The following is a 128,480-nucleotide window of genomic DNA, read 5'->3' on the forward strand; positions in this document are numbered from 1 at the left end:
TCCCTCTCTTAATATATGTATATTTATTCATGCATTTTGTGTCCAAATATGCTGCATACGTTATGAAAAGCAGATTAAATGTGTATATATATATAAATGAGATAAAGTCAAGATCTTTAAAAAAACTATTAACTGCAAAAATCCCTTTTCCCTCCTATTACAATTTTTTGTTTTGTTTTGTTTATTTTGTTTTTGTAAGGTACTGTGCATCCATTACTATTCTCTGTAACCCTGAGTGAACAGCAGACCCTGTGCTCCCAGCTGGAGGTTATGCTGTGCCATGGCAGTCAGTGTGGTGCACTGCAGGGACGCACAGGACAGCACTGCTCCCAGACCCAGTGATGTTGCAGGGTTTGCTGGAACTGCTGGAAATTTCCAGCTTCTCTGCTGTCATCCTTTTGTTCTTGCGAACTAGCACAGAGGTCTTGTTGCATTGCTGTGTTTTTAACAAGTGGTCTCAAAATATCCTGGAACTAGAGGATTTCTTATAGGGTATAAAATTCTGCTGGCAAGACTTTGAGGCTGCATATGTGAGATTACACATCACAGTGTCACAAGCTCTCCTTGACAGCTGCTTGGCCCCGCAGCACACTGCATCTGGGGGAAGGAAAACAGTATTCTGCAGTCCGACAGCTCCTTGGAACACTCTGAGAAAACCACTGAGCTGTACAAAGGGTTCCCACGGTCCCACCCCTTCTCATGGTTACAGCATTGTGAAGACACAAGGATTTGAAGGTCCTGCTCTATTCTGTTTCGTTCTATACCACTCCATCCCATTCCATCCATTCTATTCCATTCCATTCCATTCTATTTTTATAAAACGAACTCCACCCATGATACCCCACAGTGCTTGGATGCTTCCAGCTCCAGCACCTTTGCCCGTGGCAGTGTTTGAAATGAATTTCTCATGTGTCCCCATAACTCGTGTCCTTTTTTTAATTCCAGTCACAGCAGCCACTGCACTGCTGGTGACAGTGACACAGTTTTTCTGGAAAACTGTTTTTATGAAAGAAGCCGTTTACTGCTGAGAACACATCCCCTCCTCTGTGCCTTTACCAGCTCACAAAGCCCTCTTTTGAGCGTTTGGATTCTCTGTATCTCTAGCAGTGCTTCCTCCCAGCAGTATCTGCAGGCAAAGGCACATACTTCAGCTTGTCACCATACAGATTTGCATTTATTATTTCAACCATTTTTACAATAGCAGAAGAACCAATCTTTGCCTGTTTTCCTCGTGTGTTAAATGAGGAATCACAGAAGAGGCTCTCAGAAATTTATCATTAAGCTTAGGGAAATTTTGCAATTGGTTTGAGTATGCACAGCTCAAAGCATTACTAAAGAAACTACAACAGCTTATTTCCATCTTTTGGATGTTTTGCTCCCAAAACTTGGGATAGTATAATATAGTTCACTCGCATCTTCAGGTACACTGTATTTAGGGTAGGTTTTATCAGCCACAGGAATACATGGAGAACCATGTTGGTACCCTCTATGGTCCTTGAAGCAGTTTGTGGATGCATGAATGCACGTTCTTCAGATCTTTTGTCCTGTAGTTCAACAGATTTGTATTTCTAAAGGCTTGAGGTATTAGGAAGACATCTTCGGGTGCGCACCAGACTCTGAGCGTAGAACCAAGGCAGTCACGTGACATTACATTGCGAGGCCCCGCTCTGAGGGGCTGCACTTCCGCCCTTCTGCCGCAAGATGTCGCCCTCGAGCTGAAAATGGACGGCCCGTGGGATTTCTCGTCCGCGTCTCTGCGCTGTGAGTGGAGCGGCTTTTGTTTGCTTGGGAGCTCTGCGTACAGCCATGAGATGTCTCAGCAGCATCGTATCACAGCGATGCGCTGTTAAAAGCAAACTTGTCTGGATGTAACACAAATGTAGAGGGCACCGGTGGGATGTGTGTATATTTGTCAGCTTTAATCCAGTTCTTGGTCTTCATAGCCAGGCCGCCGAGCCTCGGTGAGGCAGGCAGCACAGAACTCACAGTCCTTCAAAGTACATCAGGTTCATGATGTGGTTCTGTGCTTTGAGTCTCCTTGTGTATTTGGCAGCATGTGGCCTGAGCTGCCAGGCCAGATCCAAGGTGATTGCAAAGGCATCTTTGAGACCTCAGAGGAGGAAAAAAGGTGAATAATTCCACCTGCTGTTCTGGCAATCATGCTGCAGCTGGGGCCGATTTGACTCACAGAGGCAACACCTGTTCTCCCCATTTTTTTGGGGTGAATGAATTGTGGAGAAAACAAACAGCCTGAAGACTGATGAGTTATAGACAGTCAGTGACAAGTAATGATAACCACAATTAGGCTCCTCTTGCTTCCTTCTTTTTATAAGCTCTTCAAAGAGCTTATAAATACTCCCTTCTCTTGTTGGTTTTCTTTTCTTTTTTTTTTTTTTTCTTCTCCTTAAGCAGTGTAAAAATTACCTACAAGTTACAGAGGAGGAGGTGGTACTTTGCCTAAACTTATGAAAAGGGATAATGGTAAAGGCAGAATTAATGTTTCATACATTTTTACATTAGCAAAAAGTGAGAATTGTTGTGGAAGGCAGTTTCAGACAGTGTATATTTGGATGCTGAGATTATTGCTATGGGAAATAACTAAGCTGGTGAGCTCAGTAGGATTCCAGAAGATCTTAGAAATAATTCATGAATTTCAAGGGGAGTCCAAGTTGTCATCAGTGATATCTGATCAGTAGGTAAGTCATCTGCCTTTATTGAGTTTCCTGGTTCTGGTGATTTGGAATACTGAGTGACCTAGATCAGATCCAAACCTTGGTGGTAGTGCTGTGGTTCTTGTTTGGGAGCTGCTGCTGCACAAAGTTGTTCATGCCATGTGTTTCCATAGACAGAGAGTAGGAGTGTTATGTTTTTAACAGGTCTCCAGAGAGACTAATGGAGACTTTGGGGAGCTTAGGGTACAGATTCATCTGTCATTTCTTAATCCCCGTCAAGGTATTCTAGAAGGGATTTATCAGTGGTTAGTAGTGAGGCAGTGCCCTTCAGACCTTTCAAACCAGTGGTGGTTCATTTGAGGGGCTGCTCTGGGTGGTGCTGAGTGGTGGCTTGTTGCTGTACTGTTCCACAGTGCAAGGAACAGCTGCTTTGCTGTGGTTCTTCATCTCTGCAGGAATGCTCTGAAGTCTGTTGCTCTGAATTTTTCTGCAATGGAAACTTCAAATCCTGCCTTTGGGTTTTGGCATGGGCTTGTGCCTGACCTTTTCCACACTGGTGCATGAGTTGTTTCCAGCGGCCACCAGGAACCAGTCTATTTTGAAGTGTTTGATTCATAGCAACATTCATATGACATCCTCAGGCTAGTAAGAGAGCTTGCTTGTGGCCAGGACAACAGTATGTGTTGAGAGCTTCGAAATGTTCCACCGCAAGGAGCGATGAAAGGCTGGCCAGCATCTTGTGGCTTTGGAACAGGGATTTCCCAACTTTGAGATGATGGGAGCAAAAGCTGCTGGAAGTTGCAGAATAACCCTTCTATAGCATCTCCAGTGCAAACACCACAGCAGGTTTATTTATTTATTTATTTATTTATTGGTTTGTACCACAGACTTGAGTCCCAGAGAAAAGGCTTTTTTTATATATATTTTTTATCAGTATGATCCTTCTGGGCTAATATTCCGTATTCAGACTCTCATAGGTGGGGATTGTACTTTCATGGGACTTAAAGAATTATGAGGCATGTGGGGACAGAGAGAGAAGTTGAACTAATAACTCACTCCATTAAGGACCCCTACTCCCCTAAACCTGAACTTGTAATCTCAGTTGCTTGAACTTGGCTTTATTAACTCCAGGTACATGTTTCTGATGTTACTAGAACATCTTCCAATTGTGCTGCAGAGGGTTTAGGTTTCTCTTGCTGCTTTTCAGTTGTCTGATTAATTTTAACGTGGACCTTCTTTAAGTGGCTTTGATTGCAGGAAATTGCTGTGGCAATTGACAGGTGTCACAACAGTGCAGTGATTAAAGCCCCCATGTGTAATTTACTGACTGATTGAGCTAATTGCACTGAGAAAGTAGCAAGCATGCAGAGAGGAGCTGGCACTCCTTATTGTTCAGAATTTTAAGTATCGTGAATTAAGAGTCCAAATAAATGATAGTTGAACTGGAATTTCTGTCAGTTCCCATCCTTTGAAGCTTACAACAAATACAGTGTATACTATTAGGAGGCAGAGTTGGCTTCCTCCTGTTTAAAAACTGCACTAAAATTGAAAGAGAAAAAAATAAAAATAAAAAATTGCTGCTGGGAAGATAACAAAGCTAGCATCTGGAGTACAGAGTCTTCATTGGAAAGAAGTGTGACTGTGAACTCTTGCTCTTTTTGGTCAATTTTCTGTTCCATAGACATGGTGTGTACGTATCACTCCACAGTGATAATCATCTCCTATTATCATTGTGTGGTTTTTGTGTTGTATCTTTTTCTTCTCCACAATTAGAAACAATTTGGAGTAGAATTTCCTGGTCTCACGAGATTTAGCTTCTTTTCTTACTTTGGAGGCTTTCATAGAGCAAGGGTGACTTCTGTGTTGCAGAACCTGTTGTTGGGCAAATCTGACTGTCAGAATGGCTTGTGATATGTGAGCAGCAGATGGATGTTGACTATGACCCAGTGAAGGGGGAAAGAAAGTCACTTATGAAAAAGGAAACTGATCTCTACATGCTTGTAGCAGAAATGCTGAGTCATGGCCTGAACCCTGATTGAGCACCTGGTGGGAAGGCAGGGCCAGCCCAGGGGAGTTCAGGTGCATGCAATATATTGAGAGATGATGGAAGGGTGGAGCTGGGATCCATCCCTTCCTAGAGCTCATTTAAGGGATAGCACTGGAGGTGAGGGGCTTTTGCTGGAGATTCCTGCGTACCTGAGGCCTTCCAAAGATAAGGTTGTGTTGCCTGTGACTTGTCTTGTGGAGAGACTGCTTTGGAAGTTTCACGGTGAGTGTGGGATGGCTGAGATCACAATCTTGTTAGTAAAGGGTGAGCTTATCTGCCAAAGAGCAGCTCTCCTTTATTGGAAGGGGAAGTGGACTCAGGAAAAGTCCCTAGAATAATAGCAAAATTCCTAGAGCTTGTTATTTATTGTGGTATTGACCCCATAGTGGAATTACTGTATAGAAAGAAGAGGCGGTGAGATCTATCTACATTTGTGCATCTACAAAAGGGCTAGAAATTGCTTTTTCTGTTTAAGGATGATTCCTGTGTTCCCTGTCTTTCACCTCAAGAGGAATATTGTATTGTCAAGGCTAAACTATCTGTATGTAAAAGGAGCTCAACAAGTTGTACTTAATCTTCAGCCAGATGTGTAAATGTGTTAGCAATAGCTTTGTCAGAAGACTTAAGGAAGAAACTACATGTCCAGTGCTGTCTCTGTTTTATCTACAGCTGGAAATGGCAGCCTTTGTTGCAGTCCTCTACTGTTACTTTTTTTCCTAATCTGTGCTAGAGTGGTTACTGCAACAGTTTGGGAGAAAAGAGTTGTTTCTAGTGCTTTAATCATTGATGCTGAGCCTGCAGAAAGGCGTTCTCTGGTGTCCACTGCTGCCCCCCCACACTGCCGTGGTGGGAATGCACCTGGGCTGTGGGATGTGCTCTGCAGTATGTAGAACTGAGCCCTGAAAGGACAGTTTTGCTACTCTGCACATTGGGAAGTATTTCCTTAACAGTGATTACACCAAGAGTAGAACTATTCCCTACTTTGTATTGGGCTTATCTCTTAAGTGAAATAACGTCAATTTGAATATGTGATGTCTGACAAGTGACGGTATAGAGGAAAGATGTGTTGAAAGTATGAGTTTTCCCTTGCTGTCTTCCTGAGGAAGTCTTATTAAGTGTCAACTGTAGCCTCCAGGAGTCCATTTGGGGCTCTGCTCTTTGATTTTTTTTTTCCCCCACAAAATACAAGAAACAATAACATCTTTGAAAATGCATGTTAATGGGTATCTGTTCTTTGTAGATGATTGATAGACTGGCAGAAATCAGAAAGAGCTCAGCAGGGGGTCCTGTCAATGCACGATTTCCTGCTGTTCACTTGGTGTTCCTGCACTCAACCGCAGAAGCCACTCTGCTGAGTGCTTTGTTCTTATTGTCTGTTATATACTGTTAGCTTAACTACTAACTCTGTTGTTGAGTGTAGCGAGGGGGCAGAAAAGGGATTGAGAATCGTTAGGCGCTATGGAGCCCCTTCTCAGTGTAAGTTCAGGGTAATTGCTATTTTCTGAGTTGGTTATTTCCTTTGTTGAGCTTAAGGTGGTTGAGAGAACTCTTGTGCTGTTATTTTTGTAATGAAGCAGTGAGGACTGTGAAAACACCAGTTTCCAAACTGCTACTTATAAACAAAGGACAGATCCAGAGATTAGTTCTAATCTTTGTATGTGTAGCATAATACACAGCAGGAAGTGCAGTATTTCTGAATACCTGCTTAAACATGTTGGTTCTTGATGGATTCTGTCACTTACTTGGATTCAGTATCCCAACCACTTATTCTCTGCATTTATCTTCTAAGGACTGTTGGAATTGTTAGCGTTAAGAAAATTCTATGGGAAAAAAAAAAAACTTTGAAAATTATCTGAGCAAAATTTGTTGCTAACTGCGTGGACATGTTGCTTGAATTCTAGCAGTACTGCTGCTCAGAACATGGGTGCTTATCTGAAGGCTGTGATTTGGGACAGTAATAGGCTTTTGAATATAAGATGCGACAATGCACCTGATGGGTGTGTGCAAGAGGAAGAATGGCATTGGACTCGGTGATCTCTGGAGATCTTCCAGCCCCTACAATTCTGTGATTCCATACCCAAGCAGTACCAGTAGATTAATCTTAAGATCTGAAATGGTTAAAACTCCTGACTTAAGAGGAAGAGGTTTTTTCTGTTGTTTTGTTTTTAAACCACTCTAATTTCATTTCTTTTTCAATTTCATACACCTCTGTGTTTTGAACCATAGGAACCTCCTGGAGCTTGGCTGTATTTTTAATTGAGTAATTTCAGGAAAATATCTTCTCCAAACAGTTAAACTTTCAGCAGTAAACTAGACATGTTGCTGTCCTTGGCATGGCCAGGCTGTCCCAGTGTCTGGATGGGTGTTGGAGCTGCACTTGCAGCAGTGCAGCAGCAGGCTGTGCCCTTAGTTCTATCAGTGCTATTCTTGTTCTTGTCCTTGTCCTGTTCAGAATGTGGTCAGATTTAGTTCTCCCTAACTTATTTCTTTGATGCAACTAGACTGAGAGGAGGAAAGGGAAAGACGAACAGAAGGGAATAGAAGGTAGTTTAGAAATTCATTGCAGCTCCATTCACTGAGACTGATTTTTCTACAAAGAAAATCTTCAAGGATCTATACACTACCAAAGTCTTGTGTAAATCCTCAGATAAATGTGTAGTTGTTTTGCTGACCCTATGACCAGGATGTGTCTTATCAGATTAGCTTGTTGTAGCAAAAGTACATTCTCACTGTGGAGCAGCAGCTTGTTAGGAGTCACAGAGATGCTCAAACTGCTGAGCGTTCTGACTGGGGAAACAATGAGATGAAAGGGCAGAGCAGTGGGGATGGGGAAGGGATGCAGAGTACTCTCTGAGTAAGTAGTCAGCAAGAACTGAGAACAAAGAGTGGTGGGGACGGAAGGGCATCTTGTTGCTGTGACCTCCTTAACAAAAAGGTGATGTTGCACTAGTGGGAGGCTAGGATAGAAGAGGATTTGCAGAGCATGTCCCAAGAGATCAGGCAGGCAGCTACTTGGTCCTGCCGCTGTCCTTTGTCAGTCTCCTCCTCTTCCGTTCTTTTGCTGCATGGAAATTATCCATGCAGTTCCTTATCAATACCTCACAGCTGGAGTAGAGGGGAGGTGTGGTGCCTACCCCAGTGAAGGAGACCACGTTGCCATAGAAGCCGAGCTGATTCTCATTCTGCAAAGTCCCCCCAGAGCTCCTGCAGCTCCGGGCCCTGCTCTCCTCCCTGTTCAGCGCAGGTGGGATAGCTTGAGCACAGTGCTGCTGGAGGCCAGAAGGGCGTGGCTGCAGCCAGAGCTCCTATACCTTCCCAGTGCTTAGTGTCCTGTTCGGATTTAAAGCTCAGTAGCTTCCCACTTTTCTACAGTAGTCTGACAACAAACGTGTCAGGTCCTTCAATTTTATAATTGCAATGGCAGGTAAATGTCTTTGTATTATTTTGCATCCGAGTATTGGAATTTTGCTGGCACATGCATGTGAAGATTTTCCCATGGCACATGTTCCCAATTGGTCTTCTGAGCTCCACTGCTCTGAATGTGCCATAGCATTTCTAAAATAAGATGCCATTGTTTGCTTCATTTTTGTTTCCTTGAGTGTGATAGAATTATAACTTGCATCAAATAATGGGGAAGTGACACAAGTTTTGTAGTAGACTGGCAGCTGACAGGCGAGCTAGCTAAGTGACCATTACAGATCTGCTTAGCAGTTAAATGTGATGCAATTGTCGGTCTCACCCCACAGGCCTGGGTAGTAGCTATTGTACTGGAGAGTGGAAATCTTCACTTGTACAGCAGCTGTTCCTGGTATGTCCTTGTCTATGGCTACAGCTCTCTCCCTTGCTGCTATTCAGCCCTTCCTTGTCTTGTGTCTGTCCTCACACCAGCCTGTGCGAACTGAGCCTGTGGAGTTGTCACTGCTCTTCCCCATCTGACTGTAAGCTTCACTGAAGGCATCAGTGATGCCCTGAATCTGTCTCAGAGATGTAGCAAGTACTTCTATGGTCCAGAAAGTTGCTAGTAAGTCTGATGATGGAGAAGGCATAGAAATTTGAGCAAAACCATTTTTGTGTTCGTTTCATTTTATTTTGGAATACCAGATCTAAGTAGTGCATAATCTCTTAGACTTGAGAAGTTGACTGACCTGGGTAGCTTAGCTACAGGCAAGCAGCAGTGGCATACGCTTGTAACAGTGTTAGTTGCTGGAAACTGGTAAGCTGGTAGAATTCCAGAGCTAGTGGATCTGTGTGGAGAAGTCTTCCCAGAGCATGATGCAAAGGACTGTGGTTAGGGTCAGTGAAGGTGCATCAGGAACTTCATGCAATGAGCTAGGCTGTGCACATCTCTGAGTGTATGCTTCTGTCAACGGTTTGCGGGACAGTTTGACCCGGTACCGTGATAATTGAGGCAGGGGGCCCACAGGCCCACACCCCGGGGAAGGGGGAAAGGGAAAAAGGAGAAGGGAGATGGGCCTAGGAACAAAACAGGGGCAATGATCTGAGGAGGAAAGCTAATTTACTAAATATCAGAAAGCAAAATAACACAATATAATTGGAATTGAGGCTAATGAATCAAATAAAATGAGCAAGAGAGAGAGTGTCCGATAAACCAAAAGCCTTACGCTAACGCTGAAGGCGGACGGCTGCAACAAACACCCACTGCCGAGCTCGGTCCTGAAGGGAAGAGAGAGTCCCGTGACCGCTGACAGTTTTTATCTTTCCCTCTGGGCGTAAATACGTGAAATGCAAAGCATCGCGCAGTCCTCGGGGGGAATGTACTTCTTCTCTTCTGAGACAGGTACACCCAGAACTATTGATGATCAACGGAGCTGGAGCATTAACTCTTTAACTCCCAATACACCACATGATGTTATGATGTAGAATATCAATAATACAACAAAAATCATAAAACCATAACAGCTTCCCCCATATCAGCTCAGTTAAATGATGCAGTTCTTAAATCCAGCATCTGCTTCCCTACAGTGAGCTGGAAGTGCCCTCTGCTACCTATGAAGTAAGTGTAAAAGCATTGTGAAAATGATGCTTTTTTTTATATAAAATGGTGGAGAGAACAGAAGATTGTCACTTTGAACTGGGCTGCAAAGGAAGCAACCAGTGTAGATTTCAGGTCTGCAGCTCAGTGGTTGCAAAGCAAGGAGCATTTAAAAATAAAAGTAATAATAAGAAAAATCTACAGCTCTTGTTCTTGGAAAATAAATGACCCCAGAAGTTCAGTTCGCTCCTGCTGAACTGGAGGCTTCTGGGGCTCACTGCAAGTCTCACATTGACGTCAGCAAGTGCAAATGTAAATCTCAGCTGGCTCTGATAAATGGTGCTGCTAATTGAATTAGAGAGCACTCCAAGCCACCAGCTAATTATGCTTCTCAGGAAGCTGCGTTGTCCAGGTTCGTTTAATTCTATATTGGCTGAGCACTCCAATTCTGGCACAGAAAAGGGGAAATACATTACAGTTCCCTGCTGAGGAACATATATTTTCCAGCTTTTTAGGCTGAGCTGTCTGCTTGCTCCAAACACTTGTGTTTTCACCATTGGGTTTTCTGTCATATACATATGACAAAAAAAAATCTCTATATATATTTTTTCTTAGTGTAAGAGTGATGATTCAGTCACCTTGTGCTGGAATATCATTACCCTGGTTTGATAGGTGACAGTCTCATTCCCTTCAATGATGGTTTACTCATCATTTCATGAAATGGTTTCCCTGCATTAGTTTATGAGTAGCTAGATCACTTTTAGGTGCACAGTTGGTACAAAATTAAATACCTCAGAGTTAAATGGATTCTCAGCTTTGATTATGTGCTTCCAATGTATCCCAGTAGCCTGAAGGCACAAGGTCTGGCCCATGTGGCAGAGGTTCAACTTTTTCCTATCTGTTCTTTATGCTATTCCCTTCTCCCATATCGAGCTTCTTTCAAAACTGCCTGGAGTGAGAAGTTCAGGTTATAAGACAGGAAGACCCCCCCACCCTCACATGTTTTGAACAGCTTCCACTCCATGTCAGTCTTTGCATTTGGGAGGGGTGGTATGTACATCTTTATTTGCTTCCATTCCAGAAGAACATATGCTGGTGTTAGTTGAACAGAGCTGATGAAGTGCTTTCTCCTGAGCCTTTATGCAGCAGTAATGGGTGCAGCTTGGAGTGACTGTGGACTTCCATCTTGCTAACAACATGTTGCTTACAAGCAATGTGTTGATTAAGGCTATGTACTCATGATCTTCTGAGGACATGTTTAGAAGCAAATGCACTTCTTGCTGGACAAAAGGCCTCCAGGCTCTGCTCCTGTGTTACCAGCAGCAGAGAGCCCAGCCTTGCCTTTGTCCATGCTGAGCCTTGTTTAAGCGCTGTATCTGCTCTGTAGCCAGATATCTCAGCTCTGTGTGGTGCAGGAAGTCTGTCTGCTCATAACATGGGCTTCCCCCATCCCTAGTGATCCAAATGAGAACAGTGAGCCACAGAGGGATACAATAAAGCTGCCAGAAGCTGCTTTCCCCTCTGAATTTTTCCTGTTTTTTTTTTTTTTTATGCAATTTACTGTTAATTGTTTTGAAGGTAAAAAAAAAAAATGCTGTTGTGGCTTACAAGAAACTATTGATGTAAAAATCAGCCCTTCTAAAGACTAGTATTCTGGAACAGATATTCTGGGGAAAGACAATCTAGGTGCATCATGCCAAGGCTCTATGTGGCAAGTTCAAAATATAGCAAAAATAGGGATTTAGTGCCCTTTTTATTATTTCTCAGCTCCTAGCTCTTAGTCAGGGGCAACATACATGTTAGCTGTTGTCTGCTCTGTGAGAGTCCTGTGGGTACTTTCTCAGGGGCAGCTCCGTGGCCCTATGGCTGGTGCTGGGACTGCTGACCATCAGTGAGGTGCTCTCAGGGTGTTGTCTCTTCACATCCCTCCTGTGTGGAGCACTAAATGCAGTAGCCTGTTGTCAGCCATCAGCACTTAGCATAAATTTTTCTGGGGCACTGATACACATCTGTTCTCTTTTTAGGCAGGCAGTGCTGAGTCAGAGCTTTGGCCTGTCTTCAAATATGTGATTACTTTAAATAAACATTAATAGGGCGAGGTGAAGTGGTGGGGCCCACAAGCATGTCTGTGGAGCTTGAGGTTAAGGACCAGGATTAACCAGAGGGCCAAAGCTCAGCTCGCTGTGGCTCTGAGAGGAGGTCAGGGCCTTTTATATTGAACAGCAGCTTGGCACTGGAATGTGAGTGTATGACAACCAGGGGTGGCCTCCAGCCTAGTGGCCCCACTGTGCTAGGCCTGTGGGGCACGTGGGGCTGAGGCCAGTGTTCTTGGCAGCAAAGGGGGATGTGCTGGTTCTGTCCCCATCAGGAGCTCTGCAAGCTCTCTCTGCCTTCCTGAGAAAGAGTTTGCTCAGTTTGCAGAAGAGTTAAAGTGCTTCAGAACCTTCCTTGGCTCGGTGCTAAATTACCCTCAGTTTCCTATAGGCAGCATGGCTTGGGCGGATAGGTTGGCATGGCCACAGCCCCAGGGGTGGCCTGGCACAGGGAGCAGTCAGGACATGGCCATGCCACTGGCTCATCTCAGAGCCCTGATCCCTGTCCATAATTCGTCATCTCTACAACAGCCCTTTGTGCAGCTACTGTGATATGAACAGCACTAATGGGGCTTAGCCACTAATTGGCAGTACTGATATTAATGTCCTCCTCTGTTTTCTCATAGTACATGCTGGCAGAGAAGCTAGAGCCAGGTTCTGTGCATGGTGTGCAAAGTGCAGGCCCCCAGCACCCCAGGGACTGATGTGCACAGAGCTGGGCATGCTTGCTTGCCCTGAGCCCTCAGGGCTCTCAGCTCCTGACTGCCCAAAGAAGCAGTGATGTGGCCTTGCCAGGTGATTAATGTGTTGTTAGCTGCAAACACCATTTGACATGTGTCACTGTACTGTTAAATAAGCTGTGTGCTGCTGTATACTGTACTTCCAAAAACAAACAATCAAAAAGATCTGAGTGGCTTAAGTTGTTGGTTTTTTTGTTGTTTTTTTTTTTAGTGAGTGGATGTCTTAGAGAATATTTGCTGGATCTGGTGCAGTACTTTCCATGCAAGCAGACACCTGGGCTTCCCTGAGAGCCCTGCAGAACAGCTGAAAGGGTAATGCATACCCAGGTGATTTTGGTACACAGTATTATTTACTCAATTGACGTCGGCAGCTGTCTGCTCTGTTTCTCCCTGCTCTTGCAGCTTTCAGGAGACAAGCTCATGAGCTCCTAAGTGCAACCAACCTTTCCCATGCTCAGCATGTAGTTCTCAGCAAAGTAAATGTCCATTTGTGAGAATCTGGAAGTCAAATCTACTATTAGCTTTCTAAAATGTAATTCATTTTGCTTCCATTCTGTAAATCAACGCCACAGGGCTTCTTACCAAAACACTATAGCCTTTATTTTCTCAGTTCAGCAGGCACTGTTACCTAAAACCATGTTGTGGCATTTTCCTTGCAGAAAATTTCTCCATTAAAGAATCTTTTTGAACATGGGGATCTCTTATCAAAGCAACCATTTTTAAATCCTTTCCTAACGCTGAGTGGCAACTGTATGAGAAATGGAGCTTTCTCAGCAGGGATATTGTTTTGGATCTTTGCTGGAAATGGTAAGATATAATTCCTGAAATAAGATGAAAAGATGAAATCTAGTTTTTGAGTCTTGTTTTCCCTGAATAGCCTTTCCTAATACCTAAAATGTCCAAGAACATAGGCAAATCGGTGTCTAGTGGTGTGATTTTGCAGGTTGGGCTCAGCTAGAGTATTTTGGGCACTCCAATACTGTCATGTGGTGCTGCCATCGTACGCTTCAGTCTGAGGTTGGATTAAAAAAAGAACAGCTCCAGCATTCCCATATAACCTGTTAATGATGATTTTGTAGTGTCCATTTCAAACACACAGTAGTCTCCTGCTTCCCACACCCTGTGCTGGAGGGCAGTGTTCCTTAACAGCGGATAGCTTTGTTGGTGTACCTGGTGTGAGCATGCACAGCTGCTAGCAGTGAGGAGAGGGGGCTGCTATTGTGTCTTCATGTGCACATCTCAGCTCTGGATTTAGTCTCCTGCCACCTATTTCTGTGCCGTCCAATGCCACTGTTTAAATTATATCTTCTTCTGGATAAGGTAAAATGTTTTTACATTAGTTTGTCAGTTCTTCATTCTCCTTTCTGGCCTTGGTCCCATTGTCTCTGCTGTGCTAAAACAAGTGCCAATATTATTTGCTCCTTGTGCCCCTGTTGGCTCCTGCATTAGTGACTGAATCTGCCTTATTTATTTGCTCTGCTTCCTGCTTCTTATTCCTTTGAGGTTTTCTGTTCCTAATTCACAGCTGATTCCCTGTGAGATTTACCCAATTAGAAATTTCTTTTCATCATATTTTAACATGAGCTGCCTGCTATCTGACCTCCCCTTCAGACATGGAATCCGATAATCTTGTTAGAAAAATAAGCTGAGTCATCAGAAATCTCAGCATTGTGTTGTCACAGCATGCAGCCCTTAGTGCCAGGCTGACCTCCTTGGCTGTGCTCCCTGCATGCTGTCCTCCATGGGGCTAGGACTACAGAATCTGTGCGGCATTGTCCAGTTACACACTTTGATTTGTGGGGAAAAAATAATCTATCCTGAGTTAAGGCTCATTCTCTTGTGTAGGGAAACCAGTGATCAGACAGTTGGGACTGCACTGTCCCATAGATTGCCTTGTTCTTTATTCAGCATTAAACCTTCCCAGTGTTCCTAGGGATTAGCATTACATGATTAACATTAAACTGCTTTTGCATCACCTCTTGGGTAACTTATTCCGACTGATGTGGAACAATAATAAAACTAAGAGTGGTTTTGATAATATCTTTTCTCTTTCAGTTGCAAGTTGATGTATCATTGACCTTGCCCATTTTGGAAGCATGCTCAGGAAAGTAAAGCAGACAATAAAGAGGTGTAATTTTTTCCTTCTCTTTGTGAAACTCTTAGAATGCATTCTCCACTTGTCTTGAAGAGTTAGTAGTATCAACTACCCCATGTGTGTTAAAACAACACAAAGCCAACTTCAGTCTAAAGAATCCAGCCTTTGCAGTAGGTGCTTTTTTGTTGCTGTTGTTGCTTTGGTGATTTGAAGCTTGGTGTGTCAGAGAAAAAAATAACCATACCATGATATATGAAGAGCCCACTAAAGAACACAGAGCATCAGAAACCATGTTAGCTCACTACATATTTGAAAATGAAGTTATGTGTTCTTTATTTTGTATCAGTACACTGTAATTGCTTTACAGAGTCCAGTATATCAATTGTGTGTAAATACTACAGATGAACTTAACAAACTGGAGCTCACAATACTAGTGCATTTATCCCAAAGCAGAGACTAAACCCTCTAACTCCTTAAAAAAATACATTAAAGAATGTACGCCCCCCCCCCCACACACACACACATATTGCACTTTCCTCCATATGAAATTTTACCCCATCTACATCACACCAAAGTCTCTTCAAAGGAGCCTGTAATACAAGATAATAAAGCTAATAATTATTCTAACAGTAGTGTACGCTGTTCTCTTAATGTTAGATGTAACAGATTTGAACAAAGGAACCACTGCTAAGTAGTATGACTGTGGAGTAGTGCCCAGTGGGTACTCTGCTGTATTAAAAGGCTTTAGAAACCTTTTTTTCTAATTGGCTAAAGAAAATTATACAAAATGTTAAACAGAATGGTGGTTGAGGGAAACAGTCTAAACTATATTCAAAAACTCTGTAGCTTTCCCCTTAGCAGTACAGCAAAGCTCAGATGAGCTTAGACTCATTGGCACATTCTGATAAACAAGTCACATAACTTAAGAGCAGAATTATTCTTATTTTTGAATCCTAAAATGTCTGGTACTGTGGAGCTGGACAGGGAGGGAAGTTGTTATATAGGCATGGCAGTAACCCAGCTCCTGGTGTAAAACCTGTTGCCACAGCTGTGCGTGTCCCACTAACAGTTTTGGCTGTGTAGTTCCTTAAGCACTTGTCTGATCTTAGAACTGCAGGATAGAAAAGAAGGAGAGAAAAGAAAGGACTTTGGCCTCCTTTTGTCTTCTGCAATAGTGAAATGCCTGGCATGTTATGCTGTGGTGTTTCTTATCTGTTTCCTGTCATTTTGTCAGTCACTTCAGGGGGGCACAGAGGTTTCTGTGTTCTGCAGCTATTTACACTGTCAGAAAAAGCTTTAATTGTGCAAATTCACTTCAAAAAGAAATGTGACTATTTATCTCAGCTATTTAAACAGCTTTCCAGCTGTCTTTATCTTGTATCAAGAAAGTGAATTCTGTGTGGATGTGATCCCTGTTCCTTAAAACTTTCTTTTGCTCATGCCTTGAGAGACATTCTGATATCAGAGGTAGAAGCTGAGCACTTAGGATTGAATTCAGCTGCACAATTGGATCAGTACCAGAGTAGGCTCTGTAGTGACAGTGATGACATCTCTAATTGTCATATCCTGGAAACAAGGTACTTTCTGTCAGTTGTGAAACCCTTCCCTCCTTCACAAAGCCTACAGTGCAGTAACTGAAGTCTATTCCACAATTGAATGTGGTCTTATTGCTGTAAATGCTGGCTGGTTCACGTTTCTGGTGAAATATAAGAGATTGGCTTTGAGAACTCCTTATTCTAGCTCAGTAGGATCTATGACCAGACATACACTGAAGAGCTAGAGATCAGAAGTACTTTTTCTTCCTCCCATTATCTGTTCAACCCAGTGCTTTGCTACACTATGTAAAAACACTAGAGTATTTGTCTAGAATAGTTGGTGACTACACCATAGTTGTCGTGTCAAAGTCTTAAATTTAACTTTAAATTCCAGATACATTTTTTCAGTAAACAGTGGTGCTCTGTACTTGTGCCATAAGCACAGTTTCTCCAGCGTTCTTTGTGCTTTAATGAATCTGCAACTGTGCTTAAAGTTTGCTCAGAAAAAGACTGAAACTGTCTAGCTACAAACTTCATCTATAGGACAAAGATAGGCGGTATCCTACAACATTTAAGACCTGAGACAAGCCCCAAATTAGAGATCTAAACTTTCTGCAGATTCCTAAACAATCCTGCTATGACTAGCATCTCCTGACTGAAAGTTCTGGGGACACAACTGCTTGTTGAATTTCATATTTGTTGAAATGATCAGTACATAGCAGTTCTTGATGCTAAATATTGCTATAATACTTTCAGTGTTATATATATATATATATATATATATGTACAAACAATTGAAACACTAACAAAGTTCAACATTATATTCCACATGGTGGAACATGTGCTCTGAAGGGACTTTGGCAGTAGCAAGGATATAAATGGGGCATTGTCTACTTTCTTCAGAAAAAAAGCATATATTCTGATAAAGAACTGAAAAAAGGCACAGCACTATCACTTCACAGGGTTGTTTTTTTTTTAAGCTCATTGTTTTTAAGATCTAAACTGTAAATAATTGTCCAAATATACAAAGCTCAATAAACCACCAGCAACACGTACTGCAAACTCAAAACACTGTTTGTTTGCTTGTTTTTAAAATGCTATAGGTCAGATAGATCCTCTCCAGTGATTGAAACTTCTCCAAGACAGTGCTCTCCATAACAGTCTGTCTGCAGCAAGGGCTGATTTCCAGCACCACCCAGGTGGATCTGAGTGCCACTGGCTGCAGCTCTTCATCCTTCTCACCATCCTTCTCAGCCTCTCTCTCTGCTATCTAATCCTTGATCTTTCAGTATTCTCAGCCCCACCCTCTACAAATCACTGTGGTGCCCTTTATCAGTTCCAGGTATCTTGTAGCAAAGAGCCAGAAGCTTCCATTAGTGAACAATTAAGAATTCCTTGGCAGGCTTGGGAAATAACTGTTTATTTGCTAGCAGGAGAAAGCAGAGGCTGCCTGAGATGCCTGGTGATCTAGACTTACTGTGGAGCAGTCCCAGATCAGTAGCTTAACCAGCAACTGGATGCCAAAGTGCAACTTGCCTTTAAAACCACCTTATGCTACTGCTTCAGCTCAGTACACTACTTGCCATTAGCTCAGATCCAAATCAAGTCTGAATTTCAATGGAAACTATTGCTTTTATTGCCAAGAAGTAGAATGCAATATGCATTCATTCTCCTTTCTCCAAGCTAGATAAATGCTGCCAGACTATGAAGTTTTTGGAAGGGGCCATTTCCTTCCTTTTAAAACTTCCCCCCCCCCCCTCCCCTCCCTCTTCAACACAAACTGGTTCTTCATGGGACTGATCCAAACTGTCTGTTGTCCAGCCCCAGCCACTAACAAGAGGAGCTGGTGGCCACATGCTTTTAACTATCTCCTGCTTTTTTCTGGTCAGGTGGATTTTTATAGTTCCCTTGTTGATTTAAGAGTTGAAAACTTTAGAACAAAACCAAAACTTCACATGCTTCTCTGTCTGTCCTGGCTTCCACTCTCATGTCAGACACCCATGGAATTAATTCACCAGGACATAGCCGCTGTGCTGGGGATCTACAGTTTCCATCATCTCGCAATCAAAGAGTCCAGGCAGCTCTGAGAGGGTCAGTGCATCATAGTTTGACTGTGGCTCATGGGATGCCAAGCTGCCCTGGCTGTCAGGCAATGCTACACTGCTCTGCTGTGCTGGGTCCATGGAATACTGGCACTGGTCAGAGTAGTCTGGCTCAGAAGAGGTGGCAACAGGCAATTCAGAAGTCTGATAGGAGAATTGTAAGGACTGTGGTGGCTGCTGCACCTGAATTGGTGATGACAATCGTGAAGAGCTGGTGATCGGGGAGGGCAGTGGTGGCTCCAGCTGTACCTTCTGGTAGTGACTGAGGAAGAGGTCATATTGCATTTGTTCTGAGGAAGGCTCCATGACAGGGCTCAGAGCCTGCTGTAGGCTGAACTGGGATGACTGCTGCTGCGCTGATGGCTGTGGCTGCTGCTCCTCCTGGCACGAAAGAGGCATTTGACTTGACCTTGGGTACGAACTCTCAGCTATTTGCATCTGGTTAAAATAGGCCTGCAGCTGGGACTGCTTCTGGAGAAAGAGTCGCTTCTGATGCAGCCTGAATCAAGGACATACACAGCAATTATTTATGCCTTTTTAAGTGTTAAGGCACTGATATTAGTGCTGCATGCATTCCAACAGTTCTAGCAGGGAGGAATGGGCAAAACTGGAAAATTCCAGGTCAACCTTTTTTATTTATTGAAATCTACTCTGTAGAACTTGTGAACTGAACAGCTGTACTTCTCCAGCTGATAAGGGAAGTGAAAAAGCTTCCCTCCCCCATATTCATTCTATCTGAACAGCACTCCTCCCTGTGAAGTTTTACAGAACTTCATGGCTTTGACCCCCTCACAAACAGGAAGTGTTTCCAACACAATGCCAGGTTACATAGCTACCTTTGATGAATTCATGCGTTATGGCAAAGGGGAGGTCTCCTGCCAGCCAATTCCCAAAGCATGCCCAAATAGGAAACCTGCTACTGACGTACGCTGACAGCATTCAGAAAAAGAATCTATTGTTTCCCAGGTTATTTCTCTGCACAGACCTAGTCTTGAAGAAATGTACCAAGTTGCTCTGAATACTGACAATATTGTAAGTTAAGGTCTTGATTAGGATCAATCTGTTGTCAGGAGTAGCTGTGAGCTATAAAGCAATCCTAGCAATTCTCAAAATCATTTTGTATTTTCATACTTCTATTCCTTAATCTTTTTGTTCCATAACGCATGTAGATAGGTTGCTGGTTTTTTTCCCTCTTCTTGGAATTCATCTGCAAAACTCAGTAACATTAACATGTGTTAGTATCTATTTGCTTGCTTAATAGTTACCAAATAATGGGCTTATAAAAACCTCACAGCTTTTTAACTTGGAAATTAAAAGCTTGTCTGCTTTAAAACAAATATAAAGGTACCCTTCCAATCAATTCATTCCTGGTTTTTTTTCCTCTACAGTAACTTTTCCAAAGGATCATCACTTCCAATTTTTCAATGGCAAGAAAAACTCTATTTACTTTCATTTTTTTTCCACAGTAAGGTTATTAAGTAATAGGAACAAGGTGGGAAATACCTAAATGAATGCAGGGCTTTCAAGCAGGTGGAAAGACATGAGCCATGTTCTGACTTACCATAAAATTGTGCAGTGCGTAGCGAGCAGCAGGGAGGGCGAGGGGGAAGATGAGTACAACAGTTCAAGTAGTAACTTTCTGCTACGTTTCCCTATGCACACTGGCACTAAATGAAGAATGCAGGTATTTTCAGTCTACCTGCACCCTACTAGTACTACCTGACAAAGAGCTCAGAGCACCGCAATTTGCAAACTCAAGGCAGGATTGTTGCCCTTCTTTTAGAAAGGATGGTGACCTTAATTTTTAAATGAAGTCTTCCTACTCAAGGGATTCCTGAACTGACAAAGTCTGTCTCAGTCCTTTCATTGCTATTGAGTTTAAGGATAAGTAGCCCATCTGCATAGTTTGAAATCTTACCTGTGCTCCTGTAACTGCTGTTCCAGACTCCGGGGCAATTCTTTGCAGTACAGCTGGCAAGTATTCGGAGCTTTTGATAGTAGGGGAGGTTTCTGCAAGAAAGGTGGTGGTGTTTTAAATTGTATTTGTTCAGTCCAGAATGCAGGCAAAAGAAGATTGCTTCCCCTTATGACAGTTTAAGCATCCACCTCCATTTTCAGAAGCTGCCATTACAGCTGCTGTCTAAAACCACAGACATCACTTCTTTTTGACTTCCACCCATTGGAAAAATAACATTTTTGATCATGGACTGTATGATTACAAGCCCATAGAAAAATTTCTTCTTAAGTGAAAGAATTTGGAAGAGAAACAGAAAGCCCCTGGTGTTCAGAAGCTCTTCAGATCCTGATGCATCCCCTTTTTGGGGTGCAACACAGGTAACATGTATTCATTAGCAGTCACCTCACATAGCTTTAATAACACTCTACCGTAAAAGAACAAGTAGAAAAATGCAGCAATGCAGTCTGATTTTTCCATAATTAGGGTCAGTGTGCAACAGAAGAACCATACAGCATAATTTCAAATTCAGCTGCTCCCTGCTAAGGTAGCCTTTGACTCAGAGAATTATGGGATCTGAAAGGCCAAAGATGCATGGATGCAGTGCCTGACTGGAATTGATTGGGAAGGCATGGTACCTGGAGCCTGTGCTGCAAGTACTGTGTCTCTAAGCTCTGCCGTCGGGTTAACACTGGGGTACGTGCACCACTGGGGAAAGTGGCCACAGTCTCCTGCTGCTGAGGTGTTTCCTCCTGCAGAGAGAAGAAGGAAAAGCTTCATCCTCAGAATAACCTTTTCTGCCTAAGCCCTTTTCCTTATGGAATCCCCTGACAGAGATTCCATAGATGCTGTTTGAGTTGGGTCCCAGTGTCACCCATCACTTTCACTGCATGGTGAGCAGCCAACATCACAAAGCTCTGAGCTATCTGTGCTGCAAAATTCCAAGGGCTTACATCTGTGACTAAAACCACATTATATATAACATTTTGTGACTTGCTTGTCCTCTGTAATACTAAAAGAGGTAATGAACTGACTGTCCTCTGAACATGCTTTTGTGCAGCTGCTGTTGCACAGCTTCAGAACTGAACACAAAAAGCTTTCTGTAGCACTATGGAGGAAGGACATGCACAGCACAGGCAGTGCTAGGAGAGAACACTGAACGCTGCGGAATGCATATGGCAAGCAAGAAATTCTTGAGAAAATATTACAAGTTGTGGTTGTCAGAACTGAAGTTTCCTAGCAGTCAGAAAGTAACAGAGCTTTAAGGACAGCAGGCTTGACCTGGAGCATGGGTGCTTGCAATGCTTGTGTGCTGCTGGCCTGTATCATTCATAGGGTCTGACAGAAATCTCACATTCCTAGTTCCTGCAACCTGCTCCATTCCTAACACATTATTAGGGAACTGGCAAGAGCTATTTGGCTTTTCACAACACAAGTCAAGATTTTATCACACAGCTTTTGCACTTTTGAAGTTATGTATGTTGGAGGCCAGCTCCAAAACAGAAGGATGTAAATTGTTAAATCTGAAACAACATTCAAATTAAAAGTAATAATGAAATACTGCATTTGTAAAGCTGACAAGGTTGTCTCAGACACCATGGGAATATAAAGGCTAAGCTACAAGTACCCATTCTCCATTCTGCAGTATCCAGAGAGGGGAGGAAAGAGCTGTGTCTATAATCAGCTCCCATCAGACCCCCAGAGCCCCACATCCCCCCCTAGTCTGTCCCACACCAACCACCGCACCTGATGGGAGGAGCTGTGCTAAGGGTGGTACCTGTGCAGGGCTGGCAGTGAGGTCCTGCAGCTGGGGGGCAGCTGATGGCAGAAGGGGGTCTTCTTCCGATCTCATCTGCTCATACAGCAGCTGGACTTTGTTCAGCTCCAGGATTCCTTTGGTTCGTGCCAGATTCTGGAGGTGCTGTCTGAATGCTACAATTCCTGCAGAAGAGGTGAGCAAAACCTCTTGTCAGAAAACGAGTTCTCATGTCTGGTTGGTGCAGCAGTACAAGATCAGCTGTGGTGCAGCTACAGCACTGTAGGAATGCAGGAAGTTTAGGGCCTCATCGTTACCTTGTGTGAGGGAGGTGTCAGATGCTCTGCGCCCCTCCCGGAAGCTGACAGGGGAGCGGTTGTGGGCCTCACGCTTCTGGGAGGCAAGGGCCTGCATGGCAGGGTTGGCAGGCCGTAGCCCCAGGAAGGGTGCTGCCAGTGGCACCACATCCTTCAGTGGCGGGGCATCCCCCAGCAGGCCTACATTTCTTTGTGCTGACCCCACGTCGTACTCTGACTCTATGCTGCTGCGCAGTGAGGAGTTCTCATCCAGAGAGTAGACCTTCCCTGTGTCAAGAGCCAAAAGACAAAATAGAAGGAAAGTGAAGCAGTAATTAGGAAGCACCATGGGCTCAAGCTATCCCTGCCATTTCTTCCATTGGAGAAAATGAGACAAAAAAAAGCAAGTAATCATAGTATAAGACATGCGGTGCTGGAATGTTTTCCTACTCCTGGTTTTTACATGATTGCAGCAATAAGATACCATACGGGTGATGTTCAGTGGCTTGTTGAGAGCAGTCAGTGTTCTTATGGGGGATCCTGATGAGAACACAGCTTGAGCTGAAAGGCTCTGTCACCTTGCTGACTGTGCAGTACACAAGAATCTGGGTTTTTTCTGTGCCCCTGTTCCCTCCCCCTCCCCCTTCCCAGCACATCTTTAGGGGATGAAGGGTTTGGGGACATTCAGTTATGTGACAGCAGAACAAGCAAACTTACAGGACCTCACCCATTGCTAAGGGTAATGACCACAGCTAACTATTTGATTGCTGCTCTGACTTCATACTGCCTGCTCAGCAGGCTGGGGGCTGTGTGAAACTCATCTCATGCTTGAGGCGTGTGTATAAGCCCCATACCTGTGCCTGGCACCATCACTAGTTGGTCGGTGACTTCAGCCAGGGTGTGACGCCGCTTCCCACTGCGAGCCACCTGCAGAGCTGCAAATGCCTGTGCAGGGTCATCCTCTGCCTCACCTTCTGTCTCTATTCCTTCATCGATTGAAGTTTCCATCATGCTAGTTGGCAGTGACTGGCATCCCTTCCGAATCACCATGGGAGGCACAGGATCTAGCAGGCAGCCATCTACCTAAACACCACATGGAACAGACAGCTGTCCATTACTTGCGCACAGCAGCATGCTGAAGTGCAAGAAATCTCTGCCTATCATGGAGGCTGAAGGCAGCTTCCCTAGAACCCACTGAGTTAAGTAAGATTTGCTGAAGAGTTGTATGAAACAAATCTCCTAGGTGGTAGCACCAATTCCATTCCCTTAGTATTGGCTCTGTAAGTCTGAATTTCCACAGCACTGAGTTCCCTGGGGCCTTTCTTGTGTAAATAAGAATTGTTATCAAATAAGGATTATGAAATAAATAGTTTTCTTGTATTTAATTAACTGGTGTTCTTACAGAGCTACAGAGGTGTGTTCAGGAATGATTCAGTAAATGCACTTCTTCCAGCAGAAGTCCATTGGACTTGTACTGCTGTTCCACAGAGAATCTGTGCAGCCCTCTTCTTGAATTCACACAGCTTGATAAACCTCTGAGCAACATCTGGTTTGAAGTTAGCACTCTTTCCAAACTCAAATATTGGACCTTTCCAATCTGAAATGCTCCTAAAACTATGTTTCTGTATTTACTTTTTTTTTTTTTAATACTTTCAGCGACTTGGTCTTGAACACTTTTGTACCTTAATTAATTCCATATGTAATTACTTGAGAGCTGAGGACTACATAAGACCCATGTTATAGTGTTGGCATTCTGTAATACACTAGAAGCTCTGAGTAGTGTCCTGCAGCACAAGTGCTACTGCTTTGTCAAGCAGTTGACACTTGATTATTGAGCAAAATATGAATGAAACAACACATTTGTTTAACATAAAGCTACACTGCTGTAGGTGATGTTACAAAAGACTGCTAAACTGTATTCAGAGTTCCCTGGTATTTTGAAAACCGCATGTTCTTGGAAAACTCATTAACAGTAGCTGTTAACAGATGATCCCAGTAGCAGACTATACTGCAGTTACTCCAGGAAAATATTTGAAACAGTACTGAGAAATGCTTTCACTAATTTGAGCTTCAGTATAATAATGATTCTGCATCTGCTACATCTATTTTAAACAGTGGCTGACATTCTTAAGCCTAATTCCTTGCACACTTTCCGTTTGTGACTTTCCCCACTCAAAAGCCTGCTACTGATCTGGCAGCAGGAGCACTGGAAAGAATATTTAGTGAACTACCGGAATAGAAAAGGAGAGCGTGTGGACTGTCAGTTCTTTGCAGTTTACTATGGCACACAGACGATTGCTTGGAAGTTTTCACAGACTGCACTGAAATATTCCTAAGCCAATTGTGATTTGACACTTCACTGTCATCACCATTTATTGATTTCACTCTGGACAGACAGGATCTACCAAAGCAGTGGGGCATAGAAAATAAAGTTTGAAATGCTAATTTCCGAATCTCTTTAAACTACTTTTTGCTTTCCAGGCTGTAAGGATCCATGTGTGGAGTTAATTAAAACAGCAATGAGAACCAGGGCCACACTCTCAGTAACTAACCCTTAAAAATGACAAACCTGAGATCAGAACCCTGGCTGCTAACAGGAAAAATGTTTAGTGCTAAAATTAAAGTTATAACGTGATGTCATGGGAGGGAGAACACCAGAAGTTTCACAGGAATAATAACACACTTAACAAATAAGAGTTCTTCTGAACCATTTCTCATCTTCACAGAAGCTGCTGTGTTGTACCCATGCTGCCAGCCTCATGCATGTCACTTATTCTTCGCTACCCTGCAAAGTACTGTGACAGAACTCAAAGCTGGATGGCAAAATGCATCACACTGTGGTTCCCTTCAGAGCTAAGCTGTAGCCTTACATTTCTGGAGCTGCAGAGCTGACACAGCCCATTAGTTGAGTCAGTTTTATCTGTTAACTGTGGAGGTGCGGGAAGCACACAGAGTCTCTGAGTCTGATTACAGAAAGCAAAACCCATTAGATGGGACTGCAGTTCTCTTGGTCTTTAGAGAAGGATTTACAGGCATTCCCCGTTACAGGAATGGCCCAGCTGAGAGCCCTACAACCTACTTGAGATGCTGCAGCTCTAATAGGCTGTGACAGACTGGAGGTCCTGCAGCTATTTACTATTTAACAGAAACTAATAATATGCAACTCCTTTGGATAGCTTATTATGAAGTTGGCAGATAAAATACTACACCTAAAAGTCATTAATAGCTTTAGCAGGCAATGGAAACTTACAATTAAAATTTCAGTATACCCTCCTGTCCTCATTTGTCTGAACTTTTGGTAAGTAGCTGAGTGTGGGTCACTCTAGATTTTCAGCACAAAGAGTGTGCAGGGAGTGCAGAGTCAAGCCCCTAGTTGGATGATGAGCAGTGTGCTAGCAGGAAGGGCTGCCAGCCTGGAGGAGCAGCCCCTGAGCCTCACCGAGTTGTACAAAGTGCAAGGCAGTTAATTTAAAAGGCAACCATGTTTTTTTAGTCTTACTGACTTTAGGCACAACAGCACAAAAGGTGAAGCTAAGGTGCACCTTTGGTGTGTTGACTCTTTCTTCTTCCATGAATGCTGTGTCTGTCTGGCAGTTGGATGGAGGAAATGAAAAGGCTTCTGCTCCTGAGGTGGGGGGAAGTCCCGGGGACTGCAGCAATCTCGTGTTTTGTGAGCGCAAGTTCACTGATGGCACCACAGCTTCTGCCTAAAAGAGATGAAAGAACTCCAAAATCTGAGCAGCTTCAGGCAGAAAGCAACCTACAAAGTCACAAATTAAAAATAAACAATACCCAGCCCACCTCCAATAACCAGCCCACCTCCAAATCCATTTCCTCATTCTTGATGTATTACATTCTTAAATTTGTTAAAAAAAAAAAAAAAGTGTCATTATGCTAACTACTTATTGAAGCTGAGTACTTCATAGCAGTGAGGAAATTGTTTGGGACTTTTTAGTGCCCTCCAGCATACGGCATACATATAAAAAGGAGTTATAGCATATTTATAACACCCTAAATATTACCAAGAGGGTCAGAGCTGGTTTCTGATATGCACTGATTCTTATTGAACAAACAATAAGAAAGAATAGAGCAGAACGAGGACTGCTGAAGGGAGAGGTGTGCCTCATAGGAGGCAAGTGTGGCAATATTAGGCAAATAAGATTAACAACCATGGAAAACCATTGTTTTCCTGACATGCAGGACACGCACAACTTTTCTATCCAAAATAAAACATGCAGTCTTATACTGAAGCCTGTGGTGCCACCATGTGTGAAAACAAATTATGTCATTAAGATAACTGCATAATTGTTTGCAGTCCTGAGAAAAAGCAGTAGTAGTGGCTATAGAGTACAGAAAACTCAGACATAGTACAATTATGAACTACCTCCTGGGAGCTTCTCTCTTCCTCCTTACTCATCTGTCTTCACTGACTTTCAATACATCTTATAATTAATAATCTGCCTTTGAATATTGTGTCTTTCTTTCATTAGATCTACCATATAAGAACATAGCTGGTTTTGATCTTTGTCAGCCCAATTATGCCTAGACTTAAGTTTTCATAGTTGAAGCAATTTGGCTTTGATTTCAACAGAATCTAAAAACAAAGAATGTGTTGCTGCCTTGTGTGAAAAAAGGAACGGCTTGGTTGCGATTTCTCCTTGAATCGGAGCCCAGGTACTTGTTCCATACAGCAGCGGTACAGTACACCTAGGAGGCCATAAAATTGAGAGTGTATTTACTTGAAATCACAATAATCTGAGTCATCTTAGGCCAAGTCTTTCATGTTGCCAGTTATGCATTAATAGAAATCAAAAGCTCTACAGTGTCTGTGTATCTTAATGAAACAAAAGAACATGTTAAAAAGAATAATCTGAGTATTATTGGAGTATGACACAATAAACTCTGCATGACCTTTTTTTCTGAAGAACATCACCAGGGAAAAAGCAGACTGAATAGCTGCAGAGCCTGTGCTGCATCAGTCAGTATAATTAGAAGAGATGCTAAGTGGACAGCCATTTGCAATGGATGGGCTGGCACCAGATATAGGGAGCACACAGATTTGCTGCTAAAATACACACTGCATTGTTAAGACTTAAATCAATTAGTTGTCCTATTGGCTCCACGGTTTATGCCCAGAGGTTTTGTAGCCATGCTGAGAGATCTTGCTGCAAAGAATAAACTGCACAAGCTTTAGCAGAAATGACATTATTTAGGAACATATTTAAGTCTTGAGCAACTAAGAGTCTCATGACAGTAATACTCATATTTGCTACATAATACCACAATGAATTGGTTTCTTAACCTGACAGATTGATGCTCTTTTCTCTTGGGTACAATTTTACAATCTTTCGGTACATCTTTACAATTATTTACTGTACTTCAGGGGAGACAGAAAGCTTAGCTAGAGAACAGCAGGTGAGAAAGTAACTTCATTTTCAACAGGTCTTTTTTGACTGACTGTGTTCAAAAGCACTGAGTGTTCATGCTTTAGCCCCCATGCCAGCAAAGCTCTCCATAAATTCAATGGCTTATTTGTGGTCCACATTAAAGATACTCCAGCCATTGTACAGTCTCCATAGTTTGCATTTCTCCAAGACTTTAACCCTTGATTTCCAAGCAAGTTTTTAAATTCTCAAAAATGGAAGCATCTCACTTTGAAGCACAAACACAATACTTTCCCTTTAACCATACTGCCAAATAAGTGCTGCCCAAAAGGAATGTTAAGAGTGAAACAAAAAGCACAGAGGGAATAAATGGGAACCTAAGGTTAGAGCACTTGAATAACTGTTTAAAGCTTAAACTACTATTGCATCGTGAGCCTCAGAATGATGTCAGTCAGCTTCCACATCTGCCCAGAAAGAGACCTCACCTTGGCTACTGTCTGCTCAGCAATGGTGCTTGGGCGGCGCTGGCGAGCATCAAGTCTCTGCTCCACAGGGAAGCTGCTTCGATGAGATTTGAGTCTTTCCACTAACAAGTAATAGATAGCAGCAAAGTGGTTATAACTCTTGTTCTGCAGAGACTGAAAAAGAAAAGTGTAAGAGTTTGTGTGCAGTCAAATATGGGTTATTTTTATGTTCTGCGAGATCAAGAAGAAAGAATTGCCACCTCAGGGAAAAAAAAAAAAGATACTGAAGAAGGCTTTACAGTATGTAAACATTGTTGAGTTGAGAAAGTTTTAAATCAAGGTGCTGAGCAAAGGAAAGCATCAGCTTTAATATAGGGGCCCTTGTAAGTCACAAGTGATCATGGTGTTCCAAAATGCAGCAGTGCCTGTAGCTAACATTCAGGAGCTGTCCAGAGCCTCCCGAAATTTGAAAATAGAGGAGTGACTGAGCTCAGTGACCTCCTGAATGTATTTGGCTGTCCCAAATCACTAGAAGCAACAGGAGCCAAGCCTCCACAATGCAGAGAAGCCTCCTTTGGCAGGAAATACTCAAGTGCAGCCTCTGTAATGGTTAAAAGCATTAAACACTGTAAAAGGAAATGACTGTGTTAACTCCAAAGAGTCTTACTATTTTCATTTGGTAAGAAGCATGAGTTGGGATCGGAGGGAAAGAAACCTGTTAAATGCTTAGTACTCCTATGACCTCCCACTCCCTCCAGGGAGAACTGCTCAAGTTTGGTTTACCTCAATAGTCTTCTGTTGGTCTATTCCAAGGCTGTGCATTAGCCGCAGAACTTGTTCATTATACTCTCCAATGGGAGGCTGGTTCTCTTGTCCCAGAGCATAAGGAATGGATCTCTGGGCAGGAACTTCTATCAGCATCCACTTGTGTTCCTTTATCTGAGCAATTGTTAACCGTTTGGATGGGTCTAGGACCAGCATCCTTCTAATCAGATGCTCACACTCTGTTGAGGAGAAAAACACATTACCAGCCTGCTCACTGTTTGCACATGTTCACCTGACACCTAGCAACAAAGTGCGACAACAGGAAGCTGCCTCACTTCTACCTGACTTCTGTGCTAAAAACATTTCCCAAGGGCTACAACAATCTTTCAAAACAAAACTAAAAGTCACACTCAGGGAAAAAAAAAAAAAAAAGACCCAGCTTCTTTAAAGCATAGTGCCATCACATCTACACAGCTCCTACACAAGGGGCATGGCAACATGCAATAACCCTTTGAAGCTGCTTGTGCTGTCCTAAGTAGAGTGCCAACATTAACTGATAAAGCTTCAAAAACCTCTTTGAAGTATGTGGGGGAACAAGCATCCTCCTCCAGCATTTTGAAATAGCTTGTCCACGCTCGTGGAACAAGAGGCTGGCAACAGTGAGCGTTATTATTAAACCGATTATCATTATTGTAAAGATTTTTACCCCATTTGTCACAAAAACAAATGCCTCTGTGATTGTGAATAGTAGCCAATGGCAAAGAACAGTTTCACCTGTTTTAATTTCAGGATCAAAGCACAGTTAGTGATTTAGGCACCACAGTGATTCTGAATACACCAGGGCATTGCTGCTTTCCAACCACTGTGTTTTGGACTATGCAGTGATCACAGTGATCTCAGCTGGGTTTTGGGAGATGAGGGTTACAAGAGATGAACACAGTTTTTGTAGGATAAGAAGTCGATATAACAAAATAATTAATATAAGCTTACCAACCTGCCCTGGCATTTCTAGCTGACCATGAGAGGCTATGAGCCAGCTGCTTCAGACAGTTATGACAGATAGTTTAGAGAGATTTCTAGCTATTTATTCCCACTGATCTCTTTTGGTTTCCATGTTTTGCTAACAGGCACCCCGCTTCACTCCCTGCAACATCGTGTGATCAGCAAAGGGAGCCGCAAAGCTGGAAGTGAAACAGCCTGTCCATGCCTCCATCACAGTGACAGCTGCAACCTGCAAAGAGGTACTTTTGCTTTTGTTAGCAAAGTCACAAACACAGCACAGCTCACAGCAGGCAGCAGACTGCACCCAGGAAGCCGAGAACTTGTTGCAATGCAATAATAGCATTGCTAAAAGCAACCAAAGACCTGAGCTAACCAGATTAGCTGTACAGTAGCAGCAATTTTCATGTGTAGTATGCACTAAATAACACCAGAATGAAAAAGGGGAGGACCAGACGTTTTGCACTACAGAAACCTAAACAACAGGCTGAAATTTTTTTAACGCACTCAAAAGAAACAAACAAAATCCCATAAAAGAGTAGAATACTGAAAGGAGATTTGATTCAGGAAAGTTCTTTTGAAGTAATCAGGCTTTGAGACCCTTTAAATATATGGAAGCTGAAGGACACCATCAAACTGTGCAAAAATGGCCTAATTTGTTCTTATCTGAGAGGCACATGGCAGAGTGAGACCCAGCAGATGGGCCAGTTAAGTAAGGCAGAGATCTAACAGTCAGTTGTGACGCTGTCGAGAGTGCCACAAGTATCAGAACTCTCCATATGAACTGGTTGTGCACTTATTTGCTTTTGTTCAGCACACACTATCAAATACCCAATCCGCAATCTAGGAATGACAGTGATATTACTGTCAGCCTATTTTCTTTCCAGATTAAAATGCTTATGGTGTTACAGAATGAAAGTTAGTTGCTACACAAATGTGTCCCACCCCCTACATACCTGTATTCCTGATCACAGTACAATGAGATATCCTTCAGCATGTATTTCAAATTTCTCCTTATCCATATGCAAGCCACGCTACAATCCGCAGGAAGAATGGGTTGGTTTGCCTACCTAAGAGTAGCAGTCTAATTGCAAAGACATACAGCTTACCCAGGCTTACTTGTGTTTCTTAACAAAAAGAGAAACAGTCTGCTTTACTGTAATCTGGTGGGCAGATACATCATCCTCATTGTACTGCAACAGAAATTATTCTAGAATTTAATCAAAGTCAAGCATAGCAAGAATAGAAGACAAACTGTTACCTTCTGACATAAAATAAGGTATCCTGAACCTTCCTTCCAGAACTCGTTGCCTCAGTATGGGGAGGGTTGGCCCATCGAAAGGTAATGCTCCACAGACCAAAACATAAAGAACTACACCCATGCTCTGTAAGAAAGAGAACATTCCTTTCATTTTTCAGGCAAAAAGCAAAGCTTAGTTAGCCAAATCCTGTCACAGAAAAAGTGTAAATTACATCCCAGAGAAACACACAAAATGGAGCTAGCGTTCCAAGATCTAACAATCTTCAGAATTCTAAACTAACCCCAAGTGGCCAGGCTTTTAGTACTTGTGCCGATAAGCAGGTAAGTTGAAATATAAACATGCTGGGGACTCTGGCTGCTGGTAGGAAGCTCATGGCAGATGATTGAATGATATCTGCAAAGCAAGCCCAAACTCAGGTAAGAATTAGAAACTATTGCTCTGAATGTTGCTCAAATGAAAGCAAACCTCAAACAGCAGCCATTCAAAATAAGAAACCTCTCACGTTTACCAATTTGCAGAAGCCTGGGTAAGAAGCATCCTGGTGATTTATATTAACAGCCATCTCCAGGGGAACGTCAACTAATGACTCTGCACTGCTGCATACAGTGCTACAGGGATTATGTAAAATGAGCAAAAGGAGACTATCTGGGAAAGGGCTCATCCAACTGCCAGACTAATTTTGTGAAGTACACAAGTTAATTGGCACTGTTAGTGGAAACAGTCCCACAGCATATACCAGAAGAATATCGTACCACACAAGATGAAATAACCACACCAAACTCTCATGCCATGAGTTGCAGAGTGTCACAGCACTCAATTTCTCAAGAGAAAAAAACCAAACACTTAACATTTACCTTAAAGCTTTTTAAGTACACAGAAATGTTAAAATTAAATATGTATTTTAAGAAATCACTTCCTTTCTTAACTTTCCAAATATTAAACTACGTATTGCTGAGTTCCACCTGCTAGCTTAGCATTTCCAGCAGACCTATTCTGTGACTGGATATTGCAAAAGAGATGCAGAATCCTTAACTCATCTCAGAAGATAAGTGAAGATAAATTTCAGATGTGTTTATATTTAAGATAAAACTTTCGTGCTTCTCTTTGTGAGCAGGTTTATTCTGTTAATGATTAAGGATCACATGCACTTAAAGAAATATTTACCAAAGCTTGGAGATTCACTTTTGACATTCAAAACTGACACCTACTACAGGTTTGTCAGTTACTGAAAAATCAGAAAGGCAGTAGCCTATTTATTTAAATAGGCATCTACAGAACGTGTGTGATAACATTTACAGACAAGAGCATATATGCATCTGTGTATATAAAAGCACAGCGTTCTTTTAACAGAGAAACTAGCATCATTCTAATTAGCAGCTGAAAGGTGACTTTCTGTACACTGTTAGTTTACCAGGCTCTGTCAAAGATGTCAGTGCCTACATTATGAAGTGCGTAATGTTATCATTGCAAACCTAATACCAGAGCAGAGGCTTCCAAACTGTAACACCTGGTTGTTTCAGAAGGCGAATGTCTTTAGAGTAGCAAAATATTAAAATTAAAAAATGAATAAGAAAATAGAAATGAAAAAGTAGGCTGACAACAGAGGAAGGGTACAGAAGGCCTCTTCGGTTCATTTTTAAGTCCCTTTTCAATTGCATAAGAATGCAGGTAGCTCCCTCCATCTTCTTCCATTGAGTAGAACACAGACACATTGAGAAACATGCAGCTCAGAGAAGAAAGCAGTCCTCATCTCTCCATCTCTCTGTGTTTCAGTTGCTTCAAGTTCCATTAACCTCAGGAATCTACAGCCTGACAGGTTCAATTCCCACTTAATGCAGAAAATACCAAATGCACTGAAACAGCAAGGTTCGTGCATTCAGACAAGGGAGCTTTTGCAGGAGGTGCAGGTTTTCATCTGGTGTGCTTACACAGATCTACAACATACATTTAATAGGAATGTGAATAGGTAACTTTTATTTCATCTGGTGTCTTCTATGTCAAGGAATAAATCCGAAGAGGAACAGCTTGTCTGCAGCTTAAGAAAATCCAAAGACAATGTATTTGCTCCAGCTTCCCAAAAGTTGACTCGAATCCTGTTAAAATAAACAGAAATAGCTATACCCAGATATCCAGCTGGGGACCTTCATATTGCTGTCCTTCAAAGACCTCTGGGGCTGCATATGGTGGGCTTCCACACCATGTTGTCAGGGGCTCGCCACTCTTGTAGAAATTTCCAAATCCAAAATCTGTTGAGAAATGAAGAGGGGAAAAAAAAAAAAAAAGAAAAATCACTCCAAATTGCCAGCTGCATGACGCTCCAAACAACTGTATGCGTGGGCTGGACCTGAAAGCTTGCCTTCATTCACAAAAGGTTGTATCACATACTTTTATCATCACTTCCACTGACAGCATTTGTTAGGATGCTGAATGTCCTATACTGCTATATGAGTTTTCTGCTATAGGAGTTTTGAGAAAACTTGTACCAGTTTGCTGAATCTGAATTTATATATAGCTATTGCTAAAATTCAACAAACTGACATGCATACGTATGAGCTTTTTTACTTGCTAAGAGATACCTGAGCTACAGTACCGAATATGAGATCTCATGGGCTTTCTTCAGGTACTCTCTAGCCTTGAATAAATAACAAACATTGATGACAAAAGCATCGTTATGGAGATGAGAGGAAGGAACTCTGCCAGAAGCAAAACACACACAACCTTCTGCAAGGAAGGAAGCAAGCTCTGCTCCTGGGATTGCCTACAGCTCTTTCAGTGAACCTTACTACTTTACAACTGAGCTGTTCTTTTAAAAGGCTTAACATGGAACCAGACCTGGGGGCTTCAGCGTTATTGGTGTTAATCCAATAATTAAAAGTGAAGCAACAACCACAACTGAATAGAGAGATGAAGCCAGAAAAGAGCCTGCTGCAAACTGTTCAGCTTACCCTATTGCTGCTTTCCTGAATTATGTGAATTTTTGCTAGAGCAAAACAACCACCATAAAACTGAGGAAGCTGGCTTAGTAACTGAACTAAGGCTGATCATTTTCAGAATTCCATATGGGTGTTAGAACTCCCTGGCATTTGATCAGTAGCTCTCCTGTCAGTGACTTCACCTTTCTCACAGTCTTCAGGGATCTACACAGCACAGGCCTTCCAGCTCCATTTATTTCCTGCCATCATTCTCACTCTTTGCATAGTTCATACATCATTTGCTTTAGCATTCTTACGGTCTCCTTGAAGTGCCTCCTACATCCACTGTAGATAATTCTGAACATGCTGCTTCAACAGTACTATTCAGTATTAAAATACAAAACTCTACTTATTCCTTAGGCTTTTAATAAAGCCCCAGAAGTATCCTGTGTGGATAGACCCATTCACACTCCGAGTCAAAATCCCAGCTCCACATCTCATAGAGGTCAATGGAGCCACATTTCACCCTGCTTAATAATCTGCTTTTCCCCCGTGCCACAGGCACCCCATTATGTCCTGTGACACCCAAATGCTATTAATACTAAAATAAAAGGAGAGAAGTTCTCAAGTTGAGAGATCTGATAAACAAGGAAAATACTCTTGGGATTTAAGACTCAGGCAAACTAGCTTCAGTTCACAAACAAGTCAGCTGTATCTCCAAAAAAAACCCCAACAAAACAAAACAGAGCATTACCAAATTATGCTGTTTTATTCATCCCTGGACTACTACTACATGAACAGTGGTTCAGCTTTTTCCCCACACCGGAGCAAAACATGCAGTAGAAAGCTACACGCTGCTTTGTGTTTCTTTTCATAAGCAATAATGCTTTTATCATAGGAGCTCCCACAGAGTAACACTGCACAGTGGTGCAACTTGAGGAATGCTGGGAAACTCAGCCATGTTGGCATGAAGCAATTGGTATGTTGATTTAGTCCTGTCAGCTGTTCTGTACCTCAGAGGTATGTTAATGTGTGGTGCCACCAATCAGCAGACAGTCCAGATACATGCTGTGGTTAGCGGACACTACATGGGCACCGCTGGTACCTCTTCATTTGCTTTTGGTTTATGGCCTCATTGTCATTGCACATCATGAGCTATAAAAAAAATAATGAGAGAACTCTCAGTCCATCAATACAGAGATACTAAACAGAAAAGTTTACCAGGCTTAATGTTCACGTGTAATTGTTTTAGAGGAGCTTTGAGGTGTTGGTTGCTTTGCTAATAGGACACCAGAGCTCCATTTTATTGAACAGAACTCCTGCAATATACATAAATAACACAGACAGAAGAGGCAGCATCAGGAACACAAAAATTGCAAAGGCTTTGAGAACACCTACTGCATTTCAAGGTTTTCTTTAGCATATAACAAGACAAGCTCCATCAAATTTGGTTTCAGCCAATCATCAGGTTCAGAAGTTATCTGGGACACACACACACAGCGTCATGACCTCATAGGCCTTCTGGCTGATGCTATTAATTATTTCAGCTATGATTCAACTAATTATTTCAGCAAGAAATCAGCAAGCCTTGAAAAGAGATCCCAAGTCTTTTTGTACCCCAGTTTAATTCTTATTACCAAGAGTGTCCCTTTGCAACCTTCCTCACCACATGCAGTGCTGAGTCTCCATTGTGTTATATAGGACCACTATTCTAAGCAGAATATTCTTATGTCTTTAATGAAATGCACTAATTAGGAATAACAGAGGAATTACATAGAGCCAGAACTACGCAACCAACCAGTTCTCAGCACGGAAATCTCTACTGCTGATAATGCACAGTAAGGTAACAGAGAGACACTGTTCCGTTCAAGGGCACCACTCCTGAGGAAATCCATTGCATAGCACTTGCCTTCTTTACATGCACACTGCATTGGAGAACCATTAGATTCAGGTAGGCTGTAGTAATTGTAGATCTCCTAGTTATGCACAAATGACTCACACAAAATGAGGACAGAAAGGTGTCTCTTTCCAAAGCTCACTGTCTAAAGGAACTGCTAGCTTCAGCATCATACATGGCTCACCTCCCTTACAGCAATTCTAAGTGCAGTTCTTCCTCAGTAAACTTTGCAAGATGACTAAACCACTTCTTATTTAGGAATTCAAGGGATTGATTGTAGAATTTGTCTCTCTTACTGGGTATTTGAGGGTGCTAAGGAACACACCAGTGTTACAGGAAGGGTGCTGGAGCAGAGCAGGCTGACCCTGGTTCAAGTACTACATCACTGACTCAGCACAGCTGAAGTGCCTGACCATCCTCCACAAAGTAAACGGAAATAGCCCCTCTTTGCAGAAGCCTTTTCCCTCAACATTTCCACTGCCTGAAATCCAATGCTGCAGCTCTGCAGCAACATTCCTGCCGCTACTAATGTACATTACATGCTCTGGGAACATCCAGTCCCCCCAGATACCTCATAGCATAAAGGGAAGTGCTAAGTCCTATTTCTTTTCGTAAGCATTTGCCTAATGCATTTTTTTCCTCATCTGTTAAAAACACAGCCCAGTACTCTATACATACTTCATTACTATCTCATCAACAGATGGGAAGTTGCCTTTTCTTTTAAAGAAAAAAAGTCATCCTGTGGATATTACAGATTTCTGAATTTGCCTCATAAGAGAGAAAGTCTAAAAATAAGGACAGTCCTTTCAGGCTAATGTATGACAATACAGTACAGATACTAGCTAATTTGCCAGCCACAGTAAAGTTGTGTAGAAACAAAAACAGGCTGCTATACCTTCATCTACCTGACCACACATCTGAAACTTCTGGGTCCTACCCAAAGCTGCCAAAAAGCTGCTCTTCAATTGTCCAGACCCCTTAGAGAAACCAGGCCAATGGCTGAGACCATTACAAGTTAACTCCATACTGGACAGACAAAAAGCTTTCCTTGGTTGTATTAACCCTCTGTCATACACTAAGAAAAGTCACTAACTTGGATCCGCAGGTGCTCTGAAAACTCAGGCTGGCTTACACAACCAGCTAGACAAGTGGCTGCTTTGTATCCATGTACGCTGTAAATGAACTCCACTACTTTTGTAGCAATGGCAAGAGCTAAATCTGGTGCCAGTAACTCTCCCAAGCCGTTCTTGTAAGTCCTCTCACAGAAAGTTATTTGATCTTCATCGGTCTGGGAAGCGATCCCAAAGCACATCAGTGCAGCTACAAAGGATGTATTCCTGGAGACATGTGACAACAGCAGAACACTGTGTGCACAATGTGGAGGTCTTTACTGTAGGAATTCTCACATGCAACTGAAATAAGCCTAACTGCAGGAGCCACTTTGGGAAACTCCCTTCCAATATGTAACAGGAAAAGATGGTCTTCTGAAAGATACACTTTAGTTCAAAAGTAATTAGACCAGACATTTGTAAGACAGAAACAGAGTTGTAGGGGTTGGAAAGGATTCTAACCCCCCTGCAAAACAGGGCCCATACAGCACACTATACAGGTAGGTGTCCAGGCAGGTCTTGAATATCTCCAAAGAAAGGAGACTCCACAACCTCCCTGGGCAGCCTGTTCCAGTGCTCCATCACCCTTACTGTGAAGAAGTTCCTTTGCACATTGGTGTGGAACTTCCTATGTGCAAATTTATGGCCATTTCCACTTGTCCTGTCCCTGCAGACCACTGGAAAGAGGTTGGCCACATCCCTCTGACTCCCACACTTAAGATATTTATAAACATTATGATCACCTCTCAGTCTTCTTTTCTCAAGGCTGTACAGACCCAGATCAGTCAGCCTTTCCTCATAGGGGAGACATATCTACATTGACCAGTTTAACTCAGTGTTAAATTAAAAGTAACCTTAAATTAAATATTTATTTCAGATAATTAACATACTTCTATTACAAGAGACCACATTGGTTACTGCAGAGACTTGTTACAAGCAAAACTCTCAAGAGTAAAATCCCCAGCTTTAGTCCAAGGTCACTTTACTAGCTGTGACTCAGAGACTCACATACCCGTTGTCACATCAGTGACCTTTCTGGACTTGGCCATCATCAAAAAGCCCCACTGCCTGCCAAAATGAAGACTACAACACCAGAACAATCAGCTGAAGGTCAGACTGAATGTAAGATCCACAGCAGTGCCACACTCTGCAAACACACAGAATGCCTGACAGTTGCATGAACAGTTATGCAATGCCACCTGGCACACTACCATCCTCTGGAGGCACCAAGGTCAGCTCAGATTCCAGATCTAAGTAGAAAATACTGAATGTAACATTAGTGCCACCTTCCCTTTCGCATTCTCCTTCTATGCTGAAACAACTGCAGTGTAAGTTACAGTTACATAGGCAGCAACAACAATTTCCTACAAAAAAATCCCCCAGATCACTATATGCCACCTGCCTTTTCCTGATTGCAGCCAGTCTTCTCTTGTGAATCTCTTATTTCCTTTGAGATGTTTCTTCACACATCATTGGCTTGGCAACCCCAACAATACTTCAGGAGACACAAAGCAATTTCTTTTCTCAGAAACATTTTCTATCTGTGCAGGTGTAATTAAATCTGCTCTCTCTTCAATTACCTTGAGTGTGCCAGATTTTCAGCATCTTATACCACAGACAAATATCAGTCCAGCACCAAGCTGCAGCTCCTACTCCAGTGCAACCCTCATAAGTGTTTGTATCAGATTCACAGGTACACATACATAGATTTGTAAGCACAGCTATAGGAAGCATAACCTGTCTACAAGAATTGAAGTCCTAAAATATGAAAACTTTTACCTATCCAGACTGGATTTAAAATTAGGAGTGAATGGAAACATGTGAAAGCCACTTCAGATTTAAACAATCAAATTTGATTCAGACAAACAATCAAATTTGAGCAGCAAAGGACAGAACAGAGTCTTCAAGTACATGCAATCGGACTAAAAGAAGGTGCAAGTTCATGCTGTAATTAGAATTTTTGCAGTTATCCTTGCATGTTTAATTTCACCGCACATTTTATTATTACCAGAAGCAACTCATGAGCAGGGGCAACTTAGAACTGAGTGGCACAGTCCTGGCAAGGCTGCTGTCTTCTGCTCCCTACCTGAGCAATAGAATTACAGAAGTTAATACTGTCACGAATGTCTGACCAGGTGGAACAGCATCTGATGGCCTTATGAGAACAAAAATAATTAAGTTTTATTAAGCAACTCCAGTAATGAAAGGTCTCTGAACTGACACTAGAAGGAACAGGCAAAAGTGTGCTCTGTCCAAGCACCACTAAAGCAGTGCTGGCTGCTGGGGTTCAGGGGTTGGAACAAGTACAGGAGAAGTAGACTACAAAAAAATGGCCAGCTTTGTATGCCACATCACTGCCAGGTGGATCTCAGCCAGTAGGGAATTCCTCACAAGTCTGCACACCTTGTCTCTGAGTCTTACATCCTGGCAAATAGCTCTGTCATTCTATCTTTGAACTGCAGTTCCATAACTTCAATTTCATTCCCTTTTCAAGGGCAAGGAAGACTGGCATCCTCCAGCTTTTTCCACTAAAAAAAACAAAACAAACAAACAAAAAAACAAAACACATTGATGAGTACAGTAAAAGCCAAATACCTGTTACTTTGTGCTGGAATTGTTCATATAAAAATAAAACTTAAAAACACTGATACATATTTCAGCAATTTGCTCTTATCTTTAGAGATAAAATTAAGTTCCATTATTATACGTTATCTCAGTCTTCTGATAGCAATATAACGGAATGATCTTTTTAACATTTTCCTGAATCCATGCATTAAAAAAAGCCCCAACAATAATTTACAGAATTGTTTCCAGATGAATAGACTCTGTGCAATCTGCAACTATTGGCTTCCATCATTTGGGGCACTTAGTTTCTCAATCTCTTTACTCTCTTTAGAATAATCTTGAATTTAGAAGGTATAATTTTTTGCACATCATTCAGATGGAATCCGTTTTCCTGTCAAAAATGGAAACAGTAAGATTTCAGACAAGTTTGCAATTTGAGAATCAGAAGCTCCCTGCCAGTGCCACTTCAACTTCTTCTGTGCATCTAGCAAAAGCAGGTGGTCTTTGTACCTCTACAAATTTGTACCTCTACAAATCATATAGGAGGGATACCAGCTTCAGAGCTACAATTAATCCAGTCTTCTAAAATTTCAAAAATAACACAATCTGTCTGGCTTTATAGAGCCATGCAGGTCCTCTGTTATAGTATTGTGAGCAAAGGATATCATCAAGTTGAGAGGGGTACTGATAAAGGAAAGGTATGAGCGTGTTAGAAACAAACCTGACCCACTTCATACATTGAATGGTCAAAATGGCTGATGAGGTCAATGCATATTTTACTCTCCACCAGCAAGACTACACTACAGCCTACTTCAAAATAACAGTCTCTCCTACCTGATCTGGTATGAACACAAACCAACTTTACCATTAGAACGCCATGAGTTCTGCAGACACATTTATAAAGCATCTTAATCTAGCAGTTTTGTAGGGCTGGAAGGCTACAGAACCTCACTATTTCATCCTCAATTCTAAGCTGTACTTGCTGTTCACAGAGCCATCACTGATAGAAGACAAACAAGTTTTACCTGATGACAGCACAGTTTACCAGCAATGATATCCAACCACTGAGAGCTTTTCAGAAACCAGCAAACTGTTAAAGGCCCAAACATCTGACTGTCCACAGGCAACAACTTCAGAAAAAAAATAAAGTGCTAGAAACAATTTTTAGAGGAGCTGTTCCCTTCAGCTGTAACTTTCTCATTGGATATTTAATGTGAATAACACCTTTGTCATTTTACTTGTGCTCAAATTTAAGTTTGAAGTTTTTGCTCCCAATTCACAGATATCTTCTAGAAACTAACAGTATCAAAGCACTTCAAGATTATCACGCATCTTCCGCTTCTCATCTAGTTACTACGATAGAAAAGAACAACCCTTGGAATTCTGTCTATCCTCTTTTAGAGCAGTATTAACTCAAAGCCTGACATTTCATGTCAGCTTCCCCATTTAAGAAGCAGCAATCTCATCAGCTTAGAGCTTTAGAAGCACACACTTCAGAATCGCAGCTGAAATACAGAGGTGACTTTATGCAAGTTTGTGTATTTAAACGAAAAATATTGTATTCTTAAAGAGCAAAAGCTTCAGTAAAAGACACAGAAACATCTGAATAGTAATTTCTGAATAGTGATCTCTGAAAAGAGATCCCACGGCAGTTGGGAAGAGCCCAGAATGGCCATGAGTGTGAAGTGGGTTTGTAGCTGCTTGAAGCAGTCAGCAAGGTGCAGCCCCACACATGGTGCTGGTGTGCACACAGCAATGCTGCAAAGCTTTCTTTTGGAATAATTCATCAGTTCCAGTGCTGTTTTTTAATTGCTAGATTAATTCTAATTCAAGAGTAATTCTATCAGAGCTGGGATCCTGGTTGCTGTCTGTTCTGACACAATTTCATAAATGAACCATGAAGAATATGAACTACTAGTAAAGACTGTTCTCAGGGACTTGCACAATACCAAGTTACTGCAAATACCCTGAAATTATATAGCACTACCGGCATTTTCATTTATTTCTGATTCTCTGGAGAACTTACACACCAGTTTCCCATGACAAAGCAGTTGATGCCTTTAGTCTTTTCTGGTCCTACTTAGTTTTCAGTATTTTGAGACACCATCACCAGTTCAGTCTCAACATTTTCTGTTACTTGTACTTGAGCCTCTTTGGTTTAAAATCCAGACATCATCTCCATCCTAAACTGCTTCTAAAGCTTTTTCCAGTTATCAAAAGCACTAAATAAGAAATCTTATCCAAACTTCACCTTCTAGCTAGAACAGGTTTGCTTCATCTGACAGTAACTTTTATTATTATAGACTTTTGTACTACCATTAAGTAGAGAGCAGAAAAGCAAAAGAAATGAAAGAGGCTGCTGTAAAAACTTCTCTATTGATATGAAGCAGTAAATACAAAAATTTTTACAGCTTTATGAAGCTTCTATAAAATTCCCCACTCATACAGGCTAAGGATTCATGAAAGAGTGTTTGCCAACAAGTCCAGATCACTAGGCTGATCCCTTCAGTTTTGAAGAATAAATTTCACAGACCATCCTTTATGCCAAAACAAAGCACAATACACTCAGATGTGGCTAAAAAAATAAAAGCCTAATAATCCATACAAGTCATGGTTCTAAAACTCACATCACTATATTTTCCTCAATTTATTCCTTATTTAACTTTTCTGGAAATTCTTAAGCCATTAAGAGAAGCATGCTAAGAGGCAGGAATGTGGTAATAAAGGAATGAAGAGAGGAAAGCATTCAACATACAGACAAAAAGGTCAACACTAAAGCAACAAACACATGCAAGAGCTAGGAAAGCTACACCATTAATATGTACACCAGTAATAAATCCCTCTTGGTCCATTAAAAACATTTCATTTTATATCCAAAGAGAACATTTTTTTGACAGCCACGACTGGGTTCCTTTTCTCTAAGTTTAGAGGAGGATAAATACTTGCTCAAGCAATAGTTTTGATCTCAAAGATGCTCACTTTAAAAGACTGTGTTGATTCCCCATTCTGATAAAAATGGCTTGAAAGGTTCTGAAAGATTCTTAATAAGGTTGAAGTTAATCTCCAGAGACAGATTGACTGCTCAGCTTCCCCAATGTTTTCTGCAGTATCACAGAGGAAAGGGTAAATCTCCACAACAGATGCTAACCAATTAAAGAGGTTCTCCTTTAAAATCTTTCAGAACACTCTCTATACTCCATGGATAAAAAGACACATGTTTTAAGATTCGCTGGCACATTTAATGCTTTTCTGCTGTCTCATCCTTACAGAAAGGATTAGATATCTAGATGTTTTCAGTTCACCAGTTTCACAAGTGAAAGCAAGGGTAAAGTCATATAGCTGTTGTCAGTAACTCAGCAACATTTTTATCACTGCATCTTCCTCAGCCAATTGAAAGTTGATTTACACTTCCTTCTCAGAACTCACAAGCTTACACTGATACAAACCAGCAGTTAGTCTCCTGTGTTATTGATGACTGAAGTGCAACAGTGCTTCAAATCAAGAAATGCAAAAGCTAGATAACATCAAGTGTTTCTGGGCTAAAGTCAGTACAGAGGGATTCGTGGAATTGCAATGAGTTGATGACTGACAAAATTACTTCCATCACAAGCAACATCTGCTGTGTCTAAACTTTTAATTAAAATGAAATAGGGCATGCAAGAAAAAGGAAGAAAAATCAATAAGCCTCCATTTTGAGTTTTTGACACTGAATTAAGTTAATCATTAACTTAGTTTTAACCTGAACATCTGGCAGCACTGACATGTTATGACACCCACAAAAAAATTACTCAACTCTAAAAATGGCTTTTTTTTCCTGAATGTATAATAGAGCTAATCTAGGAATTATTTTAACTACATGCACTGTGATGTCCATAGTGCAAAAAAAGCCTGTGTGTATTACCACTGATTTTTCTCTGCCGTAAGCACAGCAGGACTTCTTGGCCAGCAGCAACCGAATTACTAGAAAAAACTTTACTTAATAATAAGCATTACCAAATACCACCTAGATTCTGCATACCTGCTATTTTGATGTTCATGTTGTTGTCAAGCAGAAGATTTTCAGCCTTCAGGTCTCGGTGCACAACCTTTCGGTTGTGGCAATACTCCACTGCTGAGAGGATCTGCCAGAACTTGCGCCTGGCCTCGGACTCACTGAGTCGGCCATGGCTGGCGAGGTAATCTGTCCACATAGAGAAGGTTTACATAGATTAGACACCAAGTGGTAAACCCTGAAACCAAATTATTTCTCTCAGATATTCAGTGCTAAGAAACTCAAGGTGTATTTCAGCCAATCTCAGTTACTTGCATTCTTCCCTCCAAAGAGGGGGAGAGAAGAAAAGCTGTTACCTAGTTAAACTCAACTCTTTGCTCTTTTTATCTCACCATTCTGATAAATATTTTCACGTAAGAACTCCTGTGAAGTTATTGCATTCACACCTCTGTCGTGAAGCTTCAACACATGCTGTGTAGTGACTGACAGTATTTCTTTAGAAATAAAACAAACACCAATAAACTACCTATCCTGACCTCTCTCTCTCCTCTTCACTGCATCAGAACAGAAAGAACATTTTGTTTTTATATCTGGTTATGTTGAGAACTGATGTTAGCCCTGAAACAAATGATAGCTCTGAAACTGAAGATGTCATTTATCCCCAGAAACAAAAACAAGTGAAGCAGCAGCTGCGCAAATCTCGACAAAAGCAGCTTCTGTAACCAGTTCTATTCTTCCAAGGCAAAAAAACAAAACCCCACCAACAAACAAACAACCATTACTATGGCTTCAGAATTCCAATCCACGTCCTACAAAGAATAAAGCTCATGGACGAAGCGCAGGAAAGGCACAGCATGTTATAAGACTATACTGCAATAGAAAGCACAGTGATAACAGCAGAACAACGAAGACCTAGGCTACAGCAAGTGAGGATAAGCCCAAACACAACAGCCATGGACGCAGAAACAAAGGGAAAAAAAGCTGCTTACCCTTAGAAAGCCTCAGGTAGGCAGGAATCTCCAAGCAAGATACCCTTACCTCCACTGCCAGCCCTTAAATGAGCTCTGGGAAGGGGTGGATCCTGGCTCCACCCTTCCATCACTCAGTACACTGCATGCACCTGAGCTCCCTGGGCTGGCCCTGCCTTCCCACCTGGTGCTGCATCACTGTTTTAAGCCATGACATAGCATTCCTGATACACACCTACACATGGCCAGCTCAGGCCATTTGCTGCAGCATAGCTAGGACTGACATTAAACAAAACAACAGTGACCAAGCAATGAACTTATTTGATGAATTACAGGAGTTTTCTTTACATTTTGTGGTGTTTCTTTTTCTTTTTTTCTAACAACTACCTGTTATCAGTAATATAATGCACTTAAGTCATGTATATGATGATTAGTGACCCAGTCAGGTTTTGGAAAAGCTTGATTACAGACTGTTGATTTCTTCTTGAATAAATCAGAAAAGAAGAAATTAGATTCAGATAATGTAATGTTCCTAAAATAAGTTGGTACTTTGGTTCTTAATGACATAATATTGTTACATGAACTTGCAATCCTATGTTTCATTTCTGTGGTAGGTACACTTACTCTGTACTCACAGTGAGGTGATAGAACACAGCCTTATTAGTTACTGTACAAATATCAACTTCACAGAGTGCTAGAGGTGAAGGAAAGCAGTTAACTAGTAGTTGGATATAATATAGTGCCTACAATATGACCAAATGGGAAATTCCACAGCTAGAAAATCTTTTCCATCCTGCAAGTTGCATGAGTTTACTAGTCAGGGAGAACATGTGCTGTCAAACACTCTTCTGGCAATAGTTAAGAAAAACAACAGAGGAGGGAAAAAAAAACAGAAAAAAAGACAAATAATTTAACATCACTAACAATGCAGCTAATAGTTTGGAACAAGAAAGGGAACAAGAATAAGCTGGCAAACGACCATTATGAATGTAAGAGAAGGGATGGGCTTTCTGCAAAGCTGTGGAAAATTTGCCAAATTTGGCAGAACTGCTTTAGACTTGTGTGCAGGGCATCTGGCTGCAACATACTACAAATACATCATCTTTCAATAGAAAAAATGCAGTGAAAAAGTGACAGTGATATTGAAGAACTAATTCATGGCACTGCTTTGGAAAAAACAGTGATTTTGATTGAGCTATTGCCTATTGGCCAGGAAATCACCCTATCAATGATGTGTACAGGAATATTGTTCATCTAATTGGTAGTGCATACCCACCAATTCCAAAGTGTAACATTTCCTTATTGGCTCTAGATTACAGTTCTGATGCAAATGCTTACATGATGCCGCAAATACCCTGAAATTATGTAGCACTACCAAGGGAAGCACCCGCAAGGAATGTGAAGTTGTGCAGAGTTCAACAGAAAATGAAGCATGGAGCAGGCACCAAGCACAGCCCAGTGGGTCAGCAGCGCTGTCAAAAGATGACACTTGATATTCCAGGATTCACAGAATACTTCCCAAAGTTTTGGACTTACTAAAAAACAAAAAGAAAGGGACCCAAACTCATGTTTACCCATGCCATGTAATTGTTACATTTTGTGACAGGCCTGGCACTCATTTCAGCAGACCTCAAACATTTCTAGGCAGTCCCTTAGATCTGATCTCCAGGATGTGCTGATCTGAAAATTCCTCCAAGCCTCTAACCAGCCTGAGCCTGAGTGCATCATCTGCTGGATTAACTTGGCAAAGCACAGGAACACACAATACCTGGCAGTATGGGAGAAGTACCTGACACATCAGATGGCACCGAGGTGAAGTCAGATATCAGACACAAATTAAATTCACGGAATGCAAGTCAACCCTGTAAACTGTTAATCCATCCCTTGTTAGCAATGCAAGAAGTTAGTTAACAAATCTAAACCATTATTTGCTTTCACAGCCCTAGCCTGTTAGGGATCATTTAAAGCTTCTAAACCACCTTCAGCAATATTCCCAGCCTTACATTTTCCACCAAGTCTAGTCACCTGCATGGAACCCGTGATCTATCCTGTAATGCACTGCTTTCTCTCCTTCCCACTTCCTTCACACATGAACATGATGTGATCACGCTTTAGACTTTCTCTCCCTCACGTTTCCAGGATATAGAAGAAAAAGAGGCATCAGAAAAGTTACATACATAGACACAGTCACTTAGTCACATGTCAAGTGTGATGAACTTTAGACACAGATGTGTCTTTATCACTTGTTTGGAGGTCTCATGCTAAAAGCCAGCTAGAAGCCACTAGAAGAAACTGAAGAAGACCAAACTAAATGTTACCTAAGCTTCAGCCAAAAGCAGTACATTCCTTTAAATAGTTAAAAGGAAATTAGACATAGTTCACACAAAATGTAGTCTTGAACACCTACGTGGTTTGTTATGTTTACAGATTTAAAAATGTGAATGTCATAAGAATGACAGACAGCGGCAAGAAGGGTAAACTGCTTTCACAGTACAGTAGTAGAAGCAAGCACAACTGGCACTGTGGATATTTATTTTCACCTTGCTGAACAGCGAGCTTATCTTTAAGATTAACAATCAGCTTTACCCGACACAGTCTTCACTCTTGCAAAAAAAAAAGTTCACTAATGAAAATACTACAGGGAATAAGCCCTTCAGAACAGGTGCGCTGTAATTACTTTAGCTGACAGTTAATCTAGAAGAGGCAAACTCAGCACATCCAAGGATCAGGATGGGAAAGAGGAAAAGCTTACAAGGCTTCAGTCTCCTTTCTACTTTTTTCCTCTCCTTTTATTAAATATCACCATAGATTTTCTCTACTTCCCAGTTATGTAAAGTTGACCTAGAAAAGCTATCTAGCTTAGAACACACAGTCCAGTTATAAGGACCTAAAGATGAAAAAGAAGATAAACCAGACAAGAAGGACTTTGAACAATTGATTTATTTCCATGAAATCCACCCCTTAGCCAACAGCACAGAAAATTACATTGTCAGGCTACACCTCTTCTGTTCTCCAATTATTAGGGCCCTCCCCATGCTGAACTCTATTTTAATGCCCCCCAGAGGTTGTTCTGCCTGGCAACGTTGGTTGAGTGTCAGCAGAACTTTTTCTCAGCAACTCCAATTTTGTGATTGGAGCTAAAACACATGGGAAAACTCCAGGTACCTGGATGTCAAGCGTGCAGGTATGAAAAAAGCTTTTACAAAGCTCAGTCCAATTCCTAGACCAAGCAACAGTACCTGCAATATACAGATGACAGCATACCCGTATGTCAATCTCTTATCATTTTTTCATTACATATTAACTCCATCTCTCACAAGTTACAGAAGGATGCTACATACAATCTGAGTCACAGGTAAGTATGGCTGGCTTTCTGTAGAAGTAGCCACACAATTTTTCCAGAACTACAGGAAGAACACTAATACTGCTTCAGACAAAGTTGCTCCAGGAATCTCTTCTGATTCCTATTGGTTTATTACATGGACAGAAAGTAAGTTTGTGACTAGCATGTGTCAATGATGCACTCTCCTCTAAGTCTGCGTGACACAGATATTTTTCTCCAGTTTAAACAAGCATTCAGGTAAAAACCCACCATCTCACCACTATCATTTACTACCATAGCCACTTTGCCTCTGTATTATTCTTGGGAGCATAATTTTTTGCTATCAGATTCTACATTAACACTTCTATCCAGCACCACAAATTACATCTCTTTCCACCCAGTAGGGGCCCAACAAAATCTGGGTAAGCCTAGTGAAAAGTTTGCTGTAACTGAATCTCTCCTTGTTCAAATGTTTATTAAAAACGTCATCTCTTTTTATTTTTCAAATTTACCATCAGCCACATATTCTGAGGCATGACAGTATTTGCTCCAGACTGAGCGCACATTAATTCCAACTGCACATAGGCTGAAGTTCCTTTAGAGCAAAAATTTGTTGGAAACTTAAGTTGTAGCAGCTTTTCCTAAAGTTGTTAGTTCTAAAATGAGAAGTGGTACCAGCTGTCATGAGCTTTTCTAGACAGAAATGAAAGATGACATACTACAAAAAAAAAAGCCCTGAGCAAAATCAATACAATTAACAATGTGCAGAAGTTAATGGCAAAGCGCTGAACATGGAAACATCCTCTTACTTACCAAAAATTTCTCCATTTTTGGCAAATTCTGTCACAAGGTACAGCATGTTTTTGGTCTCCATCACCTGTTGATGGAGGAATTGCACACTAAGTTATTTGTGAGAAGAACAAAAAGCCACCGACCAACATGAATGCTTCTGTTTATACTTTTTCCCCCCAGTAAAAAAGAAGTGGAAGTTTTGTTTCTCACGTTGCCTTACCAGCTCAAATGTTGTGCAAATACAACATTTGAATGCAAAGACAGCATTTGCACAACATAAATAAGCCTACCAAAGAACTAGCTATCTGCCTTCTAGAAACTGCTTCAAGATAAAATGTTTGGGTATCTTTTGCTCAGCAGGTGCATTTACACCATAGCACTTTTCAGACTCGACTTGCATATCCTTATGATTGACCCAAAGATAGGACTGGAAGGCTGCAAGCACTGCTGAGGTTTATCTCAGCCAAGGCTCAACCAAAGGAAACCACCACATCCACACATCCCTCCAGTTTGTGCTCGCTGTAGGCATTGTGCTGCGCATTCCTACCCTCCTCAAACTGCAGAGTGCCTTGCCTAATGACATGCAGCAGAGTTTCATCACCAGGTGTGGCAAACTCTTTTCCTATCATTGCATTTGCAACTTTGCGTATTTTAGGCATTTGAGTACCTAACACCTCCAGCGCAATTGCTGCCTTAGAATGAACAAGACCACAATTGATGCGCTTTCAAAAACATTAACCATGTATTAATGCAAATTCATTCCTGGAAAGCTAAACTTGTGGGCTGCTGATATGCTGGAATTGAATTCTTCAAACAGGAAGAAAGAAGGAGAAGAGTCACTGCTGCTGTACCTGGTAGAGCTTTATGATGTGGGGGTGTTCCAGCATCTTCATTATCTGCACCTCACGGTAGATCTTCTCAAGATTCACAGCATCCAGCTGAGATTTGTCAATGATTTTTATTGCCACCTGCATCCAAAAAGCAAAAGAGAGATTAGAGCTCTCCCTGACTCCTTTTTCCTCGTTATAAATACCACAATCCCAGATAGATGGGAACTTTTTCATAGCTCAGAAACACATTCCACGCTTCAGCCTTTAGAAGCAAAGCAGCACAGCCTTAGACATGGTCAGAGTTCCATGGTGGGAGTTCACAGGCTGCTCTGCCAGCAGTGTTCCAACTCCACAACTGCAAAAATGATATTGGAAAAGAGAAAGCATTGGCTCTCCACAGAATCAAGTCATGGTGGGTGCACATAGCTTTAACCGTGAAGTACTTACTTTAGTTAATATGCTGCTAACACAGGGACATCTGCAAGTCATCCATTGCACGGAAAAAGCTCTGTAGCAGAATTGCTAAGTCACAGTCTGAACCAATGATTGAGCACATGGTGGGAAAGCAGGACCAAGCCAGGGGAGCTCAGGTGTATACAGTGCAACTGAGTGACAGGAAAAGGTAGAGCCAGGATCCAGCCCTTCCCTCATTTAAGAGTTGGCTGCAGAGGTAATGGTATCTTGCTGGAGATCCTTGTCTACTTGAGGCTTTCCAAAGGTAAGCATTTTCTTTTTTCTTCTCCCCCCCTTGTTTTTGTGTCTACAGCTGCTTCATTTGGACTTGTCTTCATTTGCTGCAGCCAAAGACTTTGCTATCCTGGTGTTATCACTGTACTTTCTGTTATGTTATAGCATTACAAGCTCTGTGGAGCAGATATGTCTGCAGGTCAGAACTCACTAACAGATCCCAAATAGATTAGAGAATAGATCACATAATCACTATAGGGGTTGGAAGGAACCTCTAGTCCAAGATCATCTAAAGCAGGCTCCCTAGACCAGGTTGCACAGGTAGGTGTCCAGGTGAACCTTGAGCATCTCCAAGAAAGGAGACTCTACCACCTCTCTAGGGAGCCTGTTACAGCACTCCATCATCCTTACTGTGAAGAAGTTGATCTGGATCCTAATGGCTTTGTTTTTAGTCAATATCTGCAAAATGAGTTAGAGGGCTGCACTTTTTTTTGGAGACTAAAAGCTTTAAACAGAATTAAAAAAAACCACTTCTTAAAATCAAGAAGTAACAAATATACAGCTATAAGAACTGTGCAAAGGACAAGAATTATTAAACACCAAGTGGTTTTTATTCATCCTAAAGACTGCATTATTAATACTGTATTATTAATATTATATATTATAATTTCTAAAAATAATAATTTATAAAAATATGTTACATTATATATATTATTATTATAATTATACTGTCCTAAAGACTGCGTTATTAATACTGGTGGGAGCAAGCAATGTAAATCACAGACACTTTTGATAATAACCACATTCACAAAGTGCTGAGCAATAGCAGACAGCTGCTGTGCAGGAGAAAGACTGCTGCAGCGTAGAGGATGAGTGTTTCGTGTGTAGCTTAAGAACCGCATATGCACACAGCTCTGAGTCTCCACAGCCTGCTGGAAAAAACACCTCAAACTCACTTTTCTTTTGCTCCCAGGAGCAAGGAAGAAATCCCTTCACTAGAAAGGGACAAAATATCAAAGTAATCACAGAAAACTACTTGAACCACATCAAGTTCTTAAACATACACTGGGAAATATTTATTAAGAAATAAGCCCATGCCTTACTTTTCTACTTCATCTCACTTATTTTCTGCTCTCTCTGGAATCCTCCACATCTGTCTGCTCCACACCTGCTATGAAATGACCTCCAAATTTAAAAGAAATTGAAGCCACTCTTATTTACAAACCAACAGATTCAGCTGCAGCTACCTTGCATTCTTGCCTCATACCAGTGGTACACTGTCAGGTCAGAACAAGGCGAAATGTTCTGGGCAGCCCCACCTCCTACATTGGCCTCATGTAGTGCAGTGAAATCCTGCTGCTGTTTGTTATTTAAAGTGTATGGCAGTCTAACTGGGGACTGACACACCACCACAGTCAGCAACTTGAGGTGTTGACACCGGCTTCTCCTCCCCTCCTGACTCACATCACTCCATGCAGAAACCTTACCCACAACTGAGAACTGAACTCCTGCACACACATCCCATTTCATTGCTCCTTCCCCTTTTACTGCACATTATAAAAAAGATAGTAACTTTCTCTTATTTATTCTTCTTGTACATAGGAAACGCATGTAGCGCCAAGAAGCTAACAAAAGCAGCTCTCTGCAGATCTTCAAAGCAAAGAGTTTTTTTCTAGCAGAAAAGAGGAGGAAAAAATTAACAAAACAGTGAGACTGCAAAGTAATAAATAAAAGGGTTTGGGACAAGTTGAATGAAATAAAGCAAGCTTCCCTCCCTCTAGGGCTCATGCTGAACCTTTATCTACCCATCATTTGTTTGATCCACACAAATATTTATACTTTTTCCTGTACTTCTCACCCCCCCCTCCCCCAGGTGAATGTAATGGGGAATCCTGCAGCTGGATGGCTCCTTGTTACTACTTTTTCCAACTAAGCTCAGCTCTCATCACCTCACCCTATTGAGGAAAAGCCCATCTATGTAAATACACAGGCTCATGGTGTATTTTCCAATGTAGTCTGGCACTTCTACAGTTTGATCTTAAAGTTTAAGTACTGTTTTTACTGACAGTAAAATACACAGGCTGCTATCACTCCAAAGCCCACCTACAAACGACAGGTGCCAGAATCCCAGGCATGGCCCTAGACTTAGCAGCTCCCAGTTTTCAGCATCCACACAGGGTTCCAGCCAGCTTTTAACTTTGTTGCCCCAGATACAGAAGGATCTATTTTCTCAGAAAAACTCATAAAACTAATGTCTCCTTTGGCTTTAAAGACCAAATACTTACATCCGACAGCTATCGCTAATCTATGCACAGATGTATAGGTGTGCTGTGTAACCACCTCCATTCCATCTCTCAAACTTCTATAGTAATTTTAAGTATAGTTCTCCACTAACCAAAAATACCTAATTACAGATGCAAGAAGCAGGCAATACAATGAAGAATAAGCTATATCTCCATCTTAAATAGCTTCTAATTAAAAACTCATTTTGTCTCAAAGTTATTTGGCCTTATTAAGTAGTAGTTTTTCTCAACACAAAGTAAAAAGCATATGACTGCCTGAACTAAAAAGGAAAAAAAACTATTAACCATTCTCATACAACTCTCAGTGCTAACATTATCTCTGTGCATTCAGTGGCAGGCTTACACATGAAAAGCAGCATAGCAGCAGCTGGCACCACTGCTCTGTAGTCAAATGCAGATTAGATAGCTTAGTCTACTCTGAATCCTCAGTTCCTATGCATCTCACCAGGTCCCTGGGAGGCTCAGAGAAGAGCCTCTTGGAAATCCATGGAATCCAGCAACTCCTTTGCTACATCGTGAGGAGGAACAAGCATTCAGCAGCAACAGCTCATTCTTTGAGCATAGCCACAGCTGTGTCATGATGACAGGAAAAGGGGAAGTAATTCTTAGAGGTGAGGAGCTCTTTCAGGATGAGGAAGAGTTTCCTATTTGAAAAGTGTGTTTTCTTCCAAGCCAGCAACCACCTGTGTCTTACTGAGCACTGCAGCAACACTGAGCTTCTAAGAACAGTGCATGGAAACCACCTGCACCCATTGGTGAATTCCCATTGCTCTGGTGCTCTCTGTCATTGCCACAGCCAAACAAACTGACCCTAATTAGAGGCAATTACACACATTCTGTAACCTCAGTGTTTTCTTCTATCTTAAATGAAGGTCATTACTCTTCCTGAAAAGAAAAGGAAATGAAAACCTGTAGGGTGAATACCCTGAAAAAAACTGTACCCACACAAAATAATAAAGCCAGACAGTATACTTTTGTAAGGTTTATCTAGATGGTATAAAGACAGAGTAAATTAGGAAGGGCTCACCTGTCTCTGATGGTTGAGGCTTGCCTGGAACTCTACACAGGAGGGAATCTCCAAGAAGAGAGCCTTTCCCAGTGGTGGTCAGCCCATAAATGGGGTCTGGGAGAGGTGGAGCCAGACAGGTGAATTGCCTTCACCTGTGCTCCCACAGCTGACTGAGTGCTTGCCTTAGGTGATCAATCAGTGGTTCAGGCTGTGATTCAATAGTTCCCACACAAGACCCCAACCAACTGAAGTATGAATATATACTTCAAGACAACGTCAAGGTGACCAACAAAAAGAAGAAAACACAGTTCTGTTACTCTGTTCATTTCTTTTCACGCCCCTCCCCCAGCAATTTTTTTTTTTTACTTAGACTTAGAGAAGAGCAGAGATATTTTGGAACATTGCTTATTTTTAAGTTTGAAAAAAATATTTGGGATAGCACACACTTCCTTCCCTCTTTTGCTAGGTAACTGCTCAGCCCTTATCTGGAATTGGGAACTGAAACTGTCAAGCAGCAAAGCTGAAACACTTGACAAAGGAAAAGAAGAGAGCAGTCCTGTCTTTCAATCACTCCAGCTTTCTGTTTCCATTGTTTTTGTATTACCCATTTAATTCGTTGACACTTGGTCTTCGGTCTTTCCAAAACCACCCAAACATGGCACAAGAAGTTCATGTAGAGCTTGTCCATGTGAACTGTAAGATGTCACTCAGATTAGAGGGATTCAGATGTGAGTCACTAACCCAGTGCATCCAAAAAGTAGATAAGAGACAGTAAAACCAGCAAACATCTGGAATCTGTAGCTGCAGGATCAGTAGCCTTTTTTCTTTCCCTTGCAAGTTTCCTGCTGAATTGCTTCTATAACCTGAACTGAGATGTTGTTCTTTCATGGATTATTGACAGCAACTGTCCAGGTGGTACCTTCATCTACTCCCAACAGCAAGCAGAAGCATACCACTACACTGCAAATCTTTGTTATGCTTCATCACAAGCCAATATGTATCTTCGTAAACTTGAGTTTTCCAGCTTTTTTTTTTTTTTTTTTTGCTTTTCTTAGTTTCTTCTCCTTCCGAGGAAAATTATTGCTTATCTATGCATGTTTCACTAAGAACAGTTACTCTGAAATCAGAGGATTTCTTGGCAACGTGATAAACAAGTGTAGCAGGAAAACACGTGCCATAATTTCAGTGGCAACAAACATGCAAACAAGAAGCCACACAGAGGTCATTGTAGCACAGGTGGTAATGGACTGCTTCTGTCACCAGCAGCAGGAATCAATCCCCCATTTTTGTGCATGTGCATATACATGCACGGTGAGTTCACACCAAGCCAAGGGAGCTTGGTGCAGACCTGCAGCACTCATTTGCTCATTCAAAGCAACACTGTATACAGTCAGCTACACTGGCTCTCTCAAGAGTGATCTCGATGGGATTCCTCTTCCCAGTGACCACATAAATGCACAGAGCCAACCCAGCACTTCAGCTGCAGCATGTGAGCACACTGTCCTGAGAAACAGACTCGGTACATCTCTGACATAGCAGCCTGCCTAGGGACTGCATGGGAGACAGTAGCTGTGGACAGATGCAGGGCTCCTTAGGAAGAGAGAGCTGGGTGACAGGCTGGTACCAAAGGGAAACACACAGAAATTCAATGGTTTCTTAAGAATACAGATGACAGTCACAGCAGAGTTGAGCAGCCGTCAGACTCAAAGTCTGTATGCAATCTCTAATATTTTGAACACCACCAAAAAAACACACATTCTAAAACTACAATTAAAAACCTAAACAAAAGGTTTTGCTCTCATTCCAGAGTCTGACAGAGAAAAGTGAGCTCTCAGTGAAGAACCACTACCTGCAAGGGAGCGTACAGTACTTGAGGGCAGGGACAACGGAAACTAGCTCAGCCCTACAGCAGTGGCACCGAGGGATTTACCAGCGACGCTAATATTGGGCAGCTTAGGAAACAAGAGAATTAAGGAAACTTGGTGCTGGGGATGCAGCGCTCGTCTGCATGGTGTGGACACAACAGTAAGGGCATCGCGTGGAGTTGTGCTGACCTGAAGGCCACGCGTGGAGCAATATCCAAAGCCAGGTTCACCACACAGAAAACAGCAGCTCCTGCGACCCTCGGCCCCGATCTCAGCTTGCTCCAGGGAAGCAGCGCTCCTAGAGGGGCCGCAGAACCGCCGCTCTCCATCGGACCGGCCCGAAGCGCACGGTACCCGGCACCAGGCGCTACCATCGCGCCGCGCCGGCGAGCGGCCGCGGAAACACCCGCGTTTGGGGGGGGCTGGAGGGGGCGTTACACAAAAGCACCACGAGACGTGGGGGGCGCTGCGGGGGCACACGGCCTCGTCCCAGCGGGGCAGCGCGGCCTCACCGCGGGCCGGGCCGCGGCATCGCGGGGCGTAGCTGTACCCAACGGGAGCGGAACGGGGGACAGTACCCGCGCCCCTGGCAGCGGGACGGGCGGGGCGCGGCCGCTCCGCTGCCTCCAGCCCCAAATGCCTCCCGGCCCCGAGGTTACCGCCCACAGCGAACCCCGAACGGACCCGCGGCCGCAGTCTGCTCCCGGCCGAGCTCGTAGAGCGCGGTCCGCAGCCCGGGCACAGGCGGGGAGCGGGGGCGGCGGAGCCGCGCCTCACCTCGCTGCGCGTGATGCGATGCCGCGCCAGCTTGACCACGGCGAAGTTGCCCTTGCCCAGCGTGCCCTCAATGTCGTAGAAGCCGACGCGGACGGGCCCAGGCCCACGGGGCAGCAGCGGGGGGAGCCGCCGGGGCTCGGCCATCACCATGCTGGGCGCGAGGGGCGGTAGCGACTCGGGCGGCTCTTCTACGTCTGCGGCGCCCCGCGGGCCGCGCCGCCCCGCCCCCTGCGCCCGCCTCCACCAACCGCGCGTCACTGCGCGCGTCACGGGGGCGGGGCATTGCCATGGCAACCGCAGGCGGGGCGGAGGTGGTGCTCTCCTCTTCGCCGGTTCCGGGTCGGGGTCTTCGGAAAGCGCTGGGCTGAGCCCACCGGGTTTGAGCCGCGTGCGTTCCCTGTCGGGAAGCCGCCTCCCGCAGGTACTGCCCGCCCCGGGCTGAGCGAGGCCCTCGTGCTCCCTGCAGTGTTCCGAGCGGCCCCGGGGCTGCCGCGTCCCGTCTCGCTCCTCAGCAGCGGGAGAAAAAGTGATGGCACTCGCTTCTTCTGCCACATCCGAACCCTGTTTTTTTCTGTTATTATGCTGCAGTTTTGTTTCAGAAATCTGAGGCGCTTACCGAAATTTCAGGTTGGATTTTGGATAGAATTTCGTCTCCAAAATACTGGTGCTGCATTGGCGTAGCTGCCCACGGAGATGGTGCGGTCACCATTCCTGGGGGTGTTCCGGAGCCGCGGGGGGTGCAGTGCAGAGATGGGGGGCAGTGGCCGCGGTGGAACCGGATTGGGCTTGACCCTGGGTATCTTGGAGGTCTTTTCCAGCTTGAATGATTCTACTACTCTATGAATAATTCCAGCATGATGCAAGCTCGGTGTGATAAAAGCAGCTTTTTCTTCCAAGTCTTTGCCCTGCTCTATCTAGTTTCTATCTTAGTCAAGAATTAGTTTTGTTCCTGACTGCTTTCATCCGTGTAAGATCTCACAACGCAGGTCTAAAAATCAATCAATTTTTGTTTGCGAGAGAAAATCTTCACTTTCAGGAACTTCGAGTGCTGCACGGTACAGTGCCACTTCTAGCCCGCAGTTTGTGTTAGAGAAGCATTTCTTCCCACTGCTAGAGGAACCGCAGTTACAAAAACATCCTCAAGTGCCTCTGAGCACCATCGCTGTTCTACTTTGCAGCAGGTGTCTCCCACATTTCCCAAAGTAGCTCCAACAGCCGCGGAGTGCTCGTGTCCTCCAGCGACCAGTGCCACTGTACCCGGTGCTGCACTGCGGTAGCCGAGGCTGAGAGCAGTGCCTGGGTTATGTGCCTGAAGTAGGTGAGGGTGGTCTTTATTAGGTGGAAATGAAGTCTGGTTAAGAACCAGGATTGCATTCAATATCTGAAGCTGTGGATTAGATACAGGCAATGTTACTTATTCCCAGCTCCAGATCAGCCACCCTGGCATCACTTCTGGAAATCTAAAATTGGACTAACATTCCTATCTGTAAAATGGGGATAAAACACAGCGCTAAAAGTACCGAAGTACTGAATTTTCGCTCTAAGGCTAACCTGCCAGAAGACGTCAGATGTGAATCAATGTAAATGCAGTGTGTTGGACTGTTGGATAACGTTCACCACAACTAAATGGAAGAGCTATTTAGTTTAAGAAACCAGAGAGACTTCTGAGGTAGCTTACACATACTTGTCTAAAAGCTTTCTTTTTTGTATTTTAGTTTTAGTGTCACATCTCCTTGCTACTGAGTATCCCCCACTCGTGCTCACGCGCACCAGCACATGCGCAGTCCGCCGAATCGCGCCCTGCGGCAAACTTGATCTCGTGACACGAAGGGGTGGAGAAGTCGGTCACGTGAGGAGCCCGACCCAAGATGGCTGCTTATCTGCAGTGGCGCCGCTTTGTCTTCTTTGACAGAGAGCTGCTGAAGGAGCCGCCGGGGCTGGAGGGGGCTGGTGGGAAGCCTTTCGTGCTGCCTCCGGGCATCGCGGTCTGTGACTCGGGCCGGGGAAGCCTCGTGTTCGGAGATATCCTGTGCGGCGGCAAGAGGGCTGGGCCTGCACGGGGTTCGGGGCTGGGCCGGGCCGCGCCGCGACGGGGAGACCGGCGCTGTCTGGCGCGGGCTGGGCTCCGAGGCGGGCTCAGCAGCACTCTAGCCCTGGATATGCAGCAGCTTCCTGGACTTTTCTGCACGTTGCAGGACTGTTGTTACCTGTTTCTTAGGTGGCTACAAAAGTATATTTGCCGTAGGCTTACCAGAGGTCAACAACGAGGAGCTGTTAAGACTTTGATTCTGGTATTCATAGAATTGTGGGTGGTGGTGGTTGTTTTTATGCTTCTCTGTTTTTACCATTTCCTTCATATTCCTTAACTGTGATCTACATATGGAAGGTCAGATCTGGTTTTTGCCTCGCTCACTTCAACTCAGTGGCTTCCAGGCTTACAAGTTAAGGGTAACACACCTGTACCAACTGAAACAGCACAGTATCTTGGTTTCTGTTGGTGAGGATGAAGAGGGCATTAACCCATTGGTAAGATAAATGACAAAGGAAAACACACTGGTATTATAGTTAATTTTTAAATAGTTTTTTTATAACATCTCATGCTTTTGCTGTTGTGTTATTATTTTTTTTAATGTAATATAACTTGTTTTTAGGTTAAAGTATGGAATCTGGAGAAACGAGATGGTGGCAATCCTCTTTGCACACGAATTTTCCCAGCAATACCGGGTAACAAGCCCACAGTTGTGTCCTGTCTAACTGTCCACGAGAATCTTAATTTCATGGCTATTGGTAGGTATAATTGACATGTATTAATTCAGGAAATATGTTATGGTCTCTATTCTGATGTATGGAAAATGGATATATAGCACAAAAAACAGTATAGAACATTTTCATTGTTCTTAAACTGTTTTTATGCTCTTCTTACAGAGAGGTAGTGTATCATGTGTTGCTGGAGATCTTAAGGAAATAAATAGATAATTTTGGCCTATACTTATATATGTTATTGTAACAATTTTGATATCTCACAGAGAAGCAGATCTTCTCAGCTGATGTTGTTTGTTTCTGGAAGTCAGTAAGTTCATGCTAGTACTAAATTTAGTCTCAATTTAGTCTAAATTTAGTACCAGCACAAAGAATAGCGTAAGTTTTGTCATAAATAATGCTGGAGTGATTTTTTTTATTTTTCCAGGCACTGTATAGAAATTTTAAAGCCCACGAGGCCAATCTCTATATTTTGTTTTAATTGTTCCTTTTTAAAGTTGCTTGCTTAAGGTGAGAGCAGTAATGCAGATTGTTTCTGTGAGTTAGTCTCTACACTGAAGTCAAAAGACTTTCCGTATTAGTGTTGTGACCTTCTGATTTGGAACAATTTGCTGGATTGCTGTCAGCAAGTGGTGAAAACTGGTTTTTAGTGTGTAGCATGCTTTGAGTAAGCAAGATAAGATGATAGTTAGAATTAGATGATGAATTGGCTGTTCTTAAAACAAAATGTAGAAAGACTGGAACGAAAGTGACCTACATGTGAATTTCCTGAAAGGGGAGAACAAATGAGCATTGATGAACAGTAACATCATGTATGGGGGGAGATTGGTAGGTACTTAATAAAGTGAGAGCCTGCAGCAATCTTGTTACTTGATATCTTGCTGGCAAGCAAGTTTTTGTCATTGACTGCACCTGCCCTAACTTCCCCTAGATAGTATTTCAAGTGTGCCACTGAAGTCAACAGTTTGGTCTATCCTTTTCACAAGGTTTTGCTGATGGGAGTGTTGTGCTTACAAAAGGCGACATTACTCGAGACCGGCATAGTAAGACCCAGATCCTACATGAAGGCAGTTACCCTGTTACTGGGCTTGCTTTTCGACAGTCTGGCAAGACAACGCATCTGTTTGTGGTGACCACAGAGAACATCCAGGTGGGAAGTTAATTTGAAAAAGTGAGAATCTGACGTAGAAATTGCACTGTCTTCAGAGTCTAGTTTAGGTGAGCCCCAAAACCTTGCATTTCCTCTGTAGTCTTACCTGCTTTCTGTGAAAGACTATTCTCATCTGGAGCTGGACACTCATGGCTGTGGATTGCACTGTTCTTCTCTGAGCGACCCTTCCCAGGACCTCCAGTTCATCGTAGCAGGAAATGAATGTGTGTACCTTTATCAACCAGATGAACGAGGCCCCTGCTTTGCTTTCGAGGGACAGAAGCTGATTGTTCACTGGTACCGAGGATACCTCATCATTGTCTCCAAGGAGCGGAAGACTTCTCCAAAGTATGGCTCCTTGGAAGAATTGATGTTGTTGTTGTTGTAGTTTCTAGCTTTCCCTCTCTCTCTTTTTTTTTTTTTTCCCTTTCCTGTGAAGCCTTGCTCTGGGGACTGATTGTAATGTCAGTGACTCTTGAAATTAATCAAGACCCACATGCTAATTAACTTGTGTTGCTAGTGCAGTGTAGTCAAGTGTGCTGAACATCAGGGGATTTCTTTCTGCTCCTGTTAATGTCTCAGTCTAACACACCGATTGTGCTTGTGGATAAATATATGATGTTTTGCTTATGGTTCCACCTAGTTTAACTGTCCATATGAGACTCACTTATCTTGTTCTCTCAGCTTCCTTAGATTGTACAGATATGAAATATATTTGGGTCCATTTGACCCTAAAATCTAAAAGTCTTTCTTCTGCTCTCCAGGTCAGAGTTTGCTGGGAATGAGGCACAGAATTCAGATAAGCAAGTCCTGAATATTTACGACTTATGCAACAAATTCATTGCATACAGCTCGATCTTTGATGATGTAGTAGATGTCTTGGCAGAGTGGGGTTCTTTGTATGTTCTGACCAGAGATGGGAAGATCCATGTACTGCAGGAGAAGGATGCCCAAACCAAACTTGAGGCATGTAAATCTGTTTTGTTATTGACTTTTCTTATGTCTGCCGGATTGCACTGGCTCTACAGATTTAAAAAAAAAAAAAAAGGTGAATGGTTCAGTGTGACAGTGTAACAAGTGACCTCCTAACTCTCCTGTATAACCAGTGTGCAGAGCTTTTTAAAAGCCCGTGTATGTACCTGTCCAGCGCCAAACAGAAACAAGTTGTTTTCCAGGCAGATTTAGGGAGGTGATATTTCCCTCATACTGCTCTTATGCTGAATCTTAATAGATGCTGTTCAGAAAGAATTTATTTGAAATGGCCATTAATCTAGCCAAGAGTCACCACTTGGACAGCGATGGCTTGTCAGAGATTTTCCGGCAGTATGGTGATCATCTCTATAACAAGGGGAACCATGATGGAGCCATCCAGCAATATATCCGGTAAGCAGGGGCTGTTCAGACCAAGGGCAGTGTAGTACAGATGGCGGCTACAAGGGTCTTGATTCACATTTAAGCCCATGGAGCCAGAAGACATGACTCATCGTGACAATTTTGCAAGTAGAGAGGAAAATACGAGTCAAATTAAATGTCTCAGGGAAAGTTGCTTGAAAATCACTGTTAAACAGAAGGGTGAACTTCTTTGGTCATTTTTTTTTATTTAGAAAGGTTCACTGGGATGGAGTGGGGCTAGATAATGTTATTGTTAGTCAAAGAGTCATTCTCCTTGGGAATGCTATATGCCATACAGGCTATGCTGTGTGTAAAAGGAGATTGTGAAACTTCAGACTGTAGAGTTTCATATAAGTATAAAAAACACCATCAGTGTGGAGATGCTAAGTAAGGTGGACAATGTGATTTGATCAGTATGGCAGTCTTTTTGGAAAATGATTAGATTAATGTCAGTTTAAATGTATCTCAGGTTTTTTGAAAATTGGGGTGGTCTGTTCTGAGGCTCACTGAAAACTTAGTGCCACATTAATATACAATTGAAATTTTGGAGTCCTGTTACTCAGGAGATGTCAGAACATATTGTATTGCAAACTTGCCTCAAGTAGTGGGATAGTTGTGGCTAAACTGCTGCATGTGGATGTGAGTGTTTAAATAAGTCTGAGTAGTATGACTGAAAGAAAGGAAAATCAGGCTTTTCTTTTTGTTTTGGGCTGCCTAATTAGCTGTGGCTGGAGCATAGCCCATATTCTCATGGGAGCCCTTAAAGGAACATGAACTTCCTGTGTGCTGCTGCCATCATCCCACTCTCAGCTTTTATAGAGATCTGTTTGTTTCTCTGTGTTTTTAGATGGGTGGTCTTGCAGCGTAACTGTTATTTCGAATACATAGCTGAGTGGTCCCATGTGAGTTAGTGTCTGAAGCTGAGGGTTCTGTTCTGAGTTTCTCTTGGTTTTTGATTCCTTGGCTATATCATCTATTGTGACATGACTTTTCCTCTCCCAGAACCATAGGGAAGTTGGAACCATCTTATGTTATTCGGAAATTCCTAGATGCTCAGCGCATCCACAATCTCACTGCTTATCTGCAGACGCTCCACCTGCAGTCTCTTGCCAATGCAGACCATACTACACTTCTGCTGAACTGCTATACTAAACTCAAAGACAGCACTAAATTGGAGGAGTTCATTAAGGTAATGGGAAGGTGATGACTTAAGAATTTTGCATTATTTCCTGGTAATTAAAAAGGAGTGGTGGTAACAGTACAGACTGTCTCCTGTGGGGCTGTTGAGAAAGACAGAAGAATGAATTTGTGCCTCAGTGCTTTTGTTTGTGTTGCTGTATTTCCGAGCTCTTTTGCATTCTCAGTTTTGCTGGCTTGCTATTTCAGTTTGTGGTGTGCTGTGTTCTATGTTTTGTTAGTGTGACTAGCTGTCTACTGAGCGGTGGATAAACTACTTCTTCCTTTCTGCACATGATCTTTCCCTTACATGAGAAGTGCTAAATTGTTAGTGCTCTGGCTTTTCTTCTCACACACAGATCATTTCTGCTCGTCCCTTGGCATAATTCCTACAGTCCAGTCTTTTGGCTTCTTTTGTAGGCTAGTGAGAGCGAGGTCCGCTTTGATGTGGAAACAGCAATCAAGGTGCTTCGTCAAGCAGGTTACTACTCCCATGCTGTGTACTTGGCAGAAAAGCATGCCCATCATGAATGGTACCTCAAAATCCAGCTAGAAGACATTAAGGTGAGGTGTTATTGTTCTCATGTTCTTTCTGTTGTGAATATCACTTCTCTAGCCTCCTTCGTTGGTGAGAATCTTATTTTACCAGCCTCTTCCCTGTAGCTGCTGTGCTCATGGGACTGTTAAGGCAGTAGCAACATGTGCTGTTGTTAGTCTATTGGTGTTCTGCTTCTGGATTGTGCAGTGGACTTCGAGTGGAAATCAGAGGCCTAGTGGTTCTGGTTTAGTTTGTGGTTTTTTACACCATTCTTTAAGTGTTTAAGTCAATTTCTTTTCCTGGGGTCACAGCCAGTCTGTCTCCCTGAGGATGACAACAATGAGGAATAGTGACATTGTGTTAATCTAGAGCAGATGTTGTTTCTGACATATGCTTGGCACATCTTCAGTGCTGTTTGTGCTGACGTCATTGTGGAGAGCAGAGAGTAATGTCGTGATCCTTGCTGGCTGCCTCCACAGAACTATCAAGAGGCTTTGCACTACATTGGAAAACTACCTTTTGATCAAGCAGAAAGTAACATGAAGCGATATGGTAAAATCCTGATGCACCATGTCCCTAAAGAGACAACAGAACTACTGAAGAACCTTTGCACTGATTACCAGCCATCAGGAGACAATGAAGGCCCTGGAATGCTAGAAAGGAAAAAGGTATGGTTTGCTTTGAGAGGAATTGCTTGGTATCAGTAACTTTGCAGCAAGTGCCTCCTGTATGCCCGAAATTTTAGGCATAATGAGAGGCCACATTCTAGTGTACTGGTAGTCCCGGTGATGAGTCTTTCTAAAGTTATTGCTCAGAACTGATGACTGCAGTAATTGTACTGTGATCTGTTGTGGGTCGTTCTGGGAATGAGCTGTACAAATGTTTGGGAAGAAGCACCTGTCTGTGCTGGGACTGGGGTAGGTGGTCAACCTTTTACAATCTATTTTCTGGTTATTTTGCAGGCAAATTCAGAGGAGTTCATTCCAGTCTTTGCAAACAACTCCAGAGAGCTGAAGGCTTTTCTGGAGCACATGACTGAGGTGCAGTCTGACTCTCCACAAGGAGTCTATGACACTTTATTGGAACTTCGACTCCAGAATTGGGCACATGAACTAGATAAGCAGGTTTGATCTTCTCTGGTTTTCTATTTTGAGAGAAAACTTTGGTGTTTCGGAATTCTTTTTTCTTTCCTGTCAACTCATAACTGTTCCAGATGGGCACTGTTAATATAAGGCAATACATATGTTGTACTGGACAAATGGGAATGAAGCCTACTAGCTGGGAGAATGCTTCTTTCAGTGAGGCAAGCATGTTTTGTATGAGTCTCATTTAAATACAGATGCTAGACAATGCAATCTCTGTAGGTAAATGCCTTTCTTGTAAAACTGGATATGTTTGCCTTAATCTTTGAGGGTGCTGGCTGTTTGGATAAAAGAAATTGTCTTTATTACTTAGAAGGGTTAGAGGTCAAACATCAGAATTTTGCTTCTCTGTAGAAAAGCTGCAAATTGTTTTCAGATCATGGTGCAAAACTATTCTGTATGTTTCTTTCTTCTCCCCTGTCACTCCATTCCTGTTCTCCATAGATCAAGGAGAAGCTGCATAATGAAGCACTCACTCTCCTGAAGAGTGGAAGGTTCAAAACAGTCTTTGACAAGGCCTTGGTCTTATGTCAGATGCACAATTTCAAGGATGGTGTCCTCTACCTCTATGAACAAGGGAAACTGTGAGTGTTGCATTCTTCCCCACAGTCATGTTGCTTGCCTCACCGCAGGGATTTCTGAGCCACGAGTGCCCCTGCTCTGCCAACAGTAAGGACATTTTGAGTATCTCAGCTCAGGAACTGTGTGCAGGTCATTGCTCAGCTGAAAATATCCTTCTTTTGAAGTAGGGCAATGCTATAGAGAATGCATGGCAGGTCATGGCTTCTGTGAGAATGTTTGGGAATTGAATGGCTGAGTGGAAACGTGAGGCTTGTATAGCCTCCCAAAAGGTAGATTTTTCCAACTGACATGTTTCTCCCTTCTCTAGTTTCCAGCAGATCATGCACTACCACATGCAGAATGAGCAGTACAAGAAAGTGATCGAGGTGTGTGAGTTGTATGGGGATCAAGAAGCTTGTCTTTGGGAACAGGCTCTTGGCTACTTTGCACGGAAAGAGGAAGACTGCAAGGAGTATATTGCTGCAGTGCTGAAACACATAGAGAACAAGAATCTTATGCCTCCACTTCTTGGTAATAATGACATGTGGCATAAAGTTGAAAACAAAAAAAATTTATGGCCATCTGAAGAATAGAAATGTGAGAGAAGTATCAATGAAGTTTGAGCCCACCAACTGAAATAGTAATCTGCTGTAGAGGAAGAAGTGGTGCTAGTGGCAGCTCTACAGTTTGGGGAAAGAAGATCTGCCATGTCAGTTGTGGAGATGTCTGTGTGTTATTTCTGTTCTGTCAGTGTTGAAAGGTGAAGGGCTTCCTAAGCTCTTTCTGTGGATTGGTGGAGTTGAAATATAGTTCAGTCCACTAGATTCTTGCTTTGCCCTTTTGGTCATTTAAATATGTTCCCAGTCGTGTCTTTGGAAGCTGAGGCCCTCCAGAGGGCATTCTGAAATTCCATCTTTATGTGAGCTTTCTAAATCAGAGGGGAGTGGAATGTTTTTGCCTGTAAGTTTACTTTTAATGGGATGTAGTCTGTTGAGTCAGGACCAGTGTAATTTTCGGCACTTGTGTTTAAACTAACATTGAGTTATCCTCAGTTGTGCAGACACTGGCTCACAACTCTACAGCCACATTGTCTGTGATTAAGGATTATCTTGTCAGCAAGCTACAGAAGCAGAGCTGCCAGATAGAGCAAGATGGGCAGAGAATCCAGAAATATCGAGAAGAAACCACAAGGATCCGTCAGGAGATTGAAGAGCTAAAAGCAAGGTGCAGCACTGTGATGTCTTGTCTTATATTGGATTTTTTTTTCTATCTAAAGGGAAGTACGCTGTTTTTCTTGACCTTCTTCCTCTCACTCTTTCAGTCCAAAGATATTTCAGAAGACCAAGTGTAGCATTTGTACCAGTGCTCTGGAGCTGCCCTCAGTCCATTTCCTGTGTGGTCATTCCTTCCACCAGCATTGCTTTGAAAGCTACTCTGAGAGTGATTCAGAATGTCCTACTTGCATGCCTGAAAATCGCAAAGTGATGGACATGATCCGAGCCCAGGAGCAGAAGAGAGATCTGCACGATCAGTTTCAGCATCAGGTATGGCAATGTTGCTCTGTGGGTTTGTTTTTGTTGGTTTTCTTTTAAAGTTTAGATTGCTTTTGCAAGCAGTCACCCCTCTCTCCCCAGGGACTGTTAGAGAAGGTCCAAAGAAGGGCAACAAGGCTTGTGAAGGTCTTGGGGAGCACATCTTAGAAAGAGAGACTGAAGGAACTGGGGCTGCTTAGTCTGAGGAAAAGGAGGCTGAGGGGAGACCTTCATGCTCTCTTCAAATATGTGGAAAGTGATTGCAGTACAGTGAGAGCAGGGTTGGTCTCACTGGTGACAAGTGACAGGATGAGGGTGCGTGGCATCATGTTGATCCAGGGGAGGTTTAAGCTGGATATCAGGGAGAACTTCTTTACAGAAAGGGTTGTTAAGCACTGGAACAGGCTCCCTAGGGAGGTGGTTGAGTCACCATCCCTGAATGTGTTTAAAAACTGTTTGGGCGCGGTGCTCAGGGACATGATTTAGCGGTGAATTGTTAGAGTTCAGGTAGTATAGTTAGCTTGTGATTGGACTTGTTGGAAAAGACCCTCAAGATCATCCTGGGCAATTCTGTGATTCAATGAGTGGTGTTAGAGTAAGGAGAATCCTTGGGGTTCTGCAGAGAGAATAGCTATTGTACTTAAGCTAACTATCACTCACAATAGCAGAAAAGTTTGCTATATGTGGCATTTAATGGAATAGCAAACAAGTGATTTAAACTGTTCTTACCTTTAACACGGGGGCTGTAAGTGAAGGGGGATGAAAGGGAATGTTCTGGAGGCAAGAGCCTCTGGCCAGCTCCTGATGGCATTGCTTTGTGTCTTGCAGCTTAAATGCTCCAATGATGGCTTTTCTGTCGTCGCTGACTTCTTCGGTCGGGGCGTTTTTAATAAGCTCACCCTCATCACAGACTTGCCCTCGGGAAAGTCAGCTACGACCATTGAGGCCGGCCTCCAGAGGGAGCTGCTCATGCACGCTAAGCGCAGTACCTGAGCTGCTGGGGACGTTGCACCGTGCGCCTTTTCGAGTTGTACGGGTTTACTGCGTGGGAGCGCGCTTCGCCCCCCTTCTTCTTTCGCCCTCCAACAATAAATTGAGCTGACCCCGCTTTACGCCGGAGTGCGCCGAGCCAGACGCGGGAAGGCGGGGCTGCGGGCCCGTCGGGCGCCCGGCCCAGCGGACGTGACGCATCGCGGGGGGGCGGGGCGGGGCGGGGGCGCCGCGGGGAGAGCTGAAGGCGGAGCGGAGCCATGGCCGAGGAGCGGCCGGCTGCGGTGAGTCGGGGCCCGTGCGGGGCGGGACGGCGCGCGGCCAGCTGCGGGCGCCGCTAACGCGGTTGTTGCTGCAGGGCGAGAACGGCGTTGGCAGCAGGGCGATCCGCGTGGGTACCCGCCGGAGCCAGGTAGGCGGCGGCGAGCTGGGAGTGCGGGATATAGCCCTGGGCAGCGCTGAACGGCAGCGAGTGCTTTCGTTCCTCCGGGTTCCGGAAGGTTTCCTGCTCGAAAAGCGAGCGAGAGCGGAGTCCGTGCCCGTCAAGGGAACGAGCCCCGAGTCGGCACTCGGCCTGACGCGGGAGCTCTGTGCGCGAGGCCTGCAGGGAGGAGCAGAACTCCTCGGAGCGCTTCGCTCAGGGGAATGGAGTGGGGCCGTGAGGGCTCAGCCGTTCTGGGTCCTTTGTCGAGAGCGCGAGGAGAAAGTTGTGAGCATTTCTCTTGGAGGGACCGTGCGCTATAAGTAGTGCTCCTTTTATGCGGTTAGCGGAGTTAACGTGGCACCTTCTACGATAACGGGTATCGCTGCTAATTGAATTGCGAGGTTGGTGCAGCTCTTGAAGAGACTTGAGGGGAAGCACCCACCCCAAACGCTCCAGTACTCCCAAAGGCTTGGGGAAGAACGTGTCCAGAGATAGGGTGGGTATCTGTTGCCACCCTGTTGCAGCAAGGAAGGAGCTGACCCGCAGGAGATAACCGTCCTTCAGGCCTTTGTTCTGCGATAAAAAAAAGAGAGAGTGTTGAGTACAGATCATAGGCTCACACATGTGCTACTTCTTTTTCTAGCCTGAGGTTCTAATGGCATTTAGGGAAGCCACAAGCTATGCACATTTTAAACGTAGGGAAACGAGTCCTGAGAACAAAGTTAATTGCCCTGGGCTGCGGAGTTCATTAGCAGGAAAAAAGCTGAAACACTAAAGTCAGAGGTGCTTGCTTGATCTGCTCCTGTTTTTATTTTTCTTGCTGCTTCTGTCGTTATCCTGCCATTATTTCTTTATTTTACTGCATTAAGATCTGGTACTTGCTGTCTGTGTAGACCTCGGCTGCTACTTTCTAATCTTTTGCCTGAAGAATTTCGAAATAGCATTTTGAACTTATCACGACTAAATAATTTATATTTGCTGGTATCCGTAGGACTTTTACTGGCAAGGCAAAGTCCTACTGGCTCCTTTTTTTTAAAAAAAAAAAAAAGTGGCATTGACTAAATTCATAGTTTTAGAAAAAGCAGGGGTTACTCTCTGTGATGTATGACTTCTTCATTCTTCAGTGAGTCACAGGAGGGGGGTGTTGCTTGCCTTTCTGCTTGCATGGCAGTGAACGTGTCTTTTAGCAGTGGCATTCCAGAGAAGTGAAACAAAGTGCCTTAAAGTTAGGTAGGTAAATGCTTTGTATGTATAAGGTGGCCTCTGAGAAATGGGGTTTCTGACTAGGGAACAGCTAGTGATCTTAGGGCAGCTGGAAGAAGCTGTGTGAATCCTGACACACTGTCTTTTGCTTCAGCTGCTCTTTCTAACTCAATACATTGTTTTTGTTTTGACTTGTCATTGCTTGGATCACAACAGTGCCAGATATGGGGAGAGGTTATTCTGCCACTTAGATCTAAAAAAATAAAATAATTCTGTGAAATTCACATTACAGGCTCAAATGGTTTGTATACATGAGCTATTGTATTTGGAGCTGCTTCTCTCTAATGCTTAGAATTTAGGGAATGTAGCGGTCCTGCATGCATGACAATCAACATCCTCTCTAGCTACCACGAAGTTCATGCTTTTTGCATAGTGCTTTGTTTTCGGCCTCCTTGCAGCTAGCCCGGATTCAGACTGACAGTGTGGTTGAGATGCTCCGTGACTTTTACCCTGACCTCTGCTTTGAGATTGGTAAGTGGTGTTTTGGTTTTTTTCCCCTCCAGTTGCTCATCTGATGCAGATGGCAGTAGGAGCCAGGCAGTTACCTTTGGGTGGAAGATGTGTGACTAGAGTATTGTCAAGCAGAGGAGAATTTGCCCCATGTTATCTAAAAGAGCAGTCCGAATTCAATTAGGTTGTATAGCTGAGCAACTGCTGCTAGTATTTTCTGCTAGAGAAGGATTGATTACACAAGCTCCTGTTGACTGGGGCCTTATATGTTGCATGGATGATGCTGTATTTCTCCATTTTAGAACCTGGGCAATGTCTTTTTAGTTGTCTGTTCCCAAAACTTGCCCTCTTTCTCCTTTTGCGTTTTTGAGAGCTATGAAAGAAGTCTTAATTTCACTTACAAAATACTCTTAGAAGTGAGCTGCTTGCTCCTTGAGATTGTCTTGAGTCTGTGTTCACAGTGTGATAGCGTGCACTGCTTGCTATGTGTTAAGTAGATGCCGCCAGTGGGAATTGTCAATTGCTTGTCTATGCCTAACATTTGTGTTCTCTGAGCAGTTGCCATGTCTACAACTGGAGACAAGATCTTAGATACAGCGCTTTCTAAGGTAAAGGATTTCTTCTTTCAGGAGAAAATTATTCAAATTACTAAATTATTCAAAAAAGTAATTGTATTTGGTGGCATACTTGCAGATTTTCTTCTGTTATTCATGTTTTTTTCGTGTAGATTGGCGAGAAGAGCCTCTTTACCAAAGAGCTGGAAAATGCACTTGAAAGAAATGAGTAAGAGCTCAGTTTTCTTACTTGTCTGTCGTTTTTTGTCATTTATTTTTGATATGCTGTATGTGTGATCTAATTTCCTTGTGTTCTGTCTGGTTAAGAAAGAAATCCTCTGATAAGGCATTTTTTATTTTTAACTCCCTAGCCTGGACATAGGCCACATTTTGTAGTGGTGGTGTTCTGATGCTTGGTCTGCTCTGTTGTTGTTTGTTTGTTTTTCTCCTCCATAAGTTGTATGTTACCTGTGCATTAGAGTTGGGTGTAATCTAATTCATGCTTACAAACATGTTCTGCATTTTACTACTTTGTTACTGTATGTTATGGTACATGTTACAACTGGTGGTTGTAATGTATCTTGCACTGCTACTGGGAGGAAGGCATTATCTCAGTTTTCCAGATTAGAAAAGGCAGGAAAAAGTGAAGTGGCTCTTCAGATTTGCTGTGCTAGTCTAGTGGTAATTCTGGACATTCTTTCTCTTCTCTAAACTAATCCCAAGGGTGAATCTGTACTTTCCTGTTGTTACCTGTAGGTCTCTGCCGCTACATGACCTAACCATCTGTTCAGCGTTGTGATTACTGTTCTCTAATTCGTAGAGTTGACCTGGTAGTTCACTCCTTGAAGGACCTGCCGACTTCTCTTCCTCCTGGCTTTACCATTGGTGCTATTTGCAAGTAAGTATGTGTGCAAAGCCTGACTGTCTGAGGGACTTTATATTTTCCAGTGCGGGTAATGGTAGAAAATGACAGCTTAGATCTTCTTGGTTGTTTGGCCTTTGATTATTCTCTGAAGCAATGAAAGTGTTCTGTAGCCAGCAGGTTTGTTGGAAATCCTTGCTATTAAAATGGAGAAGCTGCTTTTTCGAGCTAGGGATGTGATTCCTTTGAGCACTGATAGCAGAACTGTTAATCTTAACCTTAAGCCTTCTGTTGAATAATATCTGCCATTCTGCTCTTGCCTTATTTTGCAGAAGAGAGAACCCACTTGATGCTGTTGTCTTTCACCCCAAGAACTGTGGGAAAACACTCAGTCTTCTTCCTGAAAAGAGGTGAGTAGGGAGAAGGAAAAGACAGTGAAGTGTAAAAATAGAAAGGAAGAGTTTATTCATATTTTCCAGTGGCAAATCAGTGACAGCGTATGTTACATTGGACCTACTTGCTGAAAGGGCTACACTCATGAGAGTGTTGTAAACTGAGTTTGGATGTCTCTAGCCACCTTTGAGATGCAGTGTTTTCTCAAGGAAGAACCTCCCTTGCTTCAGTCTCCAGAGTGAATACTAGGTCCTTTGTATAGTGCTCCTTACAGGAAAATGCATACAGTGCAGGCAATACGTCCAAAGCAGCATTTTGTCTTGCATGGCCATTCTCTTGTTCTCACCCAGCCAATTCAAATTTCTTTGTTGCTTTTTTTGGCACACGTTTTCTATGGTTCTACTAGGAGCATTACAAACTAGCTCTAATACAAACATGGACTTGCATTTCTACTCTTCTAATTAGCATGAAAATCATCTGCTTCGGGTTCCAGGTTACAAAGAAGAGTGAATAGATAGGTATCTCTAGAAAATAAATGGTAGCTCCACGCATGGGCAGCTTTCTATGCGGTCCAGTTACACAACTTGTTTTTGAAGGTTATCTTCCAACTGCATTTTTGTAGCTGAAGAATTTACCAGGTTTTCTGGTGTCTGATGATTTATCTCAGATTGGAGCAACTGGTTTACTGCGTGGGAACGCATTGGTAAATGGTACAGGTAATGTGTGGCAGAGGTACTCTGGGACAACTCTGCTTTCTGTGATACTTTTTTTGTTCATATTGCCACCAAGGTAGCATTGGTAGGAAGGTGTGCCCTTTAAATGAAGTTTGAGAGTTGATAGCAGGTGTATTACAGAAGCACTCCCTCTAATTTGATCTCTGGCAGTGGTTTACTTGCTTCTAATTTCACTGAAATCTTATGTTGAACGTTACCAAGTGCTTTTACTTCTTCCAAGGAGGCATAAATCACTGGTAGGTTCTTGGAACTTTGTTTCCATCCTAGTGGAGATGGGGGAATTGGAAATCTTCCTTGAAACTTCTGACGTATATTCAGGTGGAGTACTGTTCATTCATTTCATTTTCCCAACAGTGTTATTGGAACTAGTTCACTTCGGCGAGCAGCCCAGCTCAAAAAGAAGTTCCCTCAGCTAGAATTCAGAGATATTGTATCCTTTTATGGCAAGAGGTGGAATCTGGACAAAGTTGGAAAAAGGATTATATAAATTGATGCAAAATCTAGAACCAAGGCTGATTCATACTACCTGATCTACAGGAACAACTTCCTCGAAGATTTCTGGAGGCAGCCTACTCTATAGTGTATTTTGTCCTGTTTTCTCATGATCTTATAAAGAAAGGACCCAACTTTAATCTAGCTGAGACTGAGGACACCATTTAGAAAAGTCTATCATATGTTTGTTGCAGTGACAACCAAACGCTGATTGGTCCACGATACCTTCAGTGTGATTTGGGCTGCTGTTTTAGATATGTGCCACTAAATTGGTGGTAAAACATGTTGTTATACCTCAGTCCTAGTAACCCAACTCTTTGGTTTTCAAAATGATTTGATGTCAGATACAAATAATGCACTTAAATGGCATGTATCTTTTGAGAGTGAGTGCTTGGATTAATATTTTGTTTCTTTGAATATAATTCTTCTGATTATTACAACTGTCCATATCTAGCATTTCTTTCAGAATGACACCCTGATTCTTATTTGGAGGCTTTAAACACAGTCAAGTGAATGCTAAGTGGTTGTACGACTGCATACTGTTTCTCTTCTTGCTTAACCGCTTGTATAGAGAGGAAATTTAAACACACGCTTGAAGAAGCTAGATGAGAAGGAAGACTTCAGTGCTATAATCCTGGCTGCTGCTGGACTGAAGAGAATGGGCTGGGAGAATCGCATTGGTCAGGTGAGTGTCAGAATAGAAAATCACGTTCTCTTCTAAGCCGTTGCCTGCTTGCCTTTCAGACCTTGTGATTGTCTTGTGAAAGATGCATGTGCAGTTTGCTGAGTCTGTTGCCACGTTAGCTTGAGGTTTTATTTGCTTCAGCAAGAGTTTGATTTTTTGGTTGTTTCTCTTTGTATACGGTTTTATACTTACCGTGTTGCAGTGACAGTTTGTCATATTGATAATCTCCCAGCATTTCATATATGCAGCAAAACAGCAGTACATGTCTAAGATTTCTTCTGATTAACTAATGATTAAAATATTACTGTCCAGGTGTCCTACTTTCAGTATAAAAATGCTGAAGCATGGGAAGGGGGAGGTGATATTTCAGTTGGGCACAAATGTGGTGTTAGAGGATCGCATGGAATTAATTTCTTGCTTTGTATGTTCTAAAAAGTGCAGTGACTTAACCCTGTTTTTACTTTCAGCTCCTGAGCCCTGAAGATTGTCTGTATGCTGTGGGGCAGGTACGTTACAATTTTTCTACCTTAAGCCTGGCTGCATATGGAAAACCAGCAGCAGTATGATGTGTCAAGTGGTTAACTGTGACAACCAAATGTTTCTGATGTATTTATTGGCAAAGAAGAATTACAGTGTTCTCTGCAGCCTGTTAGTCTGCTTATGCTCAGTGTGTGAGAAGACTGTTAAGTCAGCTCCATGAGCCTGCGTCAGCCACAGAAATTGGTAAATGGTACAGGTAATGTGTGGCAGAGGTACTCTGGGACAACTCTGCAAATATGAGGCAGGGCCAGTGTTGTGCAGTACTGGGTTAACTGTACAAAGCCACTCTGTGCTGTGATACTCTTACACAGAGTGTCCTCACTGTGGCTATGTGGAGCTGAAATGTGTCTTGGGGCATGTTAGTGCTCTTGTTTCTAGGTGGTCAAAATGTTCCAGCTCATGCTGGTCATGTTGCTGAATTTACACAGTGCTGCATAGTTGGTATCAAACTTGCTAAACCTGATCTGGCTATGCATTTCTTAGTGCAATCATCATTGTAATGTAAGGCAGTTATTCCCCAGGCTGGATGAATTCTTGGTCAGTGAACAGCTGTTGCTGTGTTACTTAAGACTGGAAAAAACAGGCAGTGACTAGTGACCCAGATGAAAGTGAAAAATGAGCCAGAAATAGTGTTGTTCATGGTTTTTTTTTTTAATCATGTCTTTGTTGTGTACTGTGCCTATTTTTTTTCTTCTGGTCTTGTTTTCCATTTGGGAAAGAATTGGTTTGTGATTGCTGTTGTCTTCAGACAAGGTTGCAGAGCTTACATTAATCCAAACTTCTTGTGCTGTCATGAAGTGACAGCAGAGTGGGTGTTTGTATATATGCAGTCAGAAGAGGGATATGTTCTGAAATTGTTTGATTGAAAGAAAAGATGTCAGGTGACTGTGTGATCTTCAATACTTGTCTAAGTATGTTCTTAGCTTCCCTTTACAGCAATTGCTTCAAGATGTCTTGTAACCAGTTAATTGTTTCATGAATAATTTATGTAAAATCTCTGTCCTTAACTGTTGCACCCTGAGTGAAACGCATCCAGACCTCTGTTTCACGACCAGTGCTGAGTGCGCAGAGATGCCTAAGTTGAGTTCTGTTGTTCTTCTCTCCTTACAGGGGGCCTTAGCGGTGGAGGTTCGTGCCAAAGACCAAGAAATATTGAATATGGTATCTGCCCTGCACGATGGAGAAACTGTATTATGCTGCATTGCTGAGAGGGCCTTTATGAAACGTTTGGTACGTGTGTCATCCTTCCCCTTTTGCTTGCTGCAGTAAATACTGCTCTGCTGCAGTTAAACTGACGGCATAATGTGGGAAGGCTGTTATGGTTTCTTAAAACTGCCAAGTAGAGAGAAGTTGTGAATTGCTAAGTGCCTGAACAGTGATAAGTGGGGCTGTGCAGCATATACTTTTCAGAGGCCTCTGCTTTGAATGTTTTGGGGAAGAAACTCAATAGCAACATCTTTCTGTTTTTAGGAGGGTGGCTGTAGTGTCCCTGTTGCAGTTAACACCATGCTGAAAGATGGCCAGGTGAGGAATATTTTGTATGTATCTGAGATTATTTATGGAAGATTGTTCCATTGTGTGCACATTCTCTGAGGTTCAGTTCAGCAGATGACTTTACATCTGAGTAGGCCAGATAGAGTTATTGTCCAAAGCCGGAGTATGAGAATGGGTCTGGCTACTGAAGCTGAGTCCTGGAAAACACCCTTATTGTGATGATTAGTTTTTTTTCTCCCCTTTTTCTAAAGTGTTGCCCTGAGATCTTGAAGTCTTCCTTTGACTTGAGAAAATCAGTGGATTTATACAACAGATCATAAATTAAGTAGGTAGAAAGCTAGAAACTGTTCAGTTTCTTTCTCGGGAAAGATGCATTTTCCTGAACAGGGATTAACTTATGTTATTGTTGTATCATACTGCTATTCTGATTCCACTGGACTACAAAAGCATTCCCTTCTTTGGGTTTGTGGTTTTAACCCTTCTGTCTTTCAAAGTTGTATTTGACAGGTGCAGTCTACAGTTTGGATGGATCTGACAGCCTGAAGGAAACAATGCAGACCAGCGTTAATTATCCACAACAGGTATGTGAGCAGTGTTGGACTTAAAATTCAAACCTGTAGCTGAGTGATAAAACCTAGACCTTTTGATCTGGTTCTTCAGGGTTCCAGCTTCAGGGGTTTTTTTAGTTTTTTTTTTTCCTTGTTCTGCTAATTGTTCTGGGAAACTCCATAGCATACAGTTCTCTAAAGGCTATTCAGATCATAGATTCTAGTTGAATATTTTTCACTGAGCCAGCAGTGAGCCCTTCTGGCCAAGAAAGGCCAGTGGTATCTTGGGCGCATTACAAAGAGCGTGGCCGGCAGGGCGGTGGAGATTCTTATACCTTCTGTTCTGCCCTGGGGAGGCCACATCTGGAGCACTGTCTAGTTATGGGCTCCTCAGCTCAGAAAAGACATTGAACTGCTGGAGCAAGTCTAGTGGAGGACTGCAAAGATGATGGAGGCCTGAAGCATTTCCCTTATGAGGAAAGACTTTGGAGACCTGCGGCTGTTCAGCCTGAAGAATAATGGCTGAGAAGGGCATCTTATCAGTGCTTATAAATATCTGGAGGGTGGAAGTCAAGTAGTCAAGGCCAGGCTTTTCTTTTGTGGTGCCCAGCAGCAGGAGAAGGGACAATGGGCACAAAGCAGAACACCAGAAGTTCCATACGAACATGAGAAAAAGCTTCTTTACTTGGAGGGTGACAAACAGGCTGCCCGGAGAGGTGGGGGAGTCTCATTTGCTGGAGATATTTGAAACATGGCTGGATGGCTTCCTGTTCAATCTGTTCTAGGAAACATGTTTTCAGGAGGGTTAGACTGGATGATCTCCTGAGGTCCCTTACATGATTCTGTGACAATTCTGTGATATCTGGTTTCACACAGTCTATTTTATTGCTCACTCCTTCTCATAGCCTTACATTGATGTATTTATATTTGCAGAACGAAGATGGACCAAATGATGATGTGCAGCATGTTGGCATCACAGCCAAGAACGTCCCTGGTCAGGCCCAGGAAGCAGCAGAGAGCCTTGGTGTTGAACTAGCTAGTTTACTTCTGAGCAAGGGAGCTAAGCACATCCTTAGTGTGGCAAGGCAGCTTAATGATGCCTGCTAAGCCTCTAGTGACAGTAGCGAGATTTCTTCGCAGCTACTCTGTCAGCTGCTGGAGGAAGGTTTTTTGTTTTTAATGTTTGCACCGGTCTTGTCTGAGATTTGGGTATAAAATACTTGAAATACAAAACTAACTTGGAGTTGCAGGGTTTATTTAAGTTGAAAAATATATCTGAAACTTGTATAAGTTTTTGTTGCTAGGAAAAGTGTAGTATTAATTGTTCTATCACATTTAGTAACAAAGTGCTGAATATAGATGATAGACTAAAGAGTGGTAGTACTTAAGTACTGCACTGTTCTGAGAATACAGAAGTGTTTTCTGTAGTCACTAAATGTGCAAAATTATGGATTATTTGGGTCTGTTGAAATGCTGAAGGAGACTGGCATTAGGTTCCCAATACATTCCTTGAAGGGAATTTACCACAGATATTATATTCATCTTAAAATAACTCCATAGCCAGAACTTAAGTTATTAAATGCAGATTTGTCACTCGTTCATAGTAAATTACGAGGTAGTGGGTTAGCCAACTCATCTGACATAGATGTAGTATGGGAATATGCTTTGATATGTGATAACCAGTCAGCTTTGAGCTGACGAGTAAGAAATTTGCCTTTCCATGTAGGCTGTTGAACGTGGTTGAACTCTAAGTGCCATTACCGTCTTGCAGTGCCTTACAGAAATATAAAAATAGCTTCTTCCGGCGTTCCAGTTTTGGAGATGAAGCAATGTTTATTCTCTATGCAATGTCCGCTGAATGTAACAGCAGATAAAGTCACGTTGTGAGCAACCAGGAGCAAGTCTTTGCGGAGCTCGCCACCTATTGACACTTCGTGCGCCTGAATTCCAGCAGGGATGCTGGAGCTTCCCGCCGGCACCGCAGCGCCGCCCAACGCTCGCTCCCCGTTGGTGTCTGCGGCGGTGGAGCGGCGCCGCCCCGGGGTACGGGCGCTGCCTCCCTCTCCCCTCCCCCGCCTCTCGCCCTCCTTCCCCCCTCCCCCCGCCGCGGATCGCAGCTCTCCCAGTGAGCGATGGAGTGGCCCTGAAAAGGGCCTTTGTGTGGTGCTGGAAGGAGTGGAGGGTGGCGCCCGGCCTAGTACTCCTGCGACTGCTGCCCGCCGCCCTTCTTGCCGGCCTTGGCCGGGCCCGCGGTGCCGCTGCCCGTCTTCTTGGGCAGCAGCACGGCCTGGATGTTGGGCAGGACACCGCCCTGCGCGATGGTGACGCCGCCCAGCAGCTTGTTGAGCTCCTCGTCGTTGCGTACCGCTAGCTGCAGGTGGCGGGGGATGATGCGCGTCTTCTTATTGTCGCGGGCCGCGTTGCCCGCCAGCTCCAGGATCTCGGCCGTCAGGTACTCCAGCACGGCCGCCAGGTAAACGGGTGCGCCGGCTCCCACCCGCTCTGCGTAATGTCCGCGCCGCAGCAGCCGATGAACACGCCCGACGGGAAACTGCAGCCCGGCCCGGGAAGAACGAGACTTGGCCTTCGCTCGGGCCTTACCGCCACTCTTGCCGCGGCCGGACATGGCGTCTCGCAGCGGACCGAGCTCCGCGCTCACTTCTCAGCAGCTCCGCGGCAGGATGAAGGGAGGACGTCCCCCGCGCCGTCTCTTTATAGTATCCCACAGAGCAGGGCCCGGCTCATTGGCTAGCACCATGGCGCTTCGCTATTGGGACTTCGCCGCATGAACGTCTTTGCTGACTGGTCGCCTTTGCTTTCTCGCGTTTACCGCCAATCTATTGGCGACGGCGACGGACCAACCAGAAGACGAGGCGCCAAATTTGTACTACGCGGCGGCCGTTGGCGCTCGCAATCGGGTACGTTAAGATGGGGGCGGGGCGGCGCCAGCCCGGCCCTGGGTGCGACTCGGCGGCGCTGCGCTGGCACGGGGTGGCCGGGTTCAGCGCCTCGACGGCAGTCTGGAGTTACTGCCGGGGAGCAATTCTGTGGTGAACTACGGTGCCAGAAAAATTAAATCTGTAACCTACAGCTCTAGGTGTTTTTTATCGATACTTTGAGTTATGAAAGGATGCTGTGCTCCATACTCTACTAGCCTATCCCAGCGGTGTCCTGTTCTGTGAAGGAACACAAATGTTACAGATGTTCAGAAAAAAAAAGCTTGGGGAATCTGCTGCAGGAGTTTTGGGCACTAAACAGAGCAGGAGGGCACAGCGCTGTACCGTGCAACCTTGTTTCACTGCATGTCAATATTCTCAAGACAAAGAGCTGAAAAGGAAAGAGTATCTTGAGTTATTTTATTCTCAGAGTGCTCTGAGTTTTGGGTATGATTTATAACATGTTATTCTACATCCCCAGATAAACCTGAATTAGCCAAGAGGGCATTCTGGTTCACTTGTTCTGCTGTACCAAGTCTCAGGTAGCATAGTTCTTATTTCTTCTCTCAAGGGACAGTGACACTTTTCTTAAATGTGCAGATTTCATTTCTCCAGCTTTCCCTAAGCACTGTGTGTAAATACTTGTATTGCTTATTTCCCCTCTGAAGGCTATTCCCAGTAGCAATGATGTCCAAGTAGCGCTGATGAACTTCTGTCAGCAGAATTAGACAGAAGAGCTCTGTCAACAAAAAGAGAACTGTGATTCCGGGCTGGCCTGGAGTAGTTGCTTGCATTTTAAAAGGTGGCTTGAAGTTCTCAGAGGACCAGAATAAGAATTTTTTGGTTAGCAACTGAATAAAGTTCACTGTAAGGTGCAGCTCCTGGCAGTTCAGTCAGACATCATAAAATAAGCGCACTAGCTGGTACCGGATTGAAAATGCAATCATGCTGCCCAGGACCTAGGTTTAAAAACAAACAAACAAAACCTGAAGCTGAAACCTTACAATGTCAGATAGTTCACTGGCTAGCAGGTTCTTCCTTTCCAGATGTATTTGATGTGCTTTAAAACACAGTCTGTTCACTGTATCACGCTTCAGCTAGAATTTTTAGGTGTAGAAGAAACGAAAAGCATAAGTTCAGCCAAAGTTCTTGGCTCATTCAATGAAAACTGTAGCTATCTGAGGGACTTGTGTGCATGTCTGTGCAGGTTTGTCTTGTGAGAACAAGAGAAGAGATGGCAACAACACTTTCTTAAAGCACCTAAATTATAATGTAAACTCTATGGCCTGTAATGGAAAATAACTCATGTCAAGTTACAATTTGGCATCCTCTCACAGCAGACTTTTCTGCCATGTCTTGACTCAAGATCAAGCTGCATGCACTTATCATCCCCTCCTGCCCTGTATCTATTTGGCCTACGCCCTGTTCTGTTTGTTGGAAGTCTTCCATTGGAATGGGAATTTAAGTGTCTCTTCTCTTTCCTAAGGAGAAACCCTTACATTTGATTGGAGATTGAAGAAGGAATTGTAGGCAATTAAGCCATGTCTTTTCTGAAACAGGTCTACTATAAAAGGTAAGAGAGTTCACATGCTGAATAGAGGTAGCAGCAGTATCTGCAAGGCATGTTCTCCTTGTATTCTAAGTTGTTTCAAAATGTTCCCATACCATGCTCCGACTCCAGAAACTACTGACTTGTATACCACATTTACGCAAGGCTACCAGCTGGAGATAACACTGGTACTAGTGTTATTTGGTATAATTGAAAAACAGAAACATGATAAAAGGCTGTACTGGGTTAGAGTGACAAGGCAAGAATGTAGTGCTATTTTTCCTACTGTTTTTCTAGCACCCAGCAATTCATGCTCTGAGGAGCTTCTCAAGCTAACCTAGGGACTTTAATAGCTCTTAGTGGATGAAGTTGGGGACTGAGGGGAACTGAGTCTGACTCCTCTTTCTGGAGCTGTGTAAACCTTAGATTCTCAAGTTGCACAACTTTAATTGTATCTTGCGTGACAAGTATGACACTTCCCATCCCCCTTTCCCCTTGATGCTCTTGAGACAAATCTGGATCTGTTTCTATGTCAGAATACATTTCTCTGCTAGCAGGAACATTTGTCTGACCTGAATGAGTAGCAACAGGAGAGTGAGATTTCGTTCGTGGATGGGTCCAATCAGCTTTATAACAAAGTTAATAAGCGTCATATTATTGCACTCAGAATATTCACCATCTTCATCCATTCCACTCCTCACATCTACTATGCCCAAGATCTTTACTGCCTGGGGAAAAAAATATTGCATGCTATTTTACTAGGTATGTTTGGTGCTCCTTGCAAGTTTTTTTTGTTTGTTTCTTTTGCTGTACCAGCCCAGTAATTTGGCTTGTGCTCTTACTAAAGAGACAGGTTAGGCTTACGATGGTCTTGTGAAAACTGCTGTATGTGGTTATTTTAGAAGAGCAATTATTAATGTAGTGACTGTAAGAGACAGTGATTAACTAAGTAGAACATGTTCTTCTCAATTTGAGCCAGGAAATAACCACTGAACCCAGAAGTTCTGCCTTCCCTCCCATCCTGTTGCTCTTGCATTTGACTGCTGCATCAAAACATGTCTGGATTTAGAATATTTTCCTGGTATTACCTTTAGAATGTATGTTCCCAGCGTTGAGAGGCTCTTAGTTTTGAATTTGGAGTAGCTCATCTCCAATTTTCCTGTAGTAGGATTGAGCCTAAAAGGAACATTACTGTCTTAGTCTGGACAGAGCAAAGAGACAGCGATCCCTATGTAGGTAGCTTTGTACCTCAAGCCATGATGCTGAGAAATAAATACATTGGTGAAAAAAACAATAGTACTCTGTTGTGTTTAACAGCAGCTGCTTGTACCTTGGTCCTTCACATTGGGCAGAGTCATTAAAAGATTCCTCCCTGCTTTCACCTAACATACACATAAAGCTGCAAGGTTAGAAGAACTGAATATATGTGGATGTAATCACAATCAGTGATAGTTAGTGCCACAGAATGCTTGCTACTGTGAGATCTTAGCAAATCCTAATGCAACAGCAATAACAGCCTGTATCCATTTATCTCAGTCTTGTAGCTGAGAAAGATCATATTATAATAATGTTAAAAAGTAGTCTTTCCTAGCAAATTGCTGATAGACTCAACCACAAATAGCATGGTTGGCCAACTTTTACCTATCCAACCTACTTTGATAGGTATTAGAAAGAACACCAGCCAACTTATGTTATTGTTTCTCAGCTGGTAGTGGAGACAAAGAGCATAAACTGGTAGCATTATGGGTCACTAAGGTACATTACCTTGGCAGTCGGTGGCGGGGACAAGGAATAATGTGGAAGAGTTGAGGCAATGAGTAGAGGAAGTTAAGCACTTGTGGGATGAAAAAAAGCAGCATCGTTTTGCTGAAGTGGCCCAGGATCCCCACCACAGCGAAAGTCATGCCAGCAAAGTAACAGAAGGTGTCCCCAACAAACACTTGGGATGGGTACCTGGAATCCGCAAGGCAAAAGAGCAAAGGTCTGTCATAATTAGTGTTGCCAACATAATGACTTTATAACCGCTTTAAGGCATTTCCTAATGGCAGGCTTGGTGCATAAAAGATACCAGTGGATTGCTGCTTTGTATTCTAACAGGAAGTCTGTCTATACTGCAGTATATTGCTTACATGTTAGTAAATGCTTTTGTTTGCAAAGGGAGAAAGAATATGCTTCCAAAGAAATGTTGAATGCCTGTTCTCTTACCAGTTGTGGTAAAACAGCCCCAGTGTCGTAAAAAAAAATGGAATCATAAAGTAGAGAGAGAAAATGTGATCATCCTGATAATCCCCTACAGAGGGAAGAAAAAAAAAAATGAGGTTCTGGTAAGACAGGACTAGATTATTTTTAACAATTTTTAACTACACTGGTAACTGAAATCTAGGTTTCTATTTCCTTTTGCTTTTTGCACTGCCAAGCATAACCTTACCATTTAACTCTACAAGGTTGAATGCGATAATGGAAGCGGCAATCACCAGAGACTGCCCTGCTTCGATCCCATTGATTCCAGCGAGGATGTTGATGGCATTAGTACAAAACACTGCTAACATGCCCATATACACATAGTAGAGGATACCTGCAGGTCAGAAGGAAGCAAGTACTTTAGCATTCATATTTGAAACACGCTGTGGTCCAGTTTATTTTAGCTTCCTCCTTTGTAGGACTATTCATTATATAATACTTCAGTAAATTTTGAAATCGGTAGCTTACTAACAAACAGTTCCTTCTCCTGTTAACGTTATCACATGTACATGTATGTACAGCACACTGACTGAAAGAAACATGCAACACAGCAGCAAACTGCTGCATTTTGTTTCTATGATTTGGTGACGCTGGTATTGGTATCTGAGGGTCAAGTGCACTTGGCACTCTCATACTGCCAAAAACCTGGAAAAAGATATGGTACTTGTGTATGCATAGTTAAACATATGCTGGACGTCTTGGATATTCTTGCCAGCACAATGTTTAGTCAGTGCTGCTCCCTCACAGTCTATACTTAGCAAATCCTCCATGGGTTCCCTCTGAAGTGTAGGGATTGACACCTGCTCTGTGTTAAAGTTTGAGACATCACTTAATTCATCACAATGACTGTCAGTGATTCAAAGCTTACCCAAGTCCAAGTGCATGCCCAGTAACACCCGGAAGGGCTTAGGCACCACAATAGTTGTGTTCCCAAAATTGGTGAAGTACACCATGAGCAGTGGGAGGGATGCCATGGTAGGGAGAAGGAGTTTGTGACGCCAGCGCAGGTTCAAAACATCATCTGCAAAGCCCAGGAAAATCATGCAGCAAATGGCAAGGAGCGACCCAATGAGCTCTACAAACTGCAAAACAGAGAACGGGGCTCCGGTCACTAGCGGTCATTCCCTGCTAATGCCTGTTGCACTCCAGGCAGAAGGCAAGCCCTACCTCCTCATGAGGAAAGGCCGTGCACTGCTCCTCTACGAAGCACCGCAGGAAGGGCACGGGGATGAAGCAGAAGAGGATGATGAGGAACACGGCCCCGCTGATCATGCCCTGCGCCTCGGGGCTGAAAGGAAGGGGAGGCCAGCGGTCAGCTTGGACGTTGCTGGCCGGGTCCAGCCCGGTCCGGCAGGCACCGCTACTCACATGGGCCGTCGGAAGGCCTTGTTGAGGTCCTCGCCGAAGAGGCGTGCGGCCAAGAAGTGGTCTTTGAAGGCCGGGATCAGTGTGAGCGTGGCCACGAAACCCAGCAGCGATCCCCCAAGGTTGATGAGGAGGGGCGCGGCGGGCCAGACCGCCATAGCCCACGGCGGGCGCTGGCCCCGGCCCTGCCAGCGGCACGGAGCGTCTCTCGCCGCACCTTGCTGGCCGGACGCTAGAGGAGGAGGCACCGGATACGCACGCGTCTTTTCCGGTCGGTCCGTGAGGGGAGCGCCATTTTTGGCCCTGGCAAGGGCAGTAGGCTGGTGCCGTCTCTTCCCGCATCGCTTCCTTCTCTCTCCCTCCCCTCACCCCGCTGTAGGCGGGTGATGCCCGGTGGTGCTGCGCGGCGGGGGGGGGGAGTCTGGTAGTCCCTCAGAAGCGCCTCCGCGGCTTTGGCGTTACGAGCCCCGGCGGTTTGATGTGCTTCGCTGCCCTGTGAACAGCAACCGCCGAGGGGGGTAGGGTTTCCGAGCACGGCCGTCGCCTGGAGGCGATGCAGGGGGACCCGGGGCGGCGGCGCTGAGAGGAGTCGTGGGGACTGGGGGTGGCCTCGGAGGCGACCATCAGGCGGCAGCAGCTCGCGGTGGGAACGGCGAGGGCTGGTGGCATCGCTGTCCCCATCTGCTGCACACCTGGCGGGGGCCGTTAATCGATTACCCAGGAAACACTCCCGAATCCGGCACCTCTTTCCTGAGTGAGGAACAGAGCGGCCCGCGGCGAGGAAGAAAAAAACAAAATTCACGTTAGTTTGTGTCTTCCTGAGCCAGGAAACCCTTACAAGGGGTCTGGTACTCGGGTGAGTGCTCCTGGTGGAAGGCAGGACAGGCATGGGTTTGAGCGCAGACGTTGCATTTGAATGCAAGTCGCTGAGCAGAGGAGAAAAACACGGTCGAGGTGAAAGACACACTTCCCTCTGCCCTGTGTCTGCGGGACGTGGTGACCTCAAGTAGTTTCTGATGTGTTTTTCTGGGCTGATTAGAAAGCTGTTAGAGAGGCCTTTTCTAGTCTATAGTCCATTGAACTTCTGTAAAAGTTAAAGTATAGCTGAGCCTTAAATAAATTTTAAGGTAGGCACTTCATTCTGTGAGGGAAAGAACTACAGCGTGCACAAGGGAGTGGTTTGCCAGAGAGCCTCCCGCAGCTGCAGTGTCAGGGAAATGCCACTGTGGCACATGTAAGACAAGGAGGGACACAGCTTTTCCTGCCAGCCTTCCTCGGGGGAGGTGCCTGGGGCAGGCAAGCAAATAGGCTCCAACTGGGTGATGAGCTATCGTCCAGGTGAGTGCGTGTCTGCACAGCTGAAGAAGGGTTAAGTTGAGATAAAGGTGTTTTCAGTAAGAACGGAGAAGGCCATCACGGAGCGCAGCATCCAGTCCATCTCTGCCTTGCTCTTTTAGGCCGCCAGTAGAGGCTCGCGGCAGCCAGCGGTGAGGTCCGACGGGTGGCTGAGGACGTTCAGACCCAAAAGAAGAACTTGTACGCAGGCAACCACAGGAAAGGAAAGCGGGAGAACCGCGCAGGTATCTGCGTTACAGCAGGGCCACCCGCCACGCCGCGGTGAGACGCTGCTCCGACACCGGAAGAACTCGGGTGGCTGCCTGGGGGAAGCGGTCACCGCGCGCCGGCTGGGGTGGCTGTTGTGCGCAGGCGGGCGCGGGGCGCTGCAGGGGCCGGGCTTGGCGCACGTGCGTCGCGGAATCGGGAACGGGGCGGCGCGCAGCGGCTCTCCTCTCCTCTCCTGGTGGGAGGCGGTAAACAGCGGGGCCGGGCGGCGGCCGCCCGCTCGCCATGCCGCCCGGTCTGCCGTGAGGAGTAACGCGCAGCAACATGGGGCTGGATCCGGGCTGGGCAGCGCTGGTGCTGCTCTTCGCCGCTTCGCTGCTCACCGTCGCGGCCTGGCTGCTCCAGTACTGGCGGTCGGCGGCCCTGCGAGTGCCGCGGCGGCAGGTGCCGGCGACGGAGGAGGCCGGGGCCCGGGCGCTGCTCGCTGCGTTGCTCGCACTCCGGTCCCTGCGTGAGCAGTGGCAGCGGGCCTGGGTGCGAGCGCTCAACAGCCAGGCGCGTCGGCACGGGGTACGGACAGGGCGCGGGCGGCGGGACCCGGGCGGGCGGGGCCTGGCATCACGTCGGCGGCGGGCTGAGGGGCTGTGAGGACGGAGCCGTCGTCGTGAGGCCGAGGGTGGATGCGTCACCTTCGGTCGATCGGCGCCGTCTCCCCTGTGCGGGCTTTGAGGAAGGAAAGGTCCTCACCGAGCGCTTATCGGAAGCCCTGTAGTCTGGTCTGAACTGTTCTGAGCAAGCGCTCGGTGTGCTAGCTTTTTTTTTTTCTGTCTGCTGCGTGTTGCTTTCTATTGCACTTTAGGGGTGGGATGCGGATCTCCCATAAGTAGAATATGGCTCATTAATCCCATAGCAAGTATTATCACAGAAGCTTGTGTTGCCTATGAGGTGAGGGCTTTTGACTACAAAATAACCATGATGCAACGTCTGTAGTCTCTTTCCAGTATCTCTCTGGTTGCAGTGAGGATTTTGATTTCCTTTCCCCGCAACTTGCAGGTCCTGCGCAGCGTGTCCACTTGTAGGTGAAGTCTCCAGGTTTGCTGCTGGAGGTTCCATCTTTTACATTGTTGAATGAACAGTTTTATATGACAGGCAGAAGCACCTGATTTCATTCTCCCTTTTGATTCCATTTCAAGCCTGGCCATGGCTCAAGGGGGAGCCAAGGAAAGTTGTGTTCTAGTAGGCCATGATGCCATGCTTCTAAACAAAGAGAGACTAATACATTCTCATAATGCTTTATCTAAGCTACATCTCTTGCTGTTGAGATGTTTTATCCAAGATATGTACTTGGCTAACAATTGGATACCGATGATGTATATTGCTAGGCTTTGAGATTTGTCTAAAGGTCAACTTTGGTTTGGACTAGTAAAGGCCTTAGTACTTAAGAAGGTTTGTTGTCTCTTGTTTCTACAGAAGGGCTACAGAGGGCTCATTGCTGCTTTGTGAAAGAGTATTATGTCTTGAATCAAGTTTAGTTGTCAAAAGAAATTGACACAGTCAGCCTCAACAAGTATTGCAGAAATGTGTATGCAGATGGTTTATTTGTAAAGGACTGCTTACGCCCATGGCTGATATTTTTTTACCTTCTAGATTATGTTTCCTGCTTGTTAGAGATCTGGGAATTGGCTAATTGAAAAATTTACGTTTTCCAAATGTAAACATTCTTGAGGCTTATCATATATATATTGTGTCTGTCTGTTTTGAGGTATGCCAGTGACTTTGCCTGTAAAGTTAGGTATTGCTTATTGCCGCTAGTATTGACAGATTTGTTTTGTTGGACCTGTCTGACTGCACTAGTGAGATACTTAGTCTCTCTTCATCTGGCTTTACTCTTTTTAAATAAAGGAAAAAAACAAGAAGGAAAAGTTTCAAAGTTTCATTGTGTTCCCTCTGCTTTTCTACTTCAAGGTCTCTGTAATCTGTGCGTGGCACCATGTTTCACCTCTTCCTTGGCCTTGTTAGGGTGACTTGGAAAGGATGGCCTAATTTCTTATTCTTTGCTACATGCTATAAGTGAAATTGTGCTTTGTTTTAGTGGAGGAATGTTGCGGCATCTGGCCTCTCTTTTCTCCCTTTGATTTAGTTGGTTAACGCTATAGAATGGAAATGGCTTTTCAGGCTCCAGTGATGTCAGAGAAAAGATGATTCAGTGGTGTTTTTAGGATGAGCTTATCCTCTGACAGGGTTTAACAGGTAAAGTAGTTTGTTCCTGAGAGATTTTTGGAAAAATGGGGTTTTTCACAAAGGTGTGGTAACCATACCGGACATATGATTAAAGGTTGAGATATGCATCAAATTATACATTAGTGCCTGCCTTTGTGGACTTAGCTACTCCTTCTCCATAAACTGTCTGGTTGTTTTCATTTATTGTTGTCAATTGATTGTATTTAATTATTGCATGTGGAGTAAATTCAAAGATTCCTCTTTCAAAATAAGGTATTGTTCTGGTATCTAGAACAGTTTTGCATTCTCACTCAGGCTTGCTTGTCTGAAATTAGTGTTTGTGATATTGGAGATACTGTTTGATTTCTCATTTCAACAAGCCAGAACTGCAATGTGGATGTGTCTGTGTGCTGGTTGGATTCATAGAACTGGATTAGAATGTCTTTGGGTTCCCTTGCATATCCTCTTTGAAACTATCTGGGATACCTTGTCCACTGGGAATTAATGGAGTTCTCTTTTTGCAGAGTTCAGTGCAGATCACATTTGAAGATGGTCCTCAATTACTACCAGCAGCAGATATAAGTAGCGTGACGTGCAAGGGACAGTCAGGCCACAGCATGGTAAGGCTTCATTGTTCTGAATTGGGCCATGTGGGGTTTCTCTGCAGTTGGTCTTCTGTGGGGCCTGTCAGTGTTCATGTTATGGGGATGGTAAGCCCTGCAGAAAGTTGTGGGCCAGGTCCATAATTGAGTTTAGAGACTGCAGCGAAGGGGCTATATGTTGGTGAGCTCTGTGAGAGCAGTGGATGAGGTCCATCTGATAAAGCTGAGATGTAGGAATGCTGAGCCTGAATATCAGGGCACTGTGGTGTGGAGAAGAGAGCTTCTTTGTCACTGATAGATCTTTATTGGAGTTTTACATGGCACTTCCGCAGTTTCTGTCTTACCTCGATGGGTTAACCTTGCTTATTGCTTTTACAGATTTTGCCATCTCAAATCTGCATCTCACCAAGGATATAAAGTTACCAGTTTTCTTTTCTCTGTAGGTGCTGTGTTGTCATCTGTCAGCAGAAGTTGTGAAATTCCCTGTCTCTGTAACCCAGCAGTCTGCAGTTGCTGTTTCTGTGGACACATATCATGTCACTTTGGCTCTGCTGCAGGCTCAGGTAATAGTTGTAAAAGTTTGTTGCTTTTGGTTGTTCTTTTACATAGCCCTGTGCTAAAGGAGGAAGGGAGGACTTACTGTAGTGCAGCTGAAGGCCTTATTGTGCTAGAGAAGGAACCAAGGTATCACTACTGTCTGGTGGGGTACTAAATGTTTCCTGATGTGTTAGAAAACTAAATGTTTTCCGTGCACAAAATCCTGTTTCATGAGCATTGTTCTGCAGACCTTGGATATATAACATTATCATAATGAAGTCTAGGAACAGAGAGATGATGTCTGTCAGTGTTCTATACTTGCTTTTTAAGGATCTGCTTAAAAACCAGAAGATCTAAAGAGTTCAAAACCCTTTATGGTGCGATAAATAGGGAAAGATGCATCCTATGAATATGTACAAATATTATTTTGTCCTGTTATTGGTGTGAAAATTAAATTTACTGTGAAGAATTGTTTGCTTGCCAGGACTCACCTCAGTACATTCACAAGAGTGTGATTCATTTTGTTCCTGTGCTGAATTTTGGAGATGGAGATGCTTTTTCCAGAAAAAGATACTGAAATTGGGGTGGGCGGTAATTCCGCAGTTGCTTTCTGGTTTGATTTGTTTCTCTAGAATTTCATTATTCCCTCGAGCAGAAGGATTCCTTGCTCTTGGTATCTTGCTTGGATGCTTACTCTTTGGTGCTATCAGAAGAGGTAGCAGAATTAAGAGCAATTCCACAGTCTGAGGCCAATCCCACGTTACTGCAGATGTTGCAGTTGGAAAGTTGTTTTAGAATGCCTTTGCTCTCAAAAGCCTTATTACATTTTTCCATGTAAGTTTATCAGATCATGTTAATTTGTTCTTGTGTCTCTTCATTCCTTTTGAATATCTCCTTTCCTTCCTCAGTGTTTAGCATGCCTGCTGCTGATCTCATTGCGGCTGTTAATTGCCCTCATTTTTCATCTTTGCTCAGTCTGTAGGAGCCATTTTGAATCTGTTCAAGTTGCTTCTCTGCTCGTTGGAATTTTGTAGGTCTCCTTGTCTGTGTCTGTTGAAGTTTTGATTTTTGTGTGTCTGATGGTCAGAATATTTCAAGTGTCGCTGTCCCTAATTTATCTTGCCTTTTCTGTAAACCTCTTGGCAGTCGATTATCTGGCCACCATGTCCCAGGTCTGTTACTTTCAACTGAAGACCTTGTGTATTCCTGGTAAATAAATGTTCAAAAGCTGTTTGTCTTTTAGTTATTTTTGTTGAACTGTGTTAAATTTAAATTTCATTCCACTGTTTTTACTAGAGATCTCGAATTGGGAGTTCTTCCTGTGTCATTTCATTTGTCTATTGTATTAATGATGCCTTTATTTTGTATGGATGTGGAACTTCTCAACTGAACTACAGAATACTGTACTGGCTGTGTTGTTGTAGCAGACTGTTGGTGACCTGAATGAGCTTGCAGACCAAAGATGATTTCCTAGAGACCTAAAAGTGGCTCTACTTATGTTTGACAGTGGTTAATGATGTAACTCCACAAATGTCCTGTATTAGTACCCAACTTGCTGTATCAGGTTGTCCTGCAGGCTTTTTGTTCAGATGAAGAAATCAGATTTTATCTTTTTCTTTTGATGGCATCTGGGCATCCAGAGGAAGTGAGCAAACTGGATATGGAGTGATGAAGTTTCTGCTGGTAGTTACTATAAGAGGCCCAGAACCACCTATGTTCTTCTTTGTTTTTTTTACTGCTGCACTAATGGGGAGTACCTTTCAGTTTCTGAAGGTGAAGCAAGACAAGAAACACCAAATGAAAACAGCATTTTTGACTGCGTATTTGTTCTGGGCCAGGTGGAGATCCACTTGGAGGAGATACAGAATCAGGGTCTCTTGGTGTCATGGACATTCAAGGACAGACCAGACTTAAATCTGTCAGTTCTTCCAAGACTTCAGCCTTGTGAGGTAAGTGAACGGGGAGGCTAGACTCAAGCAGAGGAAGGGTGGGTAGGGGCAGAAACAGTGCTTGGTCATGAAGAAGGCTGTTGCAGAGGGAGAGTTTGGCAGCTCACTGTTGTGGCCCCTTTAGAGCGAAGGGGGGAATTCTTTCATTCTGGAGACAATGCTAGCTCAGCTATGCTAAAGGAGTGCATTCTTAAAGATAGCTAAGCAGTTCTGATACCTGCTTTCTTGAGTTTTGCGTAACATCTGAACTCTGGATAGAGTGCACGTAGCACAAAATGCTTTCTGCCTGTGTAGGTTCTATTCCTGTTGCCAGCTGCGGAACTGCAAAATGGAGTATTTTATTTTACTTTTTGGACTTGTAAAGTGTTCAGAATCCAAGAGTATTTGTGGCTTGATGAGCTTGCAATTTACATGGATGTGCTTGCAACTTAGGGTTTTTTGTTGTTGTAAGTTTTATTGACATCCTTGTCTTATCCTTAGTGGATCTAGGAATTTGGCTCTTATGAAAGTGCAGTAGTATCAATTATGTGAGGTGGCAAGGCTGTGGGAAGCCCTATAACCTTTATTGTCAAAATTTGCAGTGGGGAGATTATGGATGCAAAGGGTTGGTTTGTCTTGCTTATATGGCCTATTTTTGCTGTTAACTGTTACAGAAAGATTAAGCACTGGGAAGGAGATGTAGAGCTTAGAGGAAGAGTATGTGGGTGGGTATTTCTGGGAGAGGGGCTGCTTAGTGTCATGGAGGCTTGATAGGCAGTTGGAGGTATAGAAGAAGAAAAAATTTGTCTGCCTCTGTATGACATTCCTGCATTTCCTTTGGCTTTGTGGAGAGAAGAATGAAGGGAGAGTGGATCTATCCACCATAAAGGACCTAATCGAGGATACTATTGTCAGCACGCAGCCAGCCATGATGGTGAATCTTAAGGCTTGCACAGCAGGAACTGGCACAGTAAGGTTCTCTTCCTGTAACATTCTCATGCTTTTAACACTGCCCTGAAGTGCTTCAGAGGGGCTGATGAGACACAAGAATTCAAGGGCTGAGGCTCATTTCTAGACAACAGTCACATCCTTAACAATAATTGGGGTACTGTGGTGCAGGGAGTGAGGGGAATTAGTGGGACAGACCTTTGGCAATATGTCCTAGCTAAGTGCACGTTGCCTTTGGTTCCCCCTTCTAGTAGTCAGAAAGCCCATTCCTATCTGTTTCTTTTCCTGTCTATTCTAAATTTCATGTCTGAAATGACATGGGGGCCCACTGAAGGTTGATAGCTTGTGGAACCTGCACTACCTCTGGATAGTTTTGTGGATATTCCCGTGAAGAGCAAGTGTGAGATGGAAGCACGAAAGCAAATGGTAAGTCATCAGTCTTTCTCTCATGGTTCTTCAGGTATCCAGCAGTAAGATGACCCAAGAGACTCCATATGGTGTAGTAGCAGCCCCTCAGGGTTCAAAGCTGTTGCTTCGGAACCTTTGTGCGCTGAACTTAGGCTTACAGAGGAATGGAGGTAAGTGTGAAAACATTGCTAATCTGAACCAGGGCAAGTGTGGAGATAGCAAGGTTAAAGCAAGTGGACGCTTGTCTTGATGAAGAAATATGCGTGTGTGTCTACTGAGCTCTCTTTGCATTTACAGGTGCACATGTACTCTCTTTATTTGTTGCAGGAATTGGGGAGATATGCTGTGTTGCAGAACTAGACAGTCCCCCACAGCAGAAATGGACAAGGCCAGTGAGAGCTGGTAGCGCTGGTACTGCTGCAGAGCTGGAGTGGAATGAAGAACTCTCTCTGTAAGTGTCTGCCACCCTCCTGGCAGTTGCGGTTAGGGCAGGCTAGCATGATCTCTGAAGTGTCCTTACCTCTCTGCAGTAACTGATGAGGACAGTGTGTGGAAGTGAATGTCTGCACTGCAGGGTGGTATGTGTTTGTGCTGCTGGTGTGCCGGGCTGCAATACTAGTGATCAGCCCTAACTTGCATACATAATTCCTGCTTCTGTGTATGGTGTGTTTTAACTCGGTGGGCAGTAGTGCTGATCGTGTGGAGTGCAGGGGCAGGAGCGCTTAGCCTTCTAGATGGATAGTTTTGTTAACTTGCTTTGGAAACTTGTGGCCCAGCATGGGACATTAACTTAAATACTCCTCACCTTGCTGCTCCTTCTTGAGGCCTCCAAAACACGACGTGCATTCCGGAGATTTAGAAGGGCGATTTCAGGGAAGGAAAATATTAAATGAACTTGTTTACTCTGTGGCACTTCTTCAAGGACTGCCTAATACCAGTTCTTCTGTCTCTATTTCAACAGTGAGTTAGGACCCAGAAGCAAGGAGCTGAAGCTGCAGGTGCTGGGGAACAGTGGCAAAGGGGAAGGTAAGTATGGGCAGCCATAAAATGGATTCTAGGATGTGGTGACAAAACTGCCTAAGGAATTTGCTATGCTTTGAGGCCATGGTTCGTCTGTGTTGGAATGATACATTACAAATTTTGCAAAGGATTTTTGTATCAAACTTTATAGGTTCATAGGTACATAAAGTTGGAAAGGACCTACAAGATCATCTAGTCCAACCATCCTCCTAACACCATCCTTACCCACTAAACGACTAAATCAAATCCCTTAGTACCTCATCTAAACGCTTCTTGAACAGCGCTAGGGATGGTGCCTCAACCACCTCCCTAGGCAGGCCATTCCAGTGCCTGACCACTCTTTCAGAGAAAAAATGTTTCCTCAAATCTAATCTAAATCTTCCCTGGTGCAACTTGTGGCCATTCCCTCTCGTCCTGTCATTATTTATCAGGGAGAAGAGGCCCACCCCCTCCTCACCACAACCCCCCTTCAGGAAGTGGTAGAGTGCAATAAGGTCTCCTCTGAGCCTCTGTGTGTGAAGTAACCCTCGAGTCTGTTGTCCTTTGTTAAAGGGTTCTATGACCTGCACTTTCTTACCTGGAAGCAGTGAGAGGGATGCAGAGATTTGCCCATGTATGTTGGAAGAACAATGCAGAGGTTTTTAATTCTTTTTGACTTTGACTACTCAGACTACAGATAATTGCAACAACTATATTTGATGGAGGCTACAAAAATATAAAACTCGTCTAATGTTTGTTTTGTGGATCAACAAAGCAGAGCCTCCTCTGCTGAATCTGGGAACTACTGCAGTCAAGGGGATCTGCTTTGATGTACCCTGGATCTAGTTTCCAAAAGCAGACGGAGTTTGGGAAAGGTCTGAGGTGCTGAGAATTTGCACAGTGTTTGGTTTTCCTCTTTCCTTTTGCAGGTGTGCTGCTGGCACATACTACTCTTTTGCTTGATTCTTTGGGCAAACAGCCCTCTGGGAGGCAGGTCTGCTCACTGGCCGTAGGAGCTGGTCAGCCACTGGCAGCTGAAGCTACCATTGTATTGGAGGTGAGCTGATGACTTCATAAGCTCTGTGAATGCATGCTCTAGAAATATTTGTAATATGAGACCCTAGCAGGATCACCCGAAGTGATTAGGTCTGAGCCTGCTGGAGGGGACTTACAGACCTCTAGGCTGAGAATGAGTCACCTCACTGTTAGTCCCTGAACTTTCCTTCCATTCAGCTGACATTGCAGCAAGGATGGCTCCTTGGTGTCCGGAGTGGTAGCTTTTGTCATTTGTATGCCTGCCTTTCATTTTGGGAGGAGGATTGTCCCTTTTGAGCTGTATTTTACTCTTTGTAGATTTTATACCAGGATTCTTCTGCATCTCTGAATGCTCAGCATGCCACATCTCTGCATACCAGCATCACCCCCACCAAGAAAGTTGAGATGGACCGGACCATCATGCCCGATGGCACCATTGTGACTACTGTCACCACAATTCAGTCCCGACCCAAGGTGGACTGTAAGCTGGGTGAGGCTGCACTGAAATAGGAGTCTTGTTCAGGTAGCTGTTCAGCCATTGAATGTTGTCTTTGCTGTGGACTTGCACCTTAACTATGAGGTGGGTGGACGGTGCTTTTGGCTTCCAGGTTACTGTTTTGTGGCTGTCTGGAGACTAGTAGGTAGCATTAAGGGGTGGGAATTGACTTACTGATGTATGGTGGTGCTGCGTGACTTCTGCGTGACGTCAGACTAAACATTTTGGCTTTCTTACTGTATTTTCTTCACTGCTAAATGGGTTATGCTCTACGTACTGAATACAGGCCTGAAAACCTGTTGACCTTGCTTACCAGTGGTTGCTGCTCACAGTCTCAGTCTGATGCCTTGGAATGTAGTGCTAGATATTTAGTGAGGTAGGGTTGGGAAACAGAACGAAGACTAGTGAAAGGGCTGCTTTGCGTGTCAGTCCAGTAGTCGCCTTACTATTAAATATTGGCAGCCTCTGCAGATGGTGCATGTGTATGATGCTGTGTGTAGGGGGCCATGAGTAAGTGATGAAGCTGCCTGAATTTTGTGTCCACTTACTTTTGTCTCTGCCTCTCCTTCACTACAAAGACTCACCTTCGAGGTCACCATCCAAAGTGGAAGTGACGGAAAAGAAGACAACAGTGCTTTTGGAAAGCAGCTGTCCTCACAGCTCCTTGCCCAGCAGTAGCCGTAAGTGCTTGCAAAACAGTCTCTTAGAGGAGCAGTGATGTTCCTTAGCCTTTCTCAGAAAGCAGCTGTCTGAATGAGGGTTGCTGAACTCATCTGCATTGGCTGCAGAAGAGGAAGTCCAAGTACCTAAGCGGAAAAGAGGATAAGGGCTGGGGAGGGGTGGAAACAGGTGAAAGAAAAGCCACTGTGGCTATCCCATCCATTAGTCTGGATGTTTCCTTGCCTGACAAGAACATCTGCAAGGTATCTGAATCCAAAGAGAAATATTTGCTTACGCTGTATCTCTGTACTTGGTGTTTCTGATTGTCTTTGGGACAGGGTGCTCAGGCTCCTTGGATGCTTTGCAGCAAGAGCTGCATTACCTCTTCTAGGACTTTGAAAATTCTTTTTAAGCGGGAAAAGGGAAGGGTATTAACAGGTGCCTAAAAGAGATAAGAACTCCTCTTAATTTGTTTGAACAAATCTATAATGAATGCTATTGTATTATCTATAGTAACGCACATGCAGTAGCCCATTAAAAGCATCATGGTTAGTAAGCAATCTCTTGCCTCAGCTGAAGGATGCTACTTAAAGTGTTGGTATCTTTCTTGTGCTCAGGGGACAGCCAGATGCCCAATGGCTTGGATCCGGTGGCTGAGACGGCAATCAGGCAGCTAACTGAGACAAATAACAAGGCTGCCAAGAAGACGCCAACAAAACGTAGCACGCTGATCATCTCAGGAGTTTCCAAGGTGTCTGGCAGTTAGAGGTCTCACTTTTCAGTCTGGGAGGTTGTTTCTAGGGATGTATGTGTGAAACCACCCTGTCCTGTCCTGTCCTGGGAACGGTGAGGAGAGATCCCAGTGCATAGGACTTGCCCAGCACAGCCGTTTTGCTGCTTTTTTGTAGCGTGTCCTTGTTTCCCAGCAAGCATCGAGGCTGCCTTGTTGGTCTGCAGGGCAGCCAGCTTCCATGGGAAGTTCACAAAGCATGGCAGGAGAAAGGGAAGCTGTTGCTGTTGCCAGTTGGGAAACCTCATGGAGAATCTGAGTTATCCTTGAATTTTCTTACGGGAGTGAGGAAAATATTGCAAAATGCAATGGAATTAGGTGTCTTCCAGTGTTTTGCCAAAATAATAACTGACCATTGTACTTTTGTGCTTTCTAGCACCGATGAGCAAAACTGGAGATAAATGCAACCCTTTATACCTTGCCTTCCTAACTGACCCTCTAACCCCCTCCAGGTACCTCTTGCTCAAGATGAAATGGCACTTTCTCTGGGTTATGCTGCATCCATGGAGGCCACAATGTATGGGGATACTGCGGCAGTGTGTGCATCTGACCAGGTGTGTGATTCCCCTGAATCATCGCAGCTGCTGGAAGTGTTGCCATCAGAACAAAGAGCCAGTCAGGAGCTAGATGAGACAACACGATCCGACATCTCTGAGAGACCGTCTGTGGAAGATGTTGAGTCTGAAACTGGCTCCACAGGAGCCCTTGAGACAAGGAGCTTGAAAGATCACAAAGGTGAGGGTGAACTGTTGACCAGTAGCTAACGTCAGCTTGTTGTCCCTGAGGAATAAGTGAGACCTTTGCAGCTTGTGTATTCCCAAGACATTGTTTTGGCCTCTGGGTTTGCAGATCAGACATGTATCTGTAAGTAGTGCTTCTTCCTCTGAATTCTGCTGCTGTGCTGCAGAAATGGAGGCTGTGTAACTGACTTTGTGAACCTTGATACGCTCTGTTTTCTCCGTTACCATCAAAGTAGCTTGCACTTCTGACCTGCAGTGCTGTAGGATGTCCCCACAAACTCCCTGCTTTTAGATGGTGAAGGGCAGGTCTGCCATGACTGAGCTGCTTTTCTGGAATATCCAGGTTTGTGTCAGTTGGGCAGACTGCATGCCTTGGATTTGTTTGCTTGAAGCCATGATTGTTTCAGCTAGCTACAAATTACCTAAACAAAGGGGAGCCAAAAATCTGTTTTTCAGAAATGTGCCACGTTTGTTTGCACATCAGATAAAAAGATACGTGGCACAGATGCACAAGAGACCTGGCGAGTTGGGAAAAGAAGGAAGAGAGAGAAAGCAACTCCCCCCCCCATCTACAGAAAATGCTGTTGTAGCACTGAATAATGGGATTGGATATGCCTTCGTGTGCACCCTAGGGCTGCCAGTGATCAGCATTTTCATCCTGTCCTGCCACTGTATGTCTTCTGGAGCCATCACTATTCTTTTTTTCCATACTTGGGCATCTTATGAAACTGCAAGCAGTTGTGCTGAGAGTCTGATGACCGGCTAATCTGGCTAACCTTAAGTTGGGCTAGTCCGAGAAGCCTTTTCCCTGTTCCTGTTGACATCTTGGTACTGTGATGTGACCAGTCATTTTCCACACCAATCTTAACTTTAAAGTTCTCCTCTACTCCCTTGAAGCAGGTTGCTGCATAGAAGGAAGCTTATGTACAGAAGGTGTGTTTTTAGGGGAATAGCTTGTTAGTATTGCAGTCTGTCCCGAATCTGAGCTTTACCTTGCAGTTAGGAGCTAGGACTCACTTGACCTGCATGCTTGGGATGATGGCTTCTTGTCTGAGAGCAGCCAGATAACAGTCTGCATCTGTTATCCCAGAGACTTGCCAGGTGTATGGGAACTGTTGAATCATGGCCTGAACCACTGGTCACCTGAGGTGAGCATGGAGTCAGCCACAAGGGGCACAGGTGAAGGTGATATACCTGTGTGATTGGAAGGGGTGGAGCCTGGCTCCACCTCTCCCAATCCCCATTTAAGGGCTGACCACCACCAGGGAAGGATCTCTTCTTGGAGATCCCTCCTGTGTGGAGTCCACAGCAAGCCTTTATCATCCTAAAGGTGAGCCACCTTCTTTTGCTTACTATTTGTGTGCTGTCTATATAGACCTACTGAAATATACCATATTCTATACTATTTTTGACTACTATCCTTGGGGATTGTTTACCCTACACCAGGGCAGGATACCATTGTGATTTCCATCTCCTTCCTGCCTTTGCAGTTAGCTTTCTTCGGAGTGGTACCAAACTCATCTTCCGGAGAAGGAGCAAGCAGAAGGAAGCTGGCCTCAGCCAGTCACATGATGACTTGTCCAACGTCACTGCCAGCACTGCCACTAAGAAGAAAGCTGGCAGCTTCTCCCACCGCCTCATCAAACGCTTCTCCTTCAAGTCTAAATCCAAACCTAAAACTAGTGATAACACAACAACAGGTGAGAAGTGAATGAAGGAGAAGCCAGTTCGAAGGATTCAACGGAAATTGTCTTCTAGTCTCTCGTCTTTCCACTCCGCTGGTGCCTGTGACCTGCAGTCCAGTTCCTTCCATCCTTGGCTGAGGGAAGACCTCCTGGTACTTGACACTGTTTGGGGAGCAAAGGTGGTGTATTCAGGGCTGAGGCTTCCTAACTGTCTTAGTTCAGTCTTCTCTGACTGTTAAGCTCTCTCAAAAAAGCTGAGCTGACATGCTAATCCCCATTGGGGTCCCAGGAGCTGCAGAAGAGACTGCATTTGTGTAGCTGTCCAGCTTCAACCAGGTGCTTCCTTGTAAGAGAGGGGACCTGTCAAGTGACAGTCTCACTTAAAAAGTGAGGAACTGCCAAGGTAGCTGCGTTTTTCAAGAGCTGTGGGTTGTAACCTTGCTGACTTCTGGTACTGAGAAAGAACGGTGTGTCCACAAGCCATTTACTTGTTGCTCTTGCTTGATGCAGAGGCTTGTTGCCTGACTGAGATGTCTGATGCGTTGTGGGGTGGTGCATTCCTGACCTGAGAGCTGTGAGCAGAATGAGATACTCTTCCCCACTTGGTTTTGCTATTGGAATGGCTTCTGGTTCAGAGGGTGCTGAGGAGACCTGCTTTCTGTGCTATACTGATGAAGAAAGGTGTCTCTAAGGAGGAAGTCTTAACTACTAGGCAAGTTTTTTGTAGAAGATGGGGTCCTTGCAAGGTTTGGTTGCTGCTCTCAGTGCTGCCATCTGGTGACACAACCCTCCCGTATTTGTGTTCTGGAATGGGGAAGAGGCCTTGCTGCATGCATATACCAGCTCTCTTCTGTATGAGTGGAACCCTTTTCCTTGTACGTAGCTGGGGCTTCCCCAGTGTTCTGCTGGAAGATGGCAGAGGCTGTCATCTGGTCCTGCATGATGTGCGGCCTCACTCTCTAGCAGTTCTAGCACTGATGACCGATATTGTGCTGGAACAGGACCAGTGAGAAATGTGGCAGTACCAGCAGAAGAGCAGTGTGGCGTGAAATTTCAAGCTGTGTGGCAACACGAGTGAGGACCTTACATGTTTTCACAGAGGAAAGTATAGAAAGCCTCTCTTGATGGCATTTGATACTCCCTTTTTTAAAAATATAATTCTTCGTATTTGAACTGGGGGCATTTTTGCAGTGGGTGTTGCTTGGGGGAAATCAACTGCTTGCACAGTAGTAAACACTGCACTTCTAAATGAATGTTTTTCCAGTCTCCTGAGATGCATGCACTATGAATATCCTTGGAGGTCTGGCTCTGATGAGCATCACAGCACTTCCTGAGGAAATGATAGTGCCCTGTCAGAGTAGATGGTTTGAATGGAAGCTCTTGCTGTTCTGTGGGTTGAGGAGTAGAGGAAATGGAGCAAAAGAGAGGAGAAAAAGCCTCAGAAGAGAGAACACATAGGCCTGGCTGAGTTTTCTATTTTTGTTTTTCTGTTGAGGTGGGGGTTGTTGATGTACTCCATGCAGGTTGTGACCCAAGTGAAAAAGTAGTCATCTATGTGACAGTGATCTACTGTGACACAGTGCATTGTGTCAGAAGGATAAAACCTAGGTTGCTGATAAGGTTTTGTGCCTTTTCCAGAGACTGGAATGTGTTGGTAAGCTGCTGTGAAGGGATTTACAGTTAGGAAATTTCAGGTGTGTCTCAAAATTATCTGAAAGTAGGGAAGACTAGAGTCACTTAGGTTTGGATTTTAAGTGTTAATGTGTGCCAAAAGAAAGGCCTCTAGTTTTCAATCTGTTGATTCCTCACAAGGTTGAATGTACCTAATAAAATAAGTTTGACTGTTCCAGCTGGCTGACCAGGAACCTCTTCTCTGTTTTTGCAGGTCTGGAACTCTTTCTGCCATTCCCAAGTTCTTTTTTTATCTTATCTCCTTTTTTCTTGGTTTCTTTCCTCATCAGCATGGTACTGTGGCTAAGGCTATGTGGCTTTCTGTGCAGATTGATGCACTCCAGATGTCACGGAGTTTGCTATTCAGTAGGAGCAACGAAAATCAGTTTATTTGATGCACCGTTTTGGGAAGTTGGCTTTCTGCAACTAAGCCATAGTAATCTCTGGTTTAACATAGGCTTCCTTCTTTGGGTCAGTGACATATCATATGTGGAACATTTTCACAGGTCTTGTTCCCAGTGTCCCTCAGGGTTTGGTTCCAGTTTTGGTATTCTTTCTCGCACCGTTCCTCTCTCACTAACATTACTTGATGGTTTTTTTTATTTATTTTTTTATTTATTTATTGGTGTTTGAGGTTGTTTTGAATGAAATGTGCTGGTTGTGCCTAGACAGTGGAACATCTTCAGTGGGATAACTGAAACTTTGTATTACAAATGGCTGTTTGAACTGAAGGGCTGCTGGCTCTTCCTACAGATTTACCTTTGTACACTCTACAAGTCTGGCTTAATATTCATGTATTCTTTAAAACTATGAGCAGTGTGAGCTCTCTTGGCATGGGGCAGCTTGTGGCAAGTGGACAGGGCTGCCCCCGTGTTTCTGGAATGTTAATGTAAGAACAGCTGTGAGAGAGAGTGAGTACTGCCCTTGTTGGCGTGGATCACTCTGCAAAATGCCAGTAAAGTTTATGTCTGATAAACACCTAATTTTAAACCAGAGTAGTTTGTTCTTCCTTAGAGGAAGGAAGTAATAGGAGAGCTAGAAGTAAAGCACAAACTAGAGTTCCTCACTGGCCTCAGGGAACCAAGGAGGTTTTTCTAGCTATGTTAAATAGGTAATTCCTGGAATACATCTGTGCATCTTGATTAACTTGTTCCTGCTTTGTAGGCTCCAGGATAGGGTTGCTCTTAAGTGGCAGTGGAATTACTAGTTTTGATGTTTTACCTTTGACCTTTCAAAAGAATTACCCTAACGTCTCAAAAGAATTTTCTCAGAATAGCCTGTGCTGTCATCTGTAGAATGAATGGCACAAATGATGCATGATTGTGGTTTTTTTTTCCCTTGAATTTTGGTGGTACTCTTTTTTTGTGGGCAGTAACTTGGATGTGGAGGTTTGCATCTGGCTAGATAGCTTGCTAGCTAGATAGTCTCAAGTTCAGGCAGAGTACGACTCCAAACATTGTCACGTCTCCTTTTGTTTACTTTCTGCCGCATAATTTATTGTTAAAGTTCTACAGTGCAGAACTGGTATTGTAGCCTGTGTATTTTCTACAGAATGTTCTCTGTGAGTGCAGAATATTTTTCAGAGTATTTAGATAAAATGGTATCGAGGGACAGTGGGATAAGGTAGAATGGGTCAATTGTCTGCACCTGGAGTTTTTTTGTACATTCTTGATTTAATGCATTCATCTTTAATCTTCATATCTGTACATGGCTTCCTTTCTCTACTGCAAAGCTGGTTTTGTCCTCTAAGTAACAGGTGACTGATTTTGTTTTTTCCTGGCTACATGAGCACATGCAAATGGATTACTTAAAGCCAGGTACAGTAACAAATCCACCTCACAAAGAGGTGTGATTATTGGCCTATGAAATGATTCTTTTATCATGTTCTCAGAGTGAAAGGGAAAGTCACATGACTTGGTCTCTGGTCTCCAGAAACTAGAGACAGAGCATCATGGAGCTTTCTTTTGTAAAACTGCTGGGTAAAACACATCTGGTCGTATTTAATCACTGCTTGTGCTATTTAAAAAACAAACAAAAAAAAGTGAAACCTGTTTAGATTCATGTGGGTACTCATTTCTTCAGCTTGTTGCCACTTCAGGGTACGTGGATTTTGTAGTGATTGGGGCCACAGAGCAACAGCAGTGTGCAGTGCGGGCTGCCGTCTTACTCTTTAGACTCAAATGATCTCCCATTGCTGGGTTGCAGTCTCAGGGTAGCCTCAATATTTGCACATGATGAAATTAGTCCTTGACCAAATAATTATGTGGAAAAAAGGAGTGGAAGGGTGGTGGGCATGTACACTGATAGGCTGAACTCCTTCTGAATACTACTTATGTGAGCCCTTGTTCCAAATGTTACATTTTGCTGCTGGCTACAAAAGAAAAAGGGGGACTATTAAATGAAGCCAAAGTATACTTTTTTTTTCTCTTTGGTGTATGGGATGAAAAGAGCTGGTAGACTTTACCTGTACTGTGTATTTTCACTTTGAAGAAAACAGATTTCCCTTGCTATTTGCTTCTAACTGTGTTTCTGTCTGGATGCACTCTCTCCTCACATTTTGGTAAGGCTTTTAAGAATCTCCCTGATGAAAAAGCCCTTGACGTATGCCTGCCTCATTGTACCCTCTTAAAGTGAGAAAAACTTGTGCATGAATGTCAAAAATACTTGTGAATGAGCATCAGCTCTTTGGGTTGCTGTAGGCTTTAATATGGTAAATGTTGACTGAGGCTTGATGCTTGGAGAGGAGGTTCAATGGCTGCCCAACTCAAGGGCAGAGCGAATTGGGTGTGTACATGCATGTTTGCACATGCTTGTGAGTGGAATGTTCTCTGAATTTGTGAAACCAATTGCACTACACAGTGGATGGACAGGCATGTTTAAGGAGCTTGGGGGAGGCCTTATGTGGTATCCACAAAACATGTCTTATCCTGATCTCTCCAGAGGTGGACTTGAGGACAAATTCAAACCGCCGCGCCTTTGAATACCTTCAAAATGCTTAAATAGTCAAGGATAACTTTTTAGATAGATTTGGCTGAAGTGGGGGAGAGGGAGCAGAGACTATGCAGCTAGTCAGGAAACAGTTCAGTGGAGGGGAAACATCAGGAAATCTTCAAACTGCTGTGAGTGTGTCAGGGGCATGTGTTTGTACTCTTGAACTGGGTATATGGAAATGTGTGTGCTTAAATGCTTTTATCGATGCTGCTTCTTATGACAGCTAATCTGAGTTCATGTTTGCTAATCCTTCAGAGGGGGTTGTTACACTGGGTGGCTGTCAAAACACTTGACTGCTGGGTGGATGGTACTTGCTTCTGGGATCTTTTGCCCTGTTCTTCCCCTCCCTGTCACAGTTCATGGTGAGTGTAATAAGAGTAACAATATCAGTGGTGGTCAAACTTCTGAAAAAGACCTTTATGTACTTGTGATAATCACACATCTTTCTAGACAGCATGACTGCTCTATACCATCTTTCCTTGCTTGTAGAGGTACTGGACCAAATATGTATGCTATATCTGAATTGGCACCCCTCCTTTTGCGTGCTTTTTTCTTTCTTCCCTAGTATTTTAATGTCTTCTTTCTGGGTGGTTTATTTTAACTCCAGGTTGTTTGGAGGAAAAAAAAAAAAAAAGGAACCGTGTAGTTATTTAAGAAATGGAAATAAAATGACCTAATTCAGACAAAATGAATGAAGTTATTGCACCTTTGTAAATGTAACGGCTGAACCTGTTAACTTATTAAAACACATGGAAATAAAACCCTGATCCTGAGCTTTACTTCATATATGCTGGAGTGTTGTGTGTGGGCCATGAGCATTCTAGAAGTCCACAGAAGTAGCAGATTTGTTGCTCTGTTTCATAAGATCGACACCTCAGAACAAACCCTTAATTGTTGAAAGTAGATACAATCTGCAAGCCCTCAGCAAGTGCTGAAGCTTTTGTCCCTCCCCATCTTATCTGTCTTAATCTCCCTTCTCTTTCTCTCACTGACTCTTACTATATCCCCCTGTCCACCTGGTTGTCTCCTTTTCTAATCTTTTCTTCTTACATTGTGCTCCCTTAATTTTTTCTTTCCGTCTCTGCCCTGCAGCCTGTGGCTATGGGAGGTGACTTCCCTACTGGATGGAAGAATGCTGCACCAGACCTGACCACTGAAGAGAAGGAAGAGCATTGAGGCGCCAAGCCCTGCAACAGACCTCTTGGGATTTGTGTGCATTAGAAACTTTATTTTGTGCTAATGACTGTGCATTTGCACTTGGCAAGTGGCTGCGCTGAGTGAAGGAGCCTTAGATATTGTGGGGGTCAGATGGTGGTCTTGTGCTCTGCAGGGCTTCATCAGTGGAGTGGTTCTGGAGAAGCCATGTGTTTGGACAAGGAGGATGTGATGATGGGGGAAGAGCTGCTCTGGCCAGGGCCAGTGGTGGCTGCAGGATGGGAGGAAGAGAGTGGTGGCAGTTGGGCTGCCTTGTGTGTTGTTGCCTAGGGAGCTATGGTGCAAGCTGATCTACAGCTGCAGAAGAAAGTGTCCTGTGACCAAGGTGGTAGGTGACCTGGGGGTTGGGGTGTGGCGCCAGGACTGAGTGGTGGGACTGTGCTGAGTGGGTCTTGGGAAAAGATCCAGTGAGGGGCCTGGAGGTGTGAAACAAGAGCAGAGATATTCCAGGGCGTGCAGGGCTGCACTGTACTGATCCCAGGGCAGGAATGCCGCAGCCCACTAGGAACAGTCACGTTCGTTTTGACTGCCTTCAGTGTGGAAGGTGTTTCCTACAGTCTTTCCCTGAGTGTGAGGAGGCATGGCTTCTTTTGGCTTCCTGAGGGACACATGATATGCCTATTTCACCAAACATGTCTGTAGTGCTTGGAGAAGATATTTCCGTGGCGACTGCTGAATGGGCTGGGTAGAGTAGTCATGAGACACCAGTTCTGCATTTTGGCATGCATGTGTAGAATCATAGTGATCATGAGAACAGCTTCTCTACAGTAAAGACAACTGTAAATCATCCAGAGACGAAGGTGCTACTCACTGTTGATTTATCTGTTGGGCCAGATGTGTTACACAAACAGAGAACAAAACTTAAACTAATACAAGAATGTGGAGGAAGCTAAACTTGTTGATAAGAAAGCAGAACAGACATCCTGTTGTCCCAACAAGATAACCAAACAGATGTCTCTCTTAAACAAAACACCCACAGGAATGGTGAGGAGCTCTCCCCCTTCAAGGTTTGAAGATTTACAGCAAAATTGACCGTTAGGTTTAATCCCCTCAATAACCAGAGTTTGGAATGTGATGATATGCATGTGCTATACCTTTAAATATGTATTCGTTTCTCTCTTCACTGTGCATGTTTGGTGGAGAGATTCCCCCATGCACCCAGCACTGTAATAAGGGGAATACCTGCTTGACATATTTCATTGGTGTGTCAAGTTACTATGTTGGATTTCTCGGCATCAATAGAATCACAAGTTTGGAAAGGACCTACAAGATCATGTAGTCCAACTGTCCACCCATTACTATTGCTACCACAAGTACTAAACTACATCTCTTAGCTCCTCAACCAGATGCCTCTTGAACACTGCCAGGGATGGCGACTCCACCATCCTCCCAGGCAGGCCTTCCCAGTGCCTGATCACTGTCTGAGATAAAAGGTTTTTTCTCATGTCCAATCTAAACCTTCTCTGGTACAACTTGCAGCCATTTCCTCGCATCCTGTTTGTTGCTTGGGAGAAGAGGCCAAGCCACTCCTTATCACAAACCTCCTTTCAGGAAGTTGTAGGGTGCAATGAGGTCTCCCCTGTGAGCCTCCTCCAGACTAAATAATCCCAGCTACCTCAGCCACTAAACATAACACTTGTGCTCCAGGCAACAAACAGGACGATCCGTTGAGCACTTGGATGCTGGCTGCACAAAGACAGGAAAAGGCAGAAGCCATCTCTGGGAAATGGCAGCATCAATTAAAACTGAAACAAGATCACTACTATGGGGTTGTTCACCTGGGGATATGTTTAGCAATAGCATTCCTGTGACCTCCAATCATAATAGGAGTGCTCATCCTTCATCACTAATCTCTCCCCCCAACCAACACCAGCAACAGCATCTCTACCTCCAACCAACAACAGGAAGAGTATCTCCAGCCCCAAACAACCACACCACCAGCATCTCCCCCCGAACCACACCAGGAACACCGTCTCTAACCACAACCAACACCAGGAACAGCGTCTCTAACCACAACCAACACCAGGAACAGCGTCTCTAACCACAACCAACACCAGGAACAGCATCTCCCCATTAAACCCCTTGGTCTCCCACCCCCACCATCACTCCCACCTCCATGTCTTCTCTCAGTGTGACTCCCTGATGTCACTCCCAGTGATACCTCAACATCACCCCAGTGATAGCAAACAATGTCCCCCCAACAACATCATCTTCCAGCATATCCTCAGTGTCACTCTATGACTTCCACCTCCACTGATACCCCAACATAACCCCACAATGTCACTGCTGTATGTCACCCCCCAACAGTGTCACCCCCCATCTCTCGTTGATGTGATCTATAGCAGTCCCACAGTGCACCATTACTTTTTGACCCTTGGGAGGCGGTAAAGCACCAGAAAGCAGAGAACAGAACACAGCAGCAGTGGGTGGGACAGGTAGTGCCAGCAGGGCGTCCCCTGCACCAAAGGGCACTGTGCCTCTCCCCCACTGCTGCCTCTCTCCAGCTGTGCTTCTCCCCAGGGTCTGCAGGGTTTGTTCCATTGCTACACCGCATCTGCTTGGCCAGTGCAGGACACGGAGCCCAAGTGGAACACCTGCTTGCACAAAAAGTCTTGGTTTGCTTCCCTGAAACAGCTCCTCAACAGCATCACCCCAAAATGTCGCCCCAGTGTTACTCTCTGATTTCTCTCTCTGTGGTTCTTCAACATCACTCCCCAACGTCCCCACCCAGCATCACTCCCAGCATTACCCCATCATCCACACCCCACATCATCCCAAATCAATGCCCCCAATAACGTTCCCAGCATCCCTCTTCTAAGTCCACCCCAGTGTCACTTCCCAACATCACACCAATGTCACCATGTCACTCTGGTGTGTCCCCAGCAGCATCACCCCCACATCACTCCTTGCTGTTGATCATCAGTGGTACCCCAACATCACCGCACCACTTAACACTCCAATGTCTCCCCAGTTATCACCTCAGTACCATCCCTCAGTGTCAGCCATCAGTGCCATCCCCCAACAACCACGAACATTACACTACCACCATCTCTCCTTAATGTCACCCCACTGTACCCCGATATCACCACCTACAGCCCCAAATCACCCCAGATTCACATCCACAGAACGTTCACCCAACCACCGAGTGATACCCCAACATCTCCCCCAAACCAAGGGCAGCATCCCCCCCAACCACAACACCAGCATCTCCCCCCAACCAACAACAGCAACAGCATTTCACCCCCCAACAAACACCAGCAACAGCATCTCCCTCCCAACAAAAAGCACCAACAGCATCTTCCTTCCCAAACAACACCAGCAACAACAGCATCTCCAGCCCCAACCAACACCAGCAACAGCATCTCCCCTCCCCAACCAACACAACCAGCACCAGCATCTCCCCTCCCCAACCAACACAACCAGCACCAGCATCTCCCCTCCCCAACCAACAGCGGCAACAGCATCTCCCCTCCCCAACCAACACCGGCAACAGCATCTCCCCTCCCCAACCAACACCGGCAACAGCATCTCCCCTCCCCAATCAACACCAGCAACAGCATCTCCCTTCCCAAACCAACACCGGCAACAGCATCTCCCCTCCCCAACCAACACCGGCAACAGCATCTCCCCTCCCCAACCAACACCGGCAACAGCATCTCCCCTCCCCAACCAACACCGGCAACAGCATCTCCCCTCCCCAACCAGCACCAGCAACAGCATCTCCCCTCCCCAACCAGCACAAGCATCTCCCCCCACAACCAGCACCAGCATCTGCCCCCACAACCAACACCGGCAACAGCATCTCCCCTCCCCAACCAGCACCAGCAACAGCATCTCCCCTCCCCAACCAGCACAAGCATCTCCCCCCACAACCAGCACCAGCATCTGCCCCCACAACCAACACCAGCACCAGCATCTGCCCCCACAACCAACACCAGCACCAGCATCTGCCCCCACAACCAGCACCAGCAACAGCATCTGCCCCCACAATCAGCACCAGCAACAGCATCTCCCCTCCCCAACCAACACAACCAGCACCAGCATCTCCCCTCCCCAACCAACACAACCAGCACCAGCATCTCCCCTCCCCAACCAACACAACCAGCACCAGCATCTCCCCTCCCCAACCAACACAACCAGCACCAGCATCTCCCCTCCCCAACCAACACAACCAGCACCAGCATCTCCCCTCCCCAACCAACACAACCAGCACCAGCATCTCCCCTCCCCAACCAACACAACCAGCACCAGCATCTCCCCTCCCCAACCAACACAACCAGCACCAGCATCTCCCCTCCCCAACCAACACCAGCACCAGCATCTCCCCTCCCCAACCAACACCGGCAACAGCATCAGCCGAACAAACCAGCGCAACCATCAACAGCATCTCCCCCCCCAACCAACACCAGCAACAGCATCTCTACCTCCAACCAACAACAGGAAGAGCATCTCCAGCCCCAAACAACCACACCACCAGCATCTCCCCCCGAACCACACCAGGAACAGCGTCTCTAACCACAACCAACACCAGGAACAGCGTCTCTAACCACAACCAACACCAGGAACAGCGTCTCTAACCACAACCAACACCAGGAACAGCGTCTCTAACCACAACCAACACCAGGAACAGCATCTCCCCATTAAACCCCTTGGTCTCCCACCCCCACCATCACTCCCACCTCCATGTCTTCTCTCAGTGTGACTCCCTGATGTCACTCCCAGTGATACCTCAACATCACCCCAGTGATAGCAAACAATGTCCCCCCAACAACATCATCTTCCAGCATATCCTCAGTGTCACTCTATGACTTCCACCTCCACTGATACCCCAACATAACCCCACAATGTCACTGCTGTATGTCACCCCCCAACAGTGTCACCCCCCATCTCTCGTTGATGTGATCTATAGCAGTCCCACAGTGCACCATTACTTTTTGACCCTTGGGAGGCGGTAAAGCACCAGAAAGCAGAGAACAGAACACAGCAGCAGTGGGTGGGACAGGTAGTGCCAGCAGGGCGTCCCCTGCACCAAAGGGCACTGTGCCTCTCCCCCACTGCTGCCTCTCTCCAGCTGTGCTTCTCCCCAGGGTCTGCAGGGTTTGTTCCATTGCTACACCGCATCTGCTTGGCCAGTGCAGGACACGGAGCCCAAGTGGAACACCTGCTTGCACAAAAAGTCTTGGTTTGCTTCCCTGAAACAGCTCCTCAACAGCATCACCCCAAAATGTCGCCCCAGTGTTACTCTCTGATTTCTCTGTCTGTGGTTCTTCAACATCACACCCCAACGTCCCCACCCAGCATCACTCCCAGCATTACCCCATCATCCACACCCCACATCATCCCAAATCAATGCCCCCAATAACGTTCCCAGCATCCCTCTTCTAAGTCCACCCCAGTGTCACTTCCCAACATCACACCAATGTCACCATGTCACTCTGGTGTGTCCCCAGCAGCATCACCCCCACATCACTCCTTGCTGTTGATCATCAGTGGTACCCCAACATCACCGCACCACTTAACACTCCAATGTCTCCCCAGTTATCACCTCAGTACCATCCCTCAGTGTCAGCCATCAGTGCCATCCCCCAACAACCACGAACATTACACTACCACCATCTCTCCTTAATGTCACCCCACTGTACCCCGATATCACCACCTACAGCCCCAAATCACCCCAGATTCACATCCACAGAACGTTCCCCCAACCACCGAGTGATACCCCAACATCTCCCCCAAACCAAGGGCAGCATCCCCCCCAACCACAACACCAGCATCTCCCCCCAACCAACAACAGCAACAGCATTTCACCCCCCAACAAACACCAGCAACAGCATCTCCCTCCCAACAAAAAGCACCAACAGCATCTACCCTCCCAAACCAACACCAGCAACAGCATCTCCAGCCCCAACCAACACCAGCAACAGCATCTCCCCTCCCCAACCAACACCAGCAACAGCATCTCCCCTCCCCAACCAACACCAGCAACAGCATCTCCCCTCCCCAACCAACCACAACACCAGCATCTCCCCTGCCCAACCAACACAACCAGCACCAGCATCTCCCCTCCCCAACCAACACAACCAGCACCAGCATCTCCCCTCCCCAACCAACACTGGCAACAGCATCTCCCCTCCCCAACCAACACCGGCAACAGCATCTCCCCTCCCCAACCAGCACCAGCAACAGCATCTCCCCTCCCCAACCAGCACCAGCAACAGCATCTCCCCTCCCCAACCAGCACCAGCAACAGCTTCTCCCCTCCCCAACCAGCACCAGCATCTCCCCCCACAACCAGCACCAGCAACAGCATCTGCCCCCACAACCATCACCAGCAACAGCATCTGCCCCCACAACCAGCACCAGCAACAGCATCTCCCCTCCCCAACCAACCACAACACCAGCATCTCCCCTCCCCAACCAACACAACCAGCACCAGCATCTCCCCTCCCCAACCAACACAACCAGCACCAGCATCTCCCCTCCCCAACCAACAGCGGCAACAGCATCTCCCCTCCCCAACCAACACCGGCAACAGCATCTCCCCTCCCCAACCAACACCGGCAACAGCATCTCCCCTCCCCAACCAACACCGGCAACAGCATCTCCCCTCCCCAACCAACACCGGCAACAGCATCTCCCCTCCCCAACCAACACCGGCAACAGCATCTCCCCTCCCCAACCAGCACCGGCAACAGCATCTCCCCTCCCCAACCAGCACAAGCATCTCCCCCCACAAGCAGCACCAGCATCTGCCCCCACAACCAGCGCCAGCACCAGCATCTGCCCCCACAACCAGCACCAGCACCAGCATCTGCCCCCACAACCAGCGCCAGCACCAGCATCTGCCCCCACAACCAGCACCAGCACCAGCATCTGCCCCCACAACCAGCACCAGCACCAGCATCTGCCCCCACAACCAGCACCAGCACCAGCATCTGCCCCCACAACCAGCACCAGCACCAGCATCTGCCCCCACAACCAGCACCAGCACCAGCATCTGCCCCCACAATCAGCACCAGCAACAGCATCTCCCCTCCCCAACCAACCACAACACCAGCATCTCCCCTCCCCAACCAACACAACCAGCACCAGCATCTCCCCTCCCCAACCAACACAACCAGCACCAGCATCTCCCCTCCCCAACCAACACAACCAGCACCAGCATCTCCCCTCCCCAACCAACAAAACCAGCACCAGCATATCCCCTCCCCAACCAACACCAGCACCAGCATCTCCCCTCCCCAACCAACACCAGCAACAGCATCTCTACCTCCAACCAACAACAGGAAGAGCATCTCCAGCCCCAAACAACCACACCACCAGCATCTCCCCCCGAACCACACCAGGAACAGCGTCTCTAACCACAACCAACACCAGGAACAGCGTCTCTAACCACAACCAACACCAGGAACAGCGTCTCTAACCACAACCAACACCAGGAACAGCATCTCCCCATTAAACCCCTTGGTCTCCCACCCCCACCATCACTCCCACCTCCATGTCTTCTCTCAGTGTGACTCCCTGATGTCACTCCCAGTGATACCTCAACATCACCCCAGTGATAGCAAACAATGTCCCCCCAACAACATCATCTTCCAGCATATCCTCAGTGTCACTCTATGACTTCCACCTCCACTGATACCCCAACATAACCCCACAATGTCACTGCTGTATGTCACCCCCCAACAGTGTCACCCCCCATCTCTCGTTGATGTGATCTATAGCAGTCCCACAGTGCACCATTACTTTTTGACCCTTGGGAGGCGGTAAAGCACCAGAAAGCAGAGAACAGAACACAGCAGCAGTGGGTGGGACAGGTAGTGCCAGCAGGGCGTCCCCTGCACCAAAGGGCACTGTGCCTCTCCCCCACTGCTGCCTCTCTCCAGCTGTGCTTCTCCCCAGGGTCTGCAGGGTTTGTTCCATTGCTACACCGCATCTGCTTGGCCAGTGCAGGACACGGAGCCCAAGTGGAACACCTGCTTGCACAAAAAGTCTTGGTTTGCTTCCCTGAAACAGCTCCTCAACAGCATCACCCAAAAATGTCGCCCCAGTGTTACTCTCTGATTTCTCTCTCTGTGGTTCTTCAACATCACTCCCCAACGTCCCCACCCAGCATCACTCCCAGCATTACCCCATCATCCACACCCCACATCATCCCAAATCAATGCCCCCAATAACGTTCCCAGCATCCCTCTTCTAAGTCCACCCCAGTGTCACTTCCCAACATCACACCAATGTCACCATGTCACTCTGGTGTGTCCCCAGCTGCATCACCCCCGCATCACTCCTTGCTGTTGATCATCAGTGGTACCCCAACATCACCGCACCACTTAACACTCCAATGTCTCCCCAGTTATCACCTCAGTACCATCCCTCAGTGTCAGCCATCAGTGCCATCCCCCAACAACCACGAACATTACACTACCACCATCTCTCCTTAATGTCACCCCACTGTACCCCGATATCACCACCTACAGCCCCAAATCACCCCAGATTCACATCCACAGAACGTTCCCCCAACCACCGAGTGATACCCCAACATCTCCCCCAAACCAAGGGCAGCATCCCCCCCAACCACAACACCAGCATCTCCCCCCAACCAACAACAGCAACAGCATTTCACCCCCCAACCAACACCGGCAACAGCATCTCCCCTCCCCAACCAACCACAACACCAGCATCTCCCCTCCCCAACCAACACCAGCAACAGCATCTCCCCTCCCCAACCAACACCAACAACAGCATCTCCCCTCCCCAACCAACACCAGCAACAGCATCTCCCCTCCCCAACCAACACCAGCAACAGCATCTCCCCTCCCCAACCAGCACCAGCAACAGCATCTCCCCTCCCCAACCAGCACCAGCAACAGCATCTCCCCTCCCCAACCAGCACCAGCAACAGCATCTCCCCTCCCCAGCCAACACCGGCAACAGCATCTCCCCTCCCCAACCAGCACCAGCAACAGCATCTCCCCTCCCCAACCAGCACCAGCATCTCCCCCCACAACCAGCACCAGCATCTGCCCCCACAACCAGCACCAGCATCTGCCCCCACAACCAGCACCAGCACCAGCATCTGCCCCCACAATCAGCACCAGCAACAGCATCTCCCCTCCCCAACCAACCACAACACCAGCATCTCCCCTCCCCAACCAACACAACCAGCACCAGCATCTCCCCTCCCCAACCAACACAACCAGCACCAGCATCTCCCCTCCCCAACCAACACAACCAGCACCAGCATCTCCCCTCCCCAACCAACACAACCAGCACCAGCATCTCCCCTCCCCAACCAACACAACCAGCACCAGCATCTCCCCTCCCCAACCAACACCAGCAACAGCATCTCCCCTCCCCAACCAACACCGGCAACAGCATCTCCCCCCACAACCAACACCGGCAACAGCATCAGCCGAACAAACCAGCGCAACCATCAACAGCATCTCCCCCCCCAACCAACAACAGGAACAGTGTCTCTAACCACAACCAACACCAGGAACAGCATCTCCCCATTAAACCCCTTGGTCTCCCACCCCCACCATCACTCCCACCTCCATGTCTTCTCTCAGTGTGACTCCCTGATCTCACTCCCAGTGATACCTCAACATCACCCCAGTGATAGCAAACAATGTCCCCCCAACAACGTCATCTTCCAGCATATCCCCAGTGTCACTCTATGACTTCCACCTCCACTGATACCCCAACATAACCCCACAATGTCACTGCTGTATGTCACCCCCCAACAGTGTCACCCCCCATCTCTCGTTGATGTGATCTATAGCAGTCCCACAGTGCACCATTACTTTTTGACCCTTGGGAGGCGGTAAAACACCAGAAAGGAGAGAACAGAACACAGCAGCAGTGGGTGGGACAGGTAGTGCCAGCAGGGCGTCCCCTGCACCAAAGGGCACTGTGCCTCTCCCCCACCGGTGCCTCTCTCCAGCTGTGCTTCTCCCCAGGGTCTGCAGGGTTTGTTCCATTGCTGCACCGCATCTGCGTGGCCAGCGCAGGACACGGAGCCCAAGTGGAACTCCTGCTTGCACAACAAGTCTTGGTTTGCGTCCCCAACGCAGCCCCCCCCAACATTATCACCCCAAAATGTCGCCCCAGTGTTACTCTCTGATTTCTCTCTCTGTGGTTCTCCAACATCACTCCGCAACATCCCTGCCCGGCATCACTCCCAGCATTACCCCATCATCCACACCCCACATCGTCCCAAAACAGTGCCCCCAAAAATGTTCCCAGCATCCCTCTTTTAAGTCCCCACACAGTGTCACTTCCCAACATCACACCAATGCCACTGTGTCACTCTGGCATGTCCACAGCAGCGTCACCCCCATATCACACCTTGCTGTTAAACATCAGTGGTACCTCAACATCACTGCAACACTTCGCTCTCCAATTACTCCCCCAGTATCACCTCATTACCATCCCTCAGTGTCACCCATCAATGCCACCCCCACAAAAATACCACCAGGAACAGCATCTCCCCCCGCAAACAACACCAGGAACAGCGTCTCCTCCCCCCCCAACGAACACCAGGAACAGCATCTCCTCCCCCCACAACCAACATCAGGAACAGCATCTCCTCCCCTCCAAACCAACACCAGGAACAGCGTCTCCTCCCCTCCAAACCAACACCAGGAACAGCGTCTCCTCCCCCCCAAAAACCAACACCAGGTACAGCATCTCCTCCCCCCAAAAACCAACACCAGGAACAGCATCTCCTCCCCCCACAACCAACACCAGGAACAGCGTCTCATCCCCCCTCAACCAACACCAGGAACAGCATCTCTTCCTTGCAACCAGCACCAGGAACAGCATCTCCCCCCACTACCACCACCAGGAACAGCATCTCCTCCCTCCTCAACCAACACCAGGAACAGCGTCTCCCCCCCAACCTACACCAGGAACAGAATTCGCCCTCCCCAACCAACATCAGGAACAGCATCTCCCCCTGATCAACACAAGCAACAGCATCTCCCCCCCAATTATCGCCAGCAACAGCATCTCCCCCCCAGTCAACAACACCAGCAACAGCATCTCCCCCCCATCAACAACACCAGCAACAGCATCTCCCCCCCAACAACAATGCCAGCAACAGCATCTCCCCCTTAATCAACAATGCCAGCAACAGCACCTCCCCTCCCAACCAACACCACCAGCAACAGCATCTTCCCCTCATCACCAATACCAGGAATAGCATCTCCTCCCCAACCAACACCAGGAACAGCATCTTCCCCCCACAGCCAACACCAGGAACAGCGTCTGCTCCCCCCACAGCCAACACCAGGAACAGCGTCTCCTCCCCCCACAGCCAACACCAGGAACAGCGTCTCCTCCCCCCACAGCCAACACCAGGAACAGCATCTCCTCCTCGCAACCAACACCAGGAACAGCGTCTCGTCCCCCAACCAACACTGCCAACAACAGCATCTCCCCCCCATCCAACACCATCAGCATCTCCCCCCCAACTTCTTGGTCTCCGACCCCCACCTCCATGCCTTTTCTCAGTTTGACTCCCTGATCTCACCCCCAGTGATACCTCAACATCACCTGTCATCGCAAACAATGTCTCTCCTACTATGTCATCTTCCAGCATCATCCCAGTGTCACTCCTTGACTTCAGCCCCCACTGATACCCCAACATAACCCCCCCGATGTCACTGCTCTATGTCACCCTCCCAACAGTATCACCCCACAGCTCCCCTAGCATCTCTCTTGATGTGACCCATCGCAGTCCCACAGTGCAGCATTACTTTAAGATCCTAGAGAGACGGCAAAGCGCCGGCAAGGAGAGAGCAGAACACGGCAGCGGTGGGTGGGATAGGCAGTGCCAGCAGGGCGTCCCCTGCACCAAAGGGCACTGTGCCTCTCCCCCACCGCTGCCTCTCTCCAGCTGTGCTTCTCCCCAGGGTCTGCAGGGTTTGTTCCATTGCTGCACCGCATCTGCGTGGCCAGCGCAGGACACGGAGCCCAAGTGGAACTCCTGCTCGCACAACAAGTCTTGGTTTGCGTCCCCAACGCAGCCCCCCCCAACAGTGTCACTCCAAAATGTCGCCCCAGTGTTACTCTCTGATTTCTCTCTCAGTGGTTCTCCAACATCACTCCGCAACATCCCTGCCTGGCATCACTCCCAGCATTACCCCATCATCCACACCCCACATCGTCCCAAAACAGTGCCCCCAAAAATGTTCCCAGCATCCCTCTTTTAAGTCCCCACACAGTGTCACTTCCCAACATCACACCAATGCCACTGTGTCACTCTGGCATGTCCGCAGCAGCGTCACCCCCATATCACACCTTGCTGTTAAACATCAGTGGTACCTCAACATCACTGCAACACTTCCCTCTCCAATGACTCCCCCAATATCACCTCAGTACCATCCCTCAGTGTCACCCATCAGTGCCACCCCCACAAAAATACCACCAGGAACAGCATCTCTCCCCGCAACCAACACCAGGAACAGCGTCTCCTCCTCGCCACCAACACCAGGAACAGCGTCTCCTCCTCGCCACCAACACCAGGAACAGCGTCTCCTCCCCCCTCAACCAACACCAGGAACAGCGTCTCCTCCTCGCAACCAACACCAGGAACAGCGTCTCCTCCTCGCAACCAACACCAGGAACAGCGTCTCCTCCTCGCAACCAACACCAGGAACAGCGTCTCCTCCTCGCAACCAACACCAGGAACAGCGTCTCCTCCTCGCAACCAACACCAGGAACAGCGTCTCCTCCTCGCAACCAACACCAGGAACAGCGTCTTGTCCCCCAACCAACACCAGGAGCATTGTCTCCCCCCCACAACCAACATCAGGAACAGCGTCTCCTCCCCCCACAACCAACACCAGGAACAGCGTCTTCTCCCCCCACAACCAACACCAGGAACAGTATCTCCTCCTCGCAACCAACACCAGGAACAGCATCTCTTCCTTGCAACCAGCACCAGGAACAGCGTCTCCCCCCCCACCACCACCAGGAACAGCGTCTCCTCCCTCCTCAACCAACACCAGGAACAGCGTCTTCCCCCCAACCAACACCAGGAACAGCATTTCCCCTCCCCAACCAACATCAGGAACAGCATCTCCCCCTGATCAACAACACCAGCAACAGCATCTCCCCCCCATCAACAACACCAGCAACAGCATCTCCCCCCCATCACCAACACCAGTAACAGCATCTCCCCCGCATCAAACAATACCATCAGCAAAAACTACCCTACCTTGGACGATCTCCGGTACGTACAGAGGTCTAGGAAGAACCACTCACCTCCACTTCCTGCTTTTAAATGAGGGAGAGGAAGGGGTGGTCCCAGCCCCTCCCCTTCCTGTCATCAGCAGCATTGCAAACACCTGAGCTCCCCTGGTTTGGCCCCGCCCCCCACCACACGCGCCATCTCTGCTCCAAGTTTTCACAGCATTTCCACTGCACCCCCAGCGTCCCCCCCACATCACCACTACAGCGTCACTTCCACATCACCCCAACAGCGTCACCACAACAGCATCACCCCAACATCACCACTACAGCGTCACCCAAACATCACCAATACAGTGTCACCCCAACATCACTCCAACAGCGCCACTCCAGCATCATCACTACAGCATCACCACTGCATTACCACTACAGTGTCACCCCAACATCATCCCAACAGCGTCACCCCAACATCATCCCAACAGCATCACCCCAGCATCATCACTACAGCGTCACCCAACAGCATCACCCCAACATCGCCCCCCAGTGTCACTCCTCATCACCCAAATGTCATCTCAGCGTCACTCCCTGGTGTCACCCCAATTTCACCCCCACTGTCCCTCCCTGGTGTCACTCCCCCAGCATTACCCCAACATCACTGCTGCTGTCACCCCACACTGTCCCCCTGTCCTCCAATCTCCATGCTGTACCCCTGTCCCTCTATCCCTCCCCAGCCCCCATCCCTGCTGTATCCCCCCCGTTCCCCCATGTCCCTCTGGTCCCACCTGCTTACTCTGACCCCCAACTACAGTGCAGTGCCCCATGAGTGGTTCTGTGTCACCTTCGGTGTCACCTCCACCAGCATCTTCAGGGACAGTCCAGCACTGTGTCCCCTGTCTCCTATGTCGCCACGTGCGCCCCACGTCCTTCCATGTCTCCGTGTCCCCTCTGTGCCCTCATGTACCACCATGACCTCACCGTGGCTTTGGCACACAGCATGGGGTGGCCCACATGGCACAGCAGTGTCCCCACCTCTGTCCCTGCTGTCACCAGAACTGTCACCATCACCTCCACACAATTGATGGACACTGGGGATGTGCCTCTGGGGGATGTGGGGACACTGGGGACACTGGGGGTGACACTGGGGACACACTGACATTGAGGACAGTGGGGAGATATTGAGGGGACATTGTGGGTAAGCTGATGGTGTGGCAACACCGGGACACGGGGACATGGAAAGGGACACTGTGGGGATCCAGGGGGATGCGGGGACACTGTGGACGTTGGGGAGACACTGCGGATGTTGTAGAGACATTGTGGAGCAGTGGGGGATGTGGGGACACTGGGGCAGTAATGGGGGAGCTCATCCGTTGTTCATCCCCCCCTGCTGGACAGGCAGACCTGGTTTATTTTAGTTTATTCACACCTGTATGGGAACTGTCAGCCATTACTTACACCTGTATGGGAACTGTCAGTCACAGCCCGAGCTGTGATGGAGCACCTGGTGAGGGGGGCGTGGCCAGCCCTGGGAGCACAGGTGGGAGCAGTTGAGCCGTGGGAGGGGATAGGAGGAGATCCCTGGCTCCACCCCCCCCTGCCCTCATTTAAGGGCCGGCAGCCGCAGGGGCAGCATCTCAGCCTGGAGCTGCTTCCTATGGAGCCTGTGGGTGAATGCTGCTCCTTGGAGTAAGGTCAGTGATTTCTGTTTTGCTTTTGGGTTATGCTTTTTGTTGTTTTGGGGATTTGATTCTGGTTTAAGGGAGCTATGTTTGTTTTCTGTGTTCTCTCTATGCCCTTCCTTTTTTCTGTAAGGGAGGTGCTGGGGTTACTTCTTTTTCTCTGAACTGGTGATGGAGGAGCTGCTGTTTATTCTGTTCTTTCACTACTGCCTCTTTTCTGGAACGCTTCAATCAGCCCCAGGGTAACGCTGCTCAGCTGATAGAGTACTGCAGCTCTGAGAATGTCTGGGGCTTATGCCCTTTTCTATAAAGGGGTTCAGTATTCTCACAATCTTTTTTGTGCTTCTTTTTAAAGCTCTTTTTTTTTCTGGTTAAGCCTTTGTTTCTTCTTTTACAGTTTTCATCTCATCATCTCCACGTTGGGGTCCTGAACTTTGCTCCTGCATCATCTCAGCCTGTTTTACAACTGTGGTAAATGGTGCTCTACATCAGCTTAGGTGGAGTATTGTTTAAAGGCATTTTGTGACTCGTTATCACATAATGAATTACATTGTGTTTCTTTGTTCTGATCTCTTTTTACAGCTCAGTGGTGTTTAAGGCTTGCCGGGACTCCTCTAATTGATGGTGTAAGTATTTTGAGATCTGCAGAGCAGGAAATGGAACACCACGAGCCCCTCATTTGTGCATCACTTGTATGCAGGCAGGTTTTCTGCTGGCCGTGGTAAGAGATGAAATGGGGTTACAAGTGTTCCTTTCTCAGAGGAGCGCATTTGTGTAAGAGGTGCTGCTCTATATGTGCGGGGCAGTGCCTTCACTGCTGTTTTGTGTTCAGCAGGTGGCCACGGAGAACTGCAGCACTCCTGGGGATACAGCAGCTGCACTGAGGAACGTGGGGTGCTCCATGAAAGCAGTGAGTAAAACAAAGCTGCATCTCCCAGAATGGCTCAGAACCGGACTTTGCTGACTGGTAACTGGTCACCCACAAAGGTAAGGACAGCACACACTCACTGCTGCTTTTCTATCACCTAGCATGGCACAACATAGTCCTCCCAGAGCTTTTTCCTGTGCTTTAGGGTACCCAAAAGCTGCCTGTCCTTTTCATTTTCCTCCTGGGTGTTGTCCTTGCCCTTTCCCTCGTCTTTCTTTGCCTTGTTCTTCTTCCCTTTGTGCTGTCTCCTTACTTTTGCTCGGTCTTTCTCCTGGCATCGGACTCTTGGCCCCTGAGTGCATTCCTTGCACTGTTCCCCTTCCATTCCCTGTGCTTTCCCTGCTTCTCCTCCTTGTCTTTTACCCTTTCCCTGGGTATTTTAGTGCCATTCTCTCATCCCAGCTCTAGGCCTTTTGGCGTCGCTCTGTTGTTCCTGTAGTGCATTCCTTGCACTGTTCCCCTTCCATGCCCTGTGCTTTCCCTGCTTCTCCTCCTTGTCTTTTGCCCTTTCCCTGGGCATTTTAGTGCCATTCTCTCATCCCAGCTCTAGGCCTTTTGGCGTCGCTCTGTTGTTCCTGTAGTGCATTCCTTGCACTGTTCCCCTTCCATGCCCTGTGCTTTCCCTGCTTCTCCTCCTTGTCCTTTGCCTTTTCCCTGGGCATTTTAGTGCCATTCTCTCATCCCAGCTCTGGGCCTTTTGGCGTCGCTCTCTTTGCCCCATAGCGTGTTCCCTGGGCTTTCTCTGTTTCTCCTCATTGTCTTTTGCCCTTTCCCTGGGCTTTTTAGCGCCGTTCTCTCGTCCTAGCTCTGGGCCTTCATTTGGCGTCGCTCTGTTGTCCCTGTAGCGCATTCTTGCACCGTTCCCCTTCCATGCCCTGGGCTTTAGTGCATTCCTTGTGCCATTCTCCTTGCCCTCATCTTTGCTGTGTCTTTCCCTGGTTCTTCTCCTTCACTTGGCTCAGCTCTGGCCCTTTTCTTTACACTGCTCTCTTGGCCCCGTAGCGCAGTCCTTGCGCCGTTCCCTTTCCATCCCCAGGGCGTTCCCTGTGCTGTTCTCCTTCGTTCTTCCCCTTGCCTTTCCCTGTACCATTCTCCTTGCCTTTCTTTTGCTTCATCTCTCTCTGGGATTTCACTTTGGCTTTTCCTTGCCTGGGTGTTCTGCTTACCTTTGCCTCCCTGGGATGCGTTGGAGGCAGCTTTGATTTTAATTATCACCTGAACTGTAATCTTAATGGGAGCTCTAAAGGTAATCGTAATTATGTGCAGCGTAACCCTAAACTTAATGCTAGTTGTCTTTTTCCTACTTATCTCTGTTAACCCTATTTAACAATATCTAGATCCTCCAATAACACCGATTGCCTGGAGCACTGCAGCCAGAGTCCAGCAGCCGGACCTCAGCCTACAGCAGTCAGCATCAAGACCCTGCACTTCCTGACTCTACTGAGCCTCTGTATCCCTGCTGCCCCCACCCCTCTCCCTCCCATCTCCCAGGCCCTATTTTGAAGGGAACTGTGCAGCTGCGGGACTAGGTGGCCCACAGAAGGTAATTCCTCAGAGCCCCGCACCCTGCGACAGAGCTGTTCCAGCTTAGGTGCAGCAGAGCCCGGCGATAGCACCAACGGGAGCACTCGGTGAGTTTCCTGGGAGCCGTCAGCAGGCAGACTTGTCGGTTCTCCCATATCGCATCCTGACCTTCCACGTGTCTCAGCGGCGCTTCTCTGAGGATCCGCTGCACCATCTTTCCCAGTACAGAGGTGAGATAGAGGGGTCGGTGGTTCCTGGGGTCATCCTTTGTCTACGTTTTCCAAAGAGGTGTAATGTTGCCTTTATTCTTCTTACTAGGGACTTCACCTAATTGCTCTGACTTCAAACACCATTGAGAGCAGCTCTGCGACTCCATCGGCTCATTCCTCAGGACTCCAGGATGCATCTCATCGGGACCCATAGACTTTGGGACGCTCCGGTTCCCCAGGCGGTTCGGTACCCGATCTCGGCTCGCTGTGGGGGGTGGGCGGCATCGCTTCTCCAGTCCCCATATCCCAAACCAAAGCATCTGAGGGCTGTGCAATGAGCAGTCATCAGAGGGGACAGAAGCAATAAAACTGAGCACTGAAACTTCTCCTTGTGCTCTGTTACAGCTGCAGCACTGCTCCTGGTGAGCAGCATTGCGCACAGGGTTCAACCACGTTGCTCTGGGAAAGGAGCACTGCCGTGCGTGTTTGTGTAAGAGACGTTGTCCTGTATGTGTGGGACAGTGCCTTCATTGTTGTTCTGTGTCCAGCAGGAGGCCATGGTGAGCTGCAGCACTCCTGGGGACGGAACGCGGAAGCAGCGAGGAATGGGAAGCTGTATTTCCTGGAATGTTATGGAACCGGACTGTGCTGACCGGTAACTGTTTCCCCAACCAGGTAAGGGCTGCGCACGCCCACCGGCGATTGCCCATCGTGCCGTGCAGCGCTCCCAGAGCTTGTTCCAGTGCTGTAGGCTATCTAGAGCTGCCTGCCTGTTTCCTTCTGGCTGTTTTCTTTGTCTTTACCCCTTAGCTTTCCCTGTGGTGTTTTCTTTGCGTTTCCCCTTTGCTTTTCACCCCACTTTTCCCGGTTTCTTCTCCTTGCCCTTTGCCTTTCCCTGCAGTGTTCTCCTTGTGTTGGCCCTAAGTTCTGCCCTGACCTCCTCTTGGCATCGTTCTCTGCCCCCCATTGCTTTCCCTGCGCCGTTCCCCTTGCTCACCCTTTGCTTTTGCCTCTGCCTGGGCCTTTATGCGCCGTTTTCTTGGCCCATTTCCAGGCTTTCTCTTGGCATCGTTCTCTTGGCCCCTTCGATGAATTTCCTGCATCATTCCCCTTCCTTGCCATGGCTTTCCCTGCAGTGTTCTTCTTGTGTTCGCCGTTAGTTTTGCTGGGGCCTTGTCTTTGTGCCGTTCTCTTGGTCCAGCTCGGGGCCTTCTTTTGGCACCATACTCTTGACCCCCATAGCGGTTTCTTTTTTTGCGCCGTTCCCTCCCTCCCTTTCTCCTCGTCGGATTTTTGCGCCATTCCCTCCCTCCCTTTCTCCTTCTTGGGTTTTTGCGCCGTTCCGTCCCTCCCTTTCCCTTTCTTGCTTTTTGCACCGCTCCCTCGTTTTCTCTTCGTGTTGCTCCGGCTCTGTGTTGTTTTTGCTGCCTTTGCCCTTTGTTTTGCCTTGGCTTTTCCTGCGATGCTGTCCACGCCCTTCTCCTGGCACTGTTCTCGTGGTGCTGCTGTGGCCCTTCTCCTCGTGCCGTTCTGTTTCCTCCCGTTTTCCCCTCAGCATTCCCTGCACAGTTCTCCTCGCCTTTGCCTTTATCCCATTGTCTTTTCCTGAGATGTTCTTGACTTTGCATGCCCTGCCTCTTCTCCTTTCCTTTTCTTTGTTTTTTTTCTTGGGATTTCACCTTGCTTTTGCCTACCCTGGGTTCTTGCTTGCCTTTCCTTCACTGGGTTCGGTTGGGTGGCAGCTTCGTTTTTAATGCCTATTTGAACCCCAAGCTTAATGGGAGCTCTAAAGATAATTGTATTAATGCACACTGTAACTGTAATACTAACCCTAACTGTCCATTTCCTATTGATTACTGTATTAACCTCATTAAAAACCATCCAACCCAACGGTGATGGTAACGCCCAATCCTCCAATAACTCTGATTGCACAGAGACATTCCCGCACTCCCAATTGCCTCTGATCACCATACTCCTTTGTGTCTCCATGTCTCTTGGCCCCAGGCGTCTCGAGCAGCGTACACAGTGCAGCCCCCGTGTTTCTGAACAGCGCACTCACTCTTTGTTGCGTTCCACAGGTGGGAACGGAGAACTGCGCCGCAAAAACCACACGGAGGGATCCATTGTTCTTCACAGACTCGGTGAGAAACGGTAAGCTGCAACTCCTGGAATGGCACTTTGCTGCCCAGCTGCCTTAAGAGGTAAGGACAACGTGTGCGCACCAATGTTTATTTATTAATAAATTACTGCGTTTCTAGAAGATGGTTATCCCGTTGTGTTGTACTGCATCACTTTGTGCCCCGGATTTCAATCTGGGTCACCGTAGCGTAGAGTGTGCGTGTGTGTGTGCATGTGTAGTTGTAACCTAAGAACCGTACAGCAGTACAGGCATAGCGACAGAACTCTACACCTCAGTTGTGCATTGTGACCATCTATGACTTTGAAGGTCATATGTCAAACAACTCTGAAAGTTCTTTGTAATAACCCTAACCTGACTCTTGCACCGTTTACAGGGCCGGGCTGACGGCGAGCTCTACTTGCGTCTATGTGTTTGTAGAGTTACCAATGTCTCTTTCTAAATTATGTCTCTTGTTGTTACAGGTGAAGGTCTCTTCAGCACCGCTCAGTTCCGGTCCATAGCATCACCTGCAGTTGTAAACACACCGTGTGGGATGCAGCACTCACATCGATTGTACTTCGTTTCATCGTCCTCAGCCCGGCGATCGAATGCATCCACGTCCGTCTGTCCACATCTCTTCTACGGCAGCCGATCGACGCTTCCTTCAGCCGCGACGCCGTCTCCAGACTTGCACAGGTGCACTCGGTCCCTCACCCAGTTCATCAATAAAGATTTTGGACAGGCCCGAATTCCACTTGGGACATGACACTGGTTACAGTCCCACCATATGGGCGCGGCCATGGCACTTGTTCTTTATGCAGCCAATAGTGTCCCCGTCCCAGCACCCCCCTGTACTTATCTCCTGGAGAATCCCATGGCTCATCGTGTCCAGTACTTTGCCTCGCTTACGGGGTCGGGTTAGCTTTGCTCTGAGTTTGCTTGTCCAGCAGGCCGACCCAAACCCGTAACCAACACCCAGAGTTTGCAAGGAGTCCTTTTGCACTCCTTTCCAATTGGATTAAGACTCGTGCCGGTTTGCGGCCAATTGGAGTTCGGCGCTGATTTCAGCGCAGCAGGGGCTTTTGCCTCTCCCAAATTGAATTGAGTTAGGCCTTGCTTACGGGGTTGGGTTAGCTTTACTCAGTTTTTCCTTGTAGAGTAGGCTAACCCAACCTCGTAACCAACGCACGGCCGTTGGTCGGAGACCTTTTGCTCCTTCCCGGCCACTTTGAGACTCGTGCCGGTTTGCGGCCACACTGAGACAGATGCCGATTTCCGCTCACGCAGCGATTTTTGCCACTTCCAATTTGACTTTAGCCATTGCTTATGGGGTCGGTTTAACTTTGCTCTGAGTTTGCTTGTCCAGCAGGCTAACCCAACCCCATAACCAACGCCTCCATCTCACACAGAGTCCTTTTGCACTCCTTTCCGATTGGATTGAGACTCGTGCCGGTTTGCGGCCAGTCCAAGATGAGCGCTGATTTCAGCGCAGCAGGGGCTTTTGCCTCTTCCAAATTGAATTGAGTTAGGCCTTGCTTACGGGGTTGGGTTAGCTTTGCTCAGTTTTTCCTTGTAGAGTAGGCTAACCCAACCTCGTAACCAACGCACGGCCGTTGGTCGGAGACCTTTTGCTCCTTCCCGGCCACTCTGAGATTCGTGCCGGTTTGCGGCCAGTCCAAGATGAGCGCTGATTTCAGCGCAGGCCATGATTTTTGCCTCGTCGAAATTGAGTTAAATTTGAGTAATTGGCTTGAACTAAATTGACAAATTAAATTTCAAATTGAGTTAGGCCTTGCTTACGGGGTTGGGTTAGCTTTGCTCAGTTTTTCCTTGTAGAGTAGGCTAACCCAACCTCGTAACCAACGCACGGCCGTTGGTCGGAGACCTTTTGCTCCTTCCCGGCCACTCTGAGACTCGTGCCGGTTTGCGGCCAGTCCAAGATGAGCGCTGATTTCAGCGCAGGCCATGATTTTTGCCTCGTCGAAATTGAGTTAAATTTGAGTAATTGGCTTGAACTAAATTGACAAATTAAATTTCAAATTGAGTTAGGCCTTGCTTACGGGGTTGGGTTAGCTTTACTCAGTTTTTCCTTGTAGAGTAGGCTAACCCAACCTCGTAACCAACGCACGGCCGTTGGTCGGAGACCTTTTGCTCCTTCCCGGCCACTCTGAGACTCGAGTTCTGTGCCGGACGCCCTGAGGTCCGTGTTGGTTTTGATGTGGCCCCGTTCCTTTGATTCCATGCACCCAATTAAGGAAAGTGTTTGGTTTTTTGTATATAGGGTATGTGGATTGCATGCAGAACGCAGTGTTTGTGTACCCAAATGATACTGAGGCCTTGTGACCCTTGTCTAGTTGGTCTGATATGGATTTTGTATACAAAGTGAGTTTTGGACTGTGTCTGTGTACACTATGGCTGTAAAACATGTCTGGGACCCGCTCTGATGCTGTGTACAATGACGATGCTGTCTGGGACCCGCTCTGATGCTGTGTACAATGACGATGCTGTCTGGGACCCGCTCTGATGCTGTGTACAATGACGATGCTGTCTGGGACCCGCTCTGATGCTGTGTACAATGACGATGCTGTCTGGGACCCGCTCTGATGCTGTGTACATTTGAGGGCCTCGGTCTGATGTTGTGTACGCTGTGGCTGTAACCATTTCTCAGACCCGCTCGGAGTCTCTGTATGACAAAAAGATGTCTGGAACCCACTCTGTATTTGTATTTCCTGCGGTTGTAACTTGTACTGATGCAGATGATGTGTATGCTGTACCTGTAAACTGTGCCTTGTATTGTTTTGAACGTGTGTGCTCTGTATGTTGATGTGTATTGTTTGCACTACTCTGTAATATCACAGCATGCACTAAACATTGCTCATTATGGAATAAAGGAATATTTGTCACACAGAACTGAGTGTTGTGTTACATTCTCTGCACCAGGAGCATATTACCATACAAGGTAGGTGTGACAGGTAAGTGTGGGGCTAGTGTGGTTAGATTTAGGCTCTAGTTGGACTTAGTGCCTAGTTAGTTCTGGTAAGACTTAGCGGTGGTTGCGGCAGGACTTAGCGGTGGTTGCAGTGGTTGCGGTAGGACTTAGCGGTGGTTGCAGTTGGTTGCGGCAGGACTTAGCGGTGGTTGCAGTTGGTTGCGGTAGGACTTAGCGGTGGTTGCAGTTGGTTGCGGTAGGACTTAGCGGTGGTTGCAGTGGTTGCGGTAGGACTTAGCGGTGGTTGCAGTTGGTTGCGGCAGGACTTAGCGGTGGTTGCGGTAGGACTTAGCGGTGGTTGCAGTGGTTGCGGTAGGACTTAGCGGTGGTTGCAGTTGGTTGCGGCAGGACTTAGCGGTGGTTGCGGTAGGACTTAGCGGTGGTTGCAGTTGGTTGCGGTAGGACTTAGCGGTGGTTGCGGTAGGACTTAGCGGTGGTTGCAGTGGTTGCGGTAGGACTTAGCGGTGGTTGCAGTTGGTTGCGGCAGGACTTAGCGGTGGTTGCGGTAGGACTTAGCGGTGGTTGCGGTAGGACTTAGCGGTGGTTGCAGTTGGTTGCGGCAGGACTTAGCGGTGGTTGCAGTTGGTTGCGGTAGGACTTAGCGGTGGTTGCAGTGGTTGCGGTAGGACTTAGCGGTGGTTGCAGTTGGTTGCGGCAGGACTTAGCGGTGGTTGCAGTTGGTTGCGGCAGGACTTAGCGGTGGTTGCAGTGGTTGCGGTAGGACTTAGCGGTGGTTGCAGTTGGTTGCGGCAGGACTTAGCGGTGGTTGCAGTTGGTTGCGGCAGGACTTAGCGGTGGTTGCAGTTGGTTGCGGTAGGACTTAGCGGTGGTTGCAGTGGTTGCGGTAGGACTTAGCGGTGGTTGCAGTGGTTGCGGTAGGACTTAGCGGTGGTTGCGGTAGGACTTAGCGGTGGTTGCGGCAGGACTTAGCGGTGGTTGCAGTTGGTTGCGGTAGGACTTAGCGGTGGTTGCGGCAGGACTTAGCGGTGGTTGCAGTGGTTGCGGTAGGACTTAGCGGTGGTTGCAGTTGGTTGCGGCAGGACTTAGCGGTGGTTGCAGTGGTTGCGGCAGGACTTAGCGGTGGTTGCAGTTGGTTGCGGCAGGACTTAGCGGTGGTTGCAGTTGGTTGCGGTAGGACTTAGCGGTGGTTGCGGTGGTTGCGGTAGGACTTAGCGGTGGTTGCGGTAGGACTTAGCGGTGGTTGCAGTTGGTTGCGGTAGGACTTAGCGGTGGTTGCGGCAGGACTTAGCGGTGGTTGCAGTGGTTGCGGTAGGACTTAGCGGTGGTTGCAGTTGGTTGCGGCAGGACTTAGCGGTGGTTGCAGTGGTTGCGGCAGGACTTAGCGGTGGTTGCAGTTGGTTGCGGCAGGACTTAGCGGTGGTTGCAGTTGGTTGCGGT

General features: G+C 45.6%; 6 protein-coding genes across 14 annotated transcripts; 3 read left to right on the plus strand and 3 right to left on the minus strand.

Annotated features, from left to right (window-relative positions):
* Window positions 1-17,949: 17,949 nt before the first annotated feature.
* On the minus strand, window positions 17,950-56,362 carry SIK2 (salt inducible kinase 2). 2 transcript variants are annotated; one of them, XM_065738599.1, is made up of 15 exons: window positions 56,185-56,362; window positions 49,565-49,681; window positions 48,735-48,798; window positions 43,659-43,820; window positions 33,279-33,403; window positions 31,157-31,280; window positions 28,915-29,135; window positions 28,153-28,305; window positions 25,826-25,990; window positions 23,138-23,366; window positions 22,305-22,571; window positions 22,009-22,172; window positions 20,870-20,983; window positions 20,196-20,287; window positions 17,950-18,776 (listed from the first exon to the last, which is right to left on the minus strand). In XM_065738599.1, exons 1-15 carry the CDS (start codon window positions 56,332-56,334, stop codon window positions 18,182-18,184), a joined length of 2,742 nt encoding a protein of 913 aa, XP_065594671.1. In that variant the 5' UTR covers window positions 56,335-56,362; the 3' UTR covers window positions 17,950-18,181. The 2 variants fall into 2 exon arrangements, with proteins under 2 accessions (XP_065594671.1, XP_065594672.1); XM_065738600.1 differs by lacking the exon at window positions 20,870-20,983.
* Window positions 56,363-57,496: 1,134 nt separating this feature from the next.
* Window positions 57,497-67,547, plus strand: VPS11 (VPS11 core subunit of CORVET and HOPS complexes). Of its 2 annotated transcripts, XM_065738598.1 has the most exons (17): window positions 57,497-57,853; window positions 58,097-58,206; window positions 58,562-58,710; window positions 58,836-58,971; window positions 59,931-60,094; window positions 60,195-60,442; window positions 60,859-61,060; window positions 61,326-61,477; window positions 62,489-62,675; window positions 63,083-63,226; window positions 63,680-63,868; window positions 64,163-64,324; window positions 64,787-64,926; window positions 65,232-65,434; window positions 65,956-66,127; window positions 66,225-66,447; window positions 67,264-67,547. In XM_065738598.1, the coding sequence occupies exons 3-17, from the start codon at window positions 58,564-58,566 to the stop codon at window positions 67,426-67,428; spliced, it is 2,634 nt and encodes an 877-aa protein (XP_065594670.1). In that variant the 5' UTR covers window positions 57,497-57,853; window positions 58,097-58,206; window positions 58,562-58,563; the 3' UTR covers window positions 67,429-67,547. The 2 variants fall into 2 exon arrangements, with proteins under 2 accessions (XP_065594670.1, XP_065594668.1); XM_065738596.1 differs by lacking the exon at window positions 57,497-57,853 and having other exon boundaries at window positions 58,041-58,206.
* Window positions 67,548-67,648: 101 nt separating this feature from the next.
* On the plus strand, window positions 67,649-76,992 carry HMBS (hydroxymethylbilane synthase). The gene is made up of 14 exons (XM_065738620.1): window positions 67,649-67,709; window positions 67,784-67,837; window positions 69,511-69,583; window positions 70,121-70,170; window positions 70,290-70,345; window positions 70,937-71,014; window positions 71,311-71,388; window positions 72,460-72,535; window positions 73,169-73,282; window positions 73,750-73,788; window positions 74,933-75,052; window positions 75,293-75,346; window positions 75,811-75,897; window positions 76,798-76,992. Exons 1-14 carry the CDS (start codon window positions 67,686-67,688, stop codon window positions 76,969-76,971), a joined length of 1,077 nt encoding a protein of 358 aa, XP_065594692.1. The 5' UTR covers window positions 67,649-67,685; the 3' UTR covers window positions 76,972-76,992.
* Window positions 76,993-77,961: 969 nt separating this feature from the next.
* Window positions 77,962-78,559, minus strand: LOC136049996 (histone H2A). The gene has a single exon (XM_065738622.1). It carries the CDS (start codon window positions 78,488-78,490, stop codon window positions 78,059-78,061), a length of 432 nt encoding a protein of 143 aa, XP_065594694.1. The 5' UTR covers window positions 78,491-78,559; the 3' UTR covers window positions 77,962-78,058.
* Window positions 78,560-79,192: 633 nt separating this feature from the next.
* DPAGT1 (dolichyl-phosphate N-acetylglucosaminephosphotransferase 1) lies at window positions 79,193-84,113 on the minus strand. Its single transcript, XM_065738595.1, has 9 exons — window positions 83,959-84,113; window positions 83,758-83,878; window positions 83,459-83,672; window positions 82,778-82,924; window positions 82,555-82,639; window positions 82,114-82,302; window positions 81,438-81,525; window positions 80,922-81,077; window positions 79,193-79,759 (listed from the first exon to the last, which is right to left on the minus strand). The coding sequence occupies exons 1-9, from the start codon at window positions 84,111-84,113 to the stop codon at window positions 79,694-79,696; spliced, it is 1,221 nt and encodes a 406-aa protein (XP_065594667.1). The 3' UTR covers window positions 79,193-79,693.
* A 267-nt stretch (window positions 84,114-84,380) lies between these two features.
* On the plus strand, window positions 84,381-104,890 carry C2CD2L (C2CD2 like). Of its 7 annotated transcripts, XM_065738607.1 has the most exons (16): window positions 84,381-84,598; window positions 84,783-84,961; window positions 88,263-88,358; window positions 88,784-88,903; window positions 90,716-90,826; window positions 91,659-91,775; window positions 92,214-92,331; window positions 92,489-92,612; window positions 93,123-93,187; window positions 94,090-94,217; window positions 94,514-94,685; window positions 95,270-95,371; window positions 95,969-96,102; window positions 96,594-96,876; window positions 98,372-98,581; window positions 103,486-103,974. In XM_065738607.1, the coding sequence occupies exons 3-16, from the start codon at window positions 88,356-88,358 to the stop codon at window positions 103,791-103,793; spliced, it is 1,995 nt and encodes a 664-aa protein (XP_065594679.1). In that variant the 5' UTR covers window positions 84,381-84,598; window positions 84,783-84,961; window positions 88,263-88,355; the 3' UTR covers window positions 103,794-103,974. The 7 variants fall into 7 exon arrangements, with proteins under 7 accessions (XP_065594679.1, XP_065594678.1, XP_065594677.1 ...); XM_065738606.1 differs by lacking the exon at window positions 84,783-84,961; XM_065738605.1 differs by lacking the exons at window positions 84,381-84,598; window positions 84,783-84,961; window positions 103,486-103,974 and adding exons at window positions 85,815-86,088; window positions 104,321-104,890.
* Window positions 104,891-128,480: the final 23,590 nt, after the last annotated feature.

This window comes from Cyrtonyx montezumae, unplaced genomic scaffold, assembly GCF_038088225.1.
Source record: "Cyrtonyx montezumae isolate F1298 unplaced genomic scaffold, pur_monq_1.0 scaffold_22, whole genome shotgun sequence".
NCBI classification, from domain to species: domain Eukaryota; kingdom Metazoa; phylum Chordata; class Aves; order Galliformes; family Odontophoridae; genus Cyrtonyx; species Cyrtonyx montezumae.

What these genes read in the sequence shown, in the direction of transcription:
- HMBS (XM_065738620.1), top strand. Translation starts at nt 67,686, where the DNA reads ATGGCCGAGGAGCGGCCGGCTGCG. An exon ending in TGACCTCTGCTTTGAGATTG is followed by an intron (nt 69,584 to 70,120) that starts GTAAGTGGTGTT and finishes TTCTCTGAGCAG; the next exon opens with TTGCCATGTCTACAACTGGA. An exon ending in CCATGCTGAAAGATGGCCAG is followed by an intron (nt 75,347 to 75,810) that starts GTGAGGAATATT and finishes TGTCTTTCAAAG; the next exon opens with TTGTATTTGACAGGTGCAGT.
- LOC136049996 (XM_065738622.1), bottom strand. Translation starts at nt 78,490, where the DNA reads ATGTCCGGCCGCGGCAAGAGTGGCGGTAAGGCCCGAGCGAAGGCCAAG.
- C2CD2L (XM_065738601.1), top strand. Translation starts at nt 85,843, where the DNA reads ATGGGGCTGGATCCGGGCTGGGCAGCGCTGGTGCTGCTCTTCGCCGCT. An exon ending in GCCAGGCGCGTCGGCACGGG is followed by an intron (nt 86,089 to 88,262) that starts GTACGGACAGGG and finishes CTCTTTTTGCAG; the next exon opens with AGTTCAGTGCAGATCACATT. An exon ending in CAAGACTTCAGCCTTGTGAG is followed by an intron (nt 90,827 to 91,661) that starts GTAAGTGAACGG and finishes TGTGGAGAGAAG; the next exon opens with AATGAAGGGAGAGTGGATCT.
- DPAGT1 (XM_065738595.1), bottom strand. Translation starts at nt 84,113, where the DNA reads ATGGCGGTCTGGCCCGCCGCGCCCCTCCTCATCAACCTTGGGGGATCG. An exon ending in CGGCCTTTCCTCATGAGGAG is followed by an intron (nt 83,673 to 83,757) that starts GTAGGGCTTGCC and finishes TCTGTTTTGCAG; the next exon opens with TTTGTAGAGCTCATTGGGTC. An exon ending in GGGCTGTTTTACCACAACTG is followed by an intron (nt 82,303 to 82,554) that starts GTAAGAGAACAG and finishes TGCGGATTCCAG; the next exon opens with GTACCCATCCCAAGTGTTTG.
- VPS11 (XM_065738596.1), top strand. Translation starts at nt 58,053, where the DNA reads ATGGCTGCTTATCTGCAGTGGCGCCGCTTTGTCTTCTTTGACAGAGAG. An exon ending in GCCATCCAGCAATATATCCG is followed by an intron (nt 61,478 to 62,488) that starts GTAAGCAGGGGC and finishes TTCCTCTCCCAG; the next exon opens with AACCATAGGGAAGTTGGAAC. An exon ending in GAATGCTAGAAAGGAAAAAG is followed by an intron (nt 63,869 to 64,162) that starts GTATGGTTTGCT and finishes GTTATTTTGCAG; the next exon opens with GCAAATTCAGAGGAGTTCAT.
- SIK2 (XM_065738599.1), bottom strand. Translation starts at nt 56,334, where the DNA reads ATGGTGATGGCCGAGCCCCGGCGGCTCCCCCCGCTGCTGCCCCGTGGG. An exon ending in CTGAGCAGACAGTAGCCAAG is followed by an intron (nt 25,991 to 28,152) that starts GTGAGGTCTCTT and finishes CATCTCTTTTAG; the next exon opens with GCAGAAGCTGTGGTGCCATC. An exon ending in AGTGATGGTGCCAGGCACAG is followed by an intron (nt 22,572 to 23,137) that starts GTATGGGGCTTA and finishes CTCTTGACACAG; the next exon opens with GGAAGGTCTACTCTCTGGAT.